The sequence below is a fragment of the Canis aureus genome, chromosome 15 (genome assembly GCF_053574225.1).
Source record: "Canis aureus isolate CA01 chromosome 15, VMU_Caureus_v.1.0, whole genome shotgun sequence".
NCBI classification, from domain to species: Eukaryota; Metazoa; Chordata; class Mammalia; order Carnivora; family Canidae; genus Canis; species Canis aureus.
Window position 1 is genome coordinate 63,643,587 of NC_135625.1, and position 121,980 is coordinate 63,765,566.

Sequence of the window (121,980 nt, forward strand, 5' to 3'; positions counted from 1 at the left end):
AAGTAACTTGAGTGGACTTAGCCTGTGGATTCTTTCTCCTCTGTGCTGTACAATCACTGATGTCTCTCCTTAGATGATGGTGATGATGATTGCTTAAATTTAGGCGAATTTCCGGGATGTCTTTGTGACCAGCCAGTGATTCACTGTAGGCTGTGCTGTTGTGCTGAAATGCTCTGAGGGATAAGATTCCATCGTCTGATGATAGATCAGTGTGTGGGTTTGAAAATGTGTCCAAAATTCAGGTGATTTTTTAAATTGCCTCTGTTTTATAGTTTCGCTGCATCCTCTCACATCTTCCCTACACACATCTGAGATAAGTGCCTGAGATGAATGGAGAGATTATGAAGCCTCTATGGGTCCATCAGTTTCAAGATCACCTTGTTAAATTTCTGGCTCTTCCTCTAGTCTACTCTGTGACTTAACTGGGACTACATTCTCAGGCTAAGGTTGCCGAAGGTTGTGCCCATAATTTTCTCCTGGATTTGCTACTCGCACTGACAATGCATCTGAGTACATCCTGGAGTGGAAGGGTGTTCATCTCCTCTGGCCAATTTGCCTCTGGTGGGCATAACCAGCCATGGCTCAGTAGGATAACCATGCTGTTCCAGGTGATGTGGGAGGTAGCGGGAGCCCCAGGCATAAATGAAGTAGACACCCACAGCTCTTACCTGAAGTTCAGCAGTGCTGTGTGAATCATGGCTTCTCAATTTGATGTTTGCTTTTTGTTGATATCCAGATCTCTGATATGGTTGTTTTGGGAAATTTTTGTGTAGTTTTTTCTTTTTTTTTTTTTTTTGTTGTTGTTGTTTGTTTGTTTGTTTGTTTGTTTTTTGTGTGTGTAGTTTTATACCTGTTTTGTGGGAGAAGATTTGCCAACCTCTTCACTCATCTATAGACAAAGTCCCATCCCTTTCCATGTTATTTTTGTTTAGCATTAAGTTCAATCTCATTATTAACTCCTTTTACTTTTATTATGATTTTTGTTCTTAACGCTATGTATACAGCTAAAGTTAATTTAGGCTTATTATCCCCCTCATAAACAATTATTTCCACCATTGCACTTGTAGGCATTTATCCTAGAAATATGAACACATACATTCACAAAAAATCTGCATGTGAATGTTCATAGCACCCAGATAGCCTCAAACTGGAAACAACTCAAAAGTCCTCCAAAGGGTGAATGGCTAGGCATATTATGGTACATCCATACAATGGAACACTACTCAGCAATAACAGGAAACAAACTACAGATGCCCAGTACAACTTGGAAGGATTTCAAGGCCAATACACTTGAGTAAAAACAGTCAGTCACAAAAGTTATATACAGGTCAACTACTCAACGGTGAATTCTCAAGTTTACATCAGAAATTGAGGAAGTTCAGGACTGAAGAAGGTGCCATGTTTTTAACTTCCCATGTATTTGCCAAAAGATATAAATCCTATGTAAATGATATTAGCATGTTGGCCTCCCATCTGGTTTTAGAGCATTAGCAGAAATACATAGGAATTTACCCCTTTCTAAAGCGTCTTCACTTTTGATATTTCAGGACATGAGCACACTTGAAAACAAAACCATTGAGACAAAATGAAGGCAATAAGTTGCCCTCAAAAAGTCATATGCACATGAATCCATTTATATAACATTCTTGCAGTAACAAAAGGATAGAGATGAAGAGCAGTGTAGTGGTTAGTAGGGACAAGGGGAGGGGAGCTACTTTGTGTAATGGAACAGTTCTGCATCTTTATTTTGGTTGTGGTTACATGAGCATATACATGTGATAAAATTGTGTAACATTCTACACACATGCTAAAAGTTGCATGTGTTAACTGGTGAAATCTGAGTAAGATTTGTAGTCTAGTTAACAATATTGAACCAGCATCAACTTCCTGGTTTCAAGTAATTATTATACTAAGGTTGTGTGACTTGTTAACATTGGGCGACCTGATGAAGATTCACAGGATTCTGTATTATTTTTGTTGCAGCTTCCTGCAAGTCTAGAATTACTTCAAAATAAAAACTTTTAAATGATGAAGAGAAAGGTAGTTTCTCAATTAAAACTATTAATTAATTTATTAATAATTAATGATTAATTTAATTTATTAATATTAATTAAAGTATCTCAATTAGTATGATACAAATGTTGAAACAAACATATACCCCCAATATAGTGCTGCCTCACCAGGATCCTATTTAATACACTTCCAGAAGAGCGATTTCACTTCATAAACATGCTCTGTATTCCTTTGGACAATTTGCCTATTTTTTTTTTTTTTTACAGTGCTGCACCTTTTCAGAGTTGCAGGAAAGTGTTCTACATCTGGATGAATGTGCTAAATTAATAAGATTTGGGTTCACAGAAAAACTGTTCACAGCGTGCCCCAGTCTGTTGCCTCCTTGGAAGGGGCTCTGGGTCACAGGCCCAGGGGAGGCTGAACAGTTAGAGACGATGGATGGTGGTGATTGAGTCACCAAATGGGATAAGGAAAGAGGCCCTCTGAGATCCGAAGGAACAAATATGACCACTTAAATGAAAAACTACTAAATTATTTGCAGAATGATGGAGATGTTTGTCTTATAAACTGAGAATTGGCATCATTAGGACATATCAAAAAATGTGAGGCAGATTTTACACATTTTAGCTTCTTTGTTAATATTATAAACGTGACAGGGATGCTTTTCCTCTTAGGCTTTAGTAACATATTAAAGCTGCTTTCATTCACTGGGCTATAGTTATTCATAATTTAGTTCATACTTTACAGTTGCAAAAAACACATCTTTGGGCAAAGCTGCATTGTCTTCAATATGAATTTTTAGAAAGCAGTGTTAGTGATGTTAGAATTACATCCAGTAGGGATCCCTGGGTGGCTCAGCGGTTCGGTGCCTGCCTTTGGCCCAGGGCGTGATCCTGGAGTCCTGGGATGGAGTCCCGCTTGGGGCTCCCAGCATGGAGCCTGCTTCTCCCTCTGCCTGTGTCTCTGTCTTTCTCTCTCTTTCTCTGTGTCTATCATGAATAAATAATAAATAAAATCTTAAAAAAAAGAATTACATCCAATATAAAAGTTCTCAAAATACAACAGAATACATTTACAAAAATAAGGGCACTTATAACTCTTTGTATAGTTATAACAAAGATAAGTGTATTTTACATATGATGGTATAATTTTCCCTCAGATTATAAAAAAATTACAAATGGCATCTCATTGCTGTAGCTTTCAGATAGTGGGAATTAGGGTCGTCCTATTAGGATAGGACGGATAGGACATCTCTGTGTCATTCAGAATATAAAAAATGGTAAAGCTATGGTCTCCTTTTGAGGACCAAAATATGAGAATTTGGGTCATGTGAGTGGCTCAGTCTGTTAAGAGTCTGACTCTTGGTTTGGGTTCAGGTCATGATCTCAGGGTCATGAGGTCAAGCCCCATGTTGAGCTCAGCACTCAGTGCAGAGTCTGCTTGAAAATTCTCTCTCTCTGCTCCTCCCTCAACTCTTGGCTCGCACGCTCTCTCTATCTCTCTCTAAAATAAATAGATAACTCTTTTTTTCTTTTTAAGTGGGAATTCTATGTCTAATTCTGACAGGATCAAGACTGAACTGGTAATGAGATATGTTACATTAATTTTTTTGGCTTCCTCCAAAATCTTATAGCCCTTAAATATCTGTTTAACATTTATTTAGTTGGATGCATGGACAGATATATTTTTTATTAGTAAAGATTTAGGCTTGTTCAAATATGGAATTTATTACTATACATTTTCTGAAAAATTCCTTGAGAGGGATTTAAACTGCATACATACAATTCACTCCATTTGTCCCCAGTAAAACTGCACTACACCATGTTTTTCTCTCAGAATATCAGCTGCTTATGAATGACAACTTTAAGTGGTAGCCGTCTGGCTGGTGCATCTTGTTCATTCCCCCTCCATGACTTAATCAGTTTGCACTGTTCCTGTCGTGTAAGATAGTTAGCTGACACTCTTTCCAATATATTTCACTAATGTAGAATTCCATACTGGGAAGCTACCACTAATTTTAATTTGGCTCTGCTTTCTGCCTTTATTTGTTTTTCTTTGCCCATGTAAAAGCCATAATTGTCCACTGGGTAGGTAGTAGACAGAAAGTATAATGGCATGAGCCTGGCCAAGTTATTTTCAAAAGATAGAGTCACTAACTTTGGATACCCCAGAGGACAGCTGGTGAAACACCAAGGAGTAAAACACCTGGCATAATAGCTAAAGCTGCATAGATGACTGCCTAGATGGCTACATGACAATACCAAATAGTGATTTCTAGAGATTCTGGAAGTTCACAGTTGTTTTGTGACAAATTGTCACCATGCATAATTCTCAAGAAACAGGGAACAGTCTTCTCCAGCCAGTTAGTTAGTAAGGACTCTGCAGTGCTCTCGGAGGGGAAAGAACCATCGCTTCTGAAGTGTTCCATCTTTACCTCAAAAATAAACAGAATAATGACAAAGTGGAAAACTCGAGGAAGTGAAGACACAGTTTCACTCAATTCACACCACTAGAACCGTTCCGTTCCTAACATTCAAGATATATTTGAACAGAACCCAAGTCCACCAGAACACCTGGAGCAGTATAATTAGAAAAGGTTTAAGAAGCACCAGGGGTTGTCACCTGAATTTCACTGTGAATGATGACGAGAAACTAATGCAAGCACTAAAGAAAAGACTGCCCCAGGGAAGATAATTTAGTCAACTGAGAGTTTCAACGACCTCCTTACTATTTTAGTGTTTAATGGCCATTAGACTTGAGTCACACATGGCTACTATGAGTACTAATTGACAGTGTAGCAAATGTCTCCCCAAACACATGTATTTGTAGGCTTAGCAAAATGAGAAAAGCTTCGGAGTGATTTTTCTAAAACTTCCTGACCAAAAAACCTACATGGAACTTCGTCTTCTTCTGGGTTTAGAGCATAATGTGAATAGAACCAAGGAAAAGAAATGTCTTGAAGACATCTTGGATGACTTCTTAGCCAATACTAATGGGAGAAATTCAATATATACACGTACAGGTGCTTCATCTCTGTGTTGGAGAATAATCTCTCATGTATGGAATTAAAAGCAGCAGGCAGTTTCATGTTTTAATAGTTTACAGCATATACTTTTGACAGTTTTCAAAACTTTTCCCCCCAAATACCCACTTTATTATTTTTTTTTCTTTTGTGAAGCTGCCAGGCAGCTGTTAAGCAATTGCAAAAATTTTAGTGATCCCTAAACATACTTTACATGAGGAAAATGTTTTTCCTTTAGGGGAAAAATTACAATTAAAATCAATTTTATTCCTGCATTCTCCTTGGACTTATAATATTTTAGTTGTCTTCCTTTTTATTAAAAAACCTGAATTTTTATCAGCTGAAAAAATTGGAGCATAGAAATATTTTATGCAGTATTTGAATTGCTAATTAAGCGTGGGATTTATTTTAGGGTTGGAGTTTCTGAAATAGTGGAAATAACAGCTGTGACTGTTCATGTTGTGCATTTGAGACTCCGCACTCTTAGGCAAAATGGGCAGAGTATAAAATAGCCCATCTCTAATATGGGACACTTGAATTTATTATACAGCTCTCTCTACACTGAAGGAAATTGACTGATGTTCTCATTCTGCTGTTAGTAACAAAACAGTTCTATTTCCCTCCCTCCCTCTCTCTCTACCTCCTCCTCCTTCTTCTCTTTCTCTCTCCTTCCCTCCCCACTGCCCCCTCACCCCCACCCCGCACCTTTCTCTCTCAATCCCCTATTTTGCAAATGGTTTTGTAGAAAGCAGTTGGGAATTCCGAATTCGCCCCGTAGAAATGATTTTTAAAACAGAAAGTGACTCTGCACAATAAGTATAAGCCTGTTTTATAATATTATCTACATTTTAAAAGGAGTTCTACTTTCCAGGAAACACCTGAAAAGTCCTAAAGCTTCCTTATAGTTACATAAAAACAGGCAATAAGTAGGACACGGTAATGAAATCTGCAAAAGACCTCTGTTTGATTCTATTTTTGCCACTATGGGTTCATGGGAATTCCTTAAACTCTGGCAGCCTTAGTTTTGGCCTTATCTGAAAAATAAGAATAATAATAACTATAATGCAGAAGATTTTTCTAAAGATTAAATAAGGCGATGCGTGTGGACGTCATTGTGTAGGCCTTCTTCTGAGTTGCATATAAATACTCAGTAGCAACAGCACAAACCTGTGTCTAAGATTGAAAATCAGATTCCTCATGACAGAGGGAGGGGCCGGCTCCCTAAATAATGTTTTATTGATTTTAAAAATCTGAAGCAGGTTTGCCAGATGTCAGGATTAAGCAGAGCAGAATGATTGGTACTCCGGTCTTCACTTTATTAGTCTATTTTGGGGTGTTTGGAATATTTCAGAATGAAAATGGTGAGACAAATAAAGCAGTTGAAGAGAACTCAAGATTGGGCCATGGTAAAGTGCTGACTTATTTTTTTCTTTCTTTCTCTTGCTTTAAATTAACCTTTTTACTGCCTTGGTGATGAAAGAGTACATTTAGCTTTATGTGAAAGTGAGCTATAATGAAGATATGGAAATAAGAGAAAGGAAAGTGCTTACATAAAATTAAATTGTTGACCTTAAAGTACCAGTAAAGTAAATTTTCTGGCAGTGGCATTTTTTTGTTTGTTTCAAAGTAAAAGTGGCTACCTATATAGAGGAATAAAATGGAGTTTTATATCTTCTCACTCAAATTGGAAAGACTGTTTTGTAAATTCTGGTGATTAATTAAATATAGAATATAGGCCACTGTATTAAATTCTAATCAAGACAGCAAGAAAATGGTACATTATGGTTATATGTTTATGTTGCTCAAATTTCACTTAGAAATCTGTATGAAAATTGCTTTAGCAATAGAATAGAGAAACATTTCTCCTGATTTAAACTTGTGTGTTTCTCTTTCTTTGTTCTAAGTAGTGTCACAAGCTATGGCATATGCAAGTGCTTGATATGAATTGCTTCTTTATATTTTTAAAAAGATTTTATTTATTTATTTATTTTGAGAGAGAGAGAGAGAGAGTCAGTGAATGAGTGAGTTGGAAGGGAGGGGAAGAAGGAGATGGAGAGAGAGAATTTCAAGAAGACTCCACACTGAGTGCAGAGCCCTACCTGGGGCTCGATCTCATGACCCTGAGATTATGACCTGAGCCAAAACCAAGAGTCAAACACTCAACTGACTGAGCCACTCAGGCACTCTGTTGCTTCTGTATCTTAAACATATCTTCCTGGTAATTCTTAGTGCCTTAGAGTAATTTTGACCAGTTTTAATCTTTTACATCATGTTATTTTTTTTCACAGAAGCATAGAATGACAAGGTAGGGAGGGACTTCAGAGTAAATTCATTCATCTAAGATTTTGCTCAAAAAATTTCCATTTTTTTATTAGGACATTTTTGATGAGTAGTCATCTGGTCTTTGAATATTTCTTATGACAGTGAATGCACTACCTTTTATGGCTGCTTGTTTTGCTATTAGGCACATTTCCTTCAACTAAGAGGAAGTAATGTTATGTCTCTAATGTAAGTTATAGTGTAATTTCCAGGGAATAGCAGTTAGCCACATTATATTTAATCTGATTTGTTTATGAGTATCCCCAACTGACATCTGAAATATGAATTTTTTTATGATTTTATTTATTCATGAGAAGCACAGAGAAAAGCAGAGACATAGGCAGAGGGAGAAGCAGGCTCCCTGAGGGGAGCTTGATGAGCTTGATGAGGGACTCAATCCCAGGACCCCAGGATCAAGACCTGAGCAAAAACCAGCTGCTCAACCACTGAACCATCCAGGTGCCCCCAAATAAATTTTTTAAAAAACATTTTCTTGATGGTAATAATAAGGAGACAGAACAAAAGTACACATAACTTAAATGTTAATTTCGTATTCTCTAGCATTAAACATTTAAACATTTTAAACATTTTAACATCTGAACTTGAGAATAGGATTCTACAGTTGCATTATGGGTTCTAATCTGCAAAATCCTACAAAACTTGGGAAATTCTCAAGTCAATACCAGCATCACCAAGATCACCACCAGCACCAATAAAACCTGTCAAACTGAATCACAGTCACAACAGAAAACTTTTGATGGCCTTGCCGGTATTACCTCTTAAGTCCAGAATATATTGCCTTGATTGTTCCCATCCAGTATCTACAATAGTAAGATAAAATGAATATTACTTTCTTCCAGATGTCAAATGGAATTAGGTAAAATAACTTGAAGTGATGCCTTGCTTCACGTCGCCACATTTTTCAGCTTACATTACCTATTCTCCATGGAGATGGGTGGTATATTTTTCTTCTAATAGAGGGGAAAGCACTGACAGCCCATTGTGATGAAGGCTTCATTGTTAATGATTGCTGTGAGGGTTGGAGAGAGAGGAAGGAAGACTTATCCATATCAATGTAATAAGTGTACTGTCCTTTCAATCATCAGCAGATACAGACTTCTCTATCCAGGGGCTCGGTAATGTAATTGATTTTGATAGGAATTAAAATGCAACAATAGCAGAACCGCAGCAAATACTTCAACTTTTTTTTTGTGTTTTATCTCAAAGCCTTTCATCTGATTATGTGTCTTAAGAAATATAGCACACACAGAGAAAAAAACCCATACTGAATGCTGAAAGTAACTATTAAATCTTGCTGAGTATTCAGATTAATGCAAAGAGAAATAAAAACATGAATACTAATTTTGGAACTGGGAATATTTGATAATAAGCAGACCTGCCTACTAACAAACAAGAACTTCTAGCTGCATACCTTAAAACCACGTGTATTTTCTTTGTTCTGAAAATATAGATCATGTAGATGTGGAGGGGAATATTGTATTCATAATTATTTTCCTTTTGTATGAAGAGTTATTTTTTAAAGGATTAATAAGTGTCATTGAATGAAACTTCCAAGGCAAAAATTGAGGAAATCCTATGACTACTGATAGCTTTGTTCCCTTCCCAACCTTTCCCTCTGCTAGTCCTGTGAAAGCAATGCAGTCATTAACTCTGAGCCCCTTTGGTGAGGTAAAGAAAGATTATAATCTGTGTGCCCTGCTTACATCACTGAGTTTTTGGGATCAGATAGCTGGAAATATGTTACAATACTCTGGTGTCAATAATGAATCTCAGTGATATGAAACATTGTTTTGATATTAAGTGAAATTTGTCTAATTTGAATGTGTAATTTCAAGTAGCTAGAGTTTTAGAATTTTATCCCTGTAAGTATTGTTAAAAGTTTAATATTTTTAAGTGAGATTTTCCCTCCTCTAGATTAATGTAGTGTTGCTGTAAATGGACAAAAGAAGTAACACTTCTAAATATTTTAATGCTCGGTTATGTCTATTATAATATAATATATCTATGTTTGGGGTTGACTCCTCTGTGATATTCAGCAATTTCTTTTACTAACCAAGTTTTCTGTATGTTATCTTAAAACAATCCATTTGCACCTTTAATTCATTTAAAATTACTAGAAAGTCTATAAAAACTGCTTAACATATTTCAAATTATTCAAGACATACGTGACATCACTTCATTCTCATATAAATATTATAAGGTGAAATCTATTTTTTGTAGATAAGGTAGTTTGTCAATGAAGATGTTGTAGTTTATAACTTTATTCCAAAAAAAGGAAATAGGATATACCATGAGAATTACATAAGATTTATATGGAGAAAATTTCATTTCCACTTTAAATAAAGAACATGGTACTGTTTGCACTGTTTTATTTTCTCAGATAATATACCATATGTAGTCGTAAGAATGTTTGAAAAATGAAGTAATAAAGCTACTATTTTTAAAAAAGGATTCAGGATAACTAAACATGATTCAACAATCCTAAACGTGAAGACAATTTTCTTTATATGATGAATATAGAATGAGAATATATTTCAGTTGGTAAACTTAGACAAAACAATTCTGAATACAGAATTTTAAGAAGAGGGTGAGTGAATATTCCAATGCGAAAATCTTAAGTCTCCTGCTAAAAGAAGAAAGTTCAGTATGAAATACAGATCCAGTAGTCATAAGTAAATGTCTGAAGAGTGTGGTACATAAAATAGACGATCCCCCTCATCTCTCACATGTCCTTTCCCTCCATTGCCCTCACTTTTATAGTTCTATATATCAAATAAGGACATGACTGTTAATGTATAAAAAGGTAATACTAAGACCAAAAATATAAGAAGTCCTAACAAGAAAATTACTAGCAATGTTTTGTTGAAAGGTAACTGTTTTTTTTTCTCTAATATTGCTCTTTAAAAAAATATTTTTTTTATTTGTTCATGAGACAGAGAGAGAGGCAGAGACATAGGGGGAGGGAGAAGCAGGATCCCTATGGGGAACCCGATGCAGGACTTGATCCTAGGACTCCTGGATCCCAGGATCACGACCTGAACCGAAGGCAAACGTTCAACCACTGAGCCACCCAGGTGTCTCTCTAATATTACTTTTCAGACTTTTTGATTCCAGGGTTAGGAGCAATCATCAAGTATGATCAATAGCTTTTATCTAAAAAAAAAAATGTGTGGAACACGGATAAGGCTACCTATCAGAACCTGAATTTGTTCATATCCCAAATTTGAGGGCAATTTTACTTGTTAACCTTGTGAGAATATTGATATATAACCTGATGAGAATAGATTAACTGTTTATATTGTAAGAAAATAATAGTAATAATAACCATACAGTAAGGAAGTATAGATTCTAGTGTTGATTTACCTTTTTGTTATTATTATTATTATTATTATTATTATTATATTATTATTTTTGGCTAGGAAATACAGAACAAATTTAAATTCATTTGTAAATTTGAAATTTGAAAATTTGTAAATTTTTGCTAAGAAGCTCAAAGCTTTCTGATATCATTCAACTGAGGTTAACATTTGTATATAACTTCCAGAAACTTCTTCATAGACATTTCATACATATACTATATCCACTTACAGCCCAGAAAACACACACACACGCACACACACGCACACACACACAGACTTCTTTGTTGAGTCTTTCTGAAGCCTACATCAGTACTACAGGAAACTTTAGTCAAGTTATAGTTCAAAACCTTTGACAGGACTGTAGTTATGAAAAGACTCTCTGGGTACACCTGAGTGGCTCAGTGGTCGAGCATCTGCCTTTGGCTCAGGGTGTGGTCCCAGGGTCCTAGGATTGAGTCCTGCATTGGGGTCCCCTCAGGGAGTCTCTCTCTGCCCATGTTTCTGCCTCTCTCTTTGTGTCTCTCGTGAATAAATAAATAAAATATTTTAAAAAAATAAATAAAAAGTCTCTCCCAAGAGATTCCATGCCCTGAAGCCACGCTAAAGGACGTCTGTTAGTGGTTCAATGTTTCAAAGCAGGAACTGCAAAGCAGAAATTAGAAAGGGGTATATTACTCTAAGCTGGATAGTCAACTGAAATGGCAAAGGAGACATAGCAAGGCAGGTCATGAAAGGGACAGCAAAAAGATCAAGGTCACCAAGAGACAATGTGTCTCCCATAGCATTCTTTTATTTGGTTTGCAAAGTGCTCAACTTTGCTTCTTCAGAGCAAGAACTATGCTAAACCGTGCTCTTGAGTTTTCGTTGAAAGCGCCTAGTAGTTCCACTAAACTGACTCGCATGTGTTGTGACCTGCTGGTAAAAAGTTTGATTTCTGCACTCAGCTAGTTCTGCATGAATAAAGAGGAACTGCTACAATCTTTCATCTCAAAATGCTTTGCAACCCATAACTATATGTTCCACTACCCACTCTGACCACTTTTTTGCTCCTTTTTTGCTTCATATTACTGAATTATATTAACTGAGGCTATATTATATTAACTGTGGCTTAATTATATTAGCTGTGGCTTAATGCTTTATAAATGTTTTCTAGTTGCATTTTAAGCTCTGGTTATTTTTTTTTCCCTGCACTAGATTATAAATTCTTTGAAAGCAGAGACGATTTCCTCTTTTTTGAGTATCACCAAATAGATTCAAGTAGAGTTTGCTGTCTATGAAACAATCAATATTTTTTATTTTTGTTAAGTGAGTTGCCATAATTTGTGATTCTTGCAATATATGTTTAAACTTAAAATGAAATTCTTAGTGATATGGCTTTCCTTGTAATTAAAAAAAATAAATTTATATGTTGAATGAGAAGTTAATCGATTCTCTGTGCTAAATATTGTGTGTTACATCGGAAATATTTAAATTCTGAATATTGATGATCTCGTTGGGTGTTTTGTGAAATTAGAACTTGTTCAACAATTCTGAAGGAGTTCAGGATGTTCTGGATTGTGTTTTGTGATGGACTGTTTCCATTGTATTCAACACTTGCTTTCATGTGTATCAAACTGGATCTTGCAGTGTGGACTTTCTTTGATCATTACTTACTTATGACATTGTGCTAAGTCTTATCTCAGGCCTAGCAGAGTGAGTGCCGTGCTGAATACTGCAGCAACAGCTCTTTTTTTCCCTTGTACTGAAATATTGATGATCAGGGAAGTTACTGTTGTGTTTAGTTTCAACTGTTATCACTGGCTTATCCAACTGAAGCTTAATGGGCCAAAGGCATATTGACCAGTGGGAAGGGAGTGCCTAATGACCCAATGACAAAGTTTAGGTTTCTAAAATAGAGTATTATAAATGCAAAATATTAATATATTTTTTGAAAAATTCACCCAGAACAATTTCCAAGGTAATTTTTCTCCTGTGGAAAAAATGTGGATGTGTGATCAGAAAAGAAAGCTGGACTCAACACAAATCAGGAATGATTGAAATGTGAACAAACAAGAGTTTAAGCAGAAGCTGATAACTTTATCTGAATGCTGGTAAACTTTAGAAGAGAAAAAAGAACCTAGAGCAGACGGTAGCCAATCTAGCATTGCATGGCTGCCAATGCCAAAATGCTACCCTTTCAGGATCGAGCCAGCAGTGATAGATGGAATAGTATATTAAGTTGAGCAAATATTGGAAAAAAATGCCCGAAGAAGTAAACTCAGTTCAATCAACAGTTATCTATAACCTACCTCCCCCCATGTCCTAAGTAACACTATTGGACCTTCAATGGATATTTTTTGAGTGAATAAAAAAAGACAAGTACACTTCCAAGATGCTTAGTACCTCAAAGAATTTACTATGTATTCATGTTTACTTGGAAAATGATTCCATGTTTTAAGATGAAACATCCACTTGTAAAATGAGGTGTTACAAAAATCATAAGAATCACTTTGTATTATTAAATCATATAAAATGCTGAAGAGACACATGCATTTTCCCCTTTTTTTCCTATTTTCAGATCTACTTTGTACAACTGGACTATGGTTAAGGTGAGTTTTCAAGATGTCTATACTCTTAATGTTTTTAGACTGTTTTGTTTTGATAATTATCTGTTTCATATGTTTACTTTTTTACTGTAAAACTTGCAAAATGATTTAAAACCTAGGAAATACCTTTCTTGGAGCTCTTCTTTACTCTGAAGGAGATTTTTAACTCTCGACAAGTTTAGTGGCAAAAAAGAATTTATCCATTAGGAAATAATTTTAGTGGACAATATAGAGGCCACCAAAGGATCTGAAGTAGAGTTTGGAGTGTTGAATTTTATAAGCAAGGTACATAGTGCATTATAGAAGCTAATCCTGCACTATAGATGTCTTGAAAATATATAGCCATTAGTCTCCTCAAGTGAATTTTACTAGAAGACCTTGAGAAGCTGTGTATAAGAGCGAGAAATAGGAAAACTTGCAATCCAAGTTTCCTTGGGTTAATATTCCCTGGAGAAAGCAGAAACTTGCTTAGTTTCACTGGATTGGCCACTTTTAATAATATATTTGAAAACAAATGAAATTTAAAGAAATGCTTACTAATATCAATCTTATTAGTCAATTAAATTGTCAAATCTTAACATTGAAAGAAATCTTTCTTTAAGGACAGAGTTCTTCCTTCCAGCCAATGCAGAAATCCCTTTTATCCTATCTTTAACATAGCCAACTGATCTTCGGCAAAGGACAATGATAATGTAATGAAGAAAAGGCAGTCTTTTAACTGGTCCTGGAACAACTAGACACAAACCTCACAAAATGAACAAAATGTACTGCAAACAGATAATAGACCTAAATATAAACGTATAAAAATCAACTCAAAATAGATAATGGATCTAAATATAAAACGTAAAACTATTAAACTCCAGAAGATAAGGTGGGAGGACAATACAGATAAACTTGGGGATGTGATGACACTTAAGCCATAACACCAAAGACTGCATGCATCTTAGGTGATGGTTTATGACTTGCAAATTGATAACTCAAAGGTCAGCTAGCCTCTTGTCCCTTAAATCCTTGACAATATGTAAGCCATTCTAAACCTTGGCAAAACCTGAGATATCAGAAATCAGGGAAAACCTCCGACCCTTCATCCCAAAGACTAAGATAATGTCATTAATAACTCAAAGGGATTGAGTTATTAAATTGAAAAAAGAGAACATAAACTTAAATTTCCTTCATACCTAGGTCTGTTGACTGAGAGACACATTTGCATATTGCCAATTGACTTTTGATGTATAAATTGACCAGAGTAACTTAGACAAATTTTAGATATTTTTGGATGGATTTTCTTAAAAAACATCATATGTTAAGTGTAGAGTAACCATGGAGAATCATAGTGAAAAAATAATTAAAGCTCTGACAGATGATATCAGTGATTGTATCTATAGATTTAGGCTGTTAAAAGCTTGTTTAAAGTAAGTCCAAGGACACAAACAAGAGCTACATTAAAAAAATTAATGTGGACATTAACATATTAAAGTCACATAATAATACAGAGAATCCTGAAGGTTAGGTTATCCCTAATATAAAGAAGCTGGTATTACTACTGAGCTCTTTTTTTAAATTTTATTTATTTATTCATGAGACACACACACACACACACACACACACACACACACACAGAGGCAGAGACACAGGCAGAGGGAGAAGCAGGCTCCATGCAGGGAGCCCGACATGGGACTCGATTCTGGGACTCCAGGATCACGACCTGGGCTGAAGGCGGTGCTAAACTGCTGAGCCACCTGGGCTGCCCACTATTGAGCTTTCTCAATATCTTCTGATAGTTGATCCTCTATGATATATACTGTGTATTTCTGACACTACACAGATGTACATTCCATTATGGGTAAAGTTGAGCACCTAAATATTAATATTAAAATGTCAGTTGAACAAAAGAATGAGGATGAACGAAAAATCATCTCCACCAACTTCAAACGATGGGGAGGGTTGTTACAGACTCAACAAAGAAAATCAAGTTAGGCTAGCATGAGGCAAGAATGTAGTCCGTACCAATATCTTTCAATGTGTTTCTCATACTTTTAATAACATGTTGATATTGCAATACTCAGGAATTCTTCTTTAAAAAATATCACTTTTATTCTTTGTGCAATTTCCTGTTTACAAAAAAAGCATATCAAGTGCCTTTCCATTTGGATGCCTATTTAGAAGGTAGTGGTATAATAAGATGTGCAAACAACTGACCTCCACTCCAAGCAAGTGTGCACCGCCTAACCCTAGCTGTCTCTACTGTACACAAGAAAAAAAAATATGAGCTTTATTCAGATGTCCTGAAATAAATCTTGACATTAGACAATAAAAAAATTTCAACTCTACCTGATTAAAGAAACTTTAGAGGAGTATGGTAAAGTCAGAAGCTGTTTTGTTTAACCTCAAAAAAAAAATAAGTTCTGAAGAAGTGAGTATTGTAACAATAATTATATGTTCCTGTCATTGATCATATTTTCGGTGATAGTAGTTAACTTTCAGATTTTCACATTTTATGCGTGTGCTGTTATGAGTCTGTGGATCTACAGAGTACACATACACAATACTACATTGTCTTGAAATAAGTTACTCACAAAGAACCTACAAAGAGTAGGTCCTTGTGGTAGGATTCTCTGTAATGATTCCACCCAGAAAAGCAGATGATTCTAACAGATTAAAAAAAAATACAAAACAGCAACGAAAGGAGCTTTTTAATGGCATTTAAATTGTAATTATAAATAGAGAATTGATTTCTAAAGTGATCTGGTGGGTTTTGAACATATTTATTCACTCTCAGTGACTTTTAAATTGAATGTTCTGAGTTTATAAATCAAAAGATCATTTTCACCTGCCAGTGTTGTAAATTCCACCTGCAATCTATTAATCAAGCTATGTTCCTTTCCTCTGACATCATCAGCAGTAATAAAGATTCTGCAGATGGAACTTAGCCGATGGTGTTGTAGTTGATGTATGGGACAAAAAGAATCCAGCCTGCTCTTTCATAACTGCATTGGCTCAGCAGGACGTAATGGTGTGAAAAACTTGTTTTCTGTTACTGAGGTAAGTAGATACTGGGCCAAGAAACCTAGGGAGAAAAAAAAAAAGTGTTGAGTGAAACTCTGCAAAATTCACCATCTGGCATCAGCCATCCTTACTGTTTTCTTCGGTTCACGTGGCTCCCTATTCATTAAATTATATTTTGTTTCATTATAACAGAAGTACAGATGGAAAGGCTGATGGGCAAAACAAAATCACAGGATTTCCTTCTGATGTGTAGATTCATAATTTCTTATAATGGTTTGTCTCTTCTCTGTTGTAATTGAATAATCAACTAGCACAAGATGTTCATTATGCAGCTCAAGAATGACCCGACCCAAACTCCAATGAAATGTCGACCCTTTAAAGGATAATAATGTATTTGAAAAGAAAAGCAGGTAAAATGTGTACAGTATCAAAAAAGAATCACAGAATATTTTTAGAGAATGCCCAATTCTATCTCTTCATTATAGATAAGCAGAAAAGAATGCCATTACATGCCTCAAGTTCAAAAGTGAGCTACTGGGAAAGAAATTATCCAAATCTGAACTTTCTGACTTCTCTTTCCAGCGTTCACTTTGTCACATTTTTTAAGTCAAGTAAGCCTAAATTTCAATCCTGACTGTATCATTTATATTGGCTTTATGACATTGGGCAAAATTATTTTGAGAGTCAGTTTCCTCATGTCTCAAGTGAAAATAACAAGGTAGTTCATGAGATTACATTGAGAATTACATAAGACTACTCATTCAAAGCACCAAGAATAATTTGAGGTATTTTAGGTACTACATAACAGGTACTATCGTTAGTACATATCATCACTGTGATGGTTAATTTGATATGTCAACTTGGCTAGACTATGGGGCCAGTTCTTTGGTCAAACACTAGCACAGATATTGCTGTGAAGGTAGAAGAGATTAACATTTACAATCACTTGACTTAAAATGAAAAGATTACCCTGGGTAATGCAGGTGAGCCTTATCTAATCAGCTGAAAGCTTTAAGAGCAGCTACTGAAATTTCTGAGAGAAGAAGCATTTCTGCCTTGATACTGTAACATGGAAACCCTATCTGAACTTTTATTCCAACAGCCACCTGCCTGCCGTATGGATTTTGGACTTGCCAGTCTCCACAATCATGTAAGCCAATTCTATCTATCATCTATCTATCTATCTATCTATCTATCTATCTATCTATCTATCTATCATCTATCTATATCTATTATCTATCTATCACCTATTGTTGTTTCTCTAGAGAGCCCTGATATATTAACTAGAGAAACTGATAAAAGAGTGAAGCAAATGACTCCTCACTCCTATAATATAAAACATTTCATTATTCTAAAACAATGTCTAATTCTACATACCTCGGTTACATAGTTGCAACGAAGCTCCACTGACATATTTAAATGTAATCATTTTATCCTTACTCTAATGTATGAAATATTAGAGTTGTATCAGGCATTGACTCCCTTAATCCAAGCTCTTGCTCTTCTTTTTGCAGATCAAGAAACAGTTTTAGCACAGTCATTACACTTCTTACAGGAAAATGGAGACTGGAATTCAGATCCTCTTATTGGTATTTAGTAAGTTCACACTTTCCAGCATACATTATAGTGCTTAGATTATTTTTTCAATGACTTGATGTGGCAGTTTGAGTCTGTCATATGTGGGATACATGCTCTTAATATTTTAGCAAATGGGATAAAGAATATTTTCATACCTTTAAATTTGTGGCCTTATCATGGGGGTATTATTTTTATCTCAAATGATAAACAAGGGTAATTTTAAATAAAAATAGATAATTTAATGATTAATAAGCAACTGCATAAATACTATCATCATAGTTATTTATCCACTCATGCCTCCATTGTTGTCTTTCCTGAGAAAAAATGCTGACTCATTAAGGCTATTTCTAGATACTGACATTTATGCCAGGGAAGAGTCATCATCTTCATAACATATATATATTTTTAAATTTTCTGGTCATTTTTTTCATCTACATGGACTTATTGAAAGAAATCACACAGCTTATTTAGAAGATGGAGATAGTTAAAAATTGGCTGAGGAGTATAAATTTGTAGAAGTTAATAATCTTCAGAAAGAAATGGATTGTGTTAAATTTATAAATATTTAGAAATCTGTGTTCCACTATTAAGAGTCAGGGAATTGCCTCATCCATGGTCAGAAACCTTTCTGAGGCTGCCACACACTTAATCCAGCAGAATGAGGCACCCCTTCTCTTACCCTCTAGGTTAGTGACAGAGAAGGAAAGTTTAGTAGGGGAGTCCAGACTTTCACTATTACCCCAGCCTAATGTTAAGGCCCTCCTCCCACCATATTCATGCTCCTGTAATGTCAGTGGAGGCCAGGGGGGAAACCTGAACTTCTACCCCCATCTGGCAGTAAGGAGATGGCATGACCCCTCCTACAGGAGCAGGGTCAGAAGAAGCCAGGTAAAAACAGAAGGTTTAAGTAAGTACTGGGGTCTCATAATGTAACACACAAGATATTCAGATAGCTGTTTAAAATTACTCAGCATACCAAGAACCAGGAACATCTCAGCTTGAGTGGAAAAAAGATAGACAAGAGACATCAACACTGAGGTGACAGGGATATTAAATTTATCTGAGAAAGAATTTAAAGTAGTCATTACAAGATGCTTCAGCAAGCAATTAGAAACATGCCTTAAACAAATGAAAATAAAGTGTTGCCAAAGAGACAGAAAACGGTAAAAAAAAAAAAAAAGTAGAAGATACAAAAATAAACAAATGAAAATTTTATAACTGAAAAATAAAATAACTGGTATAAAAACTCAGTGGATGGCTCAGAAGCAGAATGGAAGGGACAGAAGAAAAACATACTGTAATAGAAATTATGCAATCTGAACGGCTGAGAAAATAGATTTTAAAAGAGAAAAGAACAGATCCTTTGGAACCTGTGGGAATATAAAAAGAAAAATTCTCACATTTATGTCATCAGCATCTAGAAGAAGAGTTGAAAAATACTCAAAATAATGGCTGAAAAATATCTCAAATTTATCAAAAGACATGAATGTAATGATTCAAGAGCTGAGTAAATCCCAATAGAATAAACTCAAAGTAATCCACACCAATACACATCATAGTCAAACTTCTGAAAACTAGAAACAAAGAAAAAAATTTAGAATAAAGACCTCTCAAAACTTAACAGTAAACAAAAAAATCCAATTAGAAAATGGACAAAAATATGAAAAGACATTTGACCAAACTATTGAAAGCTGCAAGAGAAAAATAATTAGAATCACTGATGATTTTTCACCATAAACCAGAAAGGCCAGAAGGAAGTGGCACCACATTTCCTTCAACTCCACCTGTGCCATTCAGAGTGTCAAGGGAATATAAGACAAGGAAAGAGTCACAAGTTGGACCCTGATTATGAAGAGGCAATTGGGCTATGGTTATATAGTGGGGCTCAGTGCTCAAGCAATCCCGTTGGGTGCATCTTGACTTTCTAATGCTAAATTTTTGTGGTAAATGCATAAGTCAGTATCCTCAGTCTGGGAAGGGCTTGGTGATGAGGGGGTTCAATAGCCTCTGGGGTTCAGGTTTAGGTCACACTAAAGTTTGAACAGAAGGTAAGACCCAGTAGAGGCATAGCTGAAAGTGAGCGGCTTATATCTAATGAAATGGGTTAGAACAAATGTGGATATTCTTATTGTTTGAGTGTAAAGGGAACCATAGAAATTAGGATGAAGAAAAGAAATGGAGGAGTGGAGTTATCAGTTTCCATGGCTTAAGGCTAGGCTAGATTTTTGTTTGTGTAATGATAATTGTTTGCTGTTTGTCCTCTGCTATGTTAGGATGGTAGGTGCTGAAAGAAAAGATCCTATGCTGAATGATGGTCAATGAAATAGTTCTGCTAGTAAAGTTGAAGGGAACAAATCAGGATGATGATCAGAGATGATAACATAAGCGCAGTGACTGGAAGTAAAGAGGAGGCCACAGTGGTCGAGGAAATAGACACATCGACAAGTAGTCTTCTTCCTTGCCAGGTGATTGCCATTTGTGGCCATTTGCCAATAATGGCCTTTCTGCTTGGGTTTGTTGATAAATAGGGGAATCTGGGTGAAAAAATAGACTTTCAGGGTACCTAGCTGGCTCAGTCAGTAGAGCATTCAATTCTTGATCTCAGGGTCATGAGTTAGAGCCCCATGTTGGGTATAGAGATAGATCAATGGATAGATAATACATTGATAGATAGATGATAGATAAGTTTCTTTAAAAGAAAAAGAAAAAATAGACCTTATGCTTTATTCTTGGGAACTTTTCTGTTCAGACTTGATATTTGTTTAAATTATGGCCAATTGATAATTACTGAAATTAATAAATTAGAATGAAGAAGAAAAGGAAGAGTGAGGAAAGAAAGAGAAGGAAGGAGGGAAGGGGGAAAAGCAAGAGAGAACAGGGAGAAAGGAAGAAAGAAGGAGAGCAAAGGGGAGAGAAAAAAAGAGGGATAAATTGAGTGGTAAAGAGAATGACAAAAAAGAAAAAAAAAGGAAAAAAAGGAAAAGCCTTTTCCATACAGAAAGGCTAAGATGAAGAGTACTTTTTAACTTTGGGCCCTTAGACATCTATTTTCATGAAGTTTTAATACTTGATTTAAAAAATCAGAGAAAAGTACAATCCTATTACAGATCATTTCATAAAGGTCTCAGGAGTTAATATTGTGGCTAAAATTTTATAGAGAAAAAAAAGTCTTGGCTTTGGTTTGCACCTGACCTACCATCCAGCTGTCAGAGAGACTAAGAAACGGAGCACCTTTATGAGGACTTTGAAGGCTACGGAGGTTAAGAAAGTCTGCATTACTTAATCCTACCCACATTAGTCTTTCAGGTTTAAGAGAATAGATTATGTCATGTAGATAATTTTAAAGTCTTCCCAAAAAGAAAGTGAAGTTAATACAAAGTAAACTGAAAAAAAAAAAAAAAAAACCTCTACAGAATTTTCTGTTAATGGATATGCCATAGTTTTTCTAATGATGGGATTCTGATAGGAACATTTCAGAGCCATATAAGGTGGTTGAGGGTAGAGTAGGTGGGTATAATCATTGCCTAATTTGCATCTGCAAGCAAACTGAGCCCCCCCCCCAAAAAAAAAATAGCATGACATGTAGATGAGGGTCAGAAGCCTGATATGCCAAACACAGGTTCACTAACAATGAGTCATTCCTCGGGACCTGGAAGGAATTGCATAATATGTCCATGTACAAACTGGATAAAGTGAGGCCAGCAAGGGTGGGATTGTCCTCAGACTGTCTTCAGACACCAGGATTTCCCGGGGCTGGTGGCATTTCCTCCTGGCTTTCATAGGGAAGCAAAAGGAGGCTGGAGCATTTTCAGGCAGAGGGAAGAGGGATATATGAATGGCAGCTCTTGAAGGTGAAAATAAATGCTGTGCAAGAGAGAATGAGAGGCTGAAGACTTTTTTCGGGAAAAGTCAGAGGAAGACAGCTAACTAGTCAAGCAAGTGTTAAGACCGTACTATGGATAAGGAGTTTGGTTTGATCTAATAAGTACTCAGAGATTGCTGTTAGGAGGAAATGAAATAACATATGTGAGAGCACTTGGTAAATGGAAAGACTCTATGCTAATGTGAGGCATTAATACTATTATTCTCATCCACTCCAGCCTGAGCAGGGGAGTGACATGATAAAAGCTCTACTTTAGAAGATTAGTGTGGGAGTGATGTGCAGAATGGCTGTAAAGGCAGGGGGAGTGTGGGTAAGGAGGTCTGCAGATACTGCTGAGCCAGCTCCACCAGGAGTTTAGAAGTATTCCTTAAGAAGTGGAAGTTCTTGGTTCTCTCCTCTCCCTCCCCACCATGCCCAGAGGGAGGCCTTCTTGTGGCCCAGAAGAGCCAGCTGACAATCAGAGCTTCTTTCGCCTAAAGATAAACTAAAAAAGAACTGTAAAGGATGCTTCCCTGGTACAAATGCTGGTGGAGTGTGTAGATGGTTCTGTGATTCTGCTTCTGCTTCTTCTGGATTTGGTTCAATATATTTCTCATCTTCCTGTGCTTCTCATTCAAGAGAGACAGATGTCAGGGTGCTCATATCAATCCATAAGTGGTTCTAGGAAAGAAAATTGCACGAAAGAGGAACAAAAGGCTCTGATTTTGGCTTCCTCATGGCTTCGGGGCTTCTGAGTACACACCTTATATTACTAGCGCATCATTAAAGTTAGGTGATAACTTGTTCCTACTTTCTCAAAAATAAAGCTTCAAATTCAATCCCCTTGTGTGCGTGGTAATAAAGTTTAATACCTCATTAACAAAAAAACCCATGAAGGAACATGCATTTTTAAACAAGATAACTCTTTAGGGAGGGAAAAAGGCCTGAGGTATAAAGAAAGGAGATAACATTGCTTAGAATAAAGGATCAAGATGGATCATATGAAACTTCAATTCACAGAAAGAATGATGTGTCTTACAAGTGAATGATGAACTGCCAGCAACAAAATTAGAAATCAATATGCTATATAAAAATTAGTCAGAGTAAGACCAATAGCAAAATACAGTAATCATTTTTAGAGATGAGGTTGAGAATAAAAACAAAAGTACTTGGATCAGATTGAAAGCTGCCACACATTTGTCAAGGGAAAAATAGCAAAGGCTGTCAAAATATCATAGCCTTTTGTTCTTCCTTTTTTTTTTTTTTTTTTTTTTTTTTTTTTAGCTTAAATAAACAAAAATTCCCCAACTAGTCAATCTTTATAATTTGAGCCAGGTAAAGCTAGGAGTAGCATTCACTCATTAACAATTCCATTTATAACATTGTTATAATGATTGCAGGCTGTCTTGGAATACTAGAGTCTTGTTATAAGGGGGTACTTGGTGTACTTAACTGGGGACCCAAGAGGAGTCTTCAAGAGATCTGAGGCTTCAGTGCAGAGGTTCTGACCTCTGGCAAAGTATGTGCATGTGACACACACACACACACACACACACACACACACACACGCACAGCCTGGTCTCACTTAAGGCAAGTATGAAAAAGACATTAAGGAACTAGAAGGTATTATGCTAAGCAAAGTAAGTCGATCTGAGAAAGACAATGCCATATGATTTCACTCTTATGTGGAATTTAAGAAATAAAATGGTTGAACATAGGGGAAGGGAGGGAAAAAAATAAAATAAGATAAAAACGGAGAGAGAAGCAAACCATAGGAGACACCTAACTGTAGGGAAGAAACTGAGGGTTGCTGGAGGGGAGATGGGGTGAGGGGATGGGGTAACTGGGACATGGGCATTAAGGAGGGCACGTGATGTAATAAGTGCTGGGCGTTACAAGCAACTGATAAATCACTAAACTCTACCTCTTAAACAAATAGGACACTATATGTTAAACAAATTGAATTTAAATTAAAATTAAAAAAAGAAAAAGACATTAGTTTAAGATTTCTTCACTTCATAATGTTCCATAGAAAAGTGCTATATTTATTTGTAAGTCAGCAAAAATAAGTGAGAAATTCTAAGGTTCTCCACTTTAACCATAGGGATGTTACAGGGCTAGGAATTGAATATGCTTTTATGAGGTGCAAGAAAATGCATACAAGATCAGAAAGAAGAGAAAGATAAGGGAAAATAATCCCTTCATAGAGAAAGAAAAGTATATATGCGAAAGTGTAAAATAGAAATGTGCTTAACAATATATGACTTATAATTTATAGATCTTAAGAATGAGAAGTTGTTTTGTTTTGATAGTTTCTTACTATTTCTTCCTGGTTTCACTTGGCAATGTAGTTCCAATAAAACAAATGATGAGTCTAGACTAGACCATAAGAGGAAAGGCCTCGTTACACATGGAGCCGGATTTGTCTCATCCTAGGGAAAAGGATCCTCTAAGAGGAAATAAATATCTCCAGTTTGAGGTGGCACTTTCCCTAATTACTTATGTTTGCCCTAGCAGTAATTTGAATGTAAAGCTAGGCTTTAATATACACAAGTACAATAACCGGTTATTGGGTATGGTATAAAGAAAGGGATTAATACTGTGTAAATGGCCTTTCTACCCATTTAATCAGGATTAAGGAACTCTCTGGGGAAATGGAACCAATTGAAGATAGATAAATATTGATATAGACAGATATAGATGTACAGGACATTTATTATAGGAACTGGCTCACAAGGTTACAGAGGCCAAGAAGTCCCACAGTTCTGCTGTCTGCAAGCTGGAAAACAAGGGAAACCGGTGGTGCAATTCAGTCTGAGTCTGAAAGCCTAAGAATTGGGGGGCTGGTGGTATAATTCTCAGTCTGAATCCAAAAGCCAGAGAACAAAGAACACAGAAGTCTGATGGCAGGAGAAGCTGGGTGTATCAGCTCTAGCAGGAAGAATGGATTCGACCTACCTTTACCTTTTTGCTCTATTCAGGCTCTGAAAGGATTGTTGGGGTACACTAGCACTGGTGAGAGCAATCTTCTTTCCTCAGGCTCCTGGCTCAAATGATAATCTCTTCTAGAGACACCCTCACAGACACACCTAGAAATAATGTTTTACTGGCTGTCTGGTCATCCCTTAGCTCAGTCAGTTTGACACATAAAATTAGTCATCATAGGTCTACCCCTCGTCACCTTGGCACCCATCTCCTTAAACCACACTTAATCTCCAAATAAAGACAGTAGCAAGTCATAATTCTACCTAACATGATAGACTATCCTGCTTACAACCAAAAATGCCTAATCTCTTTCTCAGAAGAGGAGATAAAGTCCTTGAGGGATATGTATTCTTCTCCTGATAACCTCATAACTCACATACTATAATGTTAAATTAACAACACTTAAATACATAAAGTCAATACATTTTATGTTACATAATAAAGGAATAAGAGAGGGAAGAAAAGAGAGTATTCGTTTAATGTATGTTACAGTTGCATGCTCTCTCTCTCTCATATATATATATATATATATATATATACACATAATAATTACAAAATAAGGGGAAGTATTTAATTATTCATCATTATTTCTGTAATTGCTAACATGGTTCTACTGGTATTTATAATTACAGCCTTCTACTACCCATTCCATAGTCCCTTCACCTTAAGCAAGAACTTCAGTTGATCTTGACTTTTTACTTGATGGTTTGGCTCAAACCTTCATTCTTGAAGAGTCTGGGCCATTAGAAGTCCTACGTGGATTGAGTTGTTGTAGTTTTCCTTTGACTTCAATTACAAGGCATGCTCATACTAAGCAATGCCCAACAGGATCTCCTGTATTCCAGACGTAGTCTTCTATACCTCTATTATAGAAGAGTAGTCCAGTTTTCCTTGGTAGTCAGGATCAATCACCCTAGCTGACACCGTAATTCCTTTTTAACTTGTTGATTCAGAGGCACAAGAGGCCTAAGGTGGCCATGTGGCTGTGTTAACTTCCAGTTCAATGGGCTCATCGTTGTGTTTTCTACTGAAAACATTCCTCCCAGTGGAGTTAGAATCTCTAGGCCAACAGATTATAAAATGTATGAGAACAGGGAACAAAAATTTTGCTAGTGGGTTACTAGGGGTACCTGTAAATGGTGTCACTCTCATTTTCACGCCTTGATTCCTGGATTCCTGAATCCTGGCTATCCAAGAAATAGCACTGTATATCAGATGCTGATTCAGAGCATATATAGCCTCCTGGAGAACCTTGCCCCAGCCCTACCAGGTATTGCCACCTAGCTGGCTCTGTGACTAGTCTTCAGAAAGCCATGCCACTGTCATATCAAGCTGGGCTGCTTTAGGATGGTGAGGAACATGATAAGGTCAGTGAGCATGAGCATGGCCCACTGTCCCATTTCTTTTGCTGTCCCATTTCTTTGGTCCGTGCAATGCTGTGTGGAATACTATGATGGTGGATAAGGCACTCTGTAAGTTCATGGGTGGTAGTTTCGGCAGAAGAATTGTGTGTGGGAAGGCAAGTCTGTATCCAGGGAGTTTGCTCCAATAAGGACAAAATGCTGTTCCTTCCATGATGGAAACAGTCCAATATAATCAACTTGCCACAAAAAGGCTGGCTGATCATCCTGGAGAAGGGTGTTATTCTGGGTCTCAGTGCTAGTCTCAGGGGCTTTGCTGCTGGCAGATTGGGCACTCCCAAAGCAGGTGTAGTTGGATCAACCTTGGTGAGTCCAACTCCATTATGCATAATCTCCATGTCTGTGTCCCATTATAAGTGCTCATCAAAGGCATCCTTCAGCACAGGATGGTTTTAATAATTAAGTGGATAGGACAACTCATTATCTGGACAGTGGAAGGTTCTTTGGAGAAAGAGGCTGACTTGTATCTATAGGATATCTTCATGTATTTGCCCAATTAGGCAGGTCTGATAAGATACATCTTCCCCAAATTTGTCACCAATTTCCCATTCCTATTCCTTCTAAGTTCCTGATCATCCATTAAAACCACTGGTCATAGTCCATGAACACTGGTCTTCTCAATTTTAGGGTCCATTATGTTCATTTGATATAAGTGGGCCAGAAGCTTAAATAGTAGAGATGATAGTATGAGTCCATAGAGAGGGGATCATCATGAAAGCCAGTGGGGTGTCACATACCCACTGTGGAAACACATTTACTTTAAGTGAATGGTCTTGAGGTTTGTGACCTCTTTCTAGAGCCTGAACTGTAAAGGGATCCTACCTTATTAATACCATCTAATAAATAAGAATTTTGGGGTCTCCCTAACTCCATGGTTACTATGTGCTATTGTTACATAAAATTAGATTCTGCTGTGTTCTGAATGTTTGCATTGCTCCAAAATTCATACTGGAAAGCCCACTCCCAAGGTGACAGTTTTAGTAGATGGGGCCTCTCGAAGTGATTAGGTCAGGAGGGCAGGGCCTTCATGAATGAGACTAAGACCCTTACAAAAGAAGCCTGGGAGAGTTCCCTAGCTCCTTTCATCACAGGAAGCCACAGCAAGAAGTCGACTGTGTACAACGATGAAGAGATCCTTCATCAGGATGCTGCCTGCTGACACTGTGATCTTGGACTTCCCAGGCTCCAGAATTGTGAGAGGTAAATTTTGGCTATTTTATAGGCCGCCCAGTCTTTGGTATTTTGTTGTAGCAGCCCAAATAGACTAAGATGGATTTTAATATATATTTTGCATGTTTTTAAAAATTTTTTTAAAAGATTTTATTTATTTATTCATGAGAGACACAGAGAAAGAGGCAGACAGATAGGCAGAGGGAGAAGCAGACTCTGCAGGGAGCCCAATGTGGGACTCCATCTCAGGACCCTGGGGCCATGCCCTGGGCTAAAGGCAGACACTCAACCACTGAGCTACGCAGGCGTCCTGTTTCTTAACTTTTTAAAAGGTTTTTTTTCCTTTTTATATCCTGAAAATGGTTATGCTTTACGATAGTCTTCTTGTTTTCTTCCAACAGATTTACTAACAGTATGGACAAATTAACTTTACACTACAGCAGAGTTACAGATTGTCATTTAATATCACACAGCTGTTTAGGAATTATGTACAAATCTGAAGAGGGGAGTAAGAAAGAATACAGATAGCTCTGTGTGCCAGTCCCCAAATGCTGTAAAGGCAGCTCAGAGCACAAGGCCTTTTGTGGATTTGTGAGATTCAGTAATATCATTTCTAATTATTAAAAATAAAATTGAATTTTAAGGGTAATAATAACTTCTAACTGTGGGATGAAAACCTTGTATTCTGATTATAGCAACACCTCACATTTTTAGTGACCTCTGATTTCAACCTCAAATGTTTGGAACACAACCAGCCAACCTGGAATGAGCAAGAAAAAGCATTATCAGAGCTAGAGTAAGTAATTAAAAATAATTAAAGTTCATTTACTTTTGGTGGGAGTATAAATTTATATAACGGCTGAAAAAAGAATTTGGCTGTTATTTAACTATTGCCTGTATTTTTCATAAACTTAGACCTTGAACTCATAACCAGAAATCCAAGTTAGAGTTTTGATTAGGCAAAAGTGATTTTCATAGAATTATAGCCCCAAATGAAAGCAATAGCAACAATATGCAGAACAAAGGAGAATAGCGAAATAAACCATGGCATATTCACATCACAATGCTTATATGGAAATCAAAATTCATGTGTTTGAAAATTATTTATTTACATAGGAAAATATTCCAATTTAAATGCTAAGTGAAAAAAGCAAGATACAAGCTGTTCCATTTTCTAAAAGTAATAACATTAATGATAATCACACTAATAGTAATAATATTAAGGCATATACAGTAGAAAATGCTCTAAAATATTGAGCTGTTATCTACCTGCTGAGATTAATGATGATGTATTCAGTCTTCATGGTTAAAACTTCCTACATTGTGTTATTTTTTAAATAATGAGCGTGGGTTAATTTCACAGTCAGAAAAAAATTATAAAGAGCAACCAAAAGTCTCCTATAAAATGCAAGCTCACATGATTTACTTTTAGATGGTCTCTCATAGCCAGCAGATTTTTTATTTTAAACATTTAATGATTGGATTTCAAGCCAACAGCAAATTGGTAGCAGGAATTTAAAAGGAAGGATAATGGGGAACTACTATAAAAAGCCACAGTGACAAAAAGAGAAAAGTAACTGACAACTTCCTCCCCCTGGGAGGAACAGGAATATTATGGGAAAATGTGCAAGTCCTCCAAAATCACAGCTTAGTGAGGCCATTTTGAGTAGGGGCTAATGAGCTACCAATCTCAACAGCCTTCCAGGGAATCCATAATATGTGGAGGAAAGAGTTCTGCATCAGAAATTAAAATTATTTGATTTTAGTCCCTGGTCCAGGCGCTTCCTAGCTTGTGATTTTTAATAAATTCACATAATATCTTTAAGACTCAGAATTCTCAGCTTCTAAATGGGAACAATCCAGTATTTTTTATGGTTTGCACAGTGCTTTCTTTGCATGTGTCATATAACAGTGCTTTGAAAATAATGTTGTGCCATGCATACGTACGTGATGTCAATAATGCACAGTATGTTAACTGACACTAACAGTAAAGCTAATTCAATAGAAAATTTTATTTATTTATTTTTTAAAGATTTTATTTATTTATTCATGAGAGAGACAGAGAGAGAGAGAGAGGCAGAGACACAGGCAGAGGGAGAAGCAGGCTCCAGGCAGGGAGCCCGACGTGGGACTCGATCCTGGGTCTCCAGGATCACACCCTGGGTTGAAGGCGGTGCTAAACCGCTGAGCCACCCAGGGATCCCCCAATAGAAATTTTTAAATCACCTACTTTCTATACAGTCTAAGAAATTTGTAGAAATACAGTGTGTTTTAGGAATATGCTTTTGCAGGCGAGTTATAATCCGTGTTTACATTTGGTCCATCTCTGGCATGTCTCCTGTTCTGTGGCATGGTGGAAAGAAGCTGGGGTCTGGGGTCAGGCACATGTGGCTGAGGTCCTGAGTAAAAGCATTTTCAGGTAGGTAAAATATCTACAACAGAAATTGCAGAGTGCAGATAAGGTCTGGTGATCTGGTTTGGCTTAGCATGCAAGACAGAATGTGCTAGCATTGCTGAATATAGGTTTAATTAGAGAATGATAAGCAGCTGGCAATCATGACTGGCAGGTCAAAACTTGATGGGAGACAGAGATTCTTCACCAAAGGCAGCAGGCTGGAGCTGACTTGAAAAAAAGAGAGTAAAGTGATCAAAAATGTAGAAGAGTGAGGAATAGGGGTAATGCGCTCACGACCTAAGCAAAGAGGTAGAAGAGGCACAAGGGATGGCGAACACACAGAGGCCAAGGATAAGTTGTTCTTGGAGAGGATGATGATGTGAAAACATGCTACAATCATACTAGAATTTTAAGTGGTTTCGCTGGGAGTGCACCCATGTCTGAAAGGCCTGAGTCAGGTGCTGTGTTTCCCCTGTCCGGGATCTTGATAGATTGTCTCTGACGTCAGTGTTCCATCCCTGATGCTCAGCCAGGGAACCTGCTTACTCAGTTTCAATTATCTGCTCCTCAGTCTGAGATCCTCTCTAAGGAGTGAGTAGTGGATGGCCTGACACTAGGCATCTGGAAGCATTTTTAAAGCTGGGCAAAGCCAAATATTTGCAAATACTTTATTTGGAACTATCTGGAGTCATAACAGCCCACCCTACTTCACAACATGGTGTGAAGCTCAAATGAGATCATGTCAATGGTCAAACGATATATTTAAGAGAGAAATGAATAATTGTTTATTGAAGATCTCTATTTCTGCTTGAGATGAATATGTAATTAGGCTGTGAGGCCTTACAAGGGATGGTAATGATAGTGACTACACTTGGGACCATAATGTTTAAGATGAGTTATTTTCCATTTTGCAAAAAATAGTTTCCATTTTGCTCCATTGAACTGGAGATCACATTGAATATTCCTGGTCACTGGTTTAGGAGAGAGTAACTATCGAGGAGGTGTTGTTCAGGAACCACACTTGACAATGAAGAATACTGTTGATATGAAATATGTTTATTTATGGAAATAGGTATTTGAAACTAATTCATATAAAGGTTTCTATCATGACCATATATATTAATACTGATAAAATGATTATGCAAAAGTGTGCATCTGTTAATTAAGCATTGATTAAGCACACATGAAAAGCCTAAGAAGGAGTGATAAAAAATGGAAACCAAATTGATAGAGTATATGATTAGGTATGATTTCATTTTTAGTTAATACCAGGAGAAAGATAGCAGATGCTTAAATAGCTTGATTGGGATCCCTTGGTTGGGATTAGGGTGAGCTAACCAGTAATATGATGCTCTTAGTCTAAGTAAATTAATATTACCCGGGATCGAGTCCAGCATCAGGCTCCCTGCATGGAGCCTGCTTCTCCCTCTGCTTGTGTCTCTTCCTCTCTCTCTCTGTGTCTCTCATGAATAAAAAAAAAAAAAAAAACTTAAAAAAATAGTTACTTAATTCACATGTTATCAAATGTAGAAGGATGTTTCAAGAAAATAGGTTCCACCTTTTTATTTCAGTTTAAAAAAAAGTTATTCATGGAAGCCACACTCATGCCAGGTATTTTTGAACTGTGTCTAGTGTTGAAATTTAATTAGCTTTATAAATTTGTTAGGAAATTTGACTAAATAAAAAGGAATTTGAAAGAGTACACAGATTTGCTACATAAAACTGCCTTTCTTTTGTAAATTAAGTTTTTTATATTTAGCAAGGTCCAATTCTGCTCCTGCAAAGGCACACTCCTCCCCCCCTCAATTTTCTTAGATATAGGCCCCTCATTTCCGTTTATTTTATCTGGACCAAAATACTGGCTGTTTATTTATTATCAAAAACTTGTTGAAGTTATAATGGCTCATATAACATATAGTTTTGGCAATCTGAATCAGTCATCACGAAACCAAAGCAGAGAAAAAGGAGTAAAGCTTAAAGTTTAACAAGATAGGATTTGGGATTAGTCAGTTTTGCATTAAAATCCTTGCTCCACCTCAAGACTTTGAGGAAGATGGTTAACCTCTGTACGCCTCAGATTCTTCAGCTGCAAAATGACGATAATCATATTAACCTCACAACATATTAACCTAACAACTATTTTGACTATTAAATGGAATAACATAAAATACTTAACACAATGAATAGAATGTTTAAGTGCTTAATAAATGGTAGCTATTTTTATTATAATAGTAAATATGTTAGACTTCCACCCAAGGTTCTGAAGTCATTTTCTGGGAGTCACCCAGGCTCTAGAAAGTAGTGACCAAAGTTAAAAAATTTATCCTTAATACAGGGTAATAAGTAGTTGAGGTAGCTCATACAATGGTGATAGAGTTACAGATGATCTGTTATTAACAGCGTTATTAACCCATCTCTCTTGTCATGGAACAGCCTCCTTCACAGTGAATGTATTGGGGGAGGGTGTGAAGGGGGCAGGCTTTTCGAGGGAGCATGAAAGAATGCAACTGACCCCTTAGTTGTCTCTTACCATCCTATTCAAAGAGTTTTAAAATAACTAAAGTCACAACGGTCTAATGGCCAACATTGGACTCTGAGTATCGTATCCTTGGTAAAATTAGTTTGTTCTTTTCTGATTCAAGAGAATAGAATCACTTAGAGGCAAAAGGTCAAGGTGGACAGTTTAAAATCGTGTTCTTTTGCTCCTTACCTTTCTGCCTGTAAGAAAGATGCCTTTCTAGTCATCACATACATTTTTCCCCAAAGGAAGGAGATAAGAAGCAACTTATAAAAGGGTCTAGAAATTAAACACCAATTGCAGTGAACCTTCTTGCAGCTTTACAGTGTCTTTTCTTTCTTTACCAAGTACCTACAAGGAGCATCTACAAGCAAAATTTCTGTCTGCCCCAGAAATGTAGTGATATGTGTGATAAGACGAGAGATAGCATCTATTGTGGGCTCAGTGAATATCCACTTTCCGATTATTGACGGGAAACAAGCACAAGTGATAGACAAAGAAGTTGAGAACAAGTTGGATTGGAGAGGTAAACATTGTAAACATTTGATGCTCTCCTTTAGGTTTTAAGGAAAAGCTCTCTAGGGTTTTTGTGGCCAGGAAAGACAAATCCATTCTGTTTTAGTTCATTGGGTAGCTGCTCCAAGCATTTAGGGGACATGTTTGCTCTGTCGATACCTCCAGGCAGCATCTCCTTTTGGAAAATAGAGAGGACGTTTTCAGATGACATTCCGTCTGACCCCACAGTTTAAAATTGCACTGGTGAAACTCAGTTTCCTATCCTGCTTATGTTTTTCTGAACTGACAATTGATCCTTGCATTGGAAACATCATTTTGAGTGCTGTAATAGAGGTGATGATGCGCAGAGGAACAATACTGTGATAATGTCTTTTTTTAACAGGTGATGCTCTGCACTTCAAACTTCATCTGTTTTGAGTTTCAGGATGGAATAGTAGGGTCTTCTTAAATTGTATAATAAATGGATAAAGCAATTTATAGAGAGCAAGATGAGTATTTAAAAAACTGAATGAAAAGAAAATACAAATACATAGATAATGACAGTGGAGGAAGATAAGAGTTGTGTGCTTTTAAGGATGGAGTAAGCTTTGGAGATTTTGTGAGTGATTTCAAAAATCAATGTAGAAAATAACAGAGATATAAAGGGAATTTTAAAAGTGTTTGTGGTGGATATGTGAGAGTTTACTTTCTTCCCATTCAAAAAATTACCTTCAGTCAAAATAAATTTGACTATTTCTCCTGTAGTCAAAATAAAATATCTTGAAAAAAAAAAAAAGAGAAACAATGCTGATCTATGACAAAGAAGATCCAGATGGTTAGTGGAACTTAATCACTGGTCTCCTTGATGTACAAAATCACAGAGCAGAGGACTGAGCACTTTTCACTGTCATTCAGGTATGTGACATATTTTAGAACCAACCTGAGTTTTCGGAGAAGGTCTCCCCAAATTAAAAAATTGTATTATTTCAACTGGTCTTGTGGTCCATACTAATCAGTAAATAAAGAATTAAAGTTGAGTTATTACCATAGGGAGATCTGTTATGAAGATACTGAAGATAGATGGTGGGAATACCTCTTTATTTTAGAAGCAATATCCAGGTCTTCACTTGACATAGCTTAGCAAACCATTCTTCAGTCTAGGAGTTTATTAAAAATGTTATTTAAAAATAATATTGCCACAGCATCAGGCTCCCAGCATGGAGCCAGCTTCTCCCTCTGCCTGTGTCTCTGCCTCTCTTTCTCTCTGCGTCTCTCATGAATAAATAAATAAAATCTTAAAAAAAAAAAAAAGGGCAGCCCAGGTGGCTCAGCGGTTTAGTGCCGCCATCAGCCTACGGTATGATCCTGGGGTCCCAGGATCGAGTCCCATGTCAGTCTCCCAGCATGGAGCCTGCTTCTCCCTCTGCCTGTGTCTCTGCCTCTCTTTTTCTCTGTGTCTCTCATGAATGAATAAATAAAATCTTAAAAAAAAATAAAAATAATATTGCCATGGATTGGCCAAAAGATAATGAATTGTAAATCCTTTCCATTCATAGGAGGGTAGAAACCAAATCCAATGTGTTAGAACTGAAGAGTATTAAACTCTGAGCTTTGCCTCAGGATACTATGGACTCTGTGCAATGAGAAAGAAAACAAAATCACTCTATTTTCTCCAGATGGCAACCTAGATCTCTAAACCTTAGAGAGATTTTCTTGCCTAGCATATGTTAAAGATACCACCACTTTAGATGTCTGATACGGCAATGAAAGTGCCTTACAGCAAAGAAAGTGACAAACTAACTTTAACACATTATAAGAAACATGATAATTACATAAATATATAAAAATTTTCCAGGGTACTTATTTACATAATATTATATTCAAGACTAGATTTGGCCAGTGTTTTGGGTTTAGAATGACAGCTTTTATATTTGAACAAGTTATAAAGGTGTCCTTAAATAAGAAGGATATGATTAAGGTTAGGAGAGCCTGTGAGAAACCAAATTCAGAGGGTGAGGATGGACAGACAGACTACAGCCATCTGAAATTCATAAGCATAACACCATGAATTAGAATCTCACCTTGATACCTTCTGTGATTTAAGTTACAACTTTATTTTTTTCTAGTTTCTCTGGAGCAATGTTATAAAGGGCTAGCTCATCACACTATTACTTCATCCCAGAATATGAGTACCAAAAAAAAAAAAAAAAAAAGAATTATAACTCCTATGACTGGTTGCCTCCTTGATACTAAAATGAATACGTGAAAAGTAGCCTGAGGAAGAATATTTTATTAGATCAATTAATATTGTAGAAGAGTTTTGTTCCCGGGTTAATCATTGGTATGATCTCTTAGCTTGTAGTTAAGGTTTGGGGCTAGTCATAAAAGTGACTTGGAAAGGACACCTCTGTTCTTTATTTTCTAGCAAGGACTTTAGCTCAGATTTATTCAATTTGGTACTTGCAGATTTCTTGAATAACACATATGCCAAAGGAATTGTAAAAAGAGTATTCGGTTACCTTTCAGGGATGTTATCTTTGTTTTAATTAGAACTTTTTTGCAGATGAAGAAAACATGAAAACAGCTAGGTACTTTCTAAAGTTTATTGATCATAGCTATTTTTAATGAAAAATAATATAGATTTCAATTTAATATAAATGCAGCCTATATATGCATTGCTCCTTCTAACCCTTCTTTCTTTCTTTTTTTTTTCTTTCAAGGTCTCACCTTTGCTAACCCCTGGGATGGATTATGATCTAGTTTATACATATTGTGTCTGTTCGTGTAGAATCTTGCCTACAGGACTGTGGGACTCTTTGTTGATGGCAGTAACACTGGTAACTCTGTGTTTTAGACCACCCATAGAACCCATGCCCCTTCTCTTCTGTAGGTTTGCAAAAAAGAAGATATCTGATGGGACAAATATCCTGCTGCTCCTTTCCTTGCTGTGCCAACCTTTTTGTTGAAGATTTAGTGCAACGTCACAAGTGACTTAAAATGTTAAAGAGACAAGGTATTAGTCTTAGGGTTTCCAGGCCAACATGGTCACATGTTAATGAACCATGGACTCTATTTTGCGTATGGTAGCCAGTTTTTTAAAAATTAAAAATAAGAGAATAGAAAATAACAGAGTTCATTGTACAGAGCAAGGCTAAGTATTGTCCTTGGAGGCTTTTGATTTTTTTTTTTTTCACATACCTACAAAATATATTTCTTACTGTGGGTTTGTGCTGGATTGAATAGCATTTCCTCGAAACTCATGTCTACCCAGAACCTGTAAATGTGACCTTATTTGGAAATAAATTCTCTGCAGATGTAATGAAGGTAAGACGATGTCATATTGGAGTGGGTCCTAAATCCAATATGACTGGTGTCCTATAAGAAGAAGGAAATTTGGCACACAGAGAAGATGGCCATGGAAGCAGAGATTGGAAGGATACAGCTGTAACCAAGGAACACCACGAGTTGCCAGCAATGGCACAAGCTAAGAGAGTCATGGGACCTATTTTCCCTCAGAGCCTTCAGGGGAAACCAATTTTGTTGGCACCTTGATTTCAGATTTGGAGTGAGAGAAGAAATTTCTATTGTTTTAAGCCACCCGGCCTGAAGTAGGTTGTTACAGTAGCCATGGGAAACTAATACAGCATCGTTAATGGAAACTTAACATGTCTGAACCTGCCAACTTGGACTTTTCTTATAAGTGCTCAAAGAAAGCACCTGGTGTTTTGAAGTCTTCAGAAAAGAGCGACTCATGGATGTTCCTTCCATCTTTCCCTGCCAATCCTGCCTTCAGGTGCAGGATTTTGCTTCAAATATATCCCTTCTTAAATCTCTCTGTGCTACAACCTCATGCTCTCCCACGAGGAAGAGGGACCAGTTTTTTATTATACCCCAAGGAACACTGGCTCTCTTTCATAGGAGAAGCTCTTACTTCATTAGTTATTTCTAGACTCTTTTACTTTCCAGGAGTGCCTGAGACTCAAGTGTGCACTGATTAATAGTTGCCTCACCATCCCTTTCCTAGGCTCCTGTCCCGTTATAAAGGGTGAATGAATGTCCTTCCATTCCAGTTCAACTTTCTCAATAGAGACAGTGACAGACTTGCTAATCATTTTACTAAGTAATATTTTAAGTAAGAACATCTCAAAGATAAGTATTATTTGTGTCTGAAAGTCAACACACTAAATTGATAGAGAAGAAATATTTCCCTTAGTAATATAACATTGGAACAGACTGTAGAGTAATTGTTTCGTTTTTTTTTTTTTTTTTCTCCAGCTCATTTGCAGGTTTGGTGACATTACACTAACTATCACAGATTTTGATGTCTGCCCTCTCTGTTTCTGGGGGAATGACACTATCTTGGATTAATTTGTTTTTCCTTTTCATAATAGCTCCGATAGAAGATTGGGGCAGTGAGGCAAGCTACTGATTCTTTGCCACAACATAAAATAGAATCCTATTAAAATTCTTGCTGCATCTGCTTTGATGAAGCCTGCTCAGATCTGGTAGCAACATATAAATGCTCTTTCATAATACCTAGAGAAAAAAATTTAATGAATTTTCTAATAAATTAACACTGATTTTGTTCAGAGGAAGAAAAGCACATTAAAAACAACTTGTATTCTATTTTTTTTAAAATATTTTTATTTATTTATTAGAGAGAGAGAGAGAGCATGAGCAGTGGGAGGGGCAGAGGGAGAAGCAGACTCCCTGCTGAGCCGGGAGCCTGACAGGACAGGAGGCTGGATCCCAGGACCCCAGGATCATGACCTGAGCTGAAGGCAGATGCTTCACTGACTGAGCCACCTAGGCACCCATATTTTATTTTAAAGTTTAAAGAACTTGTATTTTAAAATCTAGGGAAATATTTCAAATATTAGGCATTATAAGTATTTTGTTTTGAACTGAAACGTTAACTGAAACAAAGCACAGCTATTTTTGAGGGCTTCTTAACAATATAATAATTTAATGTAGGACAGTAATAGAAATTGCAAATCTCAAGAGAAACAGGCGGAGCAAAAGAAATAAAATAATTGCTTTCGATTTTATGAAAAGATTGATATTCACTCTATGCTTACGTGATGAAATATTGGCTGCCTACCATATACTAGGGCCTTCTGTTGGTGCTAAAGAAACAATTATGAAGAAATTACATGATGTTTCTGGTCTCCTGGGAGGGATGGTTGATAAGTGACTTTTCTCATGTTTTAATATTACAATCTTCTGGATCTTAGACTAGATGAAAAGATCTTTGAGGCCAAAAGATGTTCAACATAATTTGAAATTGTGTGGAATTCAGTCTCTTCAGTAAATGTTGGTGGCAGGTGCAAAATTCATCCTGCTGTGTGACCCAGGTCAATCTCAGCATCCAGCAACCCTCTGACTCTATGTTTTTTAAATTGGTTAAACCTTAGAAAAGAAATACTTATGTTCTTGTGATTGTAAAAATTTGAAGCCATTCACAAAATTATGGAATACTTTTTTCTTTCACAAGTGAATTTTTATCTTTCTCAATTACATTCTCTTCCCCCACAATTGTTCACGAAATCATTAATAATTCCAGCCTGATCTTTTGCAACTGCTGCCTGGTATTCTGAATAGAAATGCAGCTTGATATATTTAAAGATACATTTAGGTTGTTTAAAACTCTACAGTATTATACACAATTCTACAAAAAACATAAACTACACTGCATTGAATACCCTTGCATGAATATCTTTGTACACAAATGCTCAGAATATGTGTTCGCTATAGTCTTTAAGTGGGGTTATAAAGTGAGATTTAGGAGACTCAAAATTCTGATGGATGGTGATAAAATGTTCTCTGAGTGTCCTCCAACTTGCAGATTGACCAACAATATGCAACAATTCTTATTTCCTCACAACCAAACATGGGGCATTATTAAAAGCTTTTAACTTTTGCCATTATAATGAGTGATGAATAATTTATCATTATTTCTTGTTAATGTTTCTTTATCAACAAGGTTTAATTTCATTTTATTTATTAATATTCATATATTAAGTGGCCATATATTTTCCCCCTGTGCCAGGAGTATATTTTTAATTAAACATTTTTCATACTTTTAGTTGAGATTCATTATATACTGTATTGTAGGTATTAAAATTGTTATAAATATTACAAACATTTTCTTTCAGTCAATTGTATGTCTCTTAACTGTACTTAGGATCTTATATTTTAGCCATATATTTTTAATAGAAGCTTTCACATTTCATTTTTTAGCATTAAGACTTTATATCTTTATTTAATGGATCTTGCTTTTTGGTATGGTTAGAGTGAACAATATTCTCTTTTGCATTTATTGAGTAGTTTAGCTTTTGCACCTCTATGAAACAATACATATTTACATATGTGCATGGGTTACTTTGTGTACTCACTCTTCAATTTTTGTAATCAATTTGTCTCTATATCAGTGATATACTGTTTTAAATATGACTATTTTCTAGTATTTTTATTATTTAGTAGGTCAAACCATTAGTCTTTGTTCCTCTTATTCATAATTTCCTTAGGTATTTCTGTACACGTATTTTTCTGTAGGCATCTTTGAATCAGCCTATCATGTTTCAAAACTGCCATTGGTAATGATTTCAAGGAATAGAGTAATGAATATCTGGATATTTCCATTTATTAAACATTCCTCTGTAGGTTTTAGTAATGCATTTTTTTTTCTCCTATGAAACCTCAAAGACCTTGTATTTATTCATGGAAATCTTACAGTTGTGCTATGCAATAGATTTTTTGGTTCCTTTTTGGGATTTGGTAGATTGGTTGGGTGCTGAAATTTTATTCACTTTTCCATGTTACCTTGCCATTTTATTGAATACATTTTAATAGTTTTCCTGTTCTACATAGATAGCAGATGCTTTGATGTGACAATTTATTATAGTTCTCCTTTAACACGTTCTTAATCCCTATGATTGCAGAGAGGAGATTTAATTATTCTTAATCACCTTTATTAAGAATAAGTTCAAATTGTAAAATGCAGCTTGAACCTGAGGCCATAATTGAGCTCTCTGACCTTTCCCCCTAAATGAGAACAGTTTTAGAGCTATATATCTCTCCTGCAAAAACAAAAAAAAGGGAGGACTCCTACATCTGTGGGCACTGGAACAAAAATATACTTGGCCTGACAGGAGACACAACAAACGAGGTTGAGGAATGTCAGGAGGTGTAGCAGACATTTGAATTTCTTATTTTTTCTAATTTTTGGGAGAGATAGATGGGGAAGAATCAGATATGGGATAGGTTTGAACCCTTGGGGCTTTTGTGTGGCAATATAGAACTGTTTTTGGAATAACCTGAATGGCCTCCTGCTAAAACTTCCACGTCAGGCGTCACAGCCTCTTCTTCCCTCATTTGATAATTCTTTCCTCCTTTGAAGAAAGACACTGTTAGTGCCTTGTCAGAGGAGTTTACCTTTTAAGAGGAAGTTAATTTTCTCATGTTCCTTCCCCATCGCTCTTCATTATCTCCAGACCTATAATTAGAATCCAATTCCAGTATGTGTAGGAGACCAATTACGAAGTCAAACATGTAGGAAGAAGGCTCACACAACAAAGGATTTCAAAATTTTGCTCATTTACCCTTTTCTCATTTCTCCTTTCCTTGATTATTATATGTGGGATTTGTTTGTGGAGGTTAATTATACATTTTGGTCTACAGATAGCTGATTATTGAAACAATCGCAAAAGAAGCAGAAGGAAAAGAGGCATCAGAGATTTTTGGAGCTGAAATAGTTAAGAGATAAGAATTTGAATTGTTTTTTGAGTGTACTTCAGGCTGCATAATGCAGAGTTGAATTAAGTTAACTTGGAGCTTTTAAAATTTTTATTACTAAAAAGGGTATACATGGATATTAGAACAGTACCGAGTATATAGTAGGTTTTCTAAACACATTTGTTGAATGAATAAATAAATACATACTGGTAGTTAGTGAGATGGATTGCAAGGTAATTTGAATTTTAAAAGTTTTTGACTTATTGATATCCAGATCTCCTTCTTTTCTCAAGGTGGTTATCCATGTTAGGTGAGTCTTGGTGAGAGGTGATGCATGCCTCTAAATTCTTTCACTTTGCTCTTTGAAATTCAGCTTTTCATAAATAAAATTTGCTCATTGGAAATGATTTTCTATTTTTACTTTCTTTGTTTTCTTCTTGAACTCTCCTTATTTCTCTTCCTCTGCTTGCTTTGGGTTTAATTTGCTCATTTTTCTAGTTTCCTAAGATGAAAGCTTAGATTATTGCTTTTAAATATTTATCTTTTTAAATGTATGCAATCAATGCTATAGATTTCCCTCCAAGCCCTGCTTTCACCACATCTCACCAATTTTGATAAGTTGTGTTTTCATTTTCATGTAGTTCAGGACATTTTAAAATTCTCTTGAGATGTATTCTTTGACCTGTTATTTAGAAGTGTATCTTTAAATCTCCCATATTTTGGGACTTTCCACTTCTCTGTCATTGATTTGTAGGTAATATCCACTGGTCTGAGAACAGGCATTGTATGATTTATCTTCTTTTAATTTGCTAGGGATATGTTTTATGGCCCTGAATGTGGTCTATCTTGGTGAAACTTGCATGTGAACTACAGAAGCACGTGTCATCTGCTGCTGTTGGATGAAGCAGTCTAGAGATTCCAATTATATCCAACTGATTGTTAGTGGAATCAAGTTCAACTCTGTCCTGGCTGATTTTCTGCCTGTTGAATCCATCCCTTTCTGAGAGAGCTGTGTTGAAATCTCCAAGTATGATTCATTTCTCTCTCTCCTTGCTGTTTTATCTTTTTGCCTCACATCCTTTGATGCTTTGTTGCTAGGCACATACACATTAAACATTGGTATGTGTTCTTGGAGAATTGACCCCTTTATCATTATGGTAATCCTTTTCTTTATCACTGATAACTTTTCTTACTTAGAAATCTGCTCTGTCTGAAATAAATACTCCTGCTTTCTTTTTTTTTATAAATTTATTTTTTTATTGGTGTTCAAATTGCCAACATATAGAATAACACCCAGTGCTCATCCCATCAAGTGCCCCCCTCAGTGCCCATCACCCAGTCACCCCTACCCCCCGCCCACCTCCCCTTCCATCACCCTTAGTTCGTTTCCCAGAGTTAAGAGTCTCTCATGTTCCGTCTCCCTTTCTGATATTTCCCACTCCTGCTTTCTTTTGATTAGTGTTAGCATGGTTAACATTTCTCCATCCCTTCACTTTTAATCTCTGTGTTTTTGTATTTAAAGTGGATTTCTTGTAGACAGCACATAATTGAGTAGTGTTTTTTGATTCACTCTGACAGTCTCTGTCTTTTGTCTGATACATTTAAGCCATTGACATTCACAGTGGTCATTGATAACAGTTGGATTAATATCTACCATTTTCATTGCTGTTTTCTATTTGCTGCTCTCCTTATAGGTTCCTACTTTGGTCTTCCACTCTTTTTCTGTCTCTGTGGTTTTAATTGAGCATTTTCTATGATTTCATTTTTTTTCCTTCTTATCACGTCAGTTATACTTCTTTTTGAAACATTTTGTGGTTGTCCTAGGGTTTATCATATACATTTATAACCAATCCAAATCTGCTTTCAAATAACACTATCTCACTTGATGGATATAAAAACAAAATATAAAAGCAAAAAATCCGAATTGCTTCTCCAGTCTCTGCTTAGGGAAATTCTCAATCGTCATTGTTGTCAATATTTCTTCTGTCCCTTTCCCCATTTCTTCTCCTCTGGCATTCCCAATATGTTTTGTGGTCCCAGGGTTCTTATTGTGCTCCTATTTTTCAGTCTCTGTTCTCTCTGCTTTTCAGTTTTTGAGGATTCTGTCTATATCCTCCAGCTCAGAGGATAGCTGTTGTTAGGACAGAGTGGAATCTCCCAAGCTTCTTGCATGTGGAACCTATTAATGGGATGTCCTTCACCTGCTTTTTATTCTTTTTCTATGAAACTACCATACACTGGTCCAGTCTGCAGGGATTTCTATCTCTACCAGCTCAGAGAGTCTTTCCTCAGCCCTGTCCAGTCTACAATAAGCGCATAAAATATATTCTTTATTTCTCTTACAATGTGTTATTATTTTTAGCATTTCTGATGATTGTTTCTTAGAGTTATATCTCTCTACTTACATTGCCTGTCTGCTTTACTGATTCTCATTTTCTTCCTCTCCCCTCAGGTGGGACAGAATGGTAGAGCTGGCTGGAATTGGTTTTCCATCCCCAGGTCAATTAGGCTCCAATAATACTTAGCAAGTGAGGTTCTAGTTACATAGTTTCCACTGAGGGCAGGCCTTGTTGAGAACAGAAGCCTGGAGAGTTTTTCAAAATGGCTCCTTTTCCCCTCTCTCTGCTGGAGCCTTACAGAATGTTTGCCTGATATTTACTATGAGAGTATGGCTAATCACCTGGAGGTAAATCTCACAATATTATAAGACACCACCCAACCATGATTGGATCCCCCAGTGCTTCTAGCTCTCAGAGTTGTCTGCATTGAGCCTCCAGCGATTTGGCAGTTCCAGCTGATTTCCTTGTTCACGCAGTTGCTGCAGTGGTTTTAGCTTGTGAGTCTTCTTCAGTAAGTCTGGAGTCCCTACATTTGTCAATCCTCAATCTTGAGGGCTAAGGGTTGGCTCTGTGTCCTCCTTCTTTTATGGATCCAAGAAGCATTGTTGATTTCTCTGTTCAGCTTTTTTAGCTGTTGTTAGGACAGAGTGGCATCTCCCAAATTCTTACATGTGGAACCTATTCATGGGATGTCCTTCACCTGCTTTTTATTTCCTTTCTATGAAACTACCTTACACTGGTACAGTCTGTGGGGATTTCTACCTCTTTATTTTCATAGGCCATTTAGTTTCACATGCTGCTTTGGGAAATTTTTCATATTGTAAAATCTAATGGTAATTTTCCCTGTATATTGGAGTTTTTAGAATGTTTACTTTTTGATTTCCAAAATATTTTTTTAAGTCTCTTTAAATACAGAGCATTGGTTACTTATTGACAAGTCTCTGTGCCGTATCTGGTAAGCACATTTGAACCCTACTAAAGCCATGCCTGGGTGGCTCAGTGGTTGAGCGTCTACCATCAGCTCAGGGTGTGATCCTGGGGTCCTGGGATCAAGTCCTGTATCAGACTCTCCCCAGGGAGCCTCTGCCTCTCTCTCTCTCTCTCTCTCTCTCTCTCTCTCTGTGTCTCTCATGAATAAATAAATAAAATCTTTTTTTTTTTAATCAGAGAGTGAATTCTCAAATCTTTTTTTTGTTTTTGTTTTTTTTTAAGAATTTATTTATTTGAGACAGAAAAACACAATCGGTGGGGGTGGGGTGGAGAGGGAGAAGCAGACTCCTGACTGAGCAGGGAGCCCAATGAGGGGCTCAACTCCAGGACCCTGAGATCATGACCTGAGTCAAAGGGAAACACTTAACTCACTGAGCCACCTTTAAATCTTTCCTTTGAAATCTGTTTCTACCTGCTTCCTGGAATACCTTATGCCAGGTATTTTCCACTCAATACAACATTTGTTTTTGCCAGAGCAGCAATTTGCTTCATTCTTTCCTATAAGGATTGGGTCAGGCCTCAATGTTACATATAATCTAAGCATTATCAATTAATCTATTTCACCTCCCTTACCAGCATAAAAGTAATTTAGGATGGTACATAACCTACTTGGTTTCTGATACTATTGTCTTCCCTGAGACTCCTCTGGTAGAGGTACTAAGATGTTCATGCACCCGAAGGTATAAGGTTGGTAGGTGTGTGTGTTGCCACTGGCTTCCTTTCTCATCATATGGAGAGATAACCTCACTGAGGGCGCTAGGATGCCATCTGATGGTTGCATTTGAGCCCTTAGAGAGCAGTACCATTTATTTGTTGATAAAGTCATTTTTAGGTGGATTTCAGTGAATCAAATTCAACAAATTCTGGCAATAAATCTCTCCTTCATGTGTCTTTACCCATATTTTTCTAGTGGTTCATTTCCAAAGCATATGCTTACTTTTGAGTACCTGTCACTTTACAATAAGCCATCAAAAGCCCACTTTAGACTTCTTGGCCCTCTCTTTCCTTCCTCTGTTCATTAAAGCTTCTTGAAAGCATAATCAGGTCTCACACTATACCCTCCACTCACCATTCACAGCAGTGTTAATTTGGCTCCCGTCTCTTTCACTCCTTTGAAAGAGCTATCGCTAAAATCGCTAATGCTTGCACATGGATAAATCCACTGATTATTTTTCTGGCTTTACATTATTCATTGTTTCTGTTACATTTGGCATTGGATATTCTTTCATTCACATACCCAGCTTTCTGCTGATTTCCTCTGATAATGTTTTCTTGTTTTATTCCAAATTATTTCCTGCTTTATCTTCCATGGACTTGTCTGCCCAACTTTTGGACATTTTCAAAGATTTGTCCTCTAGCCTTTAATCTCTCTGTTTATATAGTTGCTTCATTTAGACCTATGGTTTAATATATATCTATTTGCTAAACACTTGAATATTGAGAATCCTAGTTTCTGATAACAGTGGAGTAGGTAATTGAGACAAACCATCCTGCTGAAACCATTATAGATGCTAAAGAAAAAATAAAAACCATCTTGCTTAAAGGATCAAAGTCCTGACAAGATTATAAACCATACCCAGATAAAATTTGAGACAAAAATAAAACAGGAATGCAGAGAGGTAAGCAGAATGCAAAAAAAAAAAAACCTGCTATTTTATTTAAAACACTAACCTTTGAATCAATGGCTTTATCCAGTGTGTGATGCGTGAACCAAGACAAGGGGCCATCCCAGTTAGAACTAACAGAAACACCTCCAACTGGAGCCTGGGAACTCAGAACTCAGAGTTGAACCAGAAGCAATCTGCACTGTGTGGATTTGTAGCTGTAGTTTGTGTTGTCTGGGTTCAGGGAAAGACCTTATTTTTCAAAGAGGTTTTGGAGATTGATTTGTTTCATTGGTTGGTATTGGAGTTATTTAGACCTCAAAGCCCCTCTGTAGAGTTAGTTTAACTGAGTATTCCTTTGCTAGGTTACCGAAGGAGGGATTTTCTCTGAGGCCATCAAAAAGACAAAGGATTTGTATCTCTCCTCACCAGAGTGACACAAAACAACTTTTAATTTAAAGGGATAATATATACATGGAAATCCAGTACTGGTTTTTAGTGTTTCACAATACTCAGTAAATAAAAGCTCATTTTCATCTTAATTAGTGATATCAGTTTGAAGCACTTTTGAGTCACTGTTCACCAGGACCTATTTTTGTCCTTTTAAAATAGTAGTCAGGCTTGTTGAATTGAAAAATCATTAACTTATTTAAAAAAAAAAAAGAATTCCCTGTGATTTTTACCAAGACTAGAACTAGACATCTTTAGAGACAATTTCCCCATTTCTCTGTCTAATCCTGCTTTCTCTACTTACCAACCTCCTACACCTGATTTCTCTTTCCAGGTTCAGCTTTCACAAGATTTTGACTTTCTGTGACTCTTCATTTTATTTGATTTTTTTATTAAGGACATTTTCAAATGTACATAAAGCAAATTATATGACAAACTACTGTTTGTAATTGCCTTCTTGAAGTCTTTGCCAAGACTTCTTCCCATTTCAAGCATGTGTGTAGTTTCATGAATTGTTCTTTTAAAACAGCTAACCCCAGTTATGTATGAATCAGAACTTTCTTCTTGACGTAACCACTATGTCATTACGGATCCTTGAGAATTAATAGTAGTTCCTTAATAGCCTCTAATACCTAGCTCATACTGAATCCCCCAGATTGTATCAAAGATGCTTTTTAACTTGCTGATTGTTGCCTCATGGAGTTGTTTATTTTGCTTCTTCCAGTACTTCCTGTAAATTGATAGATCTATATACTTAATCTTTAGGCAATAATTCTTAATTGATGACTCTATGTCCTCTTTTAGCATAGCGTCATTGAGATAATGATGAAAGGTTTTAGCACTCTGTTAAGATTTTCAAGTGTAAATGTTCTAATATTATCTTCCTTCTGTCCTTATTTACTGGAATTCTATGAAAGGAAATTTATCACATCAACCTCTTGCTACTCTGCATCTAAATGTAAGGGAAAGGTAGAAAGCAGTGAGTTGGTACCCTAGGAACTTCCGTGGTGTCCAATGATACTATTTTTTTTTTTTAGTATAACCTTAGGAATTTTAGTATACTTGATATACTCTAACGCATCATAGTCATTATTATTTTTTTACACTGTTTAAATTGTCCAGTATTGACTCTGAAATTCTTTGTCCTTTTGTCATAATGTCATTGGATTTTTATTGCTCTCTTGCATTCTACACAGCCAAAGAACCAATTTGATCTTTTTGCTTCCAGGTCTTTTCATTTGATAGATCAGACTATTAATATGTTGAAGAGAAACAGTGTGCATGTATTTATTCTGTTATTTCAAATTCAAATTGGATATTTCATATTTTACTTCTTCGACTTTATACTTAAATATTTTTCTCTTTTGATGAAAATGTTTGTTCTTAACAATATTAACATAACCATTTGCTTTTATCTACAGCATACTAGTAATGGTTTTGAAACAATAATTCAATATATTTTAACTACTTTCTCAAAACTAAAATAACGTTCTCTCTGTGATTTGCAGCCTCTGCTATAATGTTCGATGTTATTTATTTCAGTCTCCTTACCCTCAAGCCCAGTATTTAGGGATTGTTTTATGGTATGGTTTTTAAAGTACATAAAATATTTACCTAGTTTAAATGTCAAAATGAATAATAGGTATGTTTCCATAAATTTTTTTTTCCTGTTCTTCCCACCTAATTTCTCCATTTAGTGTAGATAATCATTTTGATTATGGTTTTATTATCCCTCCATACCAATACTCAAGAAATTATTCTGGAATATTAATTAGCAATTTAGAAAAAAATTTATATTATACATCTTAATAAATTCCATAATTAGTGAACAGCTACAGGTAAAAATTAAATTACTTTCAATAAAAAGGCATTTAATGTTGATTCAAACTCTGAAAGAGGGAAAAAATATGTAACCATGAAAGCTCCAAAACAAACATGGAAGCAAAAGATTTGTTTCAAAATTAATCAAGTTAAACAGTGAACATTATCATGAAAAATTTTTACAAAAAATATATCAAAAATAAATTATAAAACAATAGGTATCATGTATTACCTACTCTATTCCAGTAACCTCAAAACCATCTTATTTGATATTTGGTACTTTCATGATGTTGGTTTTGGTGTACTATTTTATAAATGTAGAACGTTTATAACCAAGGGGTCTCCCATCTCGTGTGTTTCATATAAGCAAGGGATTTGATGGGATGGCCTGGCTCCATGGGACCATCAGCTTCAATAGCTTGTCTTATTAGGATGTCCATCTGAGGCTTGGTTAACGGCCCTTGAGTGAATGCACTTCAGAGGCCTTTGTTTCTCCATGAGGAATCTGATCTTTCTGCTGTTGAATTCCTTGCAGTTGACTCTGGAAATCTGAAAATGAGAAACTGTTTCTTGGAAACTCTTCCAGAAAGAGATGCTAGAGGGGTTGGGAGTATGGAGGTATTCACAGGGTCATGGCTGTGATTCTGTATCAGCCCTCAAATATGCCTGCCATTAAGTAAATAAATCTTTCTACAAATACATATTCATATATATACTTTGCTATATCCATGTTTTCCTAGCATTGCTCAGCTAAAAACTGAAACAAGGAAGAACCAAACTTTGACTCATCTGACTCTAAATTTCATGTCCTTTCCTATTGCACCTTCTATAAAATATTTACTAAATATATAAAATGCTACAAATAGTAAATAAAAACAGCAAAAAAATAACTTCATGTATAATTACGCAAGAAATATCAGAAAAATATGCATTTGAATGGGCATGCATGTTACGTCAGCAGTAACAAAAGAAATGTTTATTGGATAAACTTGGCATATAACATTTATAAATTCAAGGTGTATATTGCACTACTTTGATACATTTATATATTGTAATATGGTTGCTGTTGTAGTGATATTTATCATATTACGTACTTATTACAACATAGTACAAAATAGTACAATATTAGTGTCTATGTTCAATAAATAGACATTAAATTTTTATAACTATTTTAATACTTGTTACACCTCTGTACCTTTAAACACTATCAATTTTATCTCCCCACCTTCATCTTCTGGTAACTACCATTTTATTCTTTATCTTTTTTTCTCATGTTTATTTAGTTTTTATTCTACATATGAGCAATATCATGCAGTACTTGTCTTTGGCTGTTTTTGTTTAGCATAATGTTAAGTTCCATCCATATTGTCACAAATAGGATATCTTCCTTTCTTATGGCTAACTTACAATTCATTGTGTATATGTACCACATCTTTTTTCAACATTTATTGATGAGCGTTTGGGTTATTTCCTTATTTTGGCTACTGTGAATAGTACTGTAATAAACCCAGGTGTATGTGTACCTTATACCCAAAGGATAGAAGAATAGGAATTTGACATTCCTAGAAGTGAAACTGAAGATTGTATGGTAGCTCTATTTTTAGTTTTTGAGGAACCTCCATAATGTTTACCATATGTTTTTTTTAAAGAAACAGCCTTTAATTTCATTGATTTTTTTTTATAATTGTTGGTCTCATTTTTGTTCTGGTTATTATTATTTCCTTTCTCCTCCTAACTTTGGGTTTAATTGGTTTTTCTTCCTAATTCCTTGAGGTGTTAAGTTAAAAAGTATAAAGTTAGGTTGTTTGAGATCTAACTCGTTAACACATGCATTTATTTCCATAAACTTTGCTTTCAAACTGCTTATGCTGTATCCCACAACATTTGATATGTTTTATTCTCATTTTCATTTGTTTCAAGTTAATTTTTTTTTATTTTTCTTTTTATTCTTGGATTGGTTGATAGTTTAGGAGTGTGTTGTTTGGTTTTCACATATTTGTGGATCTACCCACATCAACTTTTTTTCTTGATGTTGATTTCTAATTTCATAGCACGGTGGTCAGAGAAGACAGTTGGTATAATTTCAATTTGCTTAAACTTGCTAATACATATTTTGTGGCCTATCGTGTGATCTATCATGAAGAATGTCCCATGTGCACTTGAGAATACGTATTCCGCTGCTGTTGGATGAAATGCTCTATATATGTCAAGTCCACTTGTTCTAAAGTGTGGTTGAATTCCAACATTTGCATGCTGATTTTCTGTCTTGGGTGATCTATTCATTGCTGATAATGGGTTATTGAATTCCCTTGCTATTATTGTATTGGTGTCTATTTCTCCATTAATATCTGTTAGTATTTACTTAATATATTTCAGGGATCAGGTTTTGGAGTATATATACTGATATCTTTTTGATGTATTGATCTTTTTATCATTATATGATGCTTTTTTTGTTTTTTGTTACCATTTTTGGCTTGACAGCTATTTTGTCTGATAAAAGTATGGCTACATACACTTTCATTTGCTTGGAGTATCATTTTCTACCCCTTCACTTTGAGCCTATGTGTGTCTTAAGGCTGAAATTAGTCTTCTGAAGGCAACACGGAGTTGGGTCTCGTTTTTTAATCCAGCCAGCCACTCTGCTTTTCAGTGAGTGCAGTCCATTTACATTTATATTTCTTGATATGTGAGGACTTACTACTTTATCTTTTGTTTTCTGGTTGGTTTGCATCTCTATTGTTTTTCCTTCTGCTTATCTAATTTTTTAAAAGATTTTATTTATTTATTTATTTATTTATTTATTTATTTATTTGACCGAGAGAGTGTGACTGCCCGCGTGCGCACACACACAAGCAAGGGGAACAGGTAAAGAAGAAGCAGACTCCCTGCTGAGCAGGGATCCCAAAGCAGGGCTCAATCCCAGGACCCTGGGATCTTGACCTGATCCAAAGGGAGACACTTAACCAACTGAGCCACCCAGGTACCCCGGTATTTGTCTCCTTTTTAACGTTAGCTGTTTTCCGTGATGATTTGCTCAGTTTCACATCTCTGCTTTGAATTTTTGTTTTGCAATAACTATGAGGTTTGCATGAAATGTTTTATAGATAAAAGAATATTTTTTCTGCTGATAGCAACTGATCCTCATTTGCCTGTATGGGTTCAATTATTTCTTTCCTCTTTTATATTTTTGCCATCACAAATTATCCATTTTTATGCTGTGAGTTCATTGTAGTAGCTATAGTTTAATGTTTAATGTTTTTTCCTTTAACCTTTGTGCTATAAGAATTTTACAATCTTTTCTAAAATAGTTATGCTTTTTTCATTCTATTTATCACCTTACTCAGAGTTTTGTGTACTTTTGTCTTTTCATTTTAGGTAGAAGATCCCCTTTCAACATTTCTTATAGAGCAGGTCTAGTGCTGGGGAGCTCCCTCAGCTTTTGTTTGCTGTGAAAGCCTTTATTTCTCCTTCATACCTGAAGGCTAACTTTGCTGGATAGTGTATTCTTAGCTAGAAATGTTTGTGGATTTTGTTGTTGTTTGAATACTTTGAATATGTCATTCTAATCTCTCCTGACCTGTGGAGTTTCTGCTGAGAGATCTGATGATAGACTAATGGGGGTTTCTTTTTAGGTTACTTACTTTTCCTTTCTGGCTCCCCTTAATATTTTTTTTCACTGATTTTTGACAGCTTCATTATAATGTGTCTTGAAGAAGGTCTTTTTGCATTGAGATAGTAAGGTGGTGATCTAGGAGTTGTGTGGAATTCCATGTCCAGTTCTTTCCTCAGGTTTGGGAAATTCTCAAATTCTCATTTATTTAAGTGTTCTGTGCCCCTCTCTTTGTCTTTTCCTGTACCCATGATTATGTTAGCTTTTATAATAGAGTCTTATAGCTCTTGTAGGATTTCTTGACTTTTTTTTACCTTTCTTGAATCTTGGTTTTCTCTCTTCTACCTGAATCATTTCTAGATTTTTAACTTCTAAATTTCTTATTCTCTCTTCAATCTAGTCTGCTCTATTACTATTGCTTTCTAATGCATTCTTCATCTCATTATTGAGTTCTTTAGTCCTAGAATATGTTTGTTTGTTTGTTTTTAGAATTTCAATCTCATTGGTAAAGTATTCCTTCAGTAGTTTTGTGATCTCATTGAATTGCCTTTCTGAGTTTTCTTATAGCTCATTGAATTTTTTTTATGACAGTTACTCTGAATTTTTTTGTCAGATCACAATCTTCCATGAGTTTGAGTTCCATTTCTGGAGGATTCTTTTGTCGCTGTGTGTGTGTGTGTGTGTGTGTGTGTGTGTGCTACCATATTACCACAATTTTTCATGGTGTTTGAGATGTGCCTCTACTGGCACATTAGAGTAGCAAACACACCTTTCTTATTTAGGTGCAGTTTTGTTGACTTTGATTGTAACAGTCCAACAGGTTGGCAATTAGACGCTGTTCTTTTGTTTTACAGCAGGTGGCTCTATACTACAAGTTTTTGGCTACTCCTAACTGCGATGCTTCTTGGCTATGTTTGGGAGCTTGCACAGAAGAAAAAAAGGAGGGGGTAGCAACAGAGTAGGGGAGATGTGTACTTGGCCCTTAGGGCTTTAGGTGTTCCCACTACCTGGTAGGGGACTCCTTCAGTGAGGAAGTCCTAGATGGTCCTCTTTCAGAATTCCAGGGACAGGCAGCACGTACTGTGTTTCTCCCTGTCTCCTTCCCTTTCATTTCATCCCCACCCCTCTGCCATCCCTGCAGTGAGGATGTGTCTCCTCATAGGACCAGGCCCTGCTGAAGTGCAACAGGACCCTCTAGCTGCTGCTGGAAGAGTAGCATAGACTTTCTCTCACCACTTTCTGCCCTCCACCTCTCTGCCAGAGGAGTGCCAGCTGTTGGAGTTACTGGAAGGGATGGCAGGAGCCTCTGTGACCACCTTACTCCTTATTGGTAGCCCCATTTCCTCCCCAGGTTAGCTTTAGCTGTACCCATGCAGGTATATCTCTGGTGTCCTGATATGCTGTCCTGAGTACCTTTGTTGGGTTATGGATGTTCTACCAGTTATAAGCAGAAGGGAAGGGACAAAGGGAACAACTCACACCATCATGATGCTCAAGATGTTTAACAGTTAAGTGACAGCATATGGTTCTCAAAATTCTATTTGTTGGAATTTGAATTGCTTTTTAAATATTAGAAATATACTATTAAATATCTTCTTATTGATTGGTACTTTGATTCTTAGAATCAACCACAAAGGAAGAATAATACCATGTTTTCCCTTTTGAATTTGTTAATGATGACCTTCCTCAGGTTAAAATTATTTGTAATTCAGCAACTTGAGATCATGTGGAAAATAGTAAGATTGGGGAACCCATGGAAAACATAAACAATAATATGCTTCCTTTTGTTCTTAACTACAGCAAATAAGTAAATAGAATGCAAAATAATTGCATGCATCATAATTTAAGAACTAAATCCAGTATTTTCCATTTACTGTCCTTTGCTACCTGTAGTTTTTATTTAATGAACATAATAGGCATATGAGGAGTTATTTTTATGTCTGGTCCTTCTGATAGAAGAGAAGCCCTTGTATTTTACCTACATCTCTATTTGTCTCTATTGCTCAGGCAGGATGATCTAACAGTTTGATGGGCTGTGTGCTTTTCAAATCCTGGTCCAGATTTCAAATCTTACTTCATCTGACATAGTTTCTTCTAGATTATCTTAATCTTTTTTGGTTCATGAATACCTTTGAGAATTTGAGAAATTCTTAATTCTTTGTCCACCAAACTAATATCTTCCTGTGAATGGCCCTGGCATGAACTGGGAATGGATAGGCCTATGAAATATTTATGTACTAGCTGAACATGGTGTCACAAAAACCATTGTTCTGCTTAGTGATGGTCTGGATTGGGCCGACTCATATATGGATTATCCCAAATAGGGAATTTTTGTACTGATTCTAATTTACTGATGAGATCAGCTGGGGTAAGATGGGCTATGCAGCAAGAAAAGAGAGCCAGTTTTTCTCTCCCTATGGATGCTGTAGGGCAGGTATCCTACAGGTCGGGACTCTTCAGTTAAAGCTACCTGAATTTATTGCAGTGCCATAAGATGACGTTATAATAGCTAGGGAGTGTAAGAGGGAAAGAAGATTACATCTTGGGTCTTACATTGTTTTGTTCAGAAATAAAAAATGTCACTTCTCATTTTTACTGGCTGGAGTCAGATACTTGGCCATGTCCGATTTCAAGAAGTCCAGCTCCCATACTTAATTTAGTAACACAACTGCTTTAGTTGTTGAGCAGTGATTCATGGAAGAGCAAAGAAAGACAAAAGCTTTGTGAGTTATTTAAACATATTCAGTATGAATCAGCAATGCCTACTTAAAAGTAATAGGGCAATTAGCTGCTATACAAATACAGATTATGAATATTGGCATAATATTTATAAACAATATACAACTGAAACTTGAGAAATACAACAGGGTCTAGCAACAATGTCACATAGAAACAGCATTAAATTAAAACCAAAAGCAGAACAAAAGACGTAAGATTATTTAACCGAGAGAGAAAGCCAAACTTGGAAGACATTTCTCACCAAAAATAGGGAACAAACATGTAAGATTGGTTAGGACTGAGGAATGGACGTTACCTTAGTCCAAAATAAAAGGTGTCCGACCAAAGGACTCGGCATCTTGGAAAAGAAATGCTCTGCTCCAGTTTGCTCCGAGAGGGACTCGGTGACTGTCAAGGAGACTGCAGAAAGAATCCTTACACCAGATGACTCAGTGAACCGCAAACTTTTCTGTTAGCTCTAAATTATGCAGTGCAGTCCTATGTCATCATTGTAAGTCATTTTCTGGGCCATATTATTTCTTGAGTGAATTGTTCTATTTACCTCAAAACATTTCATCCTGACAATGTCTTGTAGAATATAACCTTTTCCCTTAACTCAGTTTATGGTGGTTAGTATTTATTTAACCTGAGTTCTCTGTTCCTCCCTTTCATTTCCTCTCAATCCTCTGCCTCCCAGGACCATCTGTCATTTGTCTTTTCTAAAGGAAAACACATTTTCATTTTGTGGATATAAAGATTTGGGGGTATAACTGGACTATGAAAGTGAAGGAGACAGATATTGTTTAATAGCTGTTTCTATACTAGAAAAAGGGCTTGGTTACTCTCCTTCTCCCTATAGATGTTTCTTCACTTAACAGACTTGATATTGTATATATATTTCATCTGAGGCGAAATTAGAAAGACCAAGAGACAGAGCAGAAATGATGCTGCTGCCAATTCATCTTTACTTGCACTTTTTTCATCGAGCCTGTCAGATGTTAAGGGGGGAAGAGACAAAGCTCCAGTGTGACAAATAGGCCCCATGATTATTTTCAACAAGTCACAAAAAAGTAGGACAAAATATCTTAATGTTTTCCTCTTTGCCTTCATCTTTCATTCAACGGAGATTTGCTGTCATTTTTAAAGGTCATTGGGCCTGTTAGGAGTCAGGCAGAGAAAAAGTTTGGTCCATTCTTCAAGTTCATTTTAAATAGTGACTGTTGATATGTTGAAAAGTAAGAGGTTGGAGCCAGAATGTGTCTGTGTCTTTAAGGGAAATAGGTTTTATTAGGCCACCCACAGTCTTTTATCTACTTGGGGTTATTGTGAGTGTCAGATAATGGAGCATTTTCATGTAGAAATGATGGGAATGTTTAAAAGCTCATTTTTTTTCCTCTTGTTTTTTTGTAGAAATACTAGATTGGTTTTGGACATGAAGTCCTAAAGAAAAGAATAAGTTCACATGGGATACTCTTTGGCACTTAATACATATACTGATTTATTTAGTAACTTTTCCCCCCTCCTCTTGGGAGGCATTTGGAAGTAATAGACTCTTCAAACTGTAAATGTGACTATAGCTAACATGAATAAAAGATAGACTGAAATGAATATCTATAGTCACTTAGCCACAGTCACTTTGGTCTTGGAAATGGGCATCGTACCTGAAGGATTCTCTAATAGAAGAACTTTTAGAGCATGTATTGGATGTAGTGCCTCCAATTTACTCCTGAGATAAGCCAGTACTATACTTATACTTTGAAACTTGTCACTATAAATCTTGATGTGACAACATGATGCAGCAGTGACAAAAAGAGATGGCTAATGACTGTTGATTGAATGCTTACTCTGAAAGGTACTGAGGAGGGGGTGGCAAGGGGTCAGAAAACTATTCAAGGAAACTGGAGCCATCAATATTAAATTAGTCATGATCTTGTTGGAAACTACTCTGCACTTCTCCTTCCGAAAAACTTTCAGTGGACTTGCAACACAGGTCTCTTCATCCTTCTTTACTTCACTAGCTTCCCTTCCTCTAACTACTGGAACACTCCAAGGATCAGTCCAGGATCATGTATTCTTTGCCCGCTACCTACTCTCTCCTCTTGTCGACATTTCCCGAATTATCTCCAGCAGAGACCTCTGCCTTCGGTTCCACATGTCCAGCAACCTGACTAATCCTCGCTCCTACTTAGATGGAGAATAGGAATATCCAAGTAAACATTTTCAAAACAAGTTGCCATTTTCCCACAGATGACGTAGACTTTGTCTTCCCTACTCCCCTTTTAACTGGGTCTTTATTCTACTAGTTTCGCAAGTAAAAACCTTAAAACAGTCTTGAAACATTTCTTCACCCCCTACTTTAATCCACTCCTTTAGACAATTACAATTCTATCTTCAAATCCTATTGGAAACCCTGGTATTGATTTCCCCCTTCAGTGGTGCTGTTAGTCAAGGTCTTCGTCTGTTCTTGGCTGGTCATCTGCACAGCCTGATGCCTCCTGGTCTTAGATTTCAACTTATATGACCCACCTTCCCCTACGTGTCCACCTGTTGTTGTTGTTTTTAATATGCCAAGCTTTGTTAATACTCTCTGGCTCCAATTATTGTTAATACAAGTTCCATGAGAGTAGGACCTAGTCTCTTTCACACACTACTCTATTTCAATACACAAAGTAGGCCTTAAATATTTCTGTTGAGGGAAAATGTGCGTGATTTAATAAGAGTTATAGCCGTCAACCACATGGTGCAGTACGTGACCCATGGATACTGGTGCCAAAGTAGACAGGAATTTGATTGCATTTCCCTTGATACGAGTGTGCCTCCTTCTAAATGTTGGACAAGTGCTGAGGAGGAAACAATCATTCTAAGAAGGGGCATGGAGAAGACCTGAGCTGAGTTACCAAGTCTGAGAGTGCTAGGGTATTGGAGGATAGTGGATGGACAAACATTTAGTGTATTGAGGAGAGGACATTCATGTCAGAAATGTAGGTCAGGTCAAATCATGGATACCCTTAAAATCAGTGAATTGAATTTTATCATCTCAAAAGGCTTTAGGAAAAGTTTTTAACAGAGGGAATATGAAAATCATACTTTAAGCTCTTCAATTTGGCTCTATGAGTGAGAATAAGTTTGCCTTCAGCAAAATGAGCCAGCAAGCTAGGTCATAGGAAGTAGAAAGATTCTAATCTGTGTATTGGTCGAGCGAATAAGAATGATGCAAAAGGAATCACAAACTCACAACCGAGTGTTTAACTAATAGGGTTCTAACCACTGGATGTAGCAAATAAAGGAAAGAGGTAACACTTACAGTAAAATTTTAGACACCCAACTTGGGAAAACAGCCCTCTAATTAACAAAAGATAGGAACTGTGTGGGCAGTGGGCCTCTAAGATGACTTCTAATTTTACATGCTTTAAACGTGGGTAATGATAACAAATAAGAACATCTAGTTGGCAGTTGCTAGTAAAATCATGGCCCCTGAGTTAGAATAAATTGGCCCCAGATTTCTTATAAAAATAATTATTGGGTAAGTGTCTGCCTTTGGCTCAGGTCATGATCTCAGAGTCCTGGGATCGAGCCCCACATGGGGCTCCCTTATCAGCAGAGAGCCTGCTTCTCCCTCTCCCCACCCCCTTGTATTCTCTCTCTCTCTCTCTCTCAAATAAATAGAATCTTAAAATATTGAGAACAAATGAATTCTTTAGTAGAATACTTATTTAGAAAACAAAGATTTGAATTATGAGGCCCTAGTTTTAGGTGATAAAATTTTTGAGATGATAAAATTCAATCTCCTTGATTTTAAGGCCATTTATGATTTGACCCTGACCTATATTTCTGACATGATTGTTCTCTCCTTAATACACTAAATGTTTGTTCATCCACCACTATCCTCCAATACCCTGGCACTCTCTGCCCTGGTAGCTTAGCTCAGGTCTTCACATTTTTTAGCATTCAAAAATGCTAAATTTAGTATGCCAGGGTGGCTCAGTGGTTGAGTGTTTGCCTTTGGCTTGGGGAGTGCTCCAGGGATTGAGTCCCACATTGGGCTCCCTGCCAGGGCCCTGCTTCTTCCTCTACTTATGTCTCTTCCTCTCTCTGTGTGTCTTTCATAAATAAATAAAGAAAATATTTTTTCAAAAATGCTAAATCTATGGGGGTAACTAAATACAAAAAAGGGATGAGAAAAAGAGTGCTCCAAGAAAGAAGGATGATTTGTGCAATGCCATGAAAAAATGAAGAAAAAAAAGATTTTTAGGAAATGAAGAGTACTACCAAATTGCTAAACATTAATAAAGAGAGCCTTTCTAGAAAAAAAAATGTTTGTATTTGGAATCTATTAGATCATTGCTAGTACCCTGGTTTGGGGTTTTTGGTGTTAGAGAAAGTTGATCTAATACAAGATCATAAAAAGTGAGCAAGTCATGACAAAACAAATGGAAGAGATCTGATAAAATTTCCTAGAGACAATAGAAAGTAAAAAAAAAAGGACAGAATGAGTTTGAGTTAAAGATATTTATCCAACATTTGGAAATGGGGGGGAAAATGGATAACTTTTAAATTTAATCCCAAGCATTGCCTGACAAATCCAACTACTGGGTGATCCACGTATAGGTCATGTGAGCCTAGAGATGCATAAATTTATTTGATTTGCTATTTACTGTTGATTATATGTATTTTCATATGTTCTTAGAAATGCATATTATACTTTGTAACTCTGTAAAGTTAGAGGTATATTTATTTTCTTTTTTGCCTAGTAGAAAAAATAACCCTGAAAATTGTGACTGCTCCCCACTCCCTGTAGGACATTTACCAGTTTTGTCTAACATAACTATCTTATATAAGCACATTTTTCCCACTGAATATAAAATTCAGCTTTTTGGAATTTCCTTTTGGACTGGATTTGTTTCCCTGCTGTGCTCTCAGTAACGTGTTAAAGAAAAGTTTTTTTGCATCTTCACTGCTCATTTACATCAGAATCATGTTTTGAAAATTTGAAATTATACTTTGACAATATAATTTTAATTTATATTTGATTCCTTTTCATGTAAGATAGGGAACACTTTTGCACATGGCAATATGAGGGGAAAAGGCAGGAGATGGCAGGAGGTTCTTTCTGGGAGTGAGGCTGCCCCGCCTTCTTGTCATTGGCAGGAACATGAGCTGTGTTCTGTGATTAGGTATAAGAAGTAAATGGGCCGAGAACAGGCAGGCCCACAAAATGTTATTCTGGGGCCTCAAGTCATTAAGAAAAGCTACCAATTCAAACAAGTCCAGGAGAAGACTACAGTTTAGGGTTCAGACTGAAAAGTTTCATCAGGGGTTGCAAAATTTGGGCAGGCACCGACATAAAAAAAAAAAAAGAATATTAACCCTTTAAAACTTTTCCTATTCCCTATCTCCTGGCTTTTTACTTTATTAGTTTTGATTTTAGAATATTTGGACAGAGAAAAATCAGAAATATAGCAGAAAAATAATAGAATAAGGTATTAGAATCCAGAGACAATGAGATAACCATTTTAGTGTGAATGTTCTTTCTGTGACAAAGACCTGCATTCAGGGAGTAAGGTCCTATGCCTGGGACTTAGTCTTCCCCATCTGTCAAATAAAGGCATTGGCATTACTGTAATGGTTTTTCCACTGTAAACTCAGTTTACTCTCTTAACATGATGGTAAGAACCTATGTACATTTTTTTATGCAACAAATGCATGTGCTGTATCTAATATTTCATGCACCTTAAGAAATAAAACATACCAGAGATAGTCCTCAGAATCTGAGAAATCTAAATTTATAGATGGAGCGAGTTTACTTACGAATTGCCTTATCAGTAAATTAATGGCTGTGATCCTCTCTACTCGGGCAAAGATGAGAGGCTGGAGCACTGCGGATAAAATCTGACAATGTTTCTAAGCTTAATGAGCTTTCCTGCTGTCTAGACTGATGGGGAAACTCATGCTGGCACCTGGTAAGCACTTAGTACATACCAGCTGAGTGAATGATTGACCAAATGAACTAATGGATGAATAAAGTTAGGAGTAAATACTGTGCACCTTATAGTCCTAGTTGATAAGACATAGGTAAGCAAAAAAGAAGCAAGAAAAATGTACAGATATGGTAAGAGCTATGAAGGAAATCAGCTGAGTTAGTCTAAGTGGAGAAGCCCCCCAAAACACATAGCATCAACTCTAGCACATATATACACATGGTCAGAAAGCCAAGGGGCCAGCATCTCCTAACTTCTACTTCAGTCCACTCCAGGCTGAGGGCCTCCGAAGCAGGGGCACAGATGCAAGGTCCTAGTCCAGAGGCAGAGCAGCTCCATAGCCCAAGGGAATTCTTCCCAAGAAGCCTGGCACCTGCAGGGCTTTAGAGGCAAAGGTATGCTAAACCTAGGAAGAGGTACACCAAAATAGTAAAGGGATCCAAGGTGATTTGGGGCCGAGAGTATCCCCCCAAATAGGCACACTTATCTATGAGTATCCTTTACTGTCAGTTACCGCTAAGAGAATCCTAGTACCTTTGTGAACATGTTGGAATCACCATGACGGCCAAAGCTTGTCCTTAACTACCAGTAGAAGATGTCAAAAATTGGTCCCAATATTAATCTGATTATGGAATGAAATACATTTTTTCTCCGCAGACTGAAGTTAAAATTCATTATTGCTTCTCTGCACCACAAAGAAGAACTGGCCAAGTGCTAGAGGAAGCATTTTTAAAGATGTTTTATGGACCAGTCATAAATACTTCATGGGGTTTCTTAGATCTGTGGGCTATCTTCAGTGTTTTTCCTTTACCTGACTTTGTTTCTCACACTGAGACACATAACCCTGAAAATTAACATAACACTAAGTAAACTTTAGGTTAATAAAAGTCATTTTAGTCTGAAGATGTAAGTTAGCATTTGGGGTGTATTTACTTTCTGAAGGTCTCAGTGTTTTAACTTAAATCAGGATAATTATATTTAAAGAGAATTATGAATCTGTTTGCCAATGCCGCCTGAAGGAAAGGCTTTCCACAGGTATTTCTTGAGTCTAATTACAAGGTAATTGAATGAAGTTTTAAAAATCACATGAGAATGTGTTGATTTTAATCTTCAGTCAATGTGAAAGACTTACAAGGTAGTGGGTAACTTGCTAAAAATCTGGCTTAGATACCTAGAAAATGGAAATAATAGTAACAGGTTTATGAGATTATGAGCATTAACTGTGCAAAGCACACATTACGATGTATGAGAACATAGGGAATACTTCATAAATGGTAATTATATCATTAGGAACAGTGTCAGCAGCAGCGGGAACAGCAGTAATAATGATGGTAGTAATACTAATGGTAGCAGAAGTATGTAGTAGCAATACTAGCAATAATGACTAATAATATGAGTTTAAAGTCTTTTTTAAAATTTTTTAATCTAAATGTAATTAGCCAACATATAGTACATCATCAGTTTCAGAAGTAGAATTCAGTAATTCATCAGTTGCTTATAACAGCCAGTGCTCATGACATCACATGCCTTCCTTCATGCCCATCACCCAGTTACCCTACCCCATCCCTCCCCTCCCCTCTGGCAACCCGTTTGTTTCTTAGCATTAAGGGTCTCTCATGGTTTGTCTCCTCCATTACTTCCCTTTCTTTACCTGCATATCCCTGTGTGTTCAAATAGTTGTGACTTGTTGCTATTTATATTGCAATTTACCCACCCTCCCATTTCCTGACATATTCCCTCCAATTGTGCTTTTTTTTGTTTTCATAACACCCATTATTCCCTAATATATTACATAATCTACTTTTTTGGGGGATATCTACCGCTTACTTTTCATGTCTTCTCTATATCCATCCCATTGAGAATGCAGCCAATACCTGCATGGTGCAGGCAATGAGAAACTGCACTTTTTGAGGCTGTGAATGAATGAGGTTTGACAGCACCCCATTGAATTCAGGATTTCTGGTGATTCTATAGGATATGAAACAAGTATTTTATTGATTTTATTGATTGATTGTGCAGTGGAGGAGGGGTAAAAGGAGAGGGACAGAGACAATCCTAAGCAGGCTCCATGCCCAGCACAGAGCCTAAGGCAGGGCCTGATCTCAGGACCCAGGATAATGACCTGAGCTGAAATCAAGGGTCGGGTGCTTAACGGACTAAGCCAACCAAGCCCCCTGAAACAAGTATTTATTTATTTATTATTATTTTTAAAGACTTTATTTATTAGAGAGAACACAATTAGGGGAAGCAGTGGCAGGCAGCAGGAAAGGGAGAAGCAGGCTCTTTGCTGAGCTGGGAGACCAATTGGGGGTTTGATCTCAGGACCCTGGGATCATGACCTGAGCCAAAGGCAAACACTTAACTGACTGAGCCACTCAGATGCCCCTAAAACAAGTATTTAATTGTTTTAAAATTATGACTTTGCTAATTTTGACTTGATTTCAGATGTCTTATATACCCGTCTTCAAAAGTTTTTCTCTAAGAGGGAATAGGAGACATATTTTTGGGATCTTCCAGATATAAAGATATTGTTGCTGCTTTTACATGGTCACTAGTGGACAACAGAACAAATTGAGTCTAAAATTACTGGGTCACCAAATTGTCCCTAAAAATCTATAGGCATTTGTTATATTGTCATGTGGAATTTAGTTTTGCTAAGAGATAAGGCTAGTTATAACTTTCTTCCTTTTAAGAGATCTGTGTAACCTGCCTTTACTTTTATAATTCAGACATATTTACTGGATTCCAATGAGCACTTCAATGCTTAAATTCTATATTACTAGTTTTATTTTTCCCCCCCAAATGTGTCAATAAATTATGACTTGGACCTATGTTGTTTCTATACCCTATTTATCAGCTTTAAAAGTAGTGTAAAATTTTAATTCTTTTTCCTATTCATTCAATGATGACTTTTAAACTTTCTTTTCCACACTTTTAAAAAATTATTTGAGTATAAACTTAGAAACTGATTATCCCTAATCTTGCTTTAAATTCTAATTAATTTTGTCTCTGTATTTTTCTTATCACCTCTATCTCAATTTTAGTCATGTTGATGTTACCATTTTTTTTCCTCTTGTTAAATAAAGGTTCTGTATTTTTCTCCTCTTAAATTCTATTGAGAATGAGTGATAATTTTCTAAAATATTCATTTGGACTTTGTAGTAAATATGTATATTTTGTACATAAAATATATATTTCATGTAAAATTATATAACTTGATAAATAGAACTTAAATATATTCTCTTTCGATTTAAGAGATACTATTTTTTGTTTTACAATTTTGTTTAATAAGCCAGTTAGGTAATCATGATTAAACTATGCATCTACTGAGGAAGATAGATCTGTCTGGAAAGTATATGTCAATAAGCCAAACATACATAGTCCCTTGACTTGCTATTTCTTCACTATAAAGATTTTTAGCTACATACTGGGTAAATGTGCATACCAATTACTCCTATTGCCAGAGAATGGCGGAGTTTAATTTACTGAGGTTCTAGTAAATTGAATCTTTTCTTCCCACCACTCCCTAGATTTTTGATACTCCAAAAACATGAACAACATTAAAACTTGTCTCTGGTGCATTGCCACTGGGGGTCTTTCTTCTCTTGACACTTTGTGGTATATTTGTGGGGATTAAACTTGCAAGCGTGTAACAACATATAGGTGCCTCCTGACTTTGAGCAAATTTTGGGGCGCGCACACACATATATGGAGATGGTGGTTGTAGTCTTTTTCTGGATGTTGACAAATAAATACCATTTTCAGAGATTGAAGTTTTGGAAATAATATTTAGGCTGCCTTAAACAACAGCACCAATATAGTAGATGGTAATTACTCAATTTTCTGAGGGAGGGGAAAAAACCCAGTTTGTAGACTCAGATAAATAGCAGGCAGGAGGGATAAAGTATATTTCTTTATAGTATCACGTGACTACAGCATATGTTTATCAGCAGTTACAATTCTTAATTTTGTTACAATAGTCTATATTTCAGAGGAAACCTCCCATATTTGAAACATAATGACTACATTTGCAGTGGTGTTCAGGTTTTCATCTTTTCTTTTCCCTTATTTTATTTTATTGGGAAGTGAAAATTGCAGCAAGCCAATATTGCCAAATCAATTTTAAATCAGAGGCTGTATTTGTTTTTATCTTATGATGTGATTCAAAAGATTCACAGAAAACTAGTGAACTATTTGAAGATTGGGAACTGGTATAAAAAAGAAACTAGGAAAAATCAGATGAGTATTTAACTGCTTTTTTCCTGTAGAAATCTCTTTATGAAAAGTGATAAATATGATTTGCTTATTGTAATAATGCAAAACATAAAGCCTTATAAATAACATAATATTAAGGGCTTCTCACTGTTCTGCCAAAACTGTATTACCAAAATGACTATATGTATACTTCTAAATCTCGACGAAAGCTACAAATTCCACATATGTAATATTGTGCATTAATAGCTGTTGAATACTTGTCTTTTTTTTAAAGAGCTATCCAGACCCTACTTAAATCTCAACTACTACTGTAATTTTTTGAACTTAAAGTAGTACTAACACAAACCAAAGAAAACAATTAAAATTTAAAAGTGGGAAAAATAATTAATTGTGGGAAGTAACCAATACGCATCTTGCTTACTGCTTTCCTAAACATGAGGTCAAAATAGAGCATGGGTCTTTTAAAAGTAGTTTGTATTAGAGGTTTATGCCCACAGTGTTTTTTATTTATTTATTTTTTTTTAAGTAGTCATTTTATAAAGAGAGAAATGCATATTCATAACAAATTAGGAAGTGAAGCCTACAAGTCAGATATTCAAATAGCTCTTTTCACTGGAAACTCCCTCAGGCCATCATGATTGATTACTCCTAATTTCCTTTTGGAAGAAAATGTCAGGCATAGATGCTTAACGGAATTTGAGCTTTAAGTGTTTTGAGAGATCAGTGACTAGAGCTAAAATAGAATCTTTAGAGTTTGCTATAGAAAAACACTTTAGGACCAGCTAAATTTTTTACCCAACACTTCAGAATATATTGTAATAAAAATTATTTATTGGAAGCTTTAATGACCTAAGCTTAAGTGCATATCCATAGGTTTTGTGATTGTGTGTAGGGGGAGGAACAGAAAGCAATGGGAAGAGGAAACTCTCCAAATATATGGCTAATTTTCTGTTATCACATTGTGAAGAGCTGGTACAGCAGGAAGTACTCATTGGGAATATTGGTTTAAATAACAAAATTTGGAATTTCAATAGCTTATCTTCGTTGAGGATTGTTTTGTATAAAATGACTAAAATAGCATTTTTCAATAAAAAGAGGATGAAATGAAAGTTTTAAAGGGTTCTTTAGTATTCAAAAATCATCTAAAAAGAATTCTGGCTTTGTGACCCAAAATCTCCTCCCACCTGCCCCCCACCGCCCATTTAATCATTTTATTTTTCCTTCAGTAGAAATTAGCTCTTTAATCTCATTGAGTCTAGTTTTATAGATCTGTGTTCCATGCTGGTTCCCAATAAACTTGTCAAACCACTTAACCTTTCTTTGCTTCTGCTTCTGGCCTCTCCCCTACCTCTCCACTTCCTCCTTCACAACTGTCACTGCTAACACCAGTGAGGCCATTCTTGGAAAGTTGGGTTGACTTCTGTCTTTTTTGTACTGACATAGCTGATATTTTTTAAAAGTTGTGTCTACATATTAGATCCCCCAAATCTTAAAGTGGGGCCTCTGCAAGGACTTCAGGGTTAGGATTCCAGTCAGTATTGACAGCAGAAAATCATCATATATTTATCATCATATCTTTGTTAAAAAAAAAACAAAATAAAAAACAACCCCAACTGAGTAAGGATCTTACTAGCTTTATTCAAGGATTCACAAACTGGACAGCCTCCATTCTAGCAGATTAGGAAGGAGTTTCCAAGAACTAGACAACACAAGAGTAGTTCTAGGCAGAAGGGAGCAGGACCAAGGAAGTTGTACTAGGCTAAAAAGTAGTTTGGTTATTGCAAGGTTACTCTTCTTGTCCTGAGTGGCAGGAGTCTATCAGGCAGATGACCTAATAATGCTGATCAATCCTGATAGTCTGGTTTAAGGTTCCATTTCCTGGGAGAGCTGAAACTGTAATTCAATTAAATCTCAGTTTGGTGACATAGGCCTTAAAATATGCAGCTCCATTTAGGGTCTGTTGTCATGTTTTTAAAGTCTTTATCAGCAGCACTGTCATCCTCATAATTTACTGAGCTTAATATATGGCCAGCACTTTTAAATACCTTATTATTTAATTTAATGCTTAAAGCACCCTAGGGAGGGTTATCCTTATTTCACAAATGAATGTAGATACTAAGAGGTGTTATTGCCCAGGTATGCAGGTGAAGGCTGAGTTCAAATCTGAGCCAGTCTACTCCAGAGCACAGACTTTTGTCTGTGAGCATCACACTAGGATTTCATAGCATTTACAAATAATTTCTAATGTAAATTCTGAATTAGAAGAAAAAGTAAAAATATTAAACATTTCAATCCTTACTTTACTAGTGAATAAACAAAGACCCAATTCTTTGTTCAAATTGGCCCAAGTAGATTTTTTAATATTTCATCTTCTAAAATCATACATTTTGTAAAAGATATGCATTCCAAAATAGTTTCCTATTCATAAATTATAGAAACAAATTTTAAAAGTAATCAAATAACAAGGTATTAAATTAACTGATAGTTTCCCTACTGTGGCAAATTATCATAAACTTAAAACACACTATTGTGTAGTTTTGGGAGTCAAATCTTAAAATCAAGGTGCTGGCAGGGCTTTATTTCTTCTGGAGGGTTCATGAAAATATTAATTTTCTTGTTTTTTTTTTTGTTTTTTTTTTTTTTTAGCTTCTGGAGGCCATGCTATTCTTCAGCTTCTGACCCTTTCTTTCCTCTTCAAAGCCAGCAACATATCATCTTCTACCTTTTCTGGCCTTCTGCCTCCCTTTTATAAGGACACTTATAATATCAATTGGGTCATTTTGGATAATCTAAAATAATCCCTTATCTCAAGATAATCACATCTGAAGAGTTATTTTAAACTTAAGGTACTACACAGTTCTGGGGATTATGATGCCCTCTTTGAAGAAATTTATTCAGGCCCCCACAATAGCATGATATAAATAATCCTTAGAAAAATGTATTGTTTTTTTGATCATATATGATATTGATGGTGGTGGCTATCTAAATCCCTCTTGGCATACCATTTAACAAGATAACTGTATTTATGCCAGTCATGGTTATAAAGAGAATGACAAAATATGCATGATATGCAAAATAAGAAGTAGGATATACTTGTCTTTTCTCGCTGTTACCTGACTGAATTTGAAAAATCTAAAATGTTTACAAGGTTCCATAGTTATATTTAATTTAATTTTGAATTAAGTTGGAAATATACTTCAAATTATACCAGCCATGCCAACTGCTTTAATAAGTTTCCTCTTTTATTGTGAGTTTGTTGTAGGCATCTCAAAAGTATTTTTTCCCTTGGGGCACCTGGGTGGCTCAGTCAGGTAAGTGTCTGACTCTTGGTTTCAGCTCAGGTCATGGCTCCTGCCATACCATCAGGCTCTGTGCTCAGTTTAGAGTCTGCTTGGAATTCTTGCCCTTTTCCTCTCCCTCTGCCCCATTACCCACTCTTGTGCTCTCTCTTTAAAATAAATAAATAGGGCAGCCCAGGTGGCGCAGGGGTCTAGCGCTGCCTGTAGCCGGGGATGTGATCCTGGAGACCTGGGATCAAGTCCCAAGTTGGGCTCCTGCATGGAGCCTGCTTCTCCCTCTGCCTGTGACTCTGCCCCTCTCACTCTCTCTGAATAAATAAATAAATAAATAAATAAATAAATAAATAAAATCTTTAAAAAAAGTATTTTCCCCATATGAATAAATAAAATCTTTTTAAAAAATAAAATAAATAAATAAAATCTTAAAAAAAGTATTTTCCCCAAGAAACATTAATAAATTACTAATAATTATTCTGATGTATATTACTACACATTTAACACTTTTTTTTGTTTTTGTTTTTTTTTTTTTTTTTTTTTTTTTTGTTTTGTTTTGTTTTACATTGGTAGAAGACAAATTATGTGTGATAACCTGGAAGAAAAATTAATAATATTAATAAAAATAGTATTAAAGTTTTCTGAAAAAAAACCTACTTTGTAGTTACCCAATATGTATAGTAAAAATAAAATAGTTTTAAAATAAGCTGATTTTATTATAACATTTCAAAATAAAATAAAAATATTATTTACAAATAAAATTTAGATTTTTCATGCTTTTACTCTGTAAAGATTCAGAGAATTTTTTTAGTAGTTTAGACTACTTATAAGTACCATGTTTTTGTGACAACAAGTTTTGTCACTGTTTCATAAAGAATATTGTTGTTTTAAGTTTAGACAAAAACACTGAGTCATTGGGAATGCAGATCAGATAAGCTACTTAGAAAAGTGTGAAAACTCCAAATATTCTTCTCTTGTGAAAAAGGAATCCAATTTTCAAGGCTTTCAAAATGGTATTTTTTACTGACACTAAAACTTAAAAACCCTACATTGTAAAGTTAGAACCGTGGAAAAGGATGCATCAATCTTATCATAACTTCAGCAAATGACAGTTTTCTTCTATGTGGTCTTCTTGAGACTAGATTCTCTATTTCTGTTATATTTAAAACTAGATTTTCTTTGGAGATAAATTCATTCTCATAATAAGTCTACAACTGGAACCTTGAAGTACATTTTTTTTTGAAAGCTCTTATTTCTGAATGGAATGTGGTGTTTATTTTTGAAATAAGCCATTTGGATTTCTTTTAATCTTTTTTGTTTCATTTTATTTTCAAAAGATATTTGTATTTGTATCAGTAGTTATAAAAACCCAAAGTCATTTCAAACTATGACTACTTTAAACAATTAAGGAACAATTTCTTCCATGAAGTAAATTTTCTCTAAATTGAGTCTATATCTTGATGCTTACTTAATTGAGAAAAACAAGGAAAATGCTGATTATTATCTCAGTTCTCCAAGATTCTAAGTATGAAATCTAGGTTAATAAAGGCCAGATTAATTCTTATCTGCTACAAGCATTATTTTATTATTATCATTTTTTATTTTGATTCCAGTATAGTTAACATACAGTGTTAAATTAGTTTCAGGAGTGCAACATAGCAATTCAACAATTCTTTACATTTCTCATCAAGTGTACTCATAATCCCCTTCACCTATTTCACCCATCCTCCTACTTCCCTCTGGTAACCATCCTCTCTGTAGTTAAGAGTCTTTTTCTTGGGGTGTGTGTGTGTGTGTGTGTGTGTGTGTTTCTCTTTTTTCCCCGTTTTTTGGGTTGTTTCTTGAGTTCTACATATGAGTGAAATCATATGATATTTGTGTTTCTCTGATTGAATTATGTCACTTAACATTGTATTCTTTAGATCTATCCGTGTTGTAGCATTGGCAAGATTTCTTCCTTTTTATAGCTGAGTAATACTCCATTGTATATATTCCTCTTATTTATTATCCATTCATCTATCAATGGACACTTGGGCTGCTTCCATAATTTGGCTATTGTATATAATGCTGCAATAAATATTGAGGTGCATGTGTTTCTTTAAATTAATGTTTTGTATTTTGGGGTTGCATAACCACTAGTGCAATTCCTCGATCATAGGGAGTACTATTTTTAACTTTTTGGGGAACTTCCATACTGTTTTCCATAGTAGTTTGCATTCCCACCAATAGTGTACAAGGGCTCTTTTTTCTCCACATCCTTACCAACACGTGTTTCTTGTTTTTTTTTTTTTTTTTTTTTTTTAATTTTAGCCATTCTGACAGCTGTAAGGTGATATCTCATTGTTGATAGTTTCCTTTGCTGTGCAGCAGCTTTTTATTTTGATGTAGTCCCAAAAGTTTATTTTTGCTTTTTTTTCCTTGCCTCAGGGTATGTATGTATGTATTTTTTTTTTTTTTGCCAGAAGCAATTACTGTATTTCCCTCATGATCTAAAATTCATATCTATTCATGGGTTTACTTAGGAAGGGGGCTTCCCGGCTAGAACAGAAGCTCTTGAGGACTGGAGACAAGTCTGTACAGCATAGGGACTCAATCAGTGTGTTAGATGATTGTTTTCTCTTCAAACATTTCTCCAAGAAGACTCTGAGCTCCGTGCTTTGTGGTCAGAGTGGACTCAGGTTTTGGGGTCCGAATGGTGGGCTGTCTCCACTCAGCTGCTTAAACCTCCGGTTTTTTGCCCATTGGATATCTTGCCTCCTTTGTTGAAGATTAATGGATCATATAACTGCATATTTATTTTTGGGTTTTTGGCTCTGTTCTGTTGATCTACATATCTGTTCTTGTGACAGTACAATACTGATTTAATTGCTACAGCTTTGTAATATAACTTGAAGCCTGGGATTATGATATTTTCAAGATTGCTTTGGTTTCTTGAGGTCTTTTGTGGTTCCATACAAATTGTAGGATTGTTTATTCTAGTTCTGTGAGAAATATTGTTGATATTTTGACAGGGATTGCATTACATCTGTACATTAGTTTGAGTCCCACGGATATTTTACCAATATTTGTTCTTCCAGTCGATGAGCATGGAGTATCTTTCCATTGTTTGTCTTATCTTCAATTTCTTTCATCAGTGTTTTATAGTTTTCAGAGTACGGGTCTTTCACGTCTTTGTTAAATTTATTCCTAGGTATTTTATTCTTTTGGCACAATTGTAAATAGGATTGTTTTCTTAATTTCTTTCTGCTGCTTCCTTATTAGTATATAGAAATGCAACCAATTTCTGTACAATAATTTTTATATCCTGCAAATTTACTGAATTCAATGATCAGTTCTAGTCATTTTTTGGTTAAGTTTTTAGGATTTTCTATATAAAACATTGTGTCATCTGCAAATAGTGAAAGTTTTACTTCTTCCTTACCAGTTCAGATGGATTTTATTTCTTGTCTACTTGTTGTGGATGGGTTACCTAGTACTGGGTTGAATATGAGTGATGAGAGTGGACATCCTTATTTTATTCCTGACCTTAGCGGGAAAGCTCTCAGTTTTTCACCACTGAATATTTTAGTTGTGGGTTTTTTGCATATGGCCTTTAGCATATGGAGATATTTCCCTATAAACCTACGTTATTGAAAGCTTTTATCATGAATGAATGCTGTATTTTTCAAATGCTTTTTCAGCATCTACCAAAGTGATCACATACTTCTTATACTTCTTGATGTGATGTGTCATATTGATTTGTGAATCGAACCACCTTTGTATCCTGGGAATAAATCCCACTTGATTATGGCCAATGACTTTTAAAAATGTATTGTTGGATTCATTTTGCTAATATTTTGTGGAAGATTTTTCCATCTATGTTTATCAGAGATATTGGTCAATAGTTTCTTTTCTTTCTTTCTTTCTTTTTTTTTTTTTTTTTTTTTGTAGTGTCTTTTTCTGGCTTTGGTATCAGGGTAATGCTGGCCTCATAGAATGAATTTGGAAGTTCTTCTTCCTCTTCTAAATTTTAGAATAGTTTGAGAAATTAACTATTAATTATTCTTCAAATGCTTGGTATAATTTATCTGTAAAGCCATCTGGTCCTGGGTTTTTGTTTGTTGGGAGTTTTTTGATTACTGATTCAATTTCATTGCTAGTAATTGGTCTGTTCAAGTTACTATTTCTTCCTGCTTCAATTTGGAAAATTACATGTTTCTAGGAATTTATCCATGTCTTCTAGCTTGTCCAATTTGTTGGCATATAATTTTTCATACTGTTTTTTTTTTTTACAATTATTTCTCTCTCTTTTTATGAGTCTGGCTAGAGGTTTATCAATTTTGTTGATCTTTTCAAAGAGCCAACTCCCAGTTTCATGGATTTGTTCTATTGCTTTTTAGTTTCTATATGATTTATTTATGCTCTAATCTTTATTATTCCCTTCCTTCTGCTGATGTTAGGGTTTGTTTTTTTGTTTTGTTTTGTTTTGTTTTGGTCCTTTACTAGCCCCTTTAGGTATAAAGTTAGGTTGTTGAGATTTTTCTTGTTTCCTCAGGTAAGCCTTTATTGCTATAAATTTCCCCCATAGACCTGCTGCATTTCAAAGATTTTGGATGGTTGTGCTTTCATTTTTTTTTTCTATGTAACTTTGATTTATTTTGATTTCTTGGTTGACTCATTCATTGTTTAGTAACCTGTCATTTAATCTCCATGTATTTGTTTTCATTCCATATTTTTTCTTGTGGCTGACTTCTATTTTCATAGTGTTGTGGTCAGAGATGAGGCATGGTATGGCTGATATTTTTACTTGTTGAGACTTGTTTTGTGGCCTAGTATGTGGTCTGTTCTAGAGAATGTTTCCATGTGACTTGAAAAGAATGTGTATTTTTCTGTTTTAGGAAGGAATGTTCTGCATATGTTTAAGTCCATTTGATCCAGTGTGTCATTCAATCATTGGCTCCTTGTTGATTATCTGTTTAGATGATCTATCCATTGATGTAAGTGGGATGTAAAAGTCCTGTATAATTATTGTATTACTATTGATTACTTTTTTATGTTTGTTATTAACTTTTATATATTTGGATACTCCCATGTTGGGTGCCTAAATATTTCAATTGTTATATCTTCTTTTTAGATTGTCCCCTTTTTATTTTGTGGTGTCCTTCTTTGCCTTTTGTTACAATCTTTGTTTTAAAGTCTGTTTTGCCCAATATAAGTGTTGCTACGCCAACTTTCTTCTGACCCATTTGCTTGATAGATGTTTCTTCATGCAGTCACTTTCAATCTTTAGGTCTGAAATGAGTCTCTTGAAGGCAGCATATATATGGGTATTGTTTTTTTTTAATATATATATACTCCGACAATGTCTTTTGATTGGAGCATTTAATCCATTTCTACAAAGTATTAATACGAAGTAATTATTGCTAGACATATTTATTGCCATTTTGTTACTTGTTACTTGTTTTGTTAGTTTTTCTCTGATCCTTTCTTTTGCTTTCTTACATGGTTTGGCTTTTTTAAGTTGATATACTCAGATTTGTTTTTCTTTATTCTTTGCATATATATTACTGGCTTTTGATTTGAGATTACTATTAGGTTTATTAGGTTTGTATATAACATCTTCTGCATATAGCAGTCTATATTAAATGATGGTTGCTTAAGTTTGAACCCATTGTTTACTCCTCTCCTGCCCACATTTTATGTATATGGTGTCATGATTTACATCCTTTTATTTTTTGGATCCCTTGACTGATTTTTACAGATATATTCCCTGCTCTTGTGCTTCCAACTTTTTTATATTCTCACTTATTATCGTTCTTTTCCATTGAGTCCCCTTTAACATTTCTTACAGGGCTGGGGGATCCCTGGGTTGCTCAGAGGTTTGGCACCTGCCTTTGGCCCAGGGCGCGATCCTGGAGTCCTGGGATCGAGTCCCAAGTCAGGCTCCTGGCATGGAGCCTGCTTCTCTCTCCTCCTGTGTCTCTGCCTCTCTCTCTCTCTATGTCTATCATAAATAATAAATAAATATTAAAAAAAAACATTTCTTACAGGGCTGGTTTATACAGAAATGTTGATATTTGAAGCACAGGGGATTTATCTCTCTCTTTTCATTCCTTCTCCAGTCAAACCAGTTGGAAGCAGAAACATGAGAAAGCATATTTGTACATAGCCTGTTAAGGAAATATGATTTAAAGCAAAATCTCTTCTCAATTCAGAAAACCTCTCTATAAGGGTAGAAAAGAAAGAAATTTTACCATTGAGTGGCATTTAACCAGAATGGATTAATGGCATTGCCCTATGAGATTGTTTTTCCATTCAGTCTCCTTTGACATCCTGGTGGTCGGTGGATACCTTATTTCTGCTGAGCAGAGATAGCATTTCAGACTTCCCACTCATCCACAGCCTACTTCACCTGGTTGGTAGGAGGACTGAAATCTCATTCTTCTTGTAGTCTCTATTGACAACATGGTGACAGAGTATGGTTAGAGACCATTGGATGGTGGTGGGATTTCAAGCTTTGCATTTGAATCCTCCGATGCTAGCTAAGAGCAATACATATGCCTTATTACTGCAGAATGGGATGGAAGTCCAGGATCCCTGCATGGCCCTCACTGACACTATGGTGGTGGCGGGTTATTACCACTGAGCAAGGTTGAAACTCCAGCTCTTCACATAGTGTTCTTGGATATCACATCACTGCAGTTGAGGGAGTGGGGGTAGGGCACCTCATTAAAGCCAGGTATGGCTATATACCTAGTCTTCCTTCTTGGCCTTTGATGACAGGGTTGGTGGTGGGACTCTAGCTTTTTCCATGGTTGCTGGGCTAGAATTCTTATTGTTAAAGTTTTTTTGTGTTTAGTTCTGCCTGCCTTACCATGTTGTCCTTCTGTCCCTGTACTTTTTCTAGAAACAGAAGGCTTTCTTGGCCTCTTTCTGCACCACTGGTGGTTCTGCATTTCTGACTTCTATAGTACCAGTCTGGGTTATAATGAAGCAAAAAGAAAACTCAGTACCCTCACCAAAGCATTGTTCTTCAGGCTTACATACCTAGCCAGTCTGCCTTTTTCTTACTACTTTTTAGAGCCACTGTATGTTTGTTTTATGTATATTGTCTAAGGTTTTTAGCTGAATTTAGCAGAACCAGGGAAAAGTGTGTCTATCTCATTATTGGTCTAGATATTGCTGCAAATATTAAAAACATGCTTTTATATACTGCCCCACACCTAAACCCCAAATATCTTCTTTATCTTGGGGATATTTTCAGAAGTCTAGGTTGACAATTGGGTCTGTCATTTCCTTATAAGTACTGTGCGGAATGTCTTTGAAGAATAAGGTGCTCTATAATTTGTAGACAGCAGTGGCTAAAAAAATAGGAACTAGAATTGAATGAAAGAAATTTCAGATGAAAACTTTCTCTTAGTCTTGATTATAATTAAGAAGTCAAGATATCTGATATCTAGGGTAACAGAGGTTGAATGATACCCTCCACAAGAAAAAAAAAAAAAGGTCTTTAAAATCTGGGGAGCAGTTATAATTTAAGACAATGTACACAAATTCTGGAAAGTAATGTGCTATGTGGTCCTTATATGCCAGGCTGGTGAATGTTTTCTTGACAATGAAGATAAAGACTATAGTGTTGTGGAAGTTAAGGGATTATAAAGCAGAACTATGAAATACACTGATAACAAGGATCCTGAAAATATCTCCAATTAATAGCAAGTGGAAAAAAATGTGGATCAAGTGTTTGTCATGTTTGAAATATATACTGAGCAGCAAATATTATTTGAGAATTATCTTCTTCTGGTGTGGGGGTCAGATGTTGATGTTGAAATTTTCCACAGAATAGGTCATTCAGAGAGAAGTTAAAATATCTTTAAGTTTCTTTGATTTAAAAAGAAAAAAAGGAATAAAAGGAAAATTTGTTTAGGTTACATGAAAATCCTCTCCCTAAAACAGTGGTGCTGTTCCACAGAGCAAAGAGAAGAATAAATTGAGATATTTAGCAGAACAGAGAGGAAAGACTGGGAGAGGAAAATGTATCACAAAGGAATTTGAAGAGTAAGAGCCACTATGTAGTAATTGTGGGTGAAGGATAGAGCCTCCATTCTGTCTCAAATCCACTATTAGTGATTCAACCTAAATATACTGTTTTACTTTTGAAGTATTGACATGTGTGTAATCTATGTATGTTGGATTTGAAAAGATGTGCTCCTCCTAGGTTAGAATAAAGAACCAAAATATTTCTGAAGATGTAGTCAATAAACATGCTTTAAAGAGAATTGATTGGTTCTCTTTTATACCCATTTTTAAGAAGTTATTTCTCTTTGCAATGAGGAGTTCCTTTTGAATATTTCTAATAGTATTACATGTTCACTTGGGATCGTAAATACTTTTGCAAAAATATCGATGTTAAGCTGAATATTAAGATATTTTGGATTCTTTTCCATTTTGTCTTCTCCTCTTAAGATGTTTTTCTTTTTATTCACTTTCACTCAGTATCAGACTCCATGTCATTTATCATGCTACATTTACTGTGAACTGAATCCTACCAGCCAGTTCTTGATGACTCCTTCTACCTTCAAGACAGTGCAATAAATCACAAAGAAAGCACTCTTATTAAATATATATTTTCTAGGGAATTTTGGAAAACCATAAATTAAATTTTTTTAAGTTTTAAGGTTATGGGCACAGGAGTTCCATTCCCAGATAAAATGGATTTAGCACACTGCACCCTGTCTCTCCCACTGAATGTAGTATAGAGCCTTGACATAATGCAAGGAATAGCCATTTGAAGATGCAGTACCACCAGACTGGCTGTGAGTTTAGCAATGCTTTTCCTTCAGTATATCCTGCACTGGATTCAAGCCCACCCAAAATCAGGAAGTTACATTGGCAAGATAGAAAGAATTCCAGGAGAAACCATCTAGATCTGGCTTAAGAAAAGCAGTTTCCAAAAGCCAAGAGAGAGTGGGGAGATTTCCCCATATTTTACAGCTTTCAGCCAAAGAGAAATGATATCCATAAAAACTTTAAATATCAAAATAAAGAAGCAATTCAAATTGTAGGTTGCTAGGTATGTTACTTTCTATTTCTGCTATAATCAAATTGTGACAAACTTTGTGGCTTTAAACCCAATTCATTATTTCAGTTTCTATAGGTCAGAAGTCTGGGACAACTGGCTTGATTCTCTGTTCAGAGTCTCACCGGGCTGTGTTCAAGCTGTCACCTCTTGTGGCTCTAATCTGGAGTTAGGTTCTTCTTCTCCAAGATCAGTGGTTATTGACAGAACTCATTTCTTCTTGTGCTTTTCATGTGGACTCCTACATCTCCAAGTCAACAGCATGTTGAGGTCTTTTGTGCTCTAATTCTCTCTGCCTTCTCATTCAGAGAAACACTTCTGTTTCTCAAGACCCAAATAATTACACTGGGCTCACCTGGATAATCTTTTTAAGAATTTATCACTAACCTTAATCACATCTGAAAAGTCCCTTTTCCATGTAATATAACATAAACATAGGAGTAACCAGAGAGCCACGATTATGAAGGCTAAGAGTCTGCTTACCACACTGAGTAAATAGGATTGATGATTCTTCTTTTGAGTTAATAAGAATATATTTAAGTGTTGAAAGCAAACTATAGATAAAGTTTTGTGCCTCCATTTATAGCTACTATCTTTCTCTTATTACTCATTGGAAATTAGCAACAGCTGAACTGTCTCAGGATATTCACCTGGTATTGATCAGGACTCTTCCATTACTTAATTGTAGTCATGAAAGCATATAAAGGCTATCAATTCAGGCTTTTGTGTGTATGTGGGAAGTAGCAGAAGTGTAAATAAAAAAAAGTGCTACTGAATATAAACAGATATTTAACATAGCAATAATTCAGGTGCTAGACTATTTTAGAGTTAAATAATTGGGTGATTTAACAAAGACACCAGAAACCAGACTGTATCTTTCTTCCCTTCAGTGATCATAATATGATAATTTTGTATGACAATTATTTTATATATTTGTGTGTAGGTGGGTTATTGGGCTCTTTTTCTCACTAGAAAATAAACTTCTTGAGGAAAGAGACCATATCCATCCTTCTCATCCTTCAATCTATAGTTCTTAGTATAATAGCAGGCATACAGTTGGCATTAAATATAATTTTTAAGATATATATTTTTAGATTTGTTGAATAAATAAGTGAAACTCTTACTTTCTCTTTAATTCTGACAAATAGAAACTGAGAATTCTGTAATTAGAAGTTTCTATTCTGTGATTTTAAAGGCTGAGATGCTTATAATCAATGTAGATAATTTATTTTGCTGTTTATTTTGAGGCCTGTTTTTACAGAAGAGATTTATGATGCTCAGATCTTGGTGCTAGTTTGTAAGTTTCAGATTCTTCAAAATAATCTTGCATTTATCCCTCTTAGTGATTTCTTTATGCCACATAATGTATTGTAACTAAAAATAGGGTAAATGTATATAGATATGTAGATAATTGAGGGGACAAATGGATTCAAATATTAAGTGTTAAAGCAAAGGTACTGATGAAGAAAAATCAGTTAAAGCAGTCATGAAAGGCTTCTGGGAGGAAGTAGTATCTGAACTATGTTTAAAGAAATAAAGAGAGGAAACGAACTCTTTAAAAGGAAATGTTTTCTGTATGAAAACATGGAGGTATAACACATTCTTGTAATATCATCTACTTAAATATGACTCATTAGGTTTTAGGCAAGAGATACATAAGTGACATAATTTTAGGATGGTTTAGATTTTATTTTAAATTAATAGATGTAAAAAAAAAATCCTGTTTTTCCCTTCTCCAATGTAATTCTCTTCTTACCCTCTCCAGATATTTCTATTCCTGTGTCTGTTTTTATGTGTATTCATATTTACTATGTACATGTACATAGAATATATAAAATGTTTGCATATTTTTTAAAACACTGTTTTGCACATTTTAAAATCATACATCCATCTATATTTCTGATTTCCTTTCAGGATTCATGAGATCTATTGATCTTCATAAATGTATTTCTCTATTTTCTTTTAGCGCTATAGACTATACCATTAAATGAATATACTATAATTTATTCTAGTATCAATGAAATTTTACAGTTTCTATTTTTATTCTTTTAAAACAATGCTTCTCTGCACGTTTTCTTGTGCATATGAATAGGAATTTCTTTAGAAAATAGGACTAGGAATGGAAAGGAATGACTGAACCAGGATATGAACATGTGCAAATTTCCTAGACATTAATGATTTGTGTCCCAAATATGTTGTTACAATTTCCATGCCTATTTACAGTTGCCATTTTCTTCATATTTTGCCAAGAACTCTATTTTCAGAGTTTAAACATTTTAAGAATCAGTTATGAAACAATATATCATTGGTCTTTAAATTGTACTCTTCAAGAACTTTTCTGGTTATTAACCAGGGCCCAGTGATTTGAGTAGGTTTTTTTTTTTTTTTTTTTTTTTTTTACCTTTTATCAAGGTAAAATGTGGTTAACAATAAGAAGGTAGAAAGGGGTTTGCAAAGTGGCTTTTGACCTTTGGGTTGTGGGGAAGTTAAGAAAGGAACTAGGAAACTTAAGGGAGAGAGAACAGCAAAAGAAGATTCAGACCACAGAGAGGAAGATATGGTGGCCACAGGAACAGACTTCCCAGGGCTCTGGTGACAACAAAACTCACTACTGCTATGCCACAAGAGTAAGAGATGCTGCAAATGTTATGAGGATAAAACCACTGGCAGATTTTCAGCTGTTGAGCTGTGAGAGCCAGGAGTATCTGTCAGTGGATAACAGAGAAACTAATTGAGTGGACTTTCACACTAAATTGCAAAAATCAGCCTGCCACTATGGTAACCCTGCTGGGACCTTGGCATACCTATCCACTCAAAGTCACATGGAAAAATGGAATACTTAAAAAAAAAAGTCTGCTCTCTATCTTCTAGTTTGGCAGTGTCCTTCTTAGAGTTCTCTATTTGTAGAGACAATATTGATCCAGCTGGAAAAAGGGTAATGTAGTCCATAGCCCAGTTACAGCATCACAAAGCACGACACACATGGGTGGGTTTAAAGCTGAAAGGAAATGAATCATAACTGGCACAATGCACCCTTTTGACTACTCAGCATCACCACATTCCATCATATAAGAATATGGACTTTTCTACAACAGCAAAACAGCTTATTTCACCTTACAAGGTACATCTCTTTTGTTATAGAAGTAATGATCCCAGCCTTTCCCCAAAATGAGGAGACACACAGTTTCAAAATTTTTGTTCATGGCTGCCTCAAATTTAGTTACAGACTCATCAAATATTTCTTACCTGAAGACTAAATTGTCAAATTAGCAATAACAAACTTGTGTAAAATAATAAATGTGTCCTTTGCCATAAAATGAAAACTCAACTGATCAGGGTTCTCTACTTGATGGGTAACCCAAACATAATTCCTGAAGAGTCAAAACCCTCAGTGGTCCTGCCTGTTCTGACTGCTATAGTTTTCTGTGATAATTTACTTATTGGAAGGAATTTCTAAGAGCTACCCAGAAGTTCCTCTGGATTCCAGTGTTAGTGTCCTCAGTGTTAGTAGTAACCCAATGTCTTTTATTTTTCAGTTGGTTCACTGGGAAAAGGAGCCCAGGATATCCAAGCAGTAGTGTTGAATGGAACTACCCTTGTGTTCTTTGGTGAAAGCATTCTCCCCTTGGTAATTGTAAGATCTCTAACCCAGCAGAGTTTAAAGTTGCTAGGACTGGAAGTAAAAGTCTATGAATGAATTATTAAGTAAAATAGTGAAAAATCCCTTCCAGTTCCATCTCTTGATTCTTGAACTCTTGTATTTTTACTAGAGGGAAGATAACACCTTAACATTGTTTCTGATAGGAAGCATATAGTTGATCTTAGAGGATATCGGTCTTATCCCATTTTTATAGGTACTTTAACTGGTATCACGAGTCTATCTTTATTAAGTCATTTAATCTTCCAATTAGGACTGCGGTTTTCTATGTGATAGATTATGTGGTAGGGCCATTTAATTACATAGAAAAGGGCCCATCGCTATACTTTCTTGGAACTGAAATGATTTCCCTGATCAGAATAAATGGTGTCAATACTGTGGTATCATCACTAGATATATTCTGGAATATGAATTTACCCTTTCCATCTGTAGTGTCCTGTCAATACCACCATCCATGAACTTATGGCATGTTTTACCTGCTATCATGTTATCATTGATGTCAATGACCATGTAATTAACTGCCACTATGACCACTTTTCTCATGAACTCATTAAACAGTCTCTGGAAAGCACTGGTACAACGTAAGAGGCTGATTGTCATGCAAAAAGCATTTCATGTTGTCCACTGCAGGAGATGTTCTAGGTAACTATTAAAATAGGATATGGGGGCACCTGGGTGGCTCAGTCAGTTAAGCATCTGCCTTTGGCTCAGGTCATGATCCCAGGAGTCTTGGGATCAAGCCCTGGATTGGGTTTCCTGCTCAGCAGGAAGCCTACTTTTCCCTTCCCCTCTCTGCTGCCTCCTGCTCCCTCTGCTTGTGTTCTCTCTCTGTGTCAAATAAATAAAATCTTTTTTCATCATAAAATAGGGTATGAATAAGTTCACTAGCTACTTATTCTCAGCAGGTCATCCACAGATTTTTTTTTTCCCTAAATTTCCTTGTTACCAATTTTCTATCCTGATCCTTCCAATCCATTACCATCCACCAAAAAAAAAATAGCCACCATACATGAATAAATTAAAATTTATATTTTTGGCCATCATTATTCTAGGAAAAGTGATTATAAGGTACACCATTTCAAGTTCTGCCTACTGAGAGGATTCTCCTTCAGTTTAGGCCTTCTGGGCAACCAGTTGAGTGAAGTAATGCCTGAACTGTCTACTTTCAAATGCCACCAGTATATCTTGCAGAACCAAGAATTTAGAAAATTGGAGGAAGGGGTGTCTCCATGTTGACATTCACATCTCTGAGAAGAAAATCATGAACGCATTTACTGTTGGAGTGATGAAGAATTTGACTTCATGACTTCTAAGCCATGAGAGCTGAAGACACTGGCTAGAGGGATGCCAGTGACTCAACTGCAACAAGTGGTGCCAGTATTGCACCTCCTTTTTTTTTTTTTTTAAGTTTTCTTTGTTTACATAATCTCTACACCCAACATGGGGCTTGAACTCATGACCCTGAGATGAAGATCTTCATGCTCTTCCAATCAAGCCATAGGCACCCCAAATATCACACCTCTCAGTAGGATTGCTGCAAAATATAAAAACGAGACACAAGAAAAAAGACTCCTTCCTCTTCCATCTTCATGAAGTCCCCCCAGTAGCTGCTACTGGTAGAGCCAAACATTGAGCCATCTTCCAAAGGAGAAATGCAGTCTGCAGGTTCATGTTTCAGTATCTTTATGCAAAGGCAAAGAAGTTCAGTCTGCAGCTGAAAAGCAATAAATTAATAACTGGTACATCTGGACTATTATTTAAAATAGCCTCATTATATTTTTATTGGATTTTCAAGTTACTTCTGTTTATTAACTTTTCCCATTACCTATTTTTAATAAATTTTATTTCTCTGAAAACATGAATATTAGTCCTTTATCTGTTAAATGAGTTGTGAATATTTTCTCCCAGTCTGTGTCTTGTTTCCTTAAGTTTGTAGGTATTTTTAGTTATTTCCTTCTCTCTTTCAAATTACAGTTATTCATTCTTCATCTGTAATAAAGTTGGCAAATATCTTTACCTCTCTTGTATTGTGTTCAGTTATTTATATATTTGATTCGTAGACATTTGATATTTAGTGTAGAATAAAGTTAATTTTTGCATTTTTTAAAAAATGAATGTTTTACTTTGGAATAATTTTTGATTCACAGAGGTTTGCAAAGATAATATGGAGAGTTTCAGTATAACACTCGCTTGATTTCTCCCATTGTTAATATCATATCACCCAGGTGCATTTGTCAAAATTAGGAAATTGACTCTATATGTTACTATTAACAAAAACTTCAAACTCTTTTTGGATTTGATCTATTAATGTCCTCATTCTGGTTCAGGATCCAATTCTGAATACTACATTGCATTTAGTTTCCATGTTTCTCCAGTGTCCTTTGGTTGTGGAAATTTTAAGATTATTATTATTATTTTTTTATAATTTTGATGATCTTGAGAAGTATTGGCCAGGTATCCTGTTGAATGTCTCCTAATCTGGATTTTGTCTGACTTCTATCAGAATTAGGTTGGGATTATAGGGTTTTAGAGATCTATCACAGAACTGAATTGTTCTCTTCACATCATACCAGAGAGTACAAAATATCCATATGCCATTATTAGTGATTATTTTCATCGCTTGAGCAAGGCAACTTCAGTCAAGCTTCTTCAACATAAAATAACCATTTTTCTCTTTCCCTACTCTGTTTTTGAGAAGTGAGTCAGTGAGTCTAACTCACACAGAAAAGGAAGGGCGGGCAAGGGATTAAACTCTGCTGTTGGAAGGTAAATATTTACATGAGTTATTTGGGGTTTTAATGTACGGGTCACCCGTACAGTGAGCTAGGCACTTGTGAGGTGTGGAAGGAAAACATTAGAAATCTGACAGTCAAAAGAAGGGGAAAGAAGCACTTATCTTAAAGTTTTTCTTTACTTTTTTGGTGGTGGTGGGGGGGTGTATCCAGGCATATTGACAAACAAAAGCATGTTCATTGGAGACATATTTTTTGTATATAAAACAAGAAGGTGAAGAATGGTAAGAGAGGCAAAGTTTAAGTGAGTATTTGGTATTTTTATATAAGGTGTCAAATAGAGTGAGGATAATTTGGTGTATTAATATTCTGATAAGAAAATTGTGCAGTGGATGCATCTGCAAGAAACTCTATTTCTACTGTTGAGGGTACAAAAAATAGAAAAGAATGTATAATGAAATTTATCTTAATTAAATGTTTGTGGAAGGGTTTTCACAGCCATCTTGTAGCAAAGGCTGAACTGTTGATGATGACTCAGGTTCTCTGAAGTCCCCCTTATATCTAAGTCTCAATGATTTTAGAATATCATCAATTTTCATTCTATCTGCTTAACTGACATTAAATGCTGCTTCATACATGAAAAGCTCATTAAAAATATATCCTCTGGGACAAAGCATAAACATGGCAGTATCATATCTTTATGTTTAAAGATATGTCTGCCTTAATGTAGACAGGACCTCATTAAAAATGAAATTGCTGATTTTGTCTCTGAAGGACATAAATACAAACACACATACAGGCACACAAGCATGTATATCTGATTTCAATATCTTTCCCTCCAAAAACATCAAGAGACTATCTTCTTACTGTATAAACTAGGGCTGCAGCACCATGGCTACACTTAAAGAAGAGGGATATTAATGATGACCTAGAAAGATATAACCTATTTTTATGAGAGTACACATAAAAGCGCTGTCATCACATTACATATTCTTGCATTCCATATTGACCACATTCAATCATCCTGAATAGGATTAACATGTTCACACATTTCTATTAAAAATACTTTAGCTTGGCAGCCAAAGTGTTACAGCTTACATGCTCTTACAAGATATTTTGGCTATCTTCATTTCCCTTGAGTAGCTTTAAATTCTATAAAAATATTTAGAAGCACTTTAAGATAGCCATTATTTATAAGAAGAAAAAATAGAACAAGACAAATGGAAGTTTAGAAAAACAATCAGATACGTACAAGGAACACAGGACAAAGAATAATCTAGACTGTCAGAAAGCCAAGATATTGCCTTTTTGTTTCTCCTTGAGGATGAATACATTATCAAGGATTAGTAATGCTATAGAAATTAAATACTAGGGAAAATGTCACCAATTCTTTGGCAATAACTACCTTTCAGAGATGAACAATGTGAAATCTGGTTTCTGTGTATATATTGAAATGAGCAGTGGAGGAATATCACGTCATTCACTTTTCCTTTTTGTCTTAGTAAACTGACTCAGCCCATAGTAACTGACTTTTGTTTTTAATTTGAAGAGGTATTCACTTGTGTTCATAAAACAGAATAAATGTTTACCTTGATTTTGTTAGTGTTGGACATCTCCTCAAAGAAACCCATTTTTAGTAAAAAAATCCTATTTACCTAAACATCTGCCAGGAAGTCTGTAATTATGTCCCCAAAGCCTTAACAAAATTGATTAACAAAACACTATGTCAGGTAGTCTCATATGTCTTTAAGTATCAGCATAGTATCTGTATTATGTTTCCATTAAAAATATTTAGCACTCAGGAATATAATTTCCTATAAAAATAATATAATTGGAAAGAAAGAACAGGAGAAAAAAAACAGATGAGATAAGGTTGATTAGGATGTGGAGAAATTGGAACATTTGTGCACTATTGGTGGGAATGTAAATTGGTGCAGCCATTTTGGAAAACAGTATGGAGGTGCTCCAAAGAACTAAAAATAGAGTTGTTATATGATCCAGCAATCACACTTCTGGGTATATACCTTGGAGAGATACATGCATCCAATGTTCATTGTAGTATCACTCACAATAACCCGATAGTAAAACAGCCTAAATATCTATTGCTGGATGAATAAAGAAAATGTTTCATATATATACATGTGTGTGCATATGCATGTATATGTGTGTGTGTGTGAATATTATTCAGCCTTAAAAAAGTTGGGGATCCTGCCACTTGTAATAATTTGGATGAATCTGGAAGACACTATGCTAAGAAAAAAAGGCAAATAGAAAAACAAATGTTGCATGATCTCATTTATGTGAGGAATCTGAAATAGTCTAAATTGTAGAAGAGCCTGGAATGGTAGTTAACAGGGTTGGGTTGAGGGAAATGAGAAATTATGTGGGAGAAATAAGTTCTGAAGACCTTATATATAGCATGGTCACTACAGCTGACCATGTTGTAGCATATACTTAAAATTTGCAAAGTAGGTCGTACTTGACTGTCCTCATCACACACAAAAATATTAGTAACTATGTGATATAACAGATATGTTTATTAACTTGATTATGGTGATCATTTCCGTTTCTACATATATGAAACATCAAGTTTATACCATAAATATGTACAATGTTTGTCAATTATACTTCAATAAATTAAAAAAAAAGAAATGTGAACTGCAGCTTACTCTATTTTAGGCATACATCAAAAGCCAATATTACATGCAATTTTTATATTTCATGATTTGTACAATATTCTCTTCCTATCAAAATAATTTCTTTACCATCGAGTGCCATTTTGCATGTTTTATTCAGCTGAAATTCATTCTTAAAATTTTGTGAGAATACTTAATATGAAATTTACCTTTAAAATGTCTAACTGTAGGGGCACATGGGTGGCTCAGTGGTTGAAGGTCTACCTTTGGCTCAGGTCGTGATCCCGGGGACCCGGGATAGAGTCCCACATCAGGCTCCCCATAGGGAGCCTGCCTCTCCCTCTGCCTATGTTTCCACCCCCTCTCTCTCTTTCTTTAATAAATAAAAAAATCTTAAGTAAAAAAATAAAAATAAGTAAAATTTTTAACTGTATAATATAATATTTTAACCATAGGCACTATATATTGTAGCAGATCTCGATCAATTTTTTTTTAATCGATCAAATTTATTAAATAAGAATTTACTTTTAACATATACTTTTTTATGAAGCAATAATACAGATCAAAGTTGGTTCATTCAGTTGAGGATATGAATTGATTGTCTCTTGACTTTTTCAAATGAGCAAAAATTTCATACTTTCCTAGATACCATGCATTTAAAATTTTGAATAATTACAAGACTTATTTGGAATAATAAAGGGAAAAAAATCATTCTAGACTTATAGAGTAGAGTCCATTTTTTCCACTTATGTGATTAGCTCCTGATTTAAAGAAAAACAAAAGTTTTGCCCCAGAATCATCTCTGTTTTGCCACCTTGCATTTCATCTTCCCTTGAGATTCTTCACTCTAGTTACTGCTCCCTTAATCACACTAGTATCCAGGTTCCTACTCGTTCTTTTAAAAAATCTGAACTCAGGGTAGACACAAATCTCTTAGATTAGTTCTGTTAGAACAAGTGAGACTTGAAAATGTGCTTTTCAATTGATTTAAATATTTAGGAGAAATAGGAAGAAAGGAGCATACAAGAAACATATAAAATGTGTAGTTTAGTATTAGTGTTGTCCCATTACACTATGAATGTATCTTTCACTCTTGAGCTCTTCCAAATACATGTTGTTATGCTCAACTGGGTGGTTTTGTATAATCTACAGCCTTTGTGCTTTGCATTTTGCTTTTCTGTTTCTAGCCTGACTCTCAGAGAAGGATCAGCCTTTTCTACTTGTCTTGTGGGATTCCCTTCCTAGCCATCTGGGGCCCCATCTGCAAATCCCCTTCCTGCCTCCAGTCTCAGAACCCCTTTGAATTCACCCCCTATTCTTTACCAGACCTGTTTGATAGCTCCCTACTGATGCATATTTCTCTGCTTGAAAAGCATTTTACCTCTGGTTGTCTTTGCTAAGACTTACTCATCTTTGGTGTCATTTTATTTTCACCTTCTGAACATGACGTAAGTCAGGGTTATTCACTTTTCCGTACTTTATGTCACCAACGTACCTTGAACACATCTCTTATAGATGACACAAGCCAGTGAGATCATCCTTCTGTGTTTCCATTTTCCTCAGAGATTATATGAAGATGTTAATAAAATCCATCTTCTTGGGATGTTTTAAATATTAAACAAGGAGAAGACACATAAAGTGTGTTTACTTTTGTATGTATGTGATGCTAAACAAATGCTAGGTATTAATTATTGTAATTATTGCTTCACATCTTTAAGGAAAAATCCATTAAAACCAAACATAGACACACCTACACATATCAAACACATACAGGGATAAGTTTAGTAGCCCTAAACAAGGAAAGATTACATTGCCCTCTAACTATGAAATTGAACAATTAAAAAATATGCCAAGATAACTGCAAGGATGTTAAGAGATGCTTTATAAGGACAGGTACTATATTTTTTGTTATATGTGTCTTTTAAAGCACCAACTAAGAGATAGTATGTAAAAATTTCTCTTATTTTTTTCTCTTAAAATGTTGATATCTGAGTGCCTTTTTGATCTATCTTTAGGGTATTTAAATACTGTATATTTCTATAAAAGTACTAGGAGATTTAGGTATAAAAGCTTTTAGCACCCCTCTTTCCCATTGTCCAAGTAATTAAGGCCTACAGTGTTCTTCATACTTAACAGTATTGATAAATAGCAGAATATGTATTTTTGGGCAAGATTGCAGTACTAAGGGCCCTCCTTCTCCTCCTCCTCTTTTCAAGAACAAAAAATGCTAATGGAAAGCAAGGAGATTTGAGCACAGAAGCCGAAAGGAAAAATATCCTAAAGGAAATATTGGGTAAGTTACCATGTGTGCACATGAAGAGAAGTGAAACCATCTTTCACTTAGAATAGCCTATCTTCTTTTTCACATAGAATAGCCTATCTTCTTTCCTCATAACAAAGGTTGTGCCCAATTATTGCTTTTTCAGCTCCTTCCCAAAGTGAAGGAATCCTTTTTTTTTTTAGAATCTTAAAGTGACATCACACTGCCTTGAGAATGGGTGCTGCCCAGATGGTAGCATTTATGTCACTTAGAAGAAAGTTATCTTAGGGATGAGGTAAGAGCTGAATTTGTGCCAGGCTAGGCTGGGATACCTTTTGTCAGGGTAGATGTGACTAGGGAATGTCAGGAAATTTTTTTCTGAATTGGAAGAAGGAAAAAGGCGGGGTCAAAGCTTAGCTCAGATAACTGTGTAATGCTATTTTTTTTTTAAAAAAAAGCTTTATTGAGCTATAATATACAAAACTGCACATATTTAATAAATATAATTGTTGAGTTTAGGGTGTGCACACACCCATGAAACCATCACCACAAGGTAGTAGACATATCCAACACACCCAAAAGTTTCCTTGTTTCTTATCGTCGTCATTTGTATTAAGACCTTTAATATGAGATCTATCTTCCTAACAAATTTTAAGTGTGCAATTTAGTGTTGTTAACTATAAGCACTAGATCTTCACTCTCATATTTATTACAGCATTGGTCACAATTGCCAAGATAGGGAAATAACCTAAATGTCCATCAGTGGATGAATGGATAAAGAAAATGTGGTGTGTACATATCATAGAATCTTACTCAGCCTTAAAAAGGAGGAAATCCTACCATATGCAACAATAGGGCTAAATCTTTATGCTAAGTGAAATAAGCCAGTTACAGAAAGAAAATACTGCATTATTTCAGTTATTCAAGATAACTGTGAACTTTTCATATATTCTGGATTATATCTTAGATGAATGGTTTCCTGGTGTATCTACTAAAATTAATATATGCAAGAGTCTTGAGTTTTCATAGCACAAAAATAAATTAAGTGAATCAGTATAACAACCTTATTTATCTCAGTTTTAAACAAAACTTCATTTGACACACTCCAGGGAAGATTTTTGTTTTTTATGGTGTTTCTGTCATCTTATTCAGGACTGCCAGTTATAATAAAGCTGCATTCAGTGGGAAGAATGTCTACAGACAATTTCCTGAAACCAGATTTCATTCATTAATGAATATTCTATTTCTTGAGAAGGTTAGAATGTGGCAGCTAGTCTGAAGCCCAGGTCAGAGCATATCCATTCAACGCCTGATGACCAGGACACATAAAGCAAATCCTGATGTGCTGAACTTGCACAAGCCAGATGTAAGCTATTAGACACAATTAGTGATTCAGATTCCAAGGAGCTGCTTTCTGTGCCGATGGCAAAAATGGAAGATATTAATTGCACTGCTTAGAGTTTCAGCCTCTTCAGCTGAATGAGATGTTTTGTGATTTCCCCAGGAGCATAAGACTTGAAGCTGAAATATATTTCATGACAGATTGACAAATAGGGCAGCTTTTTAAAACATATTTTAGATTCTGGAATATAAAACATGAACAAATAATAAAAAAGGGCTTTCTTTATTTTCTCTCCCCAATCCAAGTCAATTATTTTCAAAGGCTTACCTTCTTCTTTTAACATTTCTAATTTTTTGTAACAAAAGATATGTTTCCCCTATTTTGCTTATCTATAGAAATTAATGATACATTCTATGAGTTTTTGAGCAATCAGTTACAATTATACTTTGTGGGCGTTGAGGTATGGGAAATAGCCAAATATTTTGGTTTACATGTTATTGTATCTCCCATCTCCCCCTCCAAAAAAAAAAAAAAAATGTCCACAAAGTAATCAATGAAACCTGTGAAGAAGGTACATTTTGTGGCAAAAGTGACTTTGCAGATATATTTAAGGTTATGGACTTCTAGATGTAAGAGTATCCTAGATTATCTAGGTGGGCACAATCTAATCACATGAGCCCTTTAAAGCAAGGAGATTTCTCTGGCTAGAGGCAGAGAGATGTGGTAGGAGAAGTCAGAAAGATTTCAAGAATGATAAGGGTTGGAAACACCATTGTGGTCTTTCAGACATAGGAGCACATGTGCCAGGACCACAGCATGGCCCCTTGGGATCAAGCGGGGACCTCCCAGATGTCAGCTGGCAAATTAAATAATTTCTGCCAACAATAGAGATGCATGGGCTTGAAAGTAGATTTTCCCAGAGCCTCTTGATAACAGCCCAGTAGTGGGTGCCTTGGTTTCCTATAACCTGCATGACCTGATGTAGAGAAAACCAGCTCAGCCAACCCAAGCTTCTGGCCTATAGACTTGTGAGACAATAAATTTATGTTGTCTTAAGGTGTTAAGCTAATGGTAATTTGTTATGTTAGCCATGGAAAGCTAATATGCTAATTTATGTCCTAACTACTGTCAAAATGATTTGAAGTGAATTTTAATATAAACAGAAGCACTAATATGTTAAAATGAAATGTTTTAATAATTTAGATTAATAAAACATTTAGCATCTATGTAGTAAGGATTAATTTATTTAATGTAGAGTCAGCAAGAAATCCAGCTAACTGGAAACACTAGTTTTTCAGAAGAAATATACTTTTTCCTAATTTGTAATTCCCAAAAGAGATCTTTCATTAATTTTTGTTATTTAACTTATTTAATTAATTTTAATGTAATTGTCAAAGCACAGCATAATGGGCTTTTCCTGTGTGTAGAATATACAGAAAATTCATGACATGGCTGCTTCTCATAGAGTTTTTCAGTAAATTTAAGGACTGGTAACTGAAAATTCAGAGAAGTTATTTCTTCATTACATATAAAATAAATAAGCATTATGTATGTGCTTTACTGGAGACCCAGAAAAGAATAATAATGTAGAATTTGATATCCGGTGCTTTCCATATAAACTGAATTTGATATCAGGTGCTTTCCATATTATGTTTTATTCTCCATATAAAATATAGTAAACATAACAGAAACCATAACAATTAAACAGAGAAACAGACTTAAGATTGTCATTTTTAGTGAAATAAGATGGTAAAAGCAATTTCCTGTTGACTCATTTTTCATGAACAAAAGGGATTTTTTTCTAACACCCAAACATAGAAAGTAAATCCTAACATAAAGATTAGCACTTTAATTTTTATAACTTTAAAATATTTGAATGACACTATATTTTTTTGTTTAGATAATATACGCACATGATTAAAAAAATTAGAATGATCTATACAGGAATACATTGAAAGGTCTGTTCCCACTCCTATATCCAAATGCCCCACTATCTCTTTACTCAACATGTAACATCCTCACTGTTTTTCTATGCAGACTGAGGTAAATATAAAATGCTATACCTTCTTTTCTGCTTTTCTCATCATTCACAAAAGACAACACTAAACCTTCTGTACCTTGCCTTTTTCAGTTATCATTTCATTGTTTGGTGTGAGTAAAAAAATAGCTTTCTCAGATCTTTTCTCTAGCTGCATGGTGTTCTATGTGGATGTATTATAGTAATGAATATGGTTTATTTCTGATCTTCTATCATAATCAAAGCTATAGCAACTATTTTGTAAACATGTTAAATATTTTTTTACTCACACTGGTGTATCTGAAAGTTGAAGAGTCACAGATGGGACTCTTAGGTCAAAAGATCATTGAATTTGTCATTTTGAGAGCAGCTTCCCCAGTTACTTCCATAGGCATTTACAAAGAAATGATGCATTCTACCAGCATTACAACAGAGCACCTGATTCACTACATGTTGATACTGTCAAATGTATGCAATTTTTCTTCAGGCTTGCGAGAAACAGTATCTCAGCTTTGTTTTAATTTTTATTTCTATTATAAGTGAAGTTGAACAGCTTTTCATATATGAGAGCCATGTATTCTGTACTTTTTCTCTGTGATCTTTAAAATTATTTATTTTCTGTATTCTGAATACAAGTCCTTTCAAATATATGTATACATACAAGTAAATATATATACATGTAAATATATATATATATCATATATTAATATCTATATATAAAACAAATAGCATTTTTCTACTCTGTGGCTTGTTTATTGTATAACTGAATAATTCTGAGTGGCTGAAGTTTTTCTTCTAAACATGTAGAACACTTCAGAAATCTACAATCCCACCATCCATGTATGAGAATTTTAATTCCTCCACAGCTTCACTAACATTTGTCATAGATTTTTATTCCTTTTTCTTATTTAGCTATTCTGTTGCATATGTACTGATGTCTCATTGTGGGGTTTTGGGGTTTTTTTGGTATTTATGAAATGATTAATAAAATTAACTCTTTCTTTTTATGCTCAGTGACCATTTGGAAATCCTTTATTATGAAGGATTTAGAGCTTTCATCCATTTCTATATGAGGTTGCCTTTTTCTTACTGGTTCGTAATTGTTGTAAATGGAAAGCCTTTGTCAGATCTAAGTACTGCAAATATCTTCTTCCAGATTATAGCGTGACTTTTCACACTCTTAATACTGTCTTTTGGTCAATATATGTTTTTATAATGAGGCCAAATTTATCAGGGTTTTTTTGCCTATACTGTTAGCATATTTTCTATGCATTGTTTCTAGTATATAGAAATAAAGTGAAATTTGGAATATTGATCTTAGATCCAAAGATCTTAATGAACTGTTAGGTTTTTAATATTTATTGTTATTATAATTATATCCTGAATGATCACATGAGGTATACTGTAACAAAGATTTACTAAATACCTAACATTACATAAGTTAATCAGTCCTCATTTGTCCTAGAATTCACTCTTAGTGTGATGGGATGAAAGCCAGGTCAATTTTTCTGAGGAACTCCATACCCCATAATCAAACAAAAAGGAGAAATGATTTTTTTTCTCCTTACGAAGGCAGTTGTCCCTATCCCCTCTTGAGTTTCCTTCTTACTCTATCCATTTGGTATGTAAATAAAGTGTCTCCAGGTAGCCAGATAGCTCACATCGTCTCAGCTTTTACAATTTAGAGAGGTTTCCAAATTCCAGGCTTCATCTGACACATAAATATGTAATTATACAGGGAGATAGTATTGGAATCTTGCAGCACTGTGAGGCTTCACCTAGGGCCTTTCTCAGGGTGTAACCACTTAGCTCTCTCAGGAAATAAGATGAGTTTTATGATCTTTTGGATCAGAGCAATTCACTAGAAAAATTACTGCAGGCCTGATTATTTTGTTGTGTCAAGAGATTTAGGTGACTAGGACTTATTGCATGAGCAATAAGAAATCTTGATTTTTCTACAAATTCAAGTACAAATTCTAAAGTATTAATTTACTTCTGGAAACAGCTTTTTTAGGAATTCAGTTATGCTCTCTGTGAATAATTTCATTTTAATCTTTTCAATCCTATGTTTTTTATTTATTTTCCTTGCCTTATTGTAACTTATATTTAAAATACAACGTTGAATAAAAATGGTGATAGTGGTCAAAATTTTCCTGATCACAGATAGAAAACTTCCTGGTAGTGTGTTTGAACTATTCTGTATCAATTTGAGAATCTTCTTATTTTGCTAGGTTGCCACAATTTTATTGGCCATTAATGAGTGTTGGAGTTTATAAAACTTTTAAATCAATCCAGGTGAATCTATTTTATTTCTCCCCCTCCTACTCCCCACTTCCTCCTACACTGGATTAAGTCATATAGAATTTTCTCGTTGTGAAAATACTGAAGAGATTCGATTTTTGAAGTAGATGTCACACAATTCATTTTGGGAAAGCAGTGTTCTAAAAAAATTGGGACATTTCATGCAATTTTTCAAGTAATTAGACATAAGTTGCTCACAATATTTTCTTATTAACTATATGATATCTAGGAACAGTAAGGATGTCTTCATTTTCATTCTTGATGTTGCTAAATTATATTTGCTCCTTATTTCTTGCTAAAAGACTTCAATTATAACTTTTAGAGTAAGCTATATTGGGGGCTCCTGGGTGGTTCACTTGGTTGAGTGTCTGACTCTTGATTTCGGCTCAGGTCATGATCTCAGGGTCCTGATGTTGAGCCCTGCATGGGCTCTGGGCTCCATGATCCTTGGGGAGTCTACTTGAGATTGTCTCTCTCCTTCTCTTTTTCTCTCCTCCCACCCCACCCACACCACAGGTGCTCTCTCACTTTTTCTCTCTAAAGATAAATAAACAGGGGACGCCTAGGTGGCTCAGTGGTTGAGCTAGGCCTTCAGCTCAGGGCATGATCCCAGTGTCTGGGGATAGAGGCCCACATCAGGCTCCCTGTGAGGAGCCTGCTTCACCTTCTCCCTATGTCTCTGCCTCTCTCTCTGTGTGTCTCTCAGGAATAAATAAATAAAATTTTTTAAAAAAATAAACAAATCCTGAAAAAAAAGAATAAACTATATTTTCTATTTTGGTTCTTTTATCCTGGAATCTTAAAATAGAAATGTTTTAAAGCTTTTTAAAATTTCTTTTTGGGGATCCCTGGGTGGCTCAGTGGTTTAGCATCTGCCTTTGGCCCAGGGCATGATGCTGGAGTCTCGGGATCGAGTCCCACATCAGGCTCCCTGCATGGAGCCTGCTTCTCCCTCTGCCTGTATCTCTGCCTCTCTCTCTCCCTGTGTCTCTCGTGAATAAATAAATAAAATCTTTAAAAAATAAATAAATAAATTTCCTTTTTAATGTGCATTTTAAAAGTTTATTTTCTTATTTTCCTAGTATTAGCAGCATCCATGAAGTGCAAATCGTTTATTAAGTTGTGATTTATTTTCCTATTTGACAAACATCTTTTACATTTCTTTTACTCTCCTTTCTTGCCATCTTTCGGACTAGTCAATGTCTTAATATTCTATTTTTCTCCTCTATTAACTTGACATTATATATCTCATAATATTCTTTGAGAGGCTTCCTGGAGATTAGAACATTTATCTTTGACTTCTTAAAATCTAATATGAATTACTACATTTGGCACAACTTCCAGTACTTCTTGATGACACTAGGACTTAGAAAACGATTCAGTTTTTCCCTTTTATGGAGTAACTGCATTTTTTAGTGTTCCATTTTATGTTCACTAATGGAAATTTAACTACTTTTTTTCTTTGTTGCTCCAGGGTTAAAATAAATATCTTTAATAATTTGTTACAGTCTCACTCCAAATTATATCACTTTATATAAAGTTAAACTCTTATAATAATTGTTTCATGATTCCTACTTCCTGTCCTTTATACTGATTTTATAATACGAAGATATTCTCCATATGCTATAATTGTTACATTTCAAACATTTTGCTTTAAATTGCAAATTTTCTTAAGAAATTTTTGTGTGAGGGCAGCCCTGGTGGCTCAGAGGTTTAGCACCACCTTTGGCCCAGGGCATGGTCCTGGAGACCCAGGATCGAGTCCCGCATCAGGCTCCCTGCATGGAGCTTGCTTCTCCCTCTGCCTGTGTCTCTGCCTCTCTCTTTCTGTGTCTCTCATGAATAGATAAATAAAATCTTTTTTTTTTTTAAGAAGTTTTTGTGGGAAAAGTTATTGACCACATTTGTCACTTTTCATACTTTTTTTTTTTTTTTCCAGGAATGAAGTTTTTTTTTTCCAATGCCTTTCTTCTAACTGTAGGTCTATTGCTGATAAATTCTTTGAGTTTTCTATGTCTAAAAAAGCCTTAATTTTATGCTTACTTGTGAAGGGTATTTTTCCTGGATAAACTATGAGGTTTTTGTTTTTTTTTGTTTTTGTTTTTTTTTTCTTTCAGTATAAAATTGTTCTATTATTTTCTGGATTTTTTTTTTTTTTTTTTTTTTTATTCTGAAGAGTAGTCTCAGGTGTTTCTTTTTTCCTCAGATGAAATGAAACTTTTTTTTTCTCCTGCTGTTTAGATGTCCTCTTTATCACTGGTTTTCCTAATATACTTATTTCATGCCTTGGTGTGTCTTCCTTTGTACCTATTTTGCTTATGTATCCTTATCTTTCTTACCTTTCTTGAATCTATGGAATGATAGCTTTAAACTATGTTTGTGTATTTTTAAGCTATAGACTTTCCATTGTATCATTTCCATATGGAGTTTATCTCTTTCATCACTATGCTCATGTTTTCCTTTAACATCTTACTGCTCTTTGTAATAGATGTGTTGAAGTCATTGTTTGCTAATTCCACCATCTCTGTCATTTCTGAGTATGTTTTATTGACTGATTCTCTGACTCATGAGATCCATTTTCCTGCTTCACATATTTTGTGATATTTGTTATTATATTGCCTATTAGGAAAGTTATGTCATTGAATATTGGGATTTTGTTGTTGAGTTGGAAAAATTATGTGTTTCTCCTTTACTTCACATTACTATAATAATTCACTTCTGGAAAAAAAATAATTCACTTCTGGTTACCAAATGTGTGGGGTTTTCCACACATAGCAAGCAATTCTCAACGCCAGCTGGGTGTCCTACAATTTAACTCATTTCTGACACTACCTGGAAACAGAATCAGGTCCCCAAGATTAGGCTCAGTTGAATAAGAGTGTACCCTCTCCTCACTCTAGATGGCATCCAGATTGTCACCTGGACTTCTGGGTGACCAGCTATGAACTGGGTTCCCACAACCTCCTCTTTGGGTTTGATAATTTGCTAGACTGGCTTATAGAATTCAGAGAAACAATTACATTTACCAGTTATTACATAATAAAGGGTAAGATAATGAATACAGATAGACACATATAAAGATACAGAGGGATAAGGTCCAGAAAAGTCCCAAGTGTGGGAGATTGTGGCCCATGGAGTTGGAATCTGCCATCCTTCCAGCATATAAATGTGTCCACTCATCAGGAAGCTCTCCTAATCCTGTGCTTTTGAGATTTTATGGAGGCTTCATAGAGTAGGCATGATCAGTCATTAATTCAGTCTCTAACCCCTCTCCTTTTCCCAGAGGATGGAGGCAGGACTTAAGGTTCTAAGCTTCTAGCTATGGTGTGATCTTTCTTATGACCAACACCAATCTTAAAGTTATTCAGGAGCCCATCAAGAGTTGCTTCATCAGAATAAAACAGACACCTATTACCTAGGAAATTCAAAAGTAACAGGAACATTGTGTATCAGGAACTGGCACCGAAGACTAAATAATAGAACAAAAAATTCTCTTTGTGCTCTTAACACTTAGGAAATCACAAGGTTTTAGGAGCTCTGTCACCAGAAATGGAGGCAGAGACCAATACCTATATATTTCTATTGTTGTTTATGGAAGTTGTCTTTTTTAAATTTGTAAAACTCAGATTGGCAGTTAAGCTGCTTACTAGTGGGTCAGCTTTATATTTTCCAGGCTTTTTATTAGTTTTGTTTTTAAAGTTATGAGGAGTTTGAAGTTGCTTTTACATTAGGGCTTATTTAACCATACTACTATCAAATAAAAAGAAAGAAACAGTAAGAGACTGTATTCAAAAAGAATAATGCAGTAGGAAGAGCACTCTTACCTCAGGATCTGTAAGCAGCAGAAAATAAAAGAGAGAAAGTATTTTATTTCATAAAGGAGGACTGCACTAATTTTCTAGAGCTGCCATAAAGAATTATCACGCACTTGGTTGCTTAAAACAAGAGAACTTTATTCTCAAAGTTTTGGAGGTCAAAAGTTAGAAATCCAGGTGTCAGCAGGTTTGTGCTCCCTCTTGAAGGCTCTAAAAGAGAATCTTCCTTTTCTCTTCCAGCTTCTGGTAACTGCAGACATTCTTTGGCTTGAGTTGCATTAATCCAATCTCTGCCCTCAGCTTACATGGCTTTCTCCTCCTCATTGTGTCTTCTCTTTTGTCTTTTATGAGAACACTTGTCACTAGATTTAGGGTGCAACTGGATAATGAGGAAGGATATTTTTACTTTTTTTTAAAAAGATTTTATTTATTTATTCATGAGAGAGAGAGAGAAAGAGAGATGCAGAGACACAGGCAGAGGGAGAAGCAGGCTCCATGCAGGGAGCCCGGCGTGGGACTCAATCGCAGGTCTCCAGGATCAGGCTGAAGGCTGCGCTTAACTGCTGAGCCACCGGAGCTGCCCATGAGGATGAATTTATCTCAAGATCCTTAGTTTAATTACACCTGCAAAGACCCTTTTTCAAAATAAGGTAGCCCTCACAGATTCTGGGGGTTAATCATGGACTTAAATTTTTGGAAGGGGTAACATTCAACCCATTACAAGGAGTTAGCAAGGCTAAGAGAACTGAGACAAACAACGACGAGTGAGCAGAGAGTATTATTGAAGCAGATCTACAGAAATTGTTCTTTGCAGTCAGCCAATTTCCAAAATGATCTGATAAGGGGAGATGTTCTGCATGCTAGTCCTTGGTTAAATTTGCAGGTGAACCAAAGTTCAGAGGCCTGTGGGAGGAAGTTAGGTAAAGGCAAGTCAATGGGTAAATTATGGGCAATTGTGAGAACTTGGTGACTACTATAATCTAGCATTTCTGGAGTCTCAAGCTGAATGCTCTTGGTGTTCAGTATGGTTTTTCCAATTTGCCTAGTAAGAACTTAACTATCTCCTGGTCTTGTGTGAGTTCTGGGAATTGATTTTTTACATCTCTTGTAAAGCTTATTATTCAGTAACACACTCAAGGGGAGCCTTCTGTAGATTTTTCGATCTCTTTTTCTGTATGGCTCGTTTTTGCACAATAATCTTTCCCATCAATTCTAGACACTTTGTCCTCCTTGAATTTGGAGGTTGGGCTCCTCAACTCTGTCAGAACATCATGCTTGCTTTTTCCCCTCTTCCTGTGCTGTAGTGTGAAAGTGCCTCTAGGTAGAAATCCAATAATTGTAAGCCTCACCTCATTTTTTTTTTAAGTATCATGGATCAAAATCATGCATGCAATGCCTCTTGTCTGATGTTTTACACAGTTTTACCATAAAACTTCCCAGTTGTTGAATTGTTTACAGTGAGTGAGCAAGTTCTGCAGTAGTTACCCCATCATGGCAGGAGGAGAAGCCCCTACAGCAGGGTAATTTTTAATTGGAACTTTCCATAGTTTCTTCACTGAAATAATTTTTACTTCATTATACCCAGTACTTTGTTCATGCTGTTGCCTTTTCTAATAGACTAGTTTTTAAAATTTATCTGTACCTTTCAGAAGCCTTGGCAAGCATGTGATTTCAGTAGCAGAATTATTTCATTGCCATCGTGATTAAAGTCTTCCACTGCCTCTTCTACTGGGTAGAACAATCAGGGACTTAGATTCAGTAGAATTGTAATGGCAAATATTCAACTATAAACATGAGGGAACAATGAAATGTGAAAGAAATGGAGGCATTATATATTGACTATTGCTTTTATAAATTTTTTTATAAAAATGAAGGAGAGTGGTACATTCTGATGAGATACCAGAAATAACAAGATTGAAGAAAAATGGTTTTGTTTGAGGTAAGAGGACATTTATATGCTTTCAGTTTGAGAGAATAAATCATTTGGAAAAAAGATAGAGTGTGAAGAAAATATTTGACAGAAAAGAACCTGGCAGAGTTAGAAAAAAGATGGAATTAGGGGAATAGAGGTTATGGGTAGAATTTGCTTTGAAAGGAATAGGGACAGTGTTTTATCTAACTCAAGAGAAAGAAACACAGAAAAAGAAATATTTGTTATCAAGATCTTATTATGTGTCAGACATGCATGCTAATTCATTCAATGCTTATGGGACAAACTAGGTAAACATTATTATTCCTATTTCAAAAATGAGAAATTGAGATTTGAGAGTTTAAATAACTTGCACGTTCTCTGCCAGCAGCCAGTGTGAGCCTTTTACAGCAAGAATATATACAGGTCATTTCTACTCAGTATCTCTAGTGATTTCCCATCCTAGGCAATGTGCTGTGGCTTACAAGGCCCACGTGATCTGTCTCCCACATACCAGTCTGAACTACTCTCCTGCCTCTTTTGCATGACACATACTGCTTCAGCCACTTGAACCTTAACTTTTGTCTCCTCTCTGAACTCCCAGTGCTCACTCCCATTCCAGAGCCTTTGCACTAGTGTTCCCCCTACTAGGAATTACTATTAGCTTTCTTATTCTATTACCTCAGCCATACCTCTGTTCAAATATTGTCTCTTCGGAGAGGGTCTTTCTGTCCAATCTATTAGATATTATACTTCTATTTTACCATGCTACTTCACTCTTTATATGTCTGTAGCTGCCCATGTAATGGGTTTGTTTAATCTGTCATATCCACTAGAATGTATATTCCGTAGGGAAGGCACTTGGTTTGGTTTTGGCTACTAAAGTAGCCCCAGAGATTAGAAAGTTTCCTGACACAGATGAGCTGCTTAATGAAAATGTACTGGATGGATAAATAAATGAAAGAAGAGCCATACAGCTAACAAATCACAAAACCTCTAATTCCAAAATTCTTTTTCTTTTTCTTCCTGATAAATAAGGGAAGGCAAGGATTATCATATCATGTGGTCTTAAGGTTTTAATAGATAGCAAAGTCAGGAAGAGTATTTTCCTCATGGAAGCAGAAGAAGGCAGATCCTAAAATCTTTTTATTTTTCTTTTTTTTTTTTACAGTTGTGATAGTCACAGTAAAAGCTAAGCTTGGTTGAAGTTCTCATACAGTGTGACCTTTAAAATGATACTTAATAGATACTCAAGAAAATGTTAGCTTTAGGACTGGAAAAAATAAAGAACAGGTTCCAGTCCTCCAAATATAAAAGCTGTATCTTAAATTAATGTTATGTAAAATATAAAAATTTATTTAGAATTTAATTAAAAACAAAGCTTTTGCTTCAATAAACTTATTTTCTAGTGTGGTTAACCTGTGGCACTCTGAAGTCGATTTAGATTGCTTTATCTTTTATTTCAGACATTTCTCTACACAGGGAGATACTGCTTTGCAGCAGAATGCATTTTCCTAGATAGTATTTATTACATTATTTGAGGGTTTATAGAGGACAGATCAGGGTTGACGAATAGAGGAACTGGACGAGATTATACATCTGAAGAAATCAATAAATGCATAAACAAAATCACCTTTAGAAAATAAGCAGTTTCTTTGAACACTTCACTGCTTAATTTACATTACAGCTTTTGTATGATGGAGTTTACCTTGTGGCACCAATTGTTTCAATAATCTTTTCTACTCCAGAAAAGAACAAAGAATTTGCTTAGCAGATGAAATAAAATTGTTTTACTTTTCATGTGCTTTGAGTTTTTTTGAATTTGGGTGTTATTGATTATGGTAGATAAACATTGAGTCACAAAGCAGTTTATACATGAGCACGGTAATTCTTCATCCTGTTTATTGAGGGCAGGTTTGAAATTGAAATGCCATACGCCATTATGAGGAACCAGTAGTTTATGCATGAAGGCAGCCTAGAATAGTTTGCTGGAATTAATGTCATGGAAACTCTTGGAAAAGCAAATGAAACTCTGAAGTTATTTGTAATTTTTCTACTTATTGTTATTCTATATCCATTTTAAATATTGATTTTTAAAATTTAAACAGGCATAATCATAAATATGGTAATATTAGATTAATGATAATTCCCGTTATTTCATTATTTCATAAATTTAGCAAGCTAGACTAAAGCTAATGCTCTATCTTTCTATTGACTTCTTGGGTTCATAAAAGCCATATTCACATAGTCGTATAATCAGCATAAATATCAGGAAAAGTTAAGTGAATCAGAAGTGAACTGAAGTCAATGTGATTTGATGTAAATTTTCTTTTGAAGTTTCAAAGAGTTCTTGATTTTACCTGGCCTAGGTTACCAAAAAAGCTAATAATATGTTTCTCTGTGCATAGGAGAATTTATATACATATGTATGTATAAAACACCAAACTGCAGGAAAAACTATTGTTTCTAAATAATGTTCTTGCTTCAAGTAAATGACTATATAAAATTGAGAATAAGGAAAGGGTGATTATGTTAATTAATATTAAGCTGAAAAAGAATCTTGGGTATTTAATAATTTCATTTGAGAAATACAAATTGTTGAAATACAAATGCTTGTTTTCAGGTGTTAAGGTCAAATTTGTCTTCCTTACTATTAGTAATCCTTTATTCCATCCGTACTGAAGAAGAATTTCTGAAATATGAACTCAACTTGTGCATGAATTGACTCTGACATTATACCAATATTCTAAAAGCTTAATCAGATCATAAGTGGTAAATTATAGATATAAGCTTAATTAATAAACCCTGGGATAAGAGGAGACCTGGGGTATAACCACCTTTTTTTTTATTTTACTTTTTATTTTTAAGAATTATTTATTTTTTAATTTGAAGTATAGTTGACATATAGCATTATGTTAGTTTCAGGTATATAACATAATGATTCAGCATTTATATGTATTATGAAATGCTCACCATGATAAATGTATATAACATTTAAAAAATTTTAATTCCCTTTTCAAGAGCTTAGAAAAAGTACTAAGTTTATCTAGTTACCTTGTTTGAAAAATGCATACAATAATATTTTTCCATTTCACTGAGATTTTTCAGAGCATCAGATGAACTTTTTCAAAAACTATAAGTGACTGATGAATCTTAGAATGAGGAGAGAGCTGGAGAAATGCCAGTAGTGTGTGTAGCTACGGAGATACTATTTCAGTGCCAGGAAAGAGATCTGTGGTAGAGTAATTGAAAGAGAACATGGTAGAAGGAGAAGTTCTAGAATACCAACTGTAACCCATGAGTAGAAAGCATGAACCTGAAAAGCTAAAAGAAAAATAAATTTAGTCAGGATGGAGAGAAAGAAGAAAACAGGAATGGGATAATTGTGAACAAATAAGAGAAAGAAGATTGTTATTCTGAGCATCACTGATGATGGTAGAAGAGGAAAATAGAAAACAATATTGGCAACATTTATGAGCATCCAGGGGTCTGAGAGTAGTCTTGTGAAAGAACTATGGTAGGGCCTGTCACCATGATAAGCTTTATTTTGCATAGTTCAGGACACATTTGGCTTCTGTGAATCTCAAGTTGATTCAGTGTTAGTAATATCTTGAATATATCCCAACACAGTAGCAATTAAGATATATAAGTGGGCTGATAGACACTAGAGTAAATCAAGGTGGTAGAAGATGGTATCAGGAGAAAAAATGGTCAAACCTAAATCTGTATTTTGTGATAGATAGAGCCCTAAGGGCAGAGCAGGGGCAAAAATTATTTTTTGACCTGAGTCTAGCATGGGTTATCTACTATTTTGGGTTAACACCTTAATCTCGCTGAACTCAGTCTTGCCATGTCTAAAATGGGATCATGCTTTAGATGCTCTTCAAAGACAAAACAAAACAAAACAGATGATGTTTAGAAAAGACTTTGTAATATATGAAACCCTAAATGCATGTAAAATGACATAACTTTTCCTTTAGGAATTTTTTGATGCTTCTATGCAGAGGCAATATTAAAAGATCCTATTGATCTCTTCAGCATGAACTAGTTGCTATATCACATTCATAAAATAAAAGTAATGTTGGAGAGTCTCAAAACTCCAGAGAAAAGACAAGAGAGTTTGAGATGTGAACTGGAGATTATACATAGGAAAGAAAATTTTGGCAAGTGGAGGATGGAATTAATCACCTGCCAGGTACGGTTCACATAAGCAGAGAAGGATTATAACTCTGTAGAGGACAAAGATATACTATAAATGTGAATCAAGAAACCATTTGAGTGTAAATGAACAGTCAAAAAAAGTGTTCTGGTGTGGAGTTCAAGGGCACAGCTGTGCTCTCAGTAAAAGAGACTTGTATAAAATCTCTGAGAAAGGAGGAAGATGACACAGAAGCAAAGTATTCAAAAGCTTTATGATTACCCTTTCTCTAAAAATATCTTGTAAAATGGATTTCAATTCTTAAAGATCCTGTTTCAGTTTCATTGGCCAATATGAACTTTTAAACTGAGAGGAACTCTCATAGGATTTCAAATTGGCCAACCAACTGTTAGTGCCAAAGATAATTTAATTTATCTCTCTTTGGGTCTTAGGATCCATGTCCACCATGGGATACTTTAGGGTCGTGAGTGCTATGTCTATGGGGAATAGAGGCAGGACAATAGTCTGATGGTTAAGATGAAGCATATTTGCTTTTCCTCTGTTCTCTACTTGGTAAAATTATACGTAGTGCCTTGTTTAAATTTAGTGGGGCCTCCATAATTTGAGGGATCCCTGGGTGGCGCAGCGGTTTGGCACCTGCCTTTGGCCCAGGGCGCGATCCTGGAGACCCGGGATCGAATCCCACATCGGGCTCCCGGTGCATGGAGCCTGCTTCTCCCTCTGCCTGTGTCTCTGTCTCTCTCTGTGACTACCATAAATAAACAAAAATTAAAAAAAAAGTTATAATTTGAGTCTCAGTATTAAGGCCATAAAGGTTGGCCAATTGACGTATTTCAGCAGATGTTAAAATTAATTCAGAACCTATGTTTTAGAGGTCCTTTTAAATTTTGTTGTAAAACTTCTTTTAGTAAGTTTTGGATATCTGTTTGGGTTAAACTGAACTGTGGGCCTCCTTTTCAGTTTTTAATTTTCTGTTTTCTCCCTCCAAACCCAGATTTTACATATGCCCACCTCCATCTTCTCTCTCAGTCTGTCTCTCCCACACTCTCTCACTCCCTCTTTTGCTCTCTCTTGTTCTTTTCTTCTGTCTTGTAGTAACTAGATACACTTTGAGTTTGGGAAGAGAGGTTCTCTCTAACCTGCTTACATTTAAATATTCATCCGGAGAGCTTCAAATCAGTATCACCAGGGTTAAGGGCCTCATACCAATGGCAGAATTAACTCCCCGTGTGTTTTTTTTTCCTGTAACTCCAAAAATCAGAATCTTCATTTTGACTGAAACAGAGGCAGCATCAGTAGCAATAAGGATATTCTGTAGGGTCTTCATACCAACCAACAATTGTACTCTAATATTTTCCACATGAAGAATGTGGAAATATTGGCTTGCTAAAAGATTTCTGGGCAAATATTCTTAACAATATTATTATAATAAAAAAGGAACTAGAAACAATTCTAATATCCATTAACTAGCAGAAGGATGAGCAAACTTGACAAACCGCCATATTACTACTATGGAAGATTACTCAGCAATGAAAAAGAAAACATTAGCAAGAGTATGTCTAAATTTTAGTAATTATCTTATTTTTTGTTTTATTTATTTACATTTTTTAAAATTTAAATTCAATTTGCCAACATATAGTATAATACCCAGTGCTCATCCCATCAAGTGCCCTCCTTAATGCCCATCACCCAGTTATCTCATCCCCCTGCCTACCTCCTCTTCCACAACTCTGTTTCCCAGAGTTAGGAGTCTCCCATGGTTTGTCTCCCTTTCTAATTTTTCCACTCAGTTCCCCTGCTTTCCCTTATAATCAATCCCTTTAACTATTTCTTATATTCCACATATGAGTGAAACCATATGATGATTGTCCTTCTATAATTGACTTATTCAACTCAGCATAATACCCTCCAGTTCCATCCACGTTAAAGCAAATGGTGGGTATTCGCCCTCTCTGATGGATGAGTAATATTCCATTGTGTATATAGACCTCATCGTCTTTATCTATTCATCTGTCAAAGGACATCGAGGCTCCTTCCACAGTTGGGGTACTGTGGACACTGCTGCTATGAACACTGGGTGCACAATGTGTCCTGGTGTTTCACTGCATCAGTATCTTTGGGGTATATCCCCAGTAGTGCAATTGCTGGGTAAATTTTAAACATGAAAAATGAAAATAATCACATGAAGACTGCATCTTGTGTGATTCATTCATATGAACTTCTGGAAAATATTTATAGAGGTAGAAAGCAGATTGATAGTTGCAGGAGGCTGGAGATTGAAAGAGGACATTACCTTCAAAGGACCATGAGAAAAATGGTAAGAACAATGGAATTCTTCCATCTCTGTTTTTGTAGCCTAAGTTAAGCACCAATATACAATTATCAAAATTCCTCAAACTGTAACCTGTATCGAGATGGGTAAATACAATTTAAACAGTTAAAAAACTGTGAGATAGAATCAGGTTTTAATTATAAATTTGCCAGTGTTTACTTTTGTGGCTTTAAGCAAGTTCTGTAGCTTCTCTGATTTTTCTGTGTAAGACAGAGAATAACACTTACTTGGCATGGTTGTGGTCATGGTTAGTGTAATAGACACAATGTGCTTAGAATTGTACAGATCATGTGGTTTATTACATAAGAGAAAATGAGACTGATTATTTTTATTAGCAGTAAAAAGACATCTTGAGTCAGAGAAGAAAACATTAAGTTGTTTTGCATATCAAATTATTTGGTCATAAAATCCAAAGTATCCATATTCATGAATTAAATATGAAGATTGTTTAAATGCTCTTTAAAGTGTAATTGTTTTTAAAAAGCTTAAATTCAACTGGGAGTTTTTTTTAAGCCAAATGCATTTGATGATTACCTACAAATTCATGGAGTTTTTAAACTCCAAGATTTTTGTTTATTTCAACAAACAAAAGATATAACTAAACAGTACCCAAACAGAAAACTTGACAGCACAAGAGCACACAAAGATGGGAGAGGAAATTGATTTAGTCTTGTTATCCCTGGAAGCCATATTTCAGACAGCAATAGCAAAGTTTTTCAATTTCTTCTTTAGGGACAGGGTAGTAGGCTGGTTCTGCTTGCTAAATTATTTTATCCAGGCTTTTGTAATTCCAGTTCCAGAAAAAAGTGTCTAAGTGTGTCACGTGGAAGAAATGAATCTTTGGTTACATGTATCTGAGGATAAGCTATTAGTAACTTATAGAAAAGAGAATGTCAATTGTCAAGAAAGAATAATAGTGATAAAGGAAATGAGAGGAAGGAATAGGGAGTGAAAACATAGGGAATTCCAAATGAAAATAAATAAATGATACCATCATAAAATGTACTCAATTATTAGCACTGTTTCAACACCTTAAAAATAAGTCATATAGCAGCCTTAATAATATGTTTTATCACAATTGATTATTTAAGTGGACCTTATTATTTAATATGCATGATTGCCTGAGAGTTAAGAGGAAGTCTCCAGAAAATCCCTTGTGGGTTACTCTCTTGGGATGGAAGATTCTCCTCTCTTTTTGAGACAATAGAGCAAACAGTTTTCTTAATATTAATATTGATATCCTAAATTTGCCTCAGCCACACCTCGGATAGGAAGTTCTCTCAGTGCTGTGCTCATTCATAGGTGCTGCAGCAAACTGCTAAATCGTTTGGGAACCTTCTTTCCCAAACACTTGCCTTTTTTATTCTTCTGTTCCCTAACTCTTTCTCTCCAGTAATTCTGAGGGTTCTTTTTTATTTTAAAAAGATAAAGCTGCTCTACTCTTCCCTGTTATTCCTTTTCTCCATATCATACTGTAGAATGGAGAGAAAGAGTGGAAGTCATGAGCAAAAGTGTTTGTCATAAAAAAAAAAAAAGTTGTCCAATTTGGTGTTTGATTAAATAAAAGCTCACCTCATTTCCAAAACATTCTACTTCCTGGGAAATAGAATTAGCTTGGGTCAGTGTTTGTTTTGAACAGTGTGTTTCTCCTTTTCATCAGTTCTAGAGCGATTTGGTGAAATTTAGTATTCAATAAATAAATATCAATTAAATGAAATTCTCTTTCTCATTCAAGCAATGGGAAATTAAAAAATTCAGTGCTGGCAAGGATGAACTGAGATTTGCTCAATCATCTGCGGTGGTTATAGACATAAAACCTATAATAAGGGTCCTGGTATTAATTCCAGTTTATAGATATGACGTGTATAACTACATTCTTTTCTTTGTTTCCCCTGCAATGTTGCATTCATCTTTTAATGTTTGCTAGTCTGATAAATATAAACCATAACTCATTTTAATTTACATTGCCTTCAGTCTTACATTTAAATAAGTTTTCATTTTTTATTTGTATTTACTCTTCTACACTTTGCTTATTCATATACTCTGTCAACTTTCTTTTGTCTTTTTAAATGAAGTAATGAGGTTCTTCATATATTATAGTTATCAACTTTTTTTTGTGGTCAAATTTATTACAAGTTGTTTTTTTCCAGAATATCATTTACTGTGACCTCATTTATTGTGTGATTTGTCTTCTGCCAAACTGTCGCACCATAAAACACAAGTAGCTGCACTTTCTACAATTTCCTAGGCTAGGGCTTGTTAAGATGTGTTAGAAACTGGGTCTGAGCTCCATTAAGTACAAAATGTAAAATCACTACATACATAAATAGTGCTAGAGAAGGAGCAAGCAAAGTGAGTACAATAGTCTGAAAACAAAATCTGGGTCATGGAGGACAAAAAAAATAACTTTAAAAAATATGCTAATGAAGATAATGAATGTACATATAAACACACACATGCATATCTTACAGATCTGTGTATGTATATATGCATGCACATGCATAACATACTTAAGGATAATCCTGTATGACACAAATTTGATTTTCTAGAATTAAAAATACTCTGTAATTTCCCAACGTGACTCCTTTGAGTAGAAATATCTTTATATAATGAGCAAAAAATAGCAAATGATGAAAATATTGTTCATAAGTTCAGGAGGCTTACATATAAATAAAAAGATTCATTTCCTGCTAACTTCAGTATTCATTTGGGGAGAGAGTTAAGAGAAAAAAAAATGCTTTCTGATGTTTGAGGTATGTTTTTCCTTTACATCAAATAACAATTTGGTGAAACTCCGTATTAAACAGATAAATGCCAATTAAATGCTATTTCTCATCAAAGCAATGGGAAATTATCAAATTCATTTCTGGAAAGGGTGAAATGAGAAGTTCACACTCATTTGTAGCTGTTCGGTATAGATGAGAGAAGGAAAGTCTGTACTTGTGTCTCTAGAATTTTGTAGCAAATTGAGAATAGATTGCTTAGTGAAAGGGATGTAATGGAATTTAAATCAAAAGCACCAGTAAAACACAGATGAATTCACACTCAAGTTCAACCTAACTGAAAAAAAAAAAAAAAAAGAGTGAAATCTTGCCATTTGCAATGACATGGGTGTAGCTAGAGCGTATTATATGAAACGGAATAAGTCAGAGAAAGACAAATGCCATAAGATTACACAGATGTGTAATTTAAGAAACAAAACAAATGAGCAAAGGGGAAAAAGGAAGGGGGCAAACCAACAAATGGACTCTTAACTGTAGAGAAAATACTGATGATCACCAGAAGGGAGGTGAGTGAAGGGATGGGTGAAACAAGTGATGATTAAGGAGTTCACCTGTGATGAGCACTGGGTATTGTATGGGATTATGGATTCACTACATTGTACACCTGAGACTAACACAATGCTGAGTTACCTAACTGGAATTTAAATAAAAGCTTTTAAAAATAGAAGAAAATGGGTAAATAATCCCAATATTAATAAACTAATCTCAATGATATAAATATGCCCGAAAGAGCATCCATTTCAATTCTCTCCATATGTATATATGATAGAGAACTTTTCTTCAACATAACATTTCATATAGGTGACTTTTGGTTTTTGACAAATGGGGTGGTTTGTAATTCATCATGTGGTTAGGATTTGAAATTTCTGCTTAATAATGTTAAGTACTTTATCATATGGCTATCAAGCAATTGGTTCCTTTTCTTAATGGAATTGGTGTTAGCTTATTAAATTTTTCCTCTTTTATTATAACTCTTACCTGTCTTATACTACTAGTCAGGGAAGGACTTTATAAATAATATCACCCTAGGGGTGACTGGGTGGCTCAGTCAGTTAACATCTGCCTTCAGTTCAGGTCATGATCCCAGGGTCCTGGGAACTTGCCCAGCATCAGGCTCCTTGCTCTGCAGGGAGCCTGCTTTTCCCTCTTCCTCTGCTCCTCCCCCTGCTGATGTTCTCTCTCTCAAATAAATAAATAAAATCTTAAATTACCCTAATATGTAATCCAGAACTACATTCATGAAAATTCAATTTAACAAAATCAAGTGCCATCCTGTGTACCCTCCAAGATGATGGTGGCTGGGGACAGAGGGTTAATGGTATATAGGTGAGAAGCTGTTTGGTACTGGGTGTATTTTGAAATAGTAGGGACAAGATGTGCCCGAGAAATTGAGTATGCAATGTGAAAGCAAGCAGAATCTGTGATGAGTCCAAGATTTTGGAATGGGCAGCTGGAAGAATATAGTTGCTGAGATGGAGAAAATAGTTAACTGAAATAGAGAGAAATAAGAGCAGGTGTGGAGTGGGGGTGGAAGGTGAGGTTTTACAGATGTTAAGTTTGAGATGTTTATTAATCAATGTGATAGAGACAGTTGGATATAGCTGGAAATCAGGGGAAGGGAAGGATATTGGTTGGAGAAAGAAATTTGAGAGTCCTTGGTGAATGGACACAAAAATATATAGTACCTGCTTTATGAATAAATGTTTAGAACACTGTCTGAATTATTTTAGTGCATGTTCTCATCTATAAAGTAATTTCTTTAAGGTTCTGGAGTTTTTATGAAGTGCTAGGACATGATTAACTTTGGTTATTATGGTGAGCATTTTAGGAGCATCTCTGGATAACAATAAGGCCAGACTTAAGGATTACAAATAAAGAGGCATAACCTATTCCTAGTGATATTATTATAGTTGAAAAAAGAAAATATTATTTGGAACAGCTACATATTTTTACTAATGCTATAATAATGGTGGGTTCTTTTGGAATGCTCAGTGTACCATGGAAAAGGTTTTTGCCTATATATAAAAATGGCCATTTCTTTTAGAATGCTTTGACTATTAGGATCTTATTGTGATCAAGAGCAATCTGAAATTCTCAAAATTTATAAAGATTCTGTTACTTTCATTGAATTTAAAATTTCAATTGTATTTGATTGTATTGAATTAGCAAAATTTATTTGGAGCATTGGGCAGAAAAAATGAATATTTACCAACTTAAAATACTGAAAATATAAGATACCTAACTGGATGGCCTATTGAAGCATTTTTAAGTTGTGTCTTGTAGTAGCTCATGCACAGGACATTTTTATAAGAATTTTATAAGTACCTGTGAAATACTCTAAGAGGAAGTTATAAATAAGAATGGCATTGAGTACAGCTAAAGGAAGTGGAGCAGATTGAGACCTGATAATACTTCATCTACTATGTGATTGGAAATCCAAGGGACTCTACATATTCTCTGTCTCAATAGTTTGTAAAATAGGTTGCTACAACTCCAGTTAGTCTACTTCCCAGAGCACATCTCTGAAGATGTGTATGAAAATCTGCTTGTCATTTTCTCTTGCCAAATAAGAAGCTGCTTTTTTTGCTTGCCAAACAGGTTTTTTTTTTTTTTTTTCTATAGGTAACATTAGAAAAGAGTAAAGCTGAAGTTTCATGTATTAATCGGGTTTGTAAAACCTGGAAAAGAAAATAACCTATTTCTTAGTAATAATTTTAAGGCACAATGAATACAGTTATACATATAAAACAGCAGCTTCTCATTACCACTAGTGTCTAGCTATGACATCTTTCTATTTGAAATTCAAATCCTTGTGAACATATATTTACGTACTTCAAAACATATAAGTGTTCAGAGAAATAAAGAAGTTGACTTTATGGTTTTCACAAAGAGTTTGTAGTCTTTATGAACCAGTCAGAAGATACTGAGCACCATGAATGTGATGAGGCAATTAAAAAAGAAGTAGATACTAAAATCTGAAAAATATGTATGTAACAGTTGAAATTGCTCATATAGAATGAACAATGACTTAATAGGGTAAAAAGGGCTGAGAAAAATCCACATCAGGGGAGTAGCATGCATAAAAGATATGGATTAAATGGAATGTGGAGCAACCAATAAATCAATTTGTCTGAAATGTAGTGTCATGTAAGAATATAGGAGTAGATAAGGGAGAATGTTGAACTTCATTGCAATAGACCTTGATTACCAGTTTATTTGGATCTTATAAAGCAGTTCTAGGCAGTTTTATCTAGTACAAATTAGTCAGTGAAGTAAAAGGTGAAAAACTCCCAGCAGAAAGCCTTGAGGGGAAATGAAGCCAAAATTCAACTTGAATGGTGGTGGAAATGCAGATGGAGGGACCAAACAGAGCAGATTTGACATTGATCAGTGAATGCAAATTTGGAGAAAGCCATATTAGAGGTAAAACCTAGAATATGATTTGGAGCAAAATGTCAATCTGACCACAAGAAATAGGCTTTTAAAAACTTGACAAAATAACTGGTAATAGGAGTTTATCACAGGTGTACATGGGAAATGGGGACAGCAAATGATACACCTCTTGTCATGTTTCTCTGGGTCCATGTGCTGCTGAGATTGTGATGTATTGTGAACTTTATGGAAAACCAAAATGATGATACTTCATCTTCTGGAATACAGATAACATTCTTTTGGTTTAGGCAGATTTAGGTGAAACTAAGGAAAGTTTATTTTCAGTGTCTCTCATTTACACTTACTTTTAACGAGCCCTTACATCCAATTTCATGAGCCCACACCCATCCCCCAAAAATACTAACAATATTTGTGCTCACTCTTACAAATTCAACTCTCCTCTCTACTGATTTCTTACTACAGCATTTAAGGATGTCAGCATATTCCTTGCATATCAGAAAGTTACCTCTGTTATCTCTTCCACTGGCTATTTCCTTGACGTTCTCTCTCTCCTACTCTACTAAATCCTTTCTGATATTCACATCAGGGACCTCAAGGAAAAAGCAACAGTTGCCACCTCAGTTTCTGCACCTCCTATTTCTGAACTCCCATCAATTGCATTCAGGCTTAAGTCACTACCACTCCAGTGGAACCACACCAACCAGTGCCATTGATGATCTTACTATCTACCAACTCTATTGGATTCTTTCCATGGCTTGTCTTTTTTTAAAGATCTGCACTGTTTGACAGCATTGACTTTTTCTTTCTTTCTTTCTTTCTTTCTTTCTTTCTTTCTTTCTTTCTTTCCTTTCTTTCTTTCTTTCTTTCTTTCTTTCTTTCTTTCTTTCTTTCTTTCTTTTCTTTCTTTCTTTCTTTCTTTCTTTCTTTCTTTCTTTCTTTCTTTCTTTCTCTTTCTTCTTTCTTTCTTTCTTCTTTTTTCTTAAGAACTACTTATTCCTTTGGATTTTGTGGACTGATTACAAGATATTTCCTTTCCAGTCTTATAGCTGTTGCTTGACAGTATTTTTGTAGGTCATTCATGCCATGTCTACTCTTAGAAGTCATGGTCTTTAAAATCCTCTCTCTCTCTCTCTCTCTCTTTTTAAAGATTTTATTTATTTATTCATGAGAGACACAGAGGAGAGAGAGGCAGAGACACAGGCAGAGGGAAAAGCAGGCTCCCTGCAAGGAGCCTGATGTGAGACTCAATTCCAGATCCCAGGATCATGCCCTGAGCTGAAGGCAGACGCTCAACTGCTAAGCCACCCAGGCATCCCTAAAATTCTCTTTTCATTTAAACTTTCTCTTTATTCTCCATATGTGCTCAAACTGGGTGATCAGATTCAATACCACAGAATTTTATTATAAAAATCTAAAAGGCTACCCTTGCCACTTGTTTCCTTGTATTGACCTCATTTGAGTTTGGCTTATCTTGTCCTTCATCCCAAATCTAAATATATCACTAAGTTTTGTTGATCAGTTTCCAAACTATTTTACCTGTGGTTTTCCTCTACTTTCCTACATCATACCTTCATCCTGTTCATTCTAAAATAGCTTTTCATTTCAGTCAGGTATCAATGCCTTTAGTGATTTATTCTTTATACCACCTATGTTGTAGTCATCTTCTAAAAATGTAAATATGCTTGCTTTATCCCAGTGCCTAAAAAGCTTTTATATGTGCCATGTCAGTTACAGAACATATCTGAACATATCCAGCAGGTTATACCCTTCACAGTTTGGCCCTGACATAAATTCTAGGGTACATTAACGTGTGTTTCTATAAACACAATACCCTCAACATACATAATCCTTAATGCAATTTTGTTGGTGTTAGGAACTTACTCAGGGTAGATTCAAAGAATTGTAGAAGTTTATAGTGATGGAACATTAGGTGAAATATAATCAAAGATGAAAGATGAAAACACCTTTCAAAGTGTTTCAAAGATGAAAACACTAATGCTCAGAATTGTAACAGGTTTAGTGTATGGAATTTGTTATTGACAGAAGAGGAACAAAAACTTTAGTCTATCTCCTTAGGAACTATTAGCCTCTTACTTGGCAGGGCAAATATATCCTACTAGTCAATGGAACCATGGTATTTTTGAGTAGTTTCAGATATCCTAGGCAACAGAAATTAAATTTATGTTGTTATACAGGTTTTATTGATCCACTTGTTGCTGCCTGGCAATTGCCAAATCTGTTTTGTGTTGCCTTCTATCTAGATCTGATCTGGGAATGTCTCTAGTTAAAAATTTTCATGGACAGCAGCTTACTTTTCTTCTTTTTGACTTTTAATGGAAAATGAGGTGTTCATATGATTACAGTTTCATAGTAAAACACTGAATATTGACCAAAGCTAATATTTGAAGTAAGGACTAGTAAATAGAGAAATTCATGTTAATTATAAAGCATTTTCATATAAAAACAGAATGAGAATGAGGGAAAAAGACGGAACTGCTATGTCTTCCTTCTTACCATTCTCTTCCAGCAAAGGACATAATATCTTCAAGACAGAATCACCATAAATATTCATATATTTTCCAAATGTTTACTTTTGTTCCCTTGTTTACTTCCTTGGTTGTGTTCACATGGAAAACCAAACTTGTTAAAGCTTCTGGACATGAGGACCATTAGATAGAAACCTGACTTCATTGTTCTTTGGTTGTAATGATGGAAGGAAGCATAGCTTAAAGGTTTTCTTAAAACTTTGAGATTGCTTTCTTATTTTGAATCAAATTTGGGCAGAGCCATCCATCTCCTTATTTCCTTGGCCCTTATTTACTCGGCCTGGCAAATGACATATGACCCATACAATTTCCTAGTCTTATTCAGAGCATTGCAATCCATTTTCAAAGTTACTCATGGTTAATAGGTTTGTAGAGGAATATCCAGTCATCAGAGATAAAGCATTCATTCAAAAGACTTTTAAAATACAATTCTAGTGAACTCCATAGGATTTTTTAAGCATCTCACAAGAAATAACTTATCTTTCATCTCTTCTACTCAACTCAGTCCTCTCTGATTTTCACATCAGAGACCTCAAGGAAAGATCAATAGTTGTCATTTCAGTTTCTTCACCTCCTGCTTCTGAACCCTCATCAGTTGCATTCAGACTTAAGTCACTACCACTCCAGTGGGACCACACCAACCAGTGCCTTAGTAACTTTACTAGTAACACCACTGGATTCTTTCCAGGGCTGATTTTGTTTTCAGAGAAATAACCTTTCCTTCCCAGTTGCTTATATGGATAGCTATTAGAGACACTGTGTTTCAGATACTGGAACGTACCATGAGATTTGGTTAACAAAGCACTGGGAATTAAAAAGTTCATTCATTCTTTTGATTCCATTAACAACGGATAGGCACAGACTCAATGTGCTATTTTCCTTGCATGGATTATGCATTTTGGAACTCTTTGCTCTTTAATTTAGCATTCTAAATTAATTCATATCATAGCCATTATAGAGGAAGATGACCACCTGCCACCCCCATATGTTTGCTTTAATTACAAATATTTCCATTCGAAAGTCACAAAACTCTACCCAATCCTTTATTCTATATAAGTTCAAACAAGGAGGACTAAAATTGCATGAAATAATATCTTATTATAAGGGTCTTCACATCAAAAAAAAAAAAAAAGAGAGAGAGAGAAAATGACCTATAAAAAAGGCATCAGAAACCTAGCAGATGGCTCATAGTAAGGGATTTGTTAATCTAGTTACATGAAGCTTCAAAAATCTTTGACAACTAATAATGCATAATTTTTTTTTTATTCCTTCTAATCACAGAAGCTCTAATGTAGAATTTCATTTCTGTTAGCTTGGTTCGGGTTGATTCTTCCCTTCTCTTCCTTCTTGCTTTGCATGTTATATCAAGAAACAAATAGCCTTAACTGTTTTTTTAAAATATTTTATTTATTTGACAGAGAGAGAGAGGGAGAGAGAATACAAGCAGGAGGAGTGGCAGGCGGAGGGAGAGGGAGAAGCAGGCTCTCCGCTGAGCAGAGAGCCCTATGTAGGGCTTCATCCCAGGACCCTGGGATCATGACCTAAGCCAAAGGCAGATGCTTAATGGACTGAGCCACATAGGTGTCCCAAATAGCCTTAAGTAAAAGTTAAAAGTTAGCTTTACACAAATTTTCTAAGTAAAAATTTATGGTTAACACTTGACTTTCTGTTTCTTTATCATCAACTATCATTTGCCTTCTGGTTTATTCTAGAGCAAGTATTTATTATGCTCCTCTTATGTTTCAGATACTTTATAGTTGCTGTGGATATGGAGCATATTGGAACATGGTCTTTTCAATAATGACCTCTCAGGGTAGGGCTGGAACAGGTCAACTATGTGATAAGTGTACAAATAAGCTGTATGGTTATTACTACTGTGAAGCATCTCCTTACCTGGAAATATCAGGAAGTTATTTATTTTTAGCATTGATTATGTATGGGCTACAATTTGTAGGACCCTTATGAATTTACTAGGAAATGCCATGGGGCAGTGAAAGAAGAACCGTGAATTTCCTAAAGCTGACCCTTCTCTGGGTAACTTATCTCTGCCCCATTTTATGGGAAAATTGTTGTTTTTCTCAACCTGAGTCTTAGCTAAGAAGCTTTTCTTAATCTGCCTCCAGTGTATTTTTATATATAGTGTCTTTCATTGAAAACTAAAAGTCATTTTATAAAAGAAAAATGGTTTCAGGGGTTGTAGAAAACAACATTTTAGAAAACTTATTAAAGGCTAAGCATTTACCTTATGCTATTTCACTTAAACCGTTCTATGCTATTATTATGGGCATTCATTACAAATGAGTAAACAGAGGTAGGTCAGGTATGTCTCTATATACAGTAAGAGATTATCTCAGAGTGTGAAATTAAATCTCTGTTATCTGCTTTCCTAGAATGGAAGAACATGGTAGTGCATGATCTTTGACTCTGCTTTTTTGTTCTTTCATTCTTATTAAAATTCGTCTGAACTGCCCAAGTCCCATTTCTATGTATACTGCTCTCCCATCTCTGTCACTCAAATTGCTCCCAATACCTCAAGCCTCTGATCAAAGGCATTTTCTATATGAAATCTTTTCTGATTACTTATTACAGAATGTGACTTTCTAAACAATTTTCCTCCTTTGCCTCATAGCAGTGATCAGGGCCCTGATTAAATGAATACTCTTGTGAATTCAAAAACCACAAATCAAAACCTCAGAAATTTAATTTTTATCTAATTTCAGTCCGTGTCTTCCATGCACTAAAAATCCATAGCATTGCCTCCTTCATGGAACTGGAGAAGTCCAACAAAGACATGACATATCTTGCCCTACAGCTAGTTTGACCTGGCTCCCTAAAGAGAACACTGCAGCAAATCTCTGTTAAGAACAACCAGTTCTCTTAGGAACAATTTTGGTTGCTGTTTCTAACACTAAGGTAGCCCCCCGCCCCCCGTGTCTTCTTTAAATTTGACATCAGATTTTTATCTCTCTCTCTCAACTCCAGCAACATGGCCCTACTTGTACTAATAAGTGTATCCTGCTATAGCTGAACTTCTGCTTGACTGAATATGCTTCCATATTCCAACTCCAAAAGGAATTGAGAATTGCACAATTTCCATTGCTGATCATCTCATCTAAACAACTTCTTGACGAATCCATCTTTGGCTACTTGCTCTGTGTCAGTGTTAGAAGTATGATATCAACCATGGTTCAGTGGCAGGAAATAGGAACCTCTTTATTTTAAGCAGAAATGGGAGTCTGCCACTGAAATTACTGAAATTACTGAAATTACTTTGCTAGCTATAATCCAGTACCTGTTATTGCTCATTCACACCTTTGCTACATTGACTGGATGCTCAACAATGACAAAATGTTTACGGGAGCATGTTGGTTTGCAGTTCTCTCAAGAATACATCATGGTTTTTGCTTCATTATTTTGCTAGGGAGAGATAATTTCAAAACTTCTACTTAGATCTTTCTACAAACCCATGGATCAGAGTCCTGATATTGGTGATACTCTATTTGCCAAAGTAGGCCTTTTTGTAATTAAGCTTTCAGGAACTGGGAAACTAAATGCAGAATATATGGAGGGAACTCACATACAAACTACATCCTTTTAGTCCCACACAAAGCTGAGAACATCTTTCACTTTCTTTTCTCTCTCTCTCTCTCTTTTTGTTCAGTACCTCTTTATTGAGATATTAATTGACATATTAGTTTCAGATGTACAACACAATGATCCCATATGTGTATATATTACAATATGACCACAATAAAAGTAGCCGATTTCATCACCACGCGTAAAGACTTTTCTCTGATAACTTTTAAGATTTACTTCTTTAGTGACTTTCAAATATAAAATACTGTATTATTAACTATAGTCACCATGATGTACATTGCATTCCTAGGATTTACTTATAACTGGAAATTTGTACATTTTGACAAACTTCACCCATTTCACACACCCTGTGCCCCAGCAACCACCAGTCTGTTATTTGTATCTTTGAATTTGTTTGCTTTTAAACTCCACATATTAATGTTATCATAAAGTATATTGTCTTTCTTTGACTTATTTCACTTAAGTTCTATCTATACTGTTGCAAGTGATGGGATTTTCTTCTTTTTTATGACTGAATAATAATACATTGTGTGTATATATATATGTATATACATATATATATATACCACCTTTTCCTTTTCCAGTTTTATTGAGATCTATTGATATCACATTGTATAAGTTTAAGGTCATAATTTGACTTACGTATATTGTGAAATGATTGACAAAGCTTAGTTAACATCCATCATCTCATATGGATACTAAAAACTAAAAACTAAAAGAATAAGAAAAAAAGTCTTTTCCTCCTTGTAATGAGACTTCTGTGAAACAGTCTCTTAACAAATGTCAACTATACCAGATAGCAGTGTCAACTATAGTCATCATGTCCTACATTACATTCCTAGTATTTATTTATCTTGTAACTGTAAGTTTGTACCTTTTGCCCAGCTTCATCTAATTCCCCTACCCTCCACCTCTGTTAACTATAAATCTGATGACTTTTTCTGTGCGTTTGGTTCTATTTTTTATTCCACATATAAGGGACATTATACAGCATTTGTGTTTCTGTGTCTAACTTCTTTTACTTAGCAAAAAATACCATGTGAGTCCATTCGTGTCATTGCAAATGGCAGAATTTCCTTTTTTTGACTCAAAAAATACTCATCTATGTATCTCATAACTTCTTTATCCATTCATCAGTGGACACTTAGGTGGTTTCTATGTCTTAGCTAATGTAAATGATGCTACTATGAACTTGGGGGGGGGGGTTTGAAGATACCTCTTTGATAAAATGTTTTTGATTCCTTCAGATAAAGTCCCTAAAGTGGAGTTGTCGGTTCATATGGTTAGTTCTATTTTTAAATTTTTGAGAAACCTCCAACTTGTTTTCTAAAGTAGCTGTACCAATTTGAAATTTCACCAACAGTGTGCAAGGAATCCCTTTCCTGCATGTTCTTACCAGCATTTATTATCTCTTGTCATTTTGATAACAGCTATTCTAACAGGCATAAGATGGTATCCCATTGTGGTTTTGATTTGCATTTCCCCTTTGAGCATTTTGTCATGTATCTGTTGGCTGTTTATATATCTTCTTCAGGAAAATGTCTAGTCAGATCCTTTGTCCATTTTTTAAATTATATGTTTTGTTGTCATTTATTTTTTGCTGCTGAGTTGCATGAGTTCTTCATATATTTTGTATATTAACCCTTTATCAAATATATCATTTGCAAATATTTTTCCCATTTCATAGGCTGTCTTTCATTATATTATTATTATTTCTTTTTGCTGTGTAAAAACTTTTATTTGATGTAGTCCCATATCCAAAAAGTCATTGCCAAGAGTTATGACAAAAAGCTTTTTTCTTATGTTTTCTTCTAGGAGTCTTATGGTTTCTTATATTTATGCCCTTAATCCATTGTGAGTTAATTTTTATGAGTGGTTTAAGAGAAGAGTCTAGTTTAATTCTTTTACATGTGAATATTCAATTTTTTTCAGTGCCATTTATTGAAGAAACTTTTTTTCAATTGAGTATTTTTGGCTCACTTATCAAATATTAAATATATATTCATGAATTTACTTTTGGGTTTTTGATTCTGTTTCATTGGTCTATGTGTCTGTTTTTATGCCAATACTACACTGCTTTGATTACTATAGCTTTATAATATAGCTTGAAATCAGGATATGTGATGTGTCTTGCTTTGTTCTTTCTCAGGATTGCTTTGGCTATTCAGGATCTTTTGTGGTTCCATATACATTTTAGGATTTTTATTTAATTCTATAAAAATGCCATTGGAATACTGACAGAGATTGCATTGAATTTATTTGTACATTTTCACAATATTATCTAATCCATGAACTTGGGATATCTTTTCATCTATTTGAGTTTTCTTTGAAATCTTTCATCAATGTCTTGTAGTTTTCAAAGTAGAGATCTTTCACTCCTTGGTTAAATTTATTCCTAAATATGGTACTTCTTTTAATGTTATTGTAAATGAGATAATTTTCTTTGATTTTTCAGACATTTCACTGTTATTTTATTAAAAATCTTCAGAACTGTGTATATTAATTTTGATTCCTACAACTTTATTGATTTTCTCAATAATATCTGACAGATTTTTAGTAGGGTCTTTAGGAATTTCTATATATAAAATCATGTTATCTGCAGATAAAGACAGTTTTACTTTTTCTCTTTTACTTTTCCCTTTTCTTTCTTTCGTTTAAATTTTTAAAAATATTTTTTGCCTGATTGCTTTGGATAGGACTTATAATACAATGTTGAATAGGAATGGTTACAATGGGTACCCTTGTCTTATTTTTGAACTTAGAGGAAAAGCTTCCAACATTGAATATAATGTTAGCTGTGAGCTTATCTGTATTCATCAAAAATGTTGACCTATAGTTTTCTTGTAGTATATTTTTCTGGTTTTGTTATCTGAGTGCTGCTGTTCTCATAAAATGAGTACAAATTTTGGTGAGAGTTTGAGAAGAATTGGTATTAATTCTTCTTACATGTTTGGTAAAAATACACCAGTGAAGCTATTTGAGCCTTTCTCCATTGGGATAAATTTTATTACTGAATCTATCTTTTTACTTTAAAAAAAAAAAACTAGTAATTGTTCTTCTCAGATTTTCATTTCTTCTTGATTCAGTGTTGATGGACTGTATGCTTCTAAGAATTTTTCCATCTGTTCTAGATTTTCCAGTGTTTTGGGCAACACTTATTCGTATTAATCTCTTATGACTCCTTGCATTTCCATGGTATTAGTGTAATGTCTCCTTTTTCATTTATAATTTTGTTGATTTGGGTCCTCTCCCCCTGCCCCCAAAGGCTAGTCTAGCTAAGGATGCATCAATATTGTTTATCTTTTCAAAGAACCAATTCTTGGTTTTGTTCATCTTTTCTGTTGTTTTCCTGCATTCTATTTTGTTTATTGCTGTTTTAATCTTTATTACTTGTTTTCTTCTCTTAACTTTGGAATCTGTTATTTTTCAAGTTCCTTAAGGAATAGAGTTAGGTTTTTTGAGATCTTTCTTAGTTTTTAATGTGTAAACATTTATTGCTATGAACTTTCCTCAGAACTCCTTTTGATGCATCCTATACAATTTAGTATGCCATGCTTCCATTTTTATTTTTCTCAAGACACTTTTTTATTTCCCCTTTAATTTCTTCTTTGATCCATTAGTTGTTCAGTAGAGTTTTCAGTTGCCATGTATTTGTGAACTTCCCAGTTTTCCTTTTATTAATGATTTCTAGTTTCATACCATTGTGGTCAGTGAGACAAAATATGTCTGGTGATGTTAGTCTTCTTAAATTTTGTTAACACTTGTGGTTGAACATATGATCAACTCTAGAAAATGTTCCATGTGTGCCTCAGAATCTGTATTCTACTGTTGTCAGTTAGAATGTTCTGTATGTGTTTGTTAGGTCAATTTAGTCTATAATATCTTTCAAATCCAGTATTTTCCCATTGATTCTCTGTCTGGGTGGTCTATCCATTATTAAG

At 35.3% G+C, this 121,980-nt stretch overlaps 2 long non-coding RNA genes across 3 annotated transcripts; both read left to right on the top strand.

The window, feature by feature from the left end:
• Positions 1–8,392: 8,392 nt before the first annotated feature.
• Positions 8,393–18,212, top strand: LOC144285041 (uncharacterized). The gene is made up of 5 exons (XR_013353434.1): positions 8,393–8,490; positions 13,292–13,322; positions 16,219–16,361; positions 17,428–17,475; positions 17,840–18,212. It is a non-coding gene; the product is annotated as an uncharacterized LOC144285041 (long non-coding RNA).
• A 7,982-nt stretch (positions 18,213–26,194) lies between these two features.
• On the top strand, positions 26,195–82,073 carry LOC144285040 (uncharacterized). 2 transcript variants are annotated; one of them, XR_013353432.1, is made up of 6 exons: positions 26,195–27,371; positions 28,037–28,137; positions 32,603–32,780; positions 33,515–33,664; positions 35,470–36,542; positions 81,270–82,073. It is a non-coding gene; the product is annotated as an uncharacterized LOC144285040 (long non-coding RNA). The 2 variants fall into 2 exon arrangements; XR_013353433.1 differs by having other exon boundaries at positions 28,056–28,137.
• Positions 82,074–121,980: the final 39,907 nt, after the last annotated feature.